Below are 144,179 nucleotides of genomic sequence, written 5' to 3' on the forward strand. Positions count from 1 at the left end.
CCAAAGCATATCTGAAACAACAGAAGGGAATCCTGAGTATGATGCACAGGTAAAGCCTGACCCTTCTTTGTCAGAGGATGTTGAAAAGTTCACAGAGATTCAAAAAGATTTCCTACTAATTCGTTTATGAAAAACCCAGGAAGGGCTACAAAACTCAAAGACCTCTGCTGGATGAAGTCCCTGAGCTGCAAATCCCTATAACAAAACACTGAGGAAGTGCAGCCATATGCCAGAATTGTAGAGATGTGACAGCAAAGCATCACACCAGTTCTGAAGGCCACAGTACATCATTCCATTCAGTCTTCAACTGTATCAGCTTTTGTATTTTTGACTAAAATGTTGGCAACTAGACCACTCTTAGTTCCTAACTCTTTAAATCCCACCATGGGTTCACAGCCCAAAACTCATTAAACTCCCCACTAAAAGCTGCTCACACCATCCATGTCTTGATTGCACGCACTTGCTCCTGTCTTTGATGAAGATAAAGGCTGAAAAACTGAAGTCTTCAATTATGTTGTAGGAAGAATTAGGGTGCAATAAAAAGTACAGATTAATTACAAACTCCAGTCTAAGACTTCAATACAATTTCCTGGCTCTCCTTCTCAAAGATTTTCTATACTGACTGAACAGTCTAGATCACGTATTTTCTATTATTACCCCAACAAGTTTCTTTGTCTGCCTGACTTTGGCTTTGGGCTGCTTTGTTTGTTTTTGAAAGGTAATAAATTTACATTCCATGTTTCAGGAAAGAAGAGAAGCCAAGAAAAGCCAAAAAATAAGGAAATCAGCTGGAGGAATGTTTCAAAATTAACTATGCTTGCCAACACTCCTCCAAAATACAGCTTTTCCAGTCCCTCCTCCAGACATGCAGGACTGAAGAGAGTTGACTTGGACCACCTGGCAGTGACTCAGCAAGTGCTCTCTTTTTCATAGAGCAATCAAAATTCAGATTTCAAACCATCATTTGATTGAAGAGCCCTGTTCTCTTAGTGAAAAACTATAACCATGGTGACACAACCCAAACAGTAAGTCAGTGGTGTCTACTTGAGTTACCTGCAGTAAAGCCTCACTGCAATCATTTCAATATCTGCATCAGCTATAGTGCTGTTCACAACACTCAAAAAGATCTTCATGTTGATGCAGAAGTATTATAGGCCACACTTTACTGAGTCATCAGAGGTTTATGCATTTTAACATAGAGATGCTTAGGTTTCCCTCAGAGCATTTAGTTTCACACCTATTCTTCCAAAACCTGCTTTTGTAAGTCAATCTTGCATCAGCAGACATCAAATGATCAAGTTATGCACTATTGTGAACATTTATTTCTTTATTCAGCTGAAAGAAGAAATTACTCATACTATGTGAATAAGTATCATTAATTCAACTGCAATATAGCTGAACACATCTACTAGCTACAGGGACTGCACACAACCCTCAAAGGTATTCAAGTCAGTTTGCAACTTCATTCAGGCCATGGTCCAGAGACATTTCTCCTGAGCACGGTTCCGCCTTAAGCTGCTCCTACCCTTGAATTGATCCCATACCACCTCCTCAGCCTCAGTACAACTGCTTGAAGTGCCATATGGCGAACGATCAGGAAACTGCTCAGGGTTAAAAAAAAATTAAGCCAGCAGTGCCACCAAGAGAAATGTCTGTGGAACCACAGTCTCCAAAACTTCTAAAAACGTTGCCACTGGAGGGTCAAACTAGATGCTTTGAATGCTCACCCTGCATCTTTCGTGCCCATGAAGCTCCAAACAGAGTACATGAATTAGCTCAAAGCCAGTTGCTATATGTACATGAAAGTAACCTCCTCAGGAGCAAATCAAGTTGCTTCATTCCACTTAATTCTGAAACATAGCAACAGCTATTTCAAGTAAAATAATAGTATTTTAAAGAAAATTACTAGAAAGCAAAGCACAGCGAAGTCCTTGAGGCTTCTCTGGATCCCCTGCTCTCATTCTTTCTTATAACATGAAAATTACAGTGCACAGGTATAACATCAACTAACAATAGTAACTTACTGGAGGAATCAATATAGTGAAACAACATAGCATTAGTTTAGCTTAGAATTCTCCACCAGTGTCCAAGGACAAGCTGGTTAGAAGCAGAGCACGCCTCAGTCCCGACCTAGCAGTGTGAGGAGGGAAACCCTCCCAGCAGCAACATGGGATGTCAGTGCCCAGAGCACCACAGTGGGCAGTAACAGCACAGCACAGAGGTGTCTCTTCCGAGAAAAACGCTTGCTGCCAACTTCAGCTCAACTTCTCGGATGATGTGTAGCTACTTTTTTTCAGCAAAAGCAGAAGCAGTTTACCAAGTCCAACTGAAAGGGAAAGTCAAGCCTAATCCCAGCAGAGATTCAAGATCACTGATGGAACTAAGCATCTCTACAGTTCAGTGATGGTAGGATTAGAAGAAGGCCGAGTTGACTTTTTGGCCAAATTTCCCAAATACCACTTTTAAAATTCATTCAATTTGACATTAAATAACAGTTCTGCTGTTCTCAAGCAGTTTTTGAGATCCTGGTACGTGCACAAGAAGAATGGCTTCTTATAAAATAGTTATTCATTCTTTACAACTCTTTATGATGGCTATACCGTACTTTTTGAGACAGCTCCAAAGATTCACACAGAGTTCTAGAAAAAGAAAAATCTGAGGTAACCCAAATCTGGAATAATACAGTATTTATATGCACAACATATAAAAGGCAAAAGCAATTTTTAAAATTAATATTTGATATATCTTTCTAAGAACCTCCTGAAAGATTTAACTATAGGGTAAAACCTTTCTTTTTCCATACTTTGTTCACCATTGCTTACTCTGCAACTAGCCAGCAAATTAATTGAATTATTTGTCCCTAGCTCAGGACACCTGAACTCTCTTTGCAATCTTGACATTCAAACAAACTTTACTCAAAATCCTTCAATGCAAGTACATTTACTTATTGATCTACATCATACTCAGGTTTCTTTTAGTAAAAGAAGTAAAGAGGGAAGGGCAGAGCGTAAAGCACTGAATCCTTGCAGTCAATTTCATAGGAATACTCCTTGGTTTGATTTTTGTCAAATTACTGTGAAAGAGATACTCCTTCCTGAACTAACTCTGGAAGACAGATGAGGCGACATTCACAGGCACAGGTAAGCTCAACCTTACTAGAAACACAAAAGGAAATAGGAAGTTTTCTTTACTGCTTAGCCAAGATTGTCCAGCTGACATGCACCAAACTTACAAGACTCTTGTTGGCATCAATACTGATACAGAACAGCAAGAACAACTGAAAATTGTCTAAATCCCTACCGTGTTTTGAGCTTCTCCCCCTCCTTTCAAACCAGATTCAAAACACACATAAAACACATCCTACAACAACATTCAGAGGTGGCAGTGATGAGATAACCTCTGGCATGTCTTTAGTGTCATCTCCAATAGCTGAAGTAAATAACGTGACAGGATCCTCACCAACAACTTGCTCTTCATCTTTAACCCAGATGCTAGTACAGAAACATACAGAATTTTTAAATTCCATTAACCACCAACAAGCTGTGCACAACTAGCTCAAAGCATATTTATTTGTTTACTTCTTACAATAATTTTACTGAAGATTTTTCTCCATCTTCCAGTTTATGTCAAAGTTAACAACTCAAGGCTGCAGAGCATGTACTTCTAAAACAAGGAATAAAAAAAGAAATTTCATTTTTAAACAGACCAGCTCAAATGTGTTCAAAAGTTAACACATGCACTTTCACCTTATAACACTATCTTAGCAAAAGGAGAACAGAGGACCACATGCAACAGACTGCACTAAAAATCAATATATGGCAGAAACCAAGTGTAACCTACAGAAGTGCAATTCTGTGCCTCTATGACAAAGCCAGATGGCATTCAGAAACTTTGGGAATGCAGAAGCAGGAAGATGAAAACAACTACAGTTTGTAAAAAGTTTAGGTAAGAGGAGCTCCACACAGTGAAGGAAAATTTAACTTCATCATTTGGTGAGAAACTAATCAGTGTATGGAGTACTCGTCTAAAATATCTTTTATTTTCCAATTATCCGAAAGTATTTAAAATTATTTTCATGTTAACTGTAACACAGCAGTAGTAAGTTTCCATTACATTTTGTGAACTTCCATTTTACTGTTAAGTGGAGGCAAATTCAGTTAAAACAGACACACAATCTGCTGATACTCTCTTCAAATGGTTTTACAAGACTTACTGAATTTTTAACAATTCCGTGTTTGTAAATTACCAAATATGAGATACTAAAAAACTACAATTCACCAAAAGTGTTATTGTTTATACCACTATATCTTACTGACTTTATCGTAAATAGAAATGACACAGCTGCTTCAAACTATCATTAATATTTAGGCTTTTATGAAGAGTATCTAATGTGGTGATTTGTTGCCACAATATATTTCTCTATGCACAATTATTAAATGTTAGCCTCCCTATCATAATGCAGTAAAGAATACCAACTCCATTTTTATGCTGTCTGCCAAACCAAGAGCATCATGGCAGAAAAATTCATGCATCAATAAACATCAACTTACAAATTACTGAGATTTTTTTTTTATTAAGAGTTGCACACTGTATGTTTAAAAGTTTACTTCCATTTTCTCTTTCATCACCACGTCAAAGGTTTGCAGTTTGCAACCTGTGGCCCAGAAAGCAATTCTTATGGGACAGTAAAGACCAGGGAGATCATAGGGCATTGACTCCACCTCTTACCTCCTGGCCATTTCTTTATTTGCCCAGAGTTATCACTGTAATCAGAGCAGCTCACAGGCTTTTCCAGGCATTTAGAAGGAAGGAAAAATAGAGTTCCCAGTTTCCTCTAACAACACTTGGTGTGAAGCTGAAAATAGTTATGAATTCTCTCAATGGCTATGAAACACATACTGAAATACACACAGAAACACATATATTAAACTTCTGTCCTTGTTTTTATTTTTAAACAAATGCTTTGCATGCAACAGCAATGTCCAAAAAAGAAAGATCAAGAGGTCTAACTTATAAAGATGACTCAGACCATGAAAATCAGCAAGAAAACTCCTGGATTAGATTTTATACATTGCATACATTATACCTGTATGACAGGTGTTTACAACATCTGTAAACACTACAGGATGACTAAGAAAGAGGCATGGCTTCCACACCCTGACACGCAGGGTCTCATGTAATGGCAAGAGCATTCATACTCCAGGAGACCAACAGCACTCACAACCAGTTGTCCTCACCATATTCCCCACTAGTGGGGAATTAACAGGAAAGCTGAGGAAGGCAAAATGGCTATAAAGCAGTGGGAGAAAAGACACTTTGATAGTGTTCTCTTTCTTTGTAAATAAATGCATTTAAAAAAAGATACTACATATCAGCTATATTGTAGTCATGAAAAGTATAAGGAAAGAGTCATTTAATATACTTTCATGGAGCAGGAGAGACCTAGCAGGAAGAAAATACTTTACAATTGAGTTCTTTCCTATATTTTCTTATCAAAACAATAATTTAAACTATGGAATTAATCATTAATTTAGCTATAAAAATACAATCATGAAAAAAATTTAGCAGCATACAAAACCTGGCCTCTTGATTTCCCTGCTCAAAGGTGCAGAGCAGCCAGTCGAGCCTTCAGGTCTGGAGTTCCTGATTTAATGAGTAGTTCTGTTTACGGCAGAACTAATGAAGCTCAGTTTCCTCCGGATTTGCTTCTACAAGCCCTGTGGCCACTTAACATTAATTACATCAGTTGCCTCTACGCTTGCCCATGTCTCCTTGAGCTCCTGCACCCCATAAAACTCCCCCTTTGCCCATATATTCCCATACTCACACACTGAGGCTTGCTCTCACACTTTTGTTAATGCTCAGCTCTTTGTCACGCCCTTAAACCCACCTTCCCATTCCATCAGTTCCATCACCTGTCTCTGAATGGCGCTAAGAAAGAGGCAGCATATGCTGTAGCTGGTTTGAAACGGGGTGCATGCTGGCTGGCCAGCTGGAGATCGCCTCTTCACTTCCAGGAGAACACCAAATGCCATGACCTCCTTACCTTTATGGTTTTTTTGGGGAGAGGGTTCTCAGATGTCAACTTTCATAGACTGGGGGAAAGCAGTCTTTCTCAAACCTCTCCCTGTTCTTAAACTGGTTGAAATTGACTGGGGAGTTCACACTTACTCAGGAAGAAAAGACACAAAGCCAGTGCAATTAGTACTTCCTTTCAAAGCCAGGATTAAAAGGTAACTCAGTTCTAGCCAGTTGCAAATCACATTGAAAATGCCCACTGCTGCCCTCCTCCTGTCCTGTGCTTCAGGGCAGCTTGTGCATTTCTCATTCATCCATCCCATTCTTGAGAGACCAGGAAAACACAAAATTGACAAAAAGTCAATTTCAACATTTTTATGCTGCACCCTGTGGGCAGCAATGAAACTGTCAACAAGAATTACCGCTTCACTCCAGTGACGGGGAGCAGAAGGCTCTGGAGCTATTCACAGGGAAGGCCACCTCAAAACAAAAGCCATGGAAGGATAAGAGCAGTAGTTACTCTAGCTAGGATAGCACACGTAGAACAGGGCTAACAGAAAAACGTCCTTGTCCTTTGCTGGGGGCAGGGGGAGATGATAATCACATTAGGAAATATCGACTAACAAGAAATTAACGTTAATTATAAATGCAGAAAGAGAGTCTAACCGACAGAAACTACCTGTTGCTAAAGGAGACCTTATCATTTTTTCCTCTATCCACTCCCTTCGTGATTTATACTTCTTTGTGCTCTGAGGCGAGAGAACACGTAACACAAACCCCAAATACTGCATTTTAAAGGGGGCAATGATGTTCCCGTAGTTAAGTACTAGTGTTAGACTCCTTAGACCTAGAAAGTATTTTCAAAACCCTCCCAGGCTTCCAGCACTCGTAGGTGACTAGGAGTGTATCTACATAGCATAATGCAGTGCTGTGTAGCTAGCTTGAACACCAGAAGGAATATGGCCACGCTAGCACTGCACTGCACCCATGCTGAAGTGCAGCTGGAGCATCCATCCTGCTTCTCAGGTAGTCTAGATCTATCCAAATGGTACTTCACTACAATACATAGGCACACCCTTAGTCATCCTGCCCCAGAAACCAGCTGTAACATGACAGCTCTTCTTTAAATTACCAAGAATAGTAACGAGAGAGCATCTGAAGAGAAGAACACTCAGACACCAAAGTCAGGAAGAGGAGCAAGTTTTTACAACAGGCAGCATGCATCTTTCATTTAACAGCACACACAGCCCCTGAAATGCCTTTCTCTCTTTCTGTCAGCTCTGCCCCTAGAGTTTACAAATTATGGCTCTGACTTGTAAATATTAGTAAATACCTCCTTAAACCTTACTCAGTGTTTCCATAATTGTATACAGATTCTAGAGACTACCCTGCAAGAAAAACATCCAAAATAGGTTCTAAAAATAAAGCATTCTAGACGATTCTCACATATAGCCAAAGGTTGAAAACACAAGCCATTTCATGAAGAAGGGCATGAACAGAATGCTACTTGAATTATAGCTGGAGAATGGGAAAAAAATCCAGAACAATATGCCAAAAAAAAAACCCCAAGAAAACCAACCCGAAATATAGTAAAAAAGTAGCATCTGAAGTCCGCTCTTTCTTTCTGAAACAAAGCTTGAAGTGAACGAAAACAAGAGTTCTTAATTCTGTGATTCACACTTCTCGAACTAAGCAATCGAGACACCAGGCAATTGTTTGCCTGATGAGTTTGTAAAAAAGGCAACATTCCCGATCCGTGTCGGGCTGTGAACGCCGCCCCCTTGCCAGCAGCAATATGGATTGCCCAGCGCAGTCCGGTGATTCCTTTTTTCAGCCTACGTAATGCCCATTTACATAGTCATGATATTTTAAAATGTGCTTTCAGAAGCACTAAATAACATAAAAACATGGAAGGAGGTAACCACAGCGGTAACACAGCACTCCTGTGACTGCGGAATTCACGAACAAAATAACGACTAAGTCCGGGGAGCACAATAAAACTCCATTTTACAGATTATGCATTCAGAATACCAACCCAAGGAAATCCTGGCCGTGTTTCCCCCCCACAGCGAGAGTGTGTCTGAGCACAACAGAGCATATCCTGGCTCCTTCGCTAACCTCCACGCACATTCCTACACCCCTTAGGAAAACACTGACAGCGGACATGAAAGGAAGGGAAACAATGACATTTTTTTAATAACAACGTTCACCAGCGTGTTGGACCCAGTCGGACAGTGCTACGCGGCGGCAGTTTCTGCATTCCCCCGGATCAGCCGCATTCTCCCCTGCTGCTCCAGGGGCAGCCCGATTGTCCCTCGGTGGCCAGGCCAGGCACCGGCCCTCTCTCACCGCGGCTCCACGGCCGGGGCACGGAGGGGCCGCACACGCCGCGAGGAACCGCGCCTGGCGCCGGCCGCGACCCCCGGCTCCACGTCACCGTGCCCGGCCGGGCGCGGGGCTGTGTCACGCCGGGCCCGCCGCCCCCCGCCGCAGCCCCCGGCCCGGCCCGAGCCGCGGCTCTTACCGCCAGGTCGGGGCTGTGCGAGTCCCGCTGGGACACGGCGCGGATGACCCCGGCCCGCCAGCGCCCGCTCTCCGGCGGCTCCTCGCCGCCGAGGCACAGGAACCGCTTCCCCACCAGCTCCGGCCGCGTCTCCACCGCCATGGCCGCCGCCGCGCAGGCACCGCACCAGCCGCCGAGCCCGCTGCTCTAGGGGCCGCGCATGGCGGGCGCGGGGCGGGGACGGGCGCGGGGCTCTCGGGCTCACAGCGGCGGGAGGGTCGGGACCCCTCGGCCGCGCCGCCGCCGCCACAGCCCGACACAAACACCGAGCGAGGGGCGGGGGCGGGCCGGGGGCGCGCGCTCCCTCCCTCACCGCCTCCCTCGCTCCCTCCCGCGCGCACCCGCCCGCCGCGCTGCGGCCCCGACCACTCCGCCCACGCAGCCCCACTGCCATGGAGACCGCCGCCGCGCGACGTCTCCCTCCGCCAGGCAGCGCGGGGCGAGCGGCTGTAGCGCGGCAAAGAGTCCGCGGCAGCTGCGGTGGCACCGGGACCCTGCGGGGGCTCGTCTCGTCGCCGCCTGCCCAGCCCCGGCCGGGGCAGCACGACCCTCACCTGCCGCCCCGGCGCCCCCCGAGAGCAGCCCCGCGGTGAACTGACACTGGCGGGGTACCCGCTCCCTGCCTCCGGTGCCACGGCGGGAGTTCGGGCACAGCCTCTCCGGGGTATTTTCCCTCGGTGGAAGAAGCGGCTGTTCGCCCTCCGCAGGCTCGCCCACACCCTACTTAAGGCGCGCCACTCCGAGAACTCATTAATGTATATCAATGTCTGAAGGCGGGGTACCAGGAACCAGACTCTTCCCGATGGCACCAAGCAATAGGACACGAAGCAACAGGCACGGTGTTGCAGTGATGCACTGGAAGTTCCACCAGAACAGGAGGAAGAACTTCTTCACCGTGCGAGTGACACCGGAACAGATTGTCCAGAGAGGGTGTGGAGTCTTCCTCGCTGGAGATATTCAAGAACTGTCTGGACACAACCCTGTGCCACGTCCTCTAGGACAACCCTGCTAAGCAGGGAGGTTGGACCAGATGTGCCCCTGTGGTGCCTTCGAGCCTGACCCATTCTGTGATAGCCCAGGCTGGCAAGGGTATCCCAAGAGCCAGGCACCAGCACACTGATGTCCCAGCCCACCAGGGTTTAGGAGAGCCAGGACCAGGTCTGCCATCTGCAGCACCTTCTCCCCCAAAGTCAGTTTGTTGGGGAGTTCAACAAAGACACCCATCCAATCCATCCACCTGTCCCTACTGCAAAGACTACAGAACTCCCTGGGAATGTAATGTCAGTTTAGTCCCTCAGAGGCTTTTAGAGACAGAATACTTCAGACCTAGAAGACAGTATTGAATTCTGCTGAATGCCAGCAAACAGGATATCTAAGAAGTCACCTCAGAGACTCACAAGGGCTTCGACTGAGAGCTTGGGCTGTAACACCCAAGGAAGCCATGCAGCCATGTTCTGTAGCAGTAGCTATCGGTTTGTTGTTCTTTCCGTGGATCCCGTAATCATGCTGTAGCAATGCCATGTTTGCATTTTAAGAGTTTTTCCTTCATGTTATCTGGAGGTGTAGCTTTCCTGAACTTCTGCCTGCCTTTACCGATATGCTTGCCCTCAAGAGAGCAGGTTAATGATCTCTCATCTAGCACTAAAAGCAAATTTGAATAGTGCATTTTTGAAAAATAGATTATGAGGCAAAAGCCATAAATCAAGAGTGCCAACTTCCCACATTCCTGTATATTTTAGTGGAACAAATAACTGTAAGAGAAGTTAATTAACAGAAAACAAACAAAAAAAGAAATCAATTCATCTTTCACCATGACAAGTTTGTTCAAACGATTAGAATAACTCACAAGGCATCACATTTATACCAGAACCTATAGATGGCCTGGCATCCCAGCCTGTAATGCATGGAGGTGTGCTCTTTAGAAGCTGCAGAAGCAACCATAGTGCATTTGAGCTAAATGAGATCTTCATTCACATTCCAAGGTAATTCTACAACCAACAAGAGAGTACTGCAGTCTTGCAGAAGGAACAAAAATTATGTAAGTACAAGGCAGTTATTAATAAAGGCTATACAGAGAAGTTACAAAACCAACTAAATAAATATTAATCATATCAAACTTCTTGTATTCATTCCCTCTTGTTTAATCAAAGAGGTACTATTGAGATACTTGAATTTGAGATACTATTGAACTCTACAATTAAGTAAATTACATTAATGTGCAACAATACCCAAAAAAAGCCAATTCACATGATTCTAATAGACGGAACTTGTGAATTTATCACAGAATACCAAACTATTAAGAATCAAGTATTTTTAATTCGTTCCAAAAATTCGTTATCAAGGCACTGACACTAGAATTATGTTTTAGTATAGATTAGAATTCACTAAAGGCTATTGTTCAATGCTGAACCATTTTATAGATATTAATCACCTGAAAGTATCAGTAAGATCAAGTGACATCAACATTTAGGTGTCAATTCCCATGGTTGGCTGTCAGTTCCCAGATGCCAAGTGAGATGGGCAGGACTTTGCCCTGCTCCCCATGACACCACTGAGCTGGACCAGTAGGAGACAGCTCAAGGGAGAGCCTTGACACATCGCAGGGCAGCTTTACTCCCCAGTAACACACATCCCAGCTCTTCCCTCTTTCACTTACTCATCTTGGAGCAGCTTTTGTTACCCATAGGTGCTTTAGAAGGTCAAAATCACTATGTTCGGGTGGATCAGCATACACGACCCACAGGTTGCTGAACGTTTTCCACCTTCAGCAACTTCTTTTCTTTGCCTCTATTCACTTACCCATTTCTTCTTTGCTGATTCCTTCTCTCCTTGTTTCTCTGTGAAATGGTAGAAATTGGGAGAGCACTAAATGCTCAGGATGTGGATGAGTCAACTCAGAATCTTTGTTTTCAACAGAACAAAATCATAGGGCTGTAGCCCAAGGCCTGAAAATAGTTTAGACACTAACTTTTAAACAGTCTGAGCCATATCACACTCCAGTAGGATTTCTTCCTTTCTCAGAAGCCTTTGCAGGCATCAAACCAATACATTCATTCCTTTCAAAGGAACACCTCCCTTATTTCTTTGATAAATATTAAGGAATATTTGAACTGAAAATTCAAAGCACCAAAATTCACAGGATTGAAAGGATTAGGGATGGTATGAACTGGTGCATCTTCTGAAGAAAATGGCATAAGGAGCCTCTTCTTGTAGATTACTCTGAAAAGACCAGAGGAATCATCCTCTTGGAGCTCAGGAGCAACACTCAGAGCCAAATGCCCATAGGCAACAACAAAATAGAGCTGACACCTCCAGGCTGGAGAAGTCCACAAAAAAATAAAGCAAAACAACTCTAGGCTAAGCCCCAGGGAAGGAGAGCTTCTCTTAGGAAATTGACTATGGACAAATCCCCTCTTACTCCCTGAAAGTATACACATTGGTTAGGTGCAAAATCAAGGTATTTTCTGAGAGCTTTTTCTGACTTCCCAATTGAAATGCAGCACAACCTGTACTGGTAGTAATTGCACCTTCTCCATACAGATAAATGCCACATTTAGAAATTATTATTTCCATTTTACAGGAAGGAAAATAGAGAGAGAAAGGCAAAATGACTTGTCACTGTCAAAACTCTTAAGCAGAATTAATACCGAACTAATTCTTCCTAAAATATGTGCTATATACCTCTAGACATATCTTACCTTTCCTTGGGAGGTAGCAAGCATCGCTTTCCTCTGAATTCACAGTTCCTCGGAAATTTGGGAAGTCACATTTAATGTTTTCCAGTGTTCGCATCAGAAAATTAAGAATCTACATTTAACAGGTTGGTTTAGAAGATTCATAACTTTAAAATTCATAGCCAGGAGAAAATGATTTTTTCCTCAAACATCATTTATTTCTGCTACAAAGCCAACTTTTGATTTCCAGTTGTCTTATCTTCTACAGAGTCCAAGAGGTTTTCTTAACGCACCCTCCTTGAAAGCATAATTATTTGAGTGGTGAGGCAGGCCTTAAACACTGAATGGGACATAGATCAGTGGGAAAGTATGATTTTTTAAAGACAGCTATTTAATGTAGATGCAAAGTCTGCATTAAACACCTGGAGGTGCAAAGGTGCACGAGAGTAAAAGTTGTGGTCGGTGGCATTACCTCCCTAGCTCTACCACTAACGTCCTGTGTGGTAATTCACTGCATCTCCGACTCTCTGCAGCCACTCTCCATTTGGGTCTGTCAACCGACCACTCCTAATCTTTTCCTGTGTCTTGGCTTTCTCACTTGTAAAACGGCTGCAGATTTACTGCTGTATTTGCAGGTGAATACAGCACCCCACTGTGTCCAGGTTGATACCTTGAAGATGATTCCTCAAGACTTCTTTGATACCATCCTGGCTGTTGCTACAGCACACAAAGGAGGAAGTTTACTGCATTTGCAAATCACTCCAATCATATCTGCACAAGAAAACATTGTGGTTCACAGGGTGCCACTCCATCAATGCTGACAACAGCAAGGAGCACTACAGAGCCTCCATGTGATGTTTCACAGTCAATTTACAGCCTAGAACAGATGAATACAGCACATTCCAATTCCAACATTTCTTTCTGTTCCAGCTAATAAGATAGCACCAAAAAATGGTTGAACAAATTGAATTAATAAAGCCTTCAATACATCCTCTTCCTCAAAGGTTTGCTGACATCTTAAGATATTAACATATCCCTATACAACCCCTAACCCCTACTTCCTGCCACCCTTAACCACTGCCTTACACTTAAGTCAGCAAACAGAATTCTTGGGTACCCCACATCTGTTTTAAATATACGGTCGGCCAGCTCAGCCCAATGAAGCTGCAGAAGTGGGTTCTGCCGAGCCCTGGAGCTGCTGAGACGTGCTCACCCCTTGACCCTGCCCTGGCGTTGGCCACCTCCCTCCATCTGGGGATGAGACTACCTTCAACAGCTGCCACTGTTTTCTGCACTAAGTGTTTAAGAGCAGCCTGAGGGCAAAGCATCATTAGACCAGCACTAGACCTTGGTGCCAAACAATCCCTCCTGATGAGTTTACACCCTGTAGAGCTAAAATGCAGAGGCTGGGGGAATAGAGATAACAAGGCTCTCAGTCTCCACCTTTCCTTGAATACCTACAGGCTTAATTCCTCAGGTGAAACTGCAGAGCCCTGCTTTGGCCTGATCAGATAATGTCTCCATCTAAAACAACTTCTTTGAATTTGTTTGGAGGAAAATGCTCTCAGTTTCTTCAAGGCACAGATGGAATATGCCATTTCTACTGCTCACTCAATGCAGGTGCAAGCCTTAAGAGCAAGGGTGATGCACAGCTACAGTGGTGTAACACTTTTGTGGCCATTCTAGTAATGCTAGATCTCCATTCAAGTTTCTTCCCTGCCTTTCATCTTGCTGCTGCTCCCAGCTTGAGGCTTGGTACTTCTCACGAATTAGATTGAGCTTTAGGCATATCTGTCAGCCCCTAACAGCTCTCCCACAACATACACTGTAATGCCCAGAAGACAGCACGAGAACTGAGAATGAATTCTTATTTAGTTGAGGGGATCTTCCTACACAGCAAGACTCTAGAAGAGATCGAGCCTACTCAGAGCCTGAGTAGCCTCAGCAGTGCTGATGGTGCTCCTGAAAGGGCCTGCCTTACCTTGGGCTGCTCCCAGCAACAATGCTCCTTTCTCCTGTTAATCACTCACACATAAAACCTGAAACCAATCACCCTTAAAATGAATGAATCGCTTTCCCAAGAACCTTTACTTCTAGTGGTGCTTCTTCCCCAGGCATACCTAAGCTGTATAAAGGCCAGTCAGTTAGAGATTTTGGAAGATCATTAACTAGAAAGATAGCTTGGTGTATGGAAATGTAGGCTTCTCTCACATAGGCTCCTGGAGCACCAGGTTTGTGGATTATCTAATGTGTGAGTATTTTTACTTACTGCTAAATGCTCGGCTGTTGCTAACTCTATGTTTTTACAATTAGGGGCTTTTGAAGGTTAGCAGATGGGTAAGAGTAAAAAGGAAATCCCTGAAAACACAAACAGCCATGTGAAGACAGTTACTGCTTCTATGTCAGACTTCTATCTCAGTTTTAAGGTGTACTAAAGTTTCCCAGAATATTGTAGAGGAATTTCTTTCTGTGTTGGATGAAAGGTGTTTAAGTAGATAGTTTTCTGAGTAGCTATTGTTACTGATAAAAAAAGTAGAATATTTTCAACAGTGAAATAAACTTACAGATCTTCTTTGAATTAACTGGGAGGCGGGTTGAGCTCTTATCTTCACTGGAGATCACTAGTATATTATGTCATACAGATAAAATCAGGGAGAATGTACAACTATATCTGGCTAGATATAGTTGTCCATTCTGCCTCCTGAGTTGTTGAAGGTTCTTGTGGTACCCCACACATAACGCATTGAAGTACTTGGAACAGAAGTTTTATAATCTGATTAATACTCTGTACATAAATTTCTTAGTGTTTACTTTGAAACTTCTTATGTATCTTTTAAAAAAACTAGTATAAAGACCTATACTGGTGCTGCAGTGCAGAAAACTTCCTTTGTTCTGAACCTCCAGCTTCCCTATGATTTGTGTCAGGGTGGTGCCCCCTCCAGAAGCAGGGGCTTTTATTAACAGCAGCTTTGGACTGAAATGACTTGGACGTTGGTATTGCTTATCCTGACATAACTAAAACAGGTGATGGTTATGGTAAGGAAATGGTTTACAATGCTGATCTACAATATGCACAATAAAAAACAAATGGGAGGCTTTGGGGTTTAGGAAAGGTCCAAAGCTGAGGTAAGAAACAGCTGTTTTCAGCTACCATTAAACTGTGCAGTAGATGGGGAGCAAGACCATGTTATTTATGCTTGTCTGGGTAAGAAAAAATAATAACAGAAAGATGGTTTGGCCTTTCTGAAAGTGAGGTAGAAAGAAAAACTCTTAATAGCTTAGAAAAAAAAATTAGTTACCTTTTCTGTTTGAAATTTCTGTAACATCCTTTCTCAGCCTCACTTATTACTCTGCTTTCCAAATTCCTTTGCCTTTTCTTAATGCAACTGTAGTATTTCCCTATTTCTTTATCTCACCAAGTATAATTGTTTGCCAGTTTTGTCTAAAACAGTAACAGTGCTTATCACATGTGGTAAGCACTCTTTAACAAACTTGTCTGATGAATATTTTTGTGTGATGCTAGTTCTTCTTTCTTCTGCCAGCAGATTGTCTGCCAATTGGCTTAAAACTGATACACAGGTTTCTTTCCTGTATTCCAGCTGCCTGTCCTGTTCAGTTTCTGTATCAGGAAAGGCTAACAAACTAGTGTTAATTGTGTTCTGCAGTTCAGTAATAGCTATTATTTAACAATATTTATCTCTTTGGTAAGGGTTAGGTCTTAACATTTCATAGTGTTGTCTGGCACAGGGTGTAAACAAATTATGTTGCTGATTCTGTGCTGATCAAGCAGTGGTACTTTTGTGTTTTTCTTGGCACTCTTATCCCAATTAAAACTATCACAAATTTTCTACTCGGCCAGTAACTTCTTTGATTAATTTACCATTCTCATTAGAAGTGTTCCAGGGTCTGTCTGTTACATTTGTTCAGACTACATTCAAAATTGGCCCTAGAAAGGGAATTGATTTAAGTCTGCCATTACTGCAAGAACTGTAATGAAACATTACATCTTATAATAACAATCTGAAAAGGCACAGACTTACATAAGCATAGAGATGAGAAGGGACTTGCTTGTCTTCTTGGATTTAAGAGCAGTAGATTGTTTGGCTGTGTCATTTAATTGAATGAAAAGGTTGTCTTGGAGTCATGAACTAGTTGAGGCTGGAAGGAGCCTCTGGAGATTGTCTAGTCTGACCCCTCCCCACTCGGAGCTGGGCTACCTACAGCAGGCTGCTCAGGGCCAGGTCCAGCCAAGTTTTAAATATCTCTTCAAGGCTGGAGACTTGAGTCTCTCTGGGCAATCTGTCACAGTGGAAAAAGTATTTTCTTAAGTTCAAATGGAATTTCCTGTATTTTAGCTTGTGCTTGTTGCCTCTTGTCCTTTCCCTGGGCACCACTGCGAAAAGGTTGCTCCTCTGTTTTGTCTTCGATCAAAGATTCTGGCAGCCACTGCTTATACTTATTTGTATAAATAACACCCTGATTAGTATCAAGTCTGTATTACACATTCGTTTTTGATTTTGTGGCACCAAAGGAATCCAATTCTCTGTCCTCCATCTCCCTGAGTTATCTTCCATGGATTCCCATGCCAGAAGTGGTGGGATCTGCTTCCTGCATTTGTATCCTTGCTGTTGCTCCTGTGGTGCCCACTGGAAAAGGTAGAAGCAGAAATTGGTTATTCTTGCCTAGCTGGCTGAAGTTCAGCCAGCAGAAAACTCTTTTGTCTTCAGTAAATAAGCTCTGAATGCAGGCACCAGGTATTCTAGTATGCAAACCAGGGAGATGTTTCTCTCACTGAGGCAAGTCCTAACTACAGGTAAAACTTGGAAAAGCATGAACTCTGCAGCTGAAGCACCACTGACAGTGAACGTGACTGTATTAGGAAAAACAATTTTGGAAAGAATTAGTGGGGAAAGGTGCTTAGTCCTCAGTTGTTATGGTATCTGCATTGCTGTTGTTCTCGGTGTAACTAATGCTCAATCACATTTTGTATCATTATTTTCCTGTTGCATATGACTTTTGAACCTGAGGTTTCTACTCAGAGAAATTAGTATTTTCAGATTTTTATCTATACAGGGACTTATCTGGTCTTGTCCCATACTATTTTGTAGGACGATATACAGGAATCTGAAGGAACAATCTGCTTTAGCATGTACAGATTTCTAATATGAAAAAACATAATACAAGACCTGCTGAAGAAATTCTAGCAAGGTGTGTGCCAGTGGTTCCATGCACTATGAACACACTGTACAGGTCTGCAGAAGGCCTGCCTCCTTTCAGTGAGTGGTCTGAAGATGGGCTTGCTCTTGCTGTTGAGTTCTAAACCAAGAGCCTACTGGGTCCCAGCAGGAGTACTGTGCTACCCTTTCAATGCTTAGATACTGATCCTGCTTTCAGATTAGACCAAAATACTTGTTAGCTTAAATATTAGAACTAGCTTAAGTGAGGCAAAACTAATAGTAACTATTATTGTGTTCTTACTATTAAGAATCAGTAGTGAAAGATAAATCATCTTATCTCGGTCCTCTATTTCCCCCCTCCCCTTCACTTTTAGTCAAAATGATGTTCCCAGAACTTTGTTTTGGTATTACTAAATTGCAGCTGTAGCTACCTGTGAATATTCATTATTTGACCATATCTTAATAAGACGACCCCAAATTACGAAACATCAAGTTGCAATTGTAATTGCAATGAGAGAGTATAGTATACAGAATGTTCCCCAGCATGGTCTGGTCTGTGTTTTAAAGTACTGCACTAACCTGGACTTCAGAAAAGGCCATCAAGCCATGTCTGATAGCTTTGTAATCCCAGTGGTTATTTACCTGAAGCAGACATGACTGCACACAGCTTTATTTGACATGATTCAGAAAGGTCAAGGTCCAAGGCAGGCGGTGAGCCAGCCTGTGTGGCTGGGCTGGGGAGAGATGTTCTCTTTCCAGGAGGAGGCCTTAAATTACTCTTATTAAATCTGTAATTTGTGTCTCTCATACGCCCAAATGTAATGCAAATCCACTGTCTTTCTTGTTTCCAATTAATGTGAGCAGAAGGATGAGACGAAGTTCAAGGAAATGGTTGCAATAAGCACCACCTCAGAGCCTTGTGTTGACTCCAATTTCCTTATGTCACAAACTCTTTGAGCCCTCTAAGTTACAACTGAGCAATTTAACACTTGTTTCATGTTGCTTAAGTTAACTTTCTTTAGACAAAAAAAAGGGGTCTGAAAGCACGTGCTTGATAACTGCTGAACCAAGTGAAGACTGAGCTAATTGATTTAAGAGAAATTTAGTGGTGCTCACAGTTGTGATGCAACTCATCTACAAGGAAATAAAGTGAGGGAAGGTATTCATGTCTTCCTTCTAGCATTTGCATAAGCTATAAGACTTGTTCCATGCTATGGATGGTGAAACTTGAGTCCTTGTTTTATGCCTATGAACCCAGTGGGTCAACCACAAACATTAAAGCCACTCAAAACCATAAAGGTGACTTTATTTTTTAATTCAGCTGATCAACAATAGGTGCTGAATTGAGGAGTATCCATCATTCGTGTAATTTGTGGTCCTAAATACTCCAGAGATCAGCTGCTGAAGTTCCTGAGTTTTAGGTTGCACTTTAATTTTTTCTGGCTTTTTTTTTTTAATTCAGGTTTCATGTATCTTGATGGATTATTTTCCAAAATGTGTGAGAGAGGATGAAAAAAGAATATGTGGAAGAATTGTGTCCTTACATGAATATTGTGTGAAAGGAAGCCAAAACAAACCAGCTACTGATTCTCATTTTTGACTTTCTGGACAGTGACTTTTGTGTAAGTTTTGATGCCTAACAGTTATTTCTCGCAAATTCTGGAAGACAAAGGATATGCAAAAACGGTAAAGCTCTGTGGGAAGAAGTTCTGATTTGTCTAGACAGAGCTTCCTTGACATAAAGTGGATGATTGTTTCCTAGCCTCCTGCAGGCTACCGGCTCAGAGCAGCTACAGACGCAGTGTATTTATGCCTGTTAAACCAGAAGTTCTGCCTATTGTTTTTCCTGCCTTCATCACTTTCCACTGCTATAGTCCAGCTATGCTATACCAGGCTATTAAACATTCAGCATCCAGAACGTCTAGACAGGCTGAAAGACTGTCTGTGCTCCTTTTCTCAGAGTCAACTTTCCTAAGAACTAAAGGCTATTTGGAAAGCAAAGGTGGCAAAGTTTTGAGTATGAGAGACACTTCTTCAGGATGCCTTCTGAGTGAGCAGTAATACATGCTGACAGGGATTTCTAGCAGTGCACAAAATTCCTGTGCAAACCTCCTGCTGCTCCCCAGAGAGGTTTCAAACCTTTAACAATTATTGCTAATGTATTAAACAGCTCGCACTTCTAGTCTAAGCATACCAGACTACATAGAAATGTATCCTATTAGCTGGCAATATTCTACTCAGATAACAGAGGAAAAAACTAAAGGGTGACTTCCTTGCCACAGAGGATGGGAAAGATCTTTTTGAGGCAGAAACAAATGGTTTCTGTGTAGGGCCCTGTGGACCACGAGAGACATTTTGCTGTGTATATCTGCTGGTTTTGGCAATGTTGAACAAGAAAGCAAACAGAAGTGTCAACTTCTTTTTTTTTTTTTTTTTTTTTTTTTTTTCTCTAGGTAATCTTTATTTTCTTCAGTGCTGACTTCAGTCACTCAGTATAGCAAGAAGCAAGTACTGGTTTGCTGCAGGGGGGAAATGAATGTTTCCTCTAGAAGCTTTGCAAATTGGAAGCTAGATACAATATAAGGCCTGTTGATCCACTGTACACTCTGTATGGTTGTGATATATATCATAGAGCCTTGGGAGGCTTTGTCAGAGGTGGGAAGGAAGGGAGGGCAGTCAGCTGGCGCAGCAGGAGTTGTCCTTGTTGTGCTTGCAGGAGTGAGGAGACATAGGTGCTCCTATCCAGCCATGCCTTTGGGGTCCGTCCCACTTCCTCTTTGCCTGAAGAATGCTGGGAAACCTTGTGCTAACTCTCTTAACTTCTAGCAAGAGAGAACAGCATCCTTGTGGAAGTGCTTAATAACCTGGGCTCTTCAAAAGGAAAGTAATTTTTCCTGTGCTAGGTGAGCTCTCCAAGAACAGACATCAACAAAGCATTCAGACTGGCAGCCAGGAGTTTGAGAAGCAGCATGCAAGGAAGATGCCTGGATTAAAGAGAACAAACAACAGAATATGAGCACCCAAGAACATTTTGTTTTCTCTATTAACAAGACCAAAAGTAGGTGGCAGATTTATGTTATGGCACTCGAACAGAAAGTTTGTAAAGTTAAGAGTAATCTGGTTACAAAGTTCAGTGTATGAATATGCTGGACAAATTTGGGATTAGAGGTAGAAATCTACCATAAAACATTTAGGGACTGAAAAAAAAAAAAAAAAAAAAAGAAATGTGCAGTTTAATTTCTCAAGAGATTGAAAGGTGACTTATGCATGCATAAATCCTTGTGGAGAGATAATGAGCGTGAAACACCTCTTTAATCTATCACTTAAAGCATAGCAGGAACCTAAACTGGAAACTAAAGGCAAATTCAAATTTTAAAAGCGTGGGCCTAGTTTTCTAGAGGGAAAAACAATTTACTGATGAAAATGAAAAAAAAATCAATGTTCTGATGCCTTCGAATCAATATTCTTTGTCAGCAGCACTGCTTCTAGAAAACAAAGGTTATCTGACTCAACACATGAATTAATGATTCTGTGTCTTGGGTTTAACTTCGATAAAATGATTTGATGCTACCTTCCAGTTTTAAAATCCAGAGAGACCTTTTCCTAAATTCAGGGGAGAATGCAGAGAGAGGACAATTCTTGGGAGGAAAGGAACCCAAATAATGAGAAGACAGAAACCATTGCTACAAGGGAAAATCAAATCAGGATATTGTTTAATAAAACAGCTTCCTTAAATGCATTTGTTGGTCAGCAGTTTTGACTAGACCAGTCTTGGAATGAGAAAGCAAGGCATAGTGGGGTCAGCTGGCTAAAGGCTAACTTGGGGTTGTACATAGAAATTGCTATGCTGGTTCACAGCAGCGGTTCCCCTGAGTATCTCTCCCAGCCAATCGCGCTGTGCTGCCCTGAGAGGGTGGGAAAGAAGAAAAGGGAAACCTGGTAGCCCAGCGTCCTTTGCTGGCAGAGTTTTGAGTTGCTGGGTAATGTACGATGTAGTCCTTCAGCTCTTGGTGCTGATTATGCTCCTCTCAAGCTCTGTGTATGGGTTTGGGCTTTGCATTTCAAGACAGTTGGGTGTTAGAAAAGGAATCAAAAAGACTAGAAAATATCCCATAAGGAATTCTTTATTCAAAGGAAGATGGAATACCTTAAGTACTGGTTTTGGTTTTTTGAAGTTGCTGCAAAGGAAGTTAACACTTTTCCTTCCATACTTGGGGGAAACAGGGTAAAAACTCCTGAATACTCCTTGACTCAGGTTAACTTTCATACCAGGAGAAGCTTCCCAGTAGGATAATGAAGGACTAGTATACATAGTCAAGAAAAGGTGTGTAATCCCTGTTGAAAGGCTTCAGGAACAGGTAGGACAAGGCATCTGTGCAAATGACATAGGGTGATCCTGGTTTGTTATGCAGCAGATAAACTAGGTGTCTGTTTCTAAGATATATTTTTTCCATCTCTTTTGGGCTGGTGGCAATGTTGAACAAGCACTGTTTAGCTGGAGACTATGACATTCTGCAAATCGATATTATGCTGAACAACATTGTAATTGTTGCCAAAGAATGTATATCTCCTCTTTATTTTAAGTAAAATCTACCAGCCGGTTCAAAAGGCAAACATTGTTCCCTGATAAAATGCAGCTGGTGTGCACATGAGCTTACTCAGCAGACTATAAAATAACATAAGCTTTCCATAGGGATCAGAAACATCAAAAGCAGAAAGTGCATTTAAAAAAAATCTCCAACAGATTGGTATAATTATTAAATGTGATGCATCACAAGTAGTGATGGAATATAGCTGAGATGATACTACCCAGACAGGAAGGAATAATATGGTCTGCCTCTCTGTATACAGATTTCAAATCCCAGAGAGTGGATCATCAGATGCCAGAGTATGCATAGCCCATAATTTAAAATGGGTTTGTTCTCATGAGGGAGGTGTATATTTACTGAAACATTCAGCTGCAGCTTTTGAACAAGCTAACAGCTTTAATGCCACTCTACTTGGGAACATGGGAGAAATAACTATACAAATATATCTACTGGACTTCCCTACTTGGATGTACTTGTATCTACAGAGTAATGTTTGAAGGTCCACATGTAATACATGTCAGACCTCTCTGTCTTTAGCTTCAACTGCTATCAACACAGAAGCAGGGAAGTGACAAGTACAGCAGAGCAGCTTTGTGAGAGCCTCTTGGGCTGGAAATGAGCTCCTCTGTTGCCTCAGCTTGCCCTTGTGGGGGCTGCATTTTATATGCTTTCAACTCCAAATGGAAGCAATAAGGTAGGATGGACATACAACTGCTGCCAGGAGAAAGTCTCAGATGGAGCTGTTCTGAACTTTCCCCTTCCTCTTTAGATCACATTTCCCTTAAGAAAAAAAATCCTAATGGGTGCTTTAATGTTTCTGGTAAGAAGGAACTGGAGGCACTTAACCCATTGCAACCCATTAAAAATTGATAAAACCAATCAGCAGTTGCATGAGAAACCTTTCCACAGCATGGTGAATTTTCTTTAAAATAGTAAATAGAGTACCCTTTTAATATTTGTACTTATAAGGTTAGTTGGATTCTGTCTAAATTGACTGCTGCAGTCAAAACAGGCTGGTGCTGGAGTGATGGAAATGCTTCGGCATTATATTGACAGAGCTGTTCTGAATTGCTTTCAGTGCTGTGTCTCAGCCTTATTTGCTTTTCCTGACCTACAACTGACAGAATTACAGTGCTAGACATCATTCTTTCATAGTCTTGGAAAAAAAAGTCTCTGGGCCTGCTGCATTTGCTAACTCCTCTTCTTGCAAGGATTCCCGTGTACTACACAGTGCAGTCATCCTACAGCTCTAGCTAGATGCCTTTTTCAATCTCAAATTCTGTTTTGCTTAAAATCTACTAAGATTCAACTGGAATTGTCAGGGCCCTGAAAGTCAGGAAACTGACTTCTAGAAACGCCTTAAAACATAAATTTTACATGACATTGCAGTTTGTGTTTTTAGGTTTTGCATTTGCAGGTGTATCTGTGAACATGAGGGAAAGAAATTATTCAAAACCCAAGGATTTTACTTATGAATATAGAAGCAAGAGCTTTAAAAGGAATGTCAGATTGTAATAAAACTGAGAACAATAGTGAAACTAAAGAGGCAGAAACATCAATTTGAAACATTTTTTTTTTCATTAAGTTGGGTGCTTTACATTCCTAATTTGGAATGTTAATAAATTTCACACAGACTTTTCTGAAAGAAATAAACTTATGGCCTCTTGGCATTCTGTCTGCATGCTGGAATAAAAAAAACTTAAGACACAGCTGTATTAGACACAAACTGGCTTTGCCATATTCCTCAGCAAGATGCTGTGCTGGGAGGCTGAAACACATGTGAGCAAGAAGTGGCACATCCAGAATTCTGTGCAAAAGTTTCAGCTGTTTTGATTTCATAAAACATCCATAGCATTGCCCAACACTCACTTTCAAATTAAACCCCATTAAGGCAGAAGGGCTTTTTATCTAGAGATCTGAGCCTACCTTTGCTGTTGCTTCACGGACAGGAAAGGTAGATGCAGAGTTAAATACTTGAAGGTAGCATAAACCATAAATTCAACTACATTAATTAATCAATTATGGTAATAACATCAGCTTAGAGTATTCTAAGAAATAGTCATCTTCACCCAATCTGTATTGCTGTTTCAGCAAATAGACTGGTATCATCTGTTCTGTGCTCTGATCCCAAAATTACAAATGTATGTGGTATGATTCAGGACTAAAAGAATTCTCCATTTTTTTTTCAAATTGTTCTAGATTTGAGACTCATCTAGGATAGATGAATATAAAACAGCGAAGCTAAGAAAAACCCACCCCTGTGATTAACCTATGTGTATTTTTAACATATGTGATGCAAGTGGTGCTGTCTTTGGGGAGCATATCCTTGTAATGCAGGGGACTGAATCCCTCTGTCAGAAACTAGCTTGTGTCTTCCTAAATGTTGCTCAATTACTGTTTGCACAGCTGAAATGTAATTAAAATGTTTGTTTACCTATAAAAGAGGTGAAAGCTAAACATTCATGTTTGGATACATACATTGTACTATATCAGAGAAGTTATGTAGCCTTTACAAATGATTTTCCAAACACTGTTAAAACTATTTAAAGCAACTTTTAACTGTATTAACTATATATTAACTATGTATTTAACTATATTAAGTGGTTTTTGGAAGGGGTGTTAAAAATATCCTTTAATGAGATACCTGTAAGTCTCTTCCTTACACAGAAATAGACAGACATATGAGTAAGGCAGGCCAAGTTTGAGTAAGTACATGGCATGGATTTAATTGCCATGCTGCTCCCTGTGTTCCTGCCATTCAGGAGCATGGATTATCATTATATGTGAACTGGAGTACAGGGAAGTTCACGGGGCATCCCTGTGCCTGTCTGCTGCGGGCCCAGCAACCACCACCCAGCTTGTTGCACTGAATTAAGTCTCAAAACATTCTGTGAAATAAAGTGTAATCTTCTGAGCAAGATAAATTACTGTTAGGAGCCATCTGCCTTTACCCTTAAAAAAAAAGCCTCTTTAAATGTAAATTTAGCTTTCCACCAGAGACAGTATTACCATGGTAACAAACGCAAGAAAAATAAATGTCTCTTAGAGGAAAACCACTTTTTATTTTGTATAAACATATTCCATATGAAATAAAATATGCAGCTATGGAATTATTGTATATACAATCTCAGACAGTAAAAAAGAGTATCAGTCTTTGCCTGGAATGGTTCTCTGAGCTAGTACCAAACACAATTGCTTGCAGTAAAGAAATGTATTGTATACTTAATTTCATATGCTATGAACTAGAGCTCTCATCTTGCAGTTTGCTCTAGATGGACTGGAATGCCACAAACTTCAGCGGAGCGTCAGGCAGGCAGCAGGAGTTTACAGAACTGGAGTTTAAAATGTAATCTCTGCCAGGTAATTTATATTACAAATGCTTTGCCGTGTGAATTTGCTCTGCACAGTCTACCACTGCAGAGGTTTGTTATTCAAAGAGCATAGAAGCAATGGTTCAGATTTCTCCTTTCATTGAACGCAGGGAAGAATGCTTTCAGGTTAGGCCTGTTTCAGAAATAAGATTGGTGAGTGGTGTACTTTAAATTGCTCACAAACGAATTCCTCTCTACCTCTTCCTGCATCAGTAACCCCCCACAAAGTTCAGTGTGAGGAGACACCCAAGATGGGCAGTATCATTATTTGCAAGACCAGAATTTCTACGTGGTTAAAAAGAATTTCTTTTTACGTTGTATACTTTCTCATTTCAGACTTCAAATTTCACAGTATACAACTATAACAACAGTTGTCAAACACTGTCATCATTGAAATGTTCCACAGTTGATTATTTACCCTCTTTCTGTCCCTTCTTTTGACTGTGTGTGCTGTGTTTGAAGGCTGCAGGGGAGTGAAGATGCCCATGGCTGGGTTTTACTGGTGGGAGGAGGTGAGGAATTCTGGTGCTTGCCTGTGGAACAGAAACCATCCTGTATTCACCTGACACCTCTCATCAGAATAAGACAGTAGCTTACAAAGATTAAGCTCTTCTTGCTGTATGGCAGGCAGGGAAGCTGCGTATTATCCCCACTTAAAGGTATGTTAAAGAACTAATTTCTTCCAGAGATTGTGATGCTGACTTTGGCATGTCTTTTGCTGTGAGAGGCAGCAGGAATGGTGCTGAAACTGTAATCTGCTCTTTCCCTATCTTAGCTGCTGAGTGGCATGTTCAGTAGCATTGACATCTATCACTTTGGATATTGCTGTTACACTTCTTGAAATCAGAAGAGTAAAATGGAATGTTTTCAGCGATGGCTTGGGCAGAGCTTCATACAACCTAGTCTTCTGAGAAAAGACAAAGCAGTCAGTTTCAGCAAAATATTGTCCTTTTATATGTGCAAGCGGTTTTGCAGGAAGTGTAAAACTGGTAGGCAGAGATGGATTGCAATAGATTAACTAAGGTATCAGGGAGCAATCAGCTTCTCCTGGATGTCACAACCTGCCAGACCATGACCTTGGCAAGAGTACCTGGACTGGGTTATGCCGTGGACTGTCCTGTTTGCTGTCCTGCTTTGAGCAGCAGCTGGTAACAAGATGTGTAGGGGATGAAACAAAAGTAACAAGGCAGACAAGCACTAATCATCGCACGTTTATCTTCCTGGTCATCCGCAGTTTTGGATTAACTGCATGTAGCAGTCTGTGTGGCCCACCTAAGGACGTGACCTTAAACAGTCTTTAGGTCTGAGTGCTTGTCAGCAAGGATGGAGGAGAAGCACCTTCTCGTAGTGCTTCAGAGGGGTGCAGGAGCGCAGGGAGCGGGCTGGCCCTACACTCTGCTCAGAAGGCAGGGCTCCAGCCGGTGTCCCCACAGCACTCTTATCTAACCCCTCCAGCACGCGAGTGGTTCAGCACTCTCCGGGGCAGCAGGCCAACCTGAGGTGACTTCAGCGTGTGACACGGATGTTTCGGCTTACCAAACATTCTACAGCATTGCGAGCACAGGGGGAACCCAGGGCAAAGACCAAGGTAAGGGGGTGAGCAACCCACCATTCTTCTTGCAAGAATTGGTCACTGTGTTTCAAATGGAGGAGGTGAGAAGGGGAGAAAGGTGCCTTACTGCAAATCTTAACGACTTCTATCTGTTCCTCTCTCTGCCGGGCGCTGTGCAAAGGCTGTCTCCGTGTGGGGGTCTAGGACCGACGCCACTGTTGCGCAGACAGGTCCTGGGTGAAGAAGCAGGAGGAGACAGCTCCCCCAGGCCTGCCCACGCCGCTCCCCTCACACACGCCGGGGTGCCCGCGCCCCGCCTCGCTCCCCTCGCGCCCCGCCGGGGTCCCCACAGAGCCCCCAGCCCGCTCCCGCCCCGCCGTGCGCGGCCCCGCCCGCGCGGCCCCACGGCGCAGGCGCGCAGCCCCCGAGCCAATGGGGCGGGCGGGGCGGGGCAGGGCCGCGGCCATTGCGGCCCGGCCGGCTGAGGGAAGGCGCCGCTGCCGCCGCCGCGATGGTGTCCTGGATGATCTCCCGAGCGGTCGTGTGAGTGCCGGGCTGGGGCTGCGGGAGGCGGCTTATTTCCCGGGGCGGGGGTGGTCCCGATGAGCGGCGGGAGGGAGGCGGCGCCCCTTTTCTCCTACCTCCAGCCTCCCGAGCTGGGTGTCTTGCGCTCTCCTTGGGGGTCTGCGTGCCTCAGAGAGTCCTTGTGCCCCCAAAAACTCCCCCAAAACCTGCACCGGGCTCGTGTGCCTCCTGCTCTAAGTGCATGTTTCCCGGGGCTGCGGAGCCAGCGAGCTCGGGCTGCTTGTGCCTGTCACGCACAAATTGCAACCGTTGCTTGTAAATTGATCCAAAGTAACCTACAAAATCTGGTAACTTTTCGTTTTTAACTTGTGGCAGACTTGAGGGGACTAGAAGAACGCTTGCTAGTGTGAGATGGGGGTCTGTGCTGAGTATAGTTTGTCAGCTGAAGAGGTAGACTGGCAGTTTTGTTGTGTACTGGGCTTCATAAACTTGAGTTTTTGAAAGCCAAATAGGCGAACTTTCTCAGGTGAGAAGCATTATGTTACATGCTGTGTAAGTTCTGTTTGAGAAAGAGTAAGCTGCAGTGCAGCCTCTGATCTTTTTCGTGGGCATTGTACTGTTCCTTCCTGAAACTGATGGGTTATTTTGCTCATTTGAATAATATTCCCTCATACAGGTTGAGTAATATTTGGGCAGCAGAGTCTTCCTCATGCTCCTTGCTGAGTAGCACTGTGACTCTGGGGCCCTTAGTGCTTATTGGGTCGCTTGAGCTGAGATTTGCTGTGTGTGAGTTTTTGCCAGGCAAATGAAGTGAATCTGCTCACAAAGCAGTCCAACAAACACCCGAATTAGCATAAAGTATGTAGCAGGAGTGTGTGATCCAAAGCAGGGCATAGTAGGATGTTCCTGTTTTGCTGGTGACAGATATCCCCCTTAAGCTGTCTGGTGTAATTTCATCTGAAAACTTTGTCAGGAAGTTTTCTCATACTGCCACGTACGTTTTCCTGCTGCTGTCCAGTCAGTCACCTAGATAAGTAGCAGTCCTTCTCCCCCTCCCTGCCCTCCCTGAGACTTGTCACATAATTGCAACTTGCAAAGTAGAACATCATGTTCCAGAGTTGGCAAAAGAGGACAGAGGTTTGAAGAGAGGCTGTGGGAGGAATTGCTGTTGGTGCATTTTGTCAGTGTGGTCTTCCCATGGGCAACACACGGCGCTAGAGGCAAGAGGCATACGTTTGCTTTCTGTACATCAGATGGAGTTGTTCAACCTGTTTCTGCTTTGTTATGTAAGAGCAGCAACCAAAGAATTCTTATTTTAACTACTTAGACTGTATTGGTTTCAAGGGAAATAGCAGCACCTTAATTTCTGATGACCAAATTCTTGTGAAGTTAGTTGGGTTTTTTCTGCCTGAATTGCTATGGGTTGTATTTGCATAAGAATAAGGTCTTCTATGAGCCTAACCCAAGAGGACAGGGAATGAAGAGAACAGCTACTGTTCTCTACAGATTTATTGCAAAAGGCAATAAAGGATAATGTACTATGTAGTTCTGTGTAGTTTGGTTTCCTGATTGCCATTGGTCACTCATCTGTGTGCCCTAATTATTTTTGCTAAAAAGGGAGTCCTAAATATTATTTATAAATCCTTTCCACCTTCTTGTGTCCTTGTTTCCTAGCTGTGGGACTTAAAAGTTTGCTAGTGTTCAATTTCCCGGGAAGGTGAAAGTGTTCAATGAGAACTTGGACAGCTTTGAGACTATTGTTTAATTTCACTAATAAAGCAAAATTCATGTGGAAACGGAAGGTGAGAAGTAGCATGGAAGTAGATATGGTGTGACATGAGAGGTCTTAACTTCAATGGCCTTGAGAATGTCCTTCTCGTCCTGTTTTCTCAGAGACCATTGTCTTCCTTTTTTGATCTGTTTTCCTTCCTGGTCTCTTCTCAGATGTACCTATTTCAGTGACTTTGGGTCTCTGGATTGTGTGTTTGGAGTTTGGAAGGTGTATACTCTCTTTCCCTTAGATGCCTTGAGAAACATATTTTTAAACACCGTGTAGCTGTGAAGACCTGGGGCTCTTTCTTATGTAGCATTTTGGTTCTGGTATGGTGACCTCCTGGTGCATATGTCCACAGCAGGCCCCTGCAGCCCTGTTGTGTGTGGGCAGCCATCAAGAACACCTGTCATCTTGACTGGTGATGGGAAGGAGCAGCAGTTTTTCTGTCTATGGCAGGGTTGTCCACTCCTGACTGACCTATGTTTCAGGGCCAAAAGAGCAGAAAAATACTAATTTGTAGGTGTGTCACAGTGCCCTCTGCTGACTTCTGACGTGGTGGACTTGTCCTGACACGTGGGTCCCAAGCAAACTGCCTTCTGATTCAGTTTGAGACTGCGATTTGGGATTCATTAACTCTGCTAAAATAGGTTGGTTAAAGCTTTAAAGAACTAGGGAATGGAGCTAATAGAGAATTTGAATTCTTAATTGCATGTGAATTGTCTTGAGGAGTCATGCATAGGAAATGGGGAGTGGTTCAAATTCACTGTTCCACATAATAATCTTCAGCAAAACTTTGTTTTAATGAAATCTTTTCTCTTTGCTCTATCAATGCTATTATTCTTAAGCGTCTAAACTTGTGAAATACCTTGTACTAAATGCATGTTGTCCTTACGTCAAGAAGCAGAAGACTTGAAGTGCATAATTAAAAACATCTTTTCATTTTCAAGTTCGGTGTCAATTGGGTGCTGTTGTAGTAAGTATAGCTCGTTATTATTTCTAAAATACACTGGCTGTTGCAACAGTTTTTGGAATGTTTACTTCAGGGTTTTTCCTTTTTTTTTTTTTTTTCTTTTCAGTTACAAAACCAACAAGAAGATAAAACTTTCATTCAGAGTCTCAGAAACTTCTCAGAGTGGTACATATTGTCATTAGTCTTTAATGGTGGAAATAAAATTTTAAATTTGTGACTGCCCATCTTGTTAGGCACAAGCTCTACTTGAAGTTGACTTAGTCTGCTTGGATTGCTCATTCTTCTCATTTGTAAGGTCTGAGCAATTGTGTACACATCAGTTGCTGAGACAGTATTTAATAGTAAACATGCTGAGTACTTGTCAGTCACAGCCTGGTATGGATGAGATCAGACCATCCTCTTGTGCCAAGCAAAGATGTGAAGCATCCTAAATACAAAGTAGATGGCCATTTTGTTCTTGCAATCTGTTAAAGCAGACTGTCTGCTGTAATCTGTTAACTTTTTTCCCTCCTCACTTAAAAATGAAAGTTCCCCCATCTGTGTTGCTTTGCAACACACTCTCTCCCTTCATGTTTGAGTACATGGTTTGTTTCCAGTTAAGTTGGTCAGCGTCCATGAATGTTGGAAGGGAGAGTTGCAGTGCTCCATGGGAGGATGTATTTTGTCTTGGGTACTAGTAGCTTTCTGTTTGCTTGTATTTATAATGTCTGTCTTCCCCACCCCCATTTTAGAGCCTTGCAAATACTCCTTGATTCTGATATTAGATTATAACTAAATATGTTAAGCTGGACAAAGACTGTCTGGGGACACAGGAGGTGACCTGAAGGTAGGTAGTAGTATTAATCTCTCTCAGCCTTTGCTGCTTTACAAATTGGAGCTGTTTCTTTAACAGTAGTTTCCAAGGCATTATCTTACTCTACTTTTAATGCTTCTGTTGTTGTTTGACATTTCCAGATGTCCAGCTGCCCCTAGAATTACTACATATCTGAGAATGGGTGGCTGAAGCCAGAGCTTCTGTGTTTATTGGATTGTTGTCAGGAATACCCTGGTTTAGCATGTAGGTGATGTTTTATGTAACTGTGTATGCTTTGACTGTAACCTAGATTGTGTCTTGTTTTTTGGAATACAATTTTTTAAATTAAAAGCATAAAGTACAAAAATATTTACCCTCTTGTTTGCTAATCAACGTGCTGTCAAACATGTCTTAAAGCACTCACAGCTCCTCAGATGGAATTAAGTAACAATAATACCGTGTGTTGTGTGGAAGGAATAGCTAAAGCTTAATAGCCTAATCTTCAAGTTGGAAGGGCCATTTGTGGGAGAGTTTCTTTGACTGTTTGTAGCCTGCTCTCTGGCAGAATGGTTGCAGCTGAATTTCTGCCGGTATTCTTTCAGTTTAAAGGCCTATAAATTGCTGCCGCACCTGTGGGGAAAAGAGAGTTGCTGTCATTGTGTGAGTGAGATGTGCTGCAATGTCTGTCTCATCACAGGACTGGAATGAATTAGTGACCATGTATCAGTTATCCTTGGCATTTCATGCTATGCTTAAATAGATCTCACTGTCCTTCTGCTGGGAGCGGGGGGGCCATCCTGCCCATCACCCTCTCATCATTCACTTTCCACAGGATCCAAACGTTACTCTGTAACCACTGTGTAAGTCTGGTTGTTTTGTCAACTAGAATGAAAGTCAGCATTGATAGATGTTAATCTTTTGTTAGTTGCAATGAGCTGCACCAGCTCACACTGCTGTTGTGTAGTTGCTAGGTAAGTGCTATGTTGAGAATGAAAGGTTGCAGGACAAAACCAGCATTATTTGAGGCTTTAGCGTATGACCACCCTGGTTATAGTGTACTCTGAAACTACATTCTTCGCTTTCACATTGCTGCTTATTCTTTCTTCTTGTGAATCTAGTTCCAGTAATAACAGTGCAGCTGTTCTAATTAAACAAGGTGTCAGATTTTTAAAAGTGTATTCAATTTTATGGGTTGAAATCTGTAAGCATATGCAAGTGTAGGGATTAAGTGTATTGTTCTGTCTGTACGAGAGTTTAAAATCATTTACATAATTGAGCAATGAAATCATCAGAACACTTCTCTCCAATAGCTCAGCTTCTCAGTGAGGCAATCCTAATATGTACAATGAGAAGTTTCTGCTCACTTATATGTGGCTTGTAACACCTCTTGAGTTAGTACAATGCAAAATGACTATCTATGACAGCTTGTAAGAAAGAAGTGTCCCTACTGCCTGCCTGGCACACCTTGCCTTAAGTCAACATTTGCTCTGTAGCTTAGCTGCTCTTTTCTCTCCCATGTTTACAGGATGGTGTAGGTGCAGAGCATGCGTGGTCAGTGTGCCCAGCCTATGGCAGGCGGGTGGACTGAACCTTGTTCAAAACAGATGGAGCACGGCTAGAGGCGTCCTGTGGAGTCTGACGTTCTTACTTAATGGTCTTGGCGTGTACTGGGTTACAAAACGTGCTGAAACTCACATCTGCGTCCCATGCATTATAGATAAAGAAATACCAAGAACTGCATGATCTGGCACAAAAGGATGTTTCTAATTAAAACAAACAACCTCCACTCTTGTGTGTTCCACAAACCGATGTCTGCTTTGAGCGAACACATTGTAGGCTATTGAGCGTTTCTGCAGCCTGGACGGAACAGCTTGTCTTTCCTGAGTTTGTATGTAGAGACAGCTCCTGATATGCTTGTGTAAGGCTGAGGAAGATCCTGAGCCAAATTTTGATTAAAAAAAAAAGAAGCTGCTTTGGCTCAATAATTTTAATGTTTGATAAGAATTTATCTTAAAAATGTGTGTAAAAGCATGTCTGGCAAAGTCCTCTGTTCCATTGTTCCATGTGTAAAGGAGGTTTCTCTAAGCTTTTTGGTCTTTTTTATTCTGGTTTTGAAATTCCAAAATTTCAAAGCCTGTGAAAGTACTAGGATTTTACAGAAGAAAATATTATAGCTGCCAACAGTAGGATCCCTCTGTTGTCAATCTCACTTTTTTAAGACCTGCCAGACTAGATTGTAACAATTTACTACAAGACAAATGAGATGAGGTGTGGAGAGTCTAGGTAGGAAAGGTTGATTGCAGGTTTTTTGCTGACCAGTATGGCTTCAAGCTTGACTGGCCTCAGTGGTACAGAATAGTCTGACAAGATACTTTTGGACGTGAGGGAAATAAAACACCCCACAGAGGTTATCTCTGCATTGAGCTTTTTGTCAGCCATTGCTGTTACTTTGCTGCTCAGTTTATCACTGGCAAAATAATAGGTGTTACTTCTGTTTCTGTTGTTTCATAGCAGTCTGCAAGAATCAACATGGAGGTGGGTTTAACTAGATGAATGTTTGCCCTGTGTTTATCATCTTTGGAGCATTGCTCATGCATCCCAAAGACAGTTGGAACTTGCATTTGATGTTGAAAGCTAGGTGCAATTTATTTCAAAAGCCTGCAACCTGGCTTTAAGTGCAAGGATTTCCCAAGCAGAATTTTTCCTGATGCGAGAAGTCTGACATAATGCTGTACTTCTTTGTGTTAAAGCTGTTGGAACTTGCAGTGCTCAAAGGGGAAAATCAGAAAACAGTTTGTGCTTGTGCCTTCCCACCACTGTCTGGTTTTGTTATTTCCTCCCCCCACCCTGCTTCTTTTGTAACTCATTGATCAAAACTATAGAAAGGGGAGAGTAAGGAAGATGGTCACTAGCTTAAAGATATCCTGATTAGTTTTTACAATACAGTAATGTTACCTTAAACTAATATAAAAAACCCAAAAATTAATTATTTGGCTTTGTGCTGTTATTACTCACTTTCGTCTGCTAATATTTTTTTTTTCCTCTCCCCCATTAGGATTTTGTTCTAGAACACATAATTTCCTTTATGTCTAAAGGCATGTCTAGGATTACTCAGTTGCAGTGTATTTAGTATTAGGCTGCTTTAGAAGCTGACCTATTCAAAATTTTCAGCAGTGAACAGCTTATGGTTCACTTGGAAGACAATATAATCACAGAAACATAAATGTGTTTTACATGACTGCTTTGGCAGTCATTACTTTGCTGTAGTTGCAATGTAAGCAGTGTTGGTTTTACTATTGTACTTACAGAACTTTGAGGGGTAGTTTTTCTTGCCTGAAAGTTACCCTTGAATGGTTGAGACAAAATGGAATTTACATTTGTATAAAGAGGATAATGTGAATTGGGCAAACTATCTTTCATTTGCATTTGGAAAATAAAATTTCTGAAAAGGCACACATGTTGTTTGTATCTCATGGTTTCTGAGCCCATTTACATAAAACCAGTCAAACATATTTGTGTTAACAGAGTTCTTAAAAAATTCTTTTTGGTTAATCAGCATAGTGTGCTTTATTTGTTTTTGGGAGGGAAACCTACCCCTCTAACTAATTAATTAATGCATGGGTCTCTAAATAAAGACCCATAAATGATTTGGGTTCAAAAGGGAGGAAATCAGGGTATCTTTTAGCATTGTATTTTTGACAATAAGGTTTATTTACTAATAAAACTGCATGACTAAGGCTGGTAGAGATTCTGCTTGTCAGTCTTGACTCGGTGTCTAGCAGAATCTTCACAGAGTTCCCTAAGTATGAGGCATAATTGAGGAAACACATATACTTGGGAATGACAAGTCCAGATGCTACCTCAACAGCATCTGCCAAATACAAAGTTCACAGAAACCTTTTCCTGTGTACAATGGAGGGTTTTTTTTTTTTTTGAATGCTTTAAGGTGCTTCAGAAGTACATTTCTGGGTTATAAGATTAACAGAATTGTACGAAAATCATGGACCTTAAGGCAAAAAATTAAAATGTCAGTGACTTTGGATGATTAAAAGCAAAACCACCAGCTGTCTGGAGTAGAGATAAGACATGATTACTTTTACTTCAAGAGTTGGTGTTATATGGTTCCACTTACCACTTTGCTCAGATTGTGGTGTTTTTGTAGCATTTTTTTGGGAGAGGCAAGACATTGAGGCTGGTCTGTGATGACACTCTTGGGTTCAAGAACGTGTAATGATTAAGTAGGACCTTTCTGAGCCTTTGGGTTATGAACTTCACTTTTTTCTCTGGAGCCACCCAGACAGATTAATATGCCACACAGTGTGACATATAGAAATGTGGACACTTTTTTTTTTTAAATGCAACCCATATGAATGTGTGGTTACATGCAGTGTGGTTTGCCTTATACTAGCAGACAGCTCAAAAATAAAATATGGTTTCCCTTGGAGTAAGCAGAAGCAATTTTTAGTTGGGACCGCCCCTATTTTAAATGTTAGTTTCCTATAGCCAGTTATTTTGATGTTGATTAATACTCCAAAAATACAGAAGGTACTCTTAGAGCAGCAAGCAATGACTGTGGATTTTAACCTGTGAAATTTGCTCAAGTCTCTAGTGGACTTGATGTAGGGTGAAAACCAAAGTTGGAAAGGTAAGAATCCAAGTGGAAATCCGTTTTTTGACTATGGCATTTGGAGGTGTTAGAGGGAATGAGCCTAGGCTGTAAGTGATGGCCAAGCCTGGAAGGGGAACTCCAGTGCAGTAGCTAGCTTTGAAGCCACTTGTCAAAGCTGAACAAGATTTGAAGAACACTTGAGAAAAGGCACGACTTCAGAGTCTTGAGAGAATATAAACTGGGTTTCCTCTAGTACTGAAAATAATATTAAAGTACTGGATTCCTGGACCTGCAGTTCAAGCGCTGGGTACATCAGGACACTTTCTCCTTAGGCAGCTGCTGAGACAATAGAGGAAATATGCTTGAACACTTCATTAGAAAGAAGTTCTCCCCATCTCCTGCAGTTGAGACTTGGATGTCTATAGTCTGTGTTTATACATGGGCTTCTCATTGTGACTTCTATAGTTTGATTGAAGGTAATATAACTCAGGGTAAATATGCCCAAATTAACTATAATAAATAAAAAGCTGGCCTTGTATCCTTTCAGACAACCTTTTTTTTTTTTTTTCCCTACAGCAGTGAAAGAGATTACTGCCACTTAAAACACTGAGTTATCTTGCCTTGGGATTTGCATACATTAAATGAGTGAGGCAGTTTTAAACATTAAGTACAGTTGCTGTAATGAGAATGTATCCTGTTGGGCTTTTTTGGCCTTTATTCTAGGGATGTGGTGTTCAGATATTTTTGGCAGAGTTTGTTTCAGTTTTCTATTACCTGCAGACCTTCTGTCACTTAATTAGTATTGCTGCTCTTCAGCTATGCTGCATTGCTGCTTCTGTTCCAATTTTGTACTGGATGAAATATCATCTTTGTATGCAAATCTGATTACCTGGTCATTTCACCAGGACTGGGATCTCTGAGACTTCCAGGAGCTAAAGCTTTAAGACTGTTAAATATGTTTAAAAATGTGCAGGACTTGTCAGTACGGAGATAAGTCTTTGCTTTGTTTTCTTTATGCTAGCTTTGGCTCTCCAAACGTCCATTTAACTTTCCTTGTTTCAAAATTTACTGCGGCACAGAGCAGAGAAACCTTTGAGAAACCTGAGAAGGTTTCTTTGAGAAGGCTGCTGACTTGACACAAGTTAGCTGAAGTTACTGTAATGAACAATTTTTCACTATACCAGTTAGATTGCAATGGAAGGTGTTTTAAGGTGTCTTTTGGATTCTTCTTAAGTATCCTAGATATGAAGGACGTCATGTTCTTACACAGAAAGAAAGACTTAAAAATTTGTAGAAGCATCCAACATAATTTCAAAGACACTAGGCACAAAGCTCAGTAAGTAGTATAAATAAGAGAGCTGGTAGTTTTCTACTTGAATTTGTGGAAGCCAAGAAACTAACAAGTGCATATGTAACTTTAAACCTCATAACAAAATGAAACACCTCGTTCTAGATCTGTAATGTTCCTGTTAATCTTGTTCAGCACATCATCTGCATTAAATTAGGCATGTCTTTTAGGAGGTCTCAGAAGTATCCTAAATGGAGAGGATCATGTTGCTCGTGAAAACTGCATGTGTAGGTTGTAGTAACTCCAAGAGTAGTAAGTGTAAAGAACTTTCTCCAAAGCAAGGAAGCTCGTAAGTGGGTTTCGCTGTCATCTGTCAGTTACCTTTATTATGTAAACTCTTTGTGACAGTTTCTTTGAACACGCATGTAGGTATCAGCTTTCATCTTTAAACTTAAAAAAATTGTGGCCTTAATTGTGTTTTGCTTACCGCTTTATGAAATAAGCTTATTCATGCATATACTAAATGAAAATAGAAGATATCTACTGAAAACCAGGCTTGGTTTGATGTTTTTTTAGAAATGAAAAATAGCAAGTTAGTCAATTTGTTTCTTCTGACATCTTTAATCCAACTGTCAGTCCTTGCAGATCATTAGAAGAAAAGCACAGTTCAGTACAAGAACACATCTTTTTCTTTGAACAGAGTCATGTGCAAGGCTGTCTTAAGAGCTGTCTGAGAAGTACTTGCAGTTGTTCCTAGTTGTTGGCTAGTTCTCAATGTTCAGTTGTGCTCCTGCCTGATACCCACTGGCTAATGTGGGGCCACAAGTACTTTGCTTCCAGTGGTAAGCAGTCGTAGCACCAGAGAAATCAGAGATGATTTCAGGTATTTGAAGGAAAATAACTTACTTGAGATTTAAGTAAGTGTGAGCAGCTTTGAAAATGAATACTTCTCCAGCAGGGATGAAAATTTGCTATTAAGTTTGAGGTAGGAGCTAGGGGGAAGATTTAAGTTTTCTAATAAGTGCTGTTCTGCGTTGAAGGCATTCCATGTTTGCTCTTTATCATGAGGAAGTGTTACAGATGACCTGGTTTCGGTTCCTTGGTGTGAGTGCTTGTAAGGTGGGAGCTCACCTGACTGCCCTGCGCATGTGGTGAGCTCTGTAAGACTGTAAACAGGAAGGAGTACAGGGATGGGCAGGACGCTATTACAGCAGGAGTCAAACACGTATCGTAAAAGCAAGAGGTGAATAGGTAGTCATGCAGAGAAGTGACTAAGAGTTTTATAACAATTTCTATTTGCCTTCCAGTACTAGCTTTTTGGAATTTTCTGTACAACTGCGTTTGTTGGGCCTTTTGACTATGTTTTGAACAGGATTTGTTGGCTGGTGGGGCTTTTGATTGTTTTGTTTTTGTTTTGTTTTGGTTTTTTTTAATGAAATGGTGATGGTTTCTCCAGAATTATGCCCTTTTGTTAAAGCCCTTATGCCTAGGCTATCCAGCAGCACAAGAAAAATTGCTCAGTTGTGGACACAAGTTTTGGGCACTGTCTCCAGGCACAGGCATAGATTCTTTGAGTTAGAATTATATGCAAATAGCTTTTCCCCAAGTACTTCTGCACTGTACTGGATCTATATGTGAGCAGGAGGTGAGTTGATTCACAGGTTTTGTGTACCAGTAATGCCCTGTCAACTCATGATAAGAGTGACTGGGAGAAAACTGTGTTAGAGCCCTGATGCAGCTTGACCATGTGGAAGAATTTCCAGGCTGACTCATTAGAGGGTAGCCTGGATTTTGCTTCGGGAGTTGTTTTTTAGCAGTCTCTTGTTCCAGACTGCCACAGGCCCCTGAGAGAGGGCTGGTAGAGCCCGTAAGTACATCAGCACTTGGACATAGATTCCAGTGCAGAATATCCCTTATAGAAGAGAAGTTTTTGTAATTTTTTTTGTTGTGCTCTTTTTAGACTTCTTTCAAGGTTCAGGCAGGGATGTTTCCATATCAAGACAACTTGAAAAGTTATCTGGAAACAGGTTCCCTAATTTGGGGTAGATCAATAATTAGTCCATAAACACAAGTGGATAACAGAGCCTGGAGGTCTGCATTGGAAGAAAGGCTTACTTGTCTCCTATCAGGCTGCTTGCAATTATTATACTTGCAACCCATTAAATAAGTGTTCCTGGCATGGAAAAGTCCCACGCTTTAGAGGAATCAGTGGGGATGTCACTTTTCCTCTTAAAATTCTAAGGTGGTTTCTGACTGTTTAAGTAATTGCATTTTAGTATTGGTTATGCTGTGCTTTGGAAGAATCTGGCAGTTGCTTTGGAGAATTCCAGCTTTCTAAGCTGGAAAGTTAATAGTTGCCTTGCTCTGTTCAAGAATGTGCTTTATTCAGATGTGTCAGTGCTTCTGGGTATATTCTTTAACTGTTAAGACATTTTTTTTCCTCTGGCTTTTGGGGATATTCTCGTCATAAGAATGCTATGAAGATTTTAACAGACCTGTTTCTGATTGCATTCCTGCATTTTGGTAACTGTAATCTGCTAAAGGAGTTGCTGAACTTTAAGTTTGCTACTGTTAGCAGACATATTCTTTTAATAGGATTTACATTATTTTCCCAGTTCCTTGCCCAAGGCAGGGGGGTTGGAAGAAAAAGTAGGATACCATTTCGTGTGGGCTTCAGGAGCTGATCCTCATGCTCCCCTGTCCCTGTAACAGACTAGCATTTTGGTCAAAGTGTAGTTTTTGTGATTACTTGAATATGTAGCCTTTTACTGTAGGTTGTGTGGTTAGTATTGTGTATCTGAATAGCAAAATGGAACTAAATTCTGTCAGGTGCTGGACGGAAGGTCTTTGTTTAGTGTAGTGCTTTTCAAAAACATTCAGGACAAAAATGCTAGGGTGAGCTTTTTTTTGTCTGGACATGTGAAAACACAGCTGGTAGCTGGCTTAGTCTAGAAATTACTACCCAGCTGTAACACTCAGGGGTAGGAGTCAAGCATGACTTGAGGGTCTTGCTTTTTTGGCAGTGTATTGGGTTTGTGTGTCAAGGTTTTAGTCTTCTCATTACCCTACTCTGGTTTGATTGGTAATAGATTACCAATCAAATTACCCAAGCCGAGTTGGTAATTGCCCTTGACAGTAAATGGTGAGTGATCTCTGTCCTTATCTCTCCCCACAGCCTTTGAGCTTTTTGTTGTATTTTCTCTCCCCTGCCCAGCTGAGGAGGGGAGTGATAGAGTGGCTTTGGTGGGCACCTGGTGTCCGGCCTGGGTCAACCCACCACATGCAGGGTTTTTGGCTTTTTTCCCCTGAACAGGATTCTTCCAGATATTCCTTATGCCTTATTTTGAGCTTGAGGGTACCACAGAGGCGCACAGCAGCTAGAACTTACTCTGTAACTGTAGCCTTAACACTTGGTAGCCAAAAAAAAGAGGAAAAAATCCAAACTGCTGATCTTTGATGGGAGTGGCTTGGAAGTATATGGGCAGTAGATAGTCTAAACAAAAATGCTTCTGCTTTTGCAGTGTGTGCTGACTGAAATCCCAGTGGATACATTGTTAAGGCATATGGCTCTATTTGCTTTTTTTACAGCCAGGAGCAGCCAGCCAAAGATTCAAGCATTGTTCTTTAGATTTTATTCTGCTATTTAGTTTTCATTAGCAAACTTCCCTTCGAATGAAATCTTGCTTAGGCTAAACTTGCTAACCATATGTGGAATAGTAATTATAGTTCATCTAGAAGCAAAATGGTATTACCACCACCAGACCTAATTTCTGCATAGGTAGTATGGGGTTGCCTACATTACTTCTGGTATTTCCATGTTGTCTGACCAGCTCTTAGAAAAAACTTGTGTTTGTTTATGACAAGGATGGAAGCTGCTCCTAACATAATTGGGAAAGACTTAGTATTGACAAGGGGATCTGGGCATGGTCAGCAAAGCAAGGCACCATATCAGGCCTTTATATTCAGTTCCATGTTTTTGTGGAGGCATGGAGGGTTCTTTTATTCTCCAGCCTGCCACTCAAGGGTGTAGGTACATATTCCTACTGTAGATGCACAGAGTGTCTGTCTCTGTATCAGTCTGTGGAGATCCTCAGCCTTTAAATGAGTGGACAAATGGGTGTCATCTCTGTTACAAAGTTTGTTAAGGGAAGGGAATATTTAGTGAATGGCGTTGTCTCCAAAGCATCTCATACTCAAAGAGCTTCCTGGATTGCTTTAACTGTTAGGTAAGGGACACAGAGCATTTCCTTTTTTGCGTTTCAGAGGAACAAAAGAAATAAGCGCCGAACACTAGTCCATGCTTTGGGCAATACTTTGGCAATGTGAACAGACTGAACCCTTAAATGCACTGTTGTTAATGTTAATGCCTTAGTGTTTGCGGAGTCTGGATGCAAGTAGTACTTTTGAGTGACAAAGTTGCTTTTATTTGTGTCTTGGTTTCTTTCATTTTTAATATTTTTTTGAAACTGTGGCTTTAGAGTTGCTTACTATCCAGGTCAAATATGCTCAGTGCCAGAGCAATGTGTGTTCAGGTGACTGATCTTTCAGTTATCAGTCAGATGCAAACTCAGTTGCTTTGCTTCATAAATGAGCCTTTCAAACAATTATTCACTTTAAAGCTATTAAAATTGTAAAACCATAGATTATGGGATAATACATGCAGTAGGTTGGGGTTTTTTAAAATACAGCTATATGGATACAGAAATACATTGTTTTATCCAGATTTAAAGGCTCTTTGATACTTTTTTCTTTGTGTTTTTATTTTAATCTCCTAATATATTTGAGAAACGTTTCTCTTTACATGAGCAAAATGTTTGTAGAGGAGGTGGCTGTACCAAAAATGGAATGCTACAGTGTTGAGTCCAGCTGAGAACCTGAAATAGCTGGGCTAACAACTGGCAGTGAAATTACATTGGTAAGCAGGATTATCCATATATCTACTAGTAATATCAAGTAAATGACTTCACACTTGGCTGAAATCTGTTTCCATCTGTGGGAGCTGCCTTTATTTTTGTCTGCTACACTCGTGCAGTGTGCTATCTACTGTGAAATACAAACTACACTTTTAAAAAAACACTTGAGCTTTTAAATTTGAAAAGCTATAGAATAATTGGGAACATCCTTAAAGTAGTTCTACAGTTATTGTAGAAATACCAGAGGATGGATGTGCTCATAATGTGTAGCAGTAGGTGTTGCTGACAGCTTTGAGCTTTTTTGAGGTACAGATCCAAAGAGGAAAAGGACTGGAACATGTGGGGCTTTTGTAGCCATCTATCAGGCTCCCTGCTGCTCCTGTTCTAGGTGTTTCTGCCTCAGTCAGCTGCAGTGTTCTCTCTTTTGCCAGTATACTGATCTATCATGCATAGATTGAGGGTAAAAGTGTACTTGCTGGCCTTCAGCTACTCACTGTTGACAAGCTGGCTTTTGTACTGTAAAATTGTCTGGTAGCTTTAACTAAGGTTAGAGGACTTTGCTTGTGTGGAGAAGATAGTGGTGCCAGAGTTGGCAGCAGCATCATGCCACACTTTCAGTGTCAGCTCTGGCTGTAAGGAGATAAAAACTTCACAGTGCTAGTTCCTATTATTACTGACTAAATATGCTGCTGTTTTGTTTTAATCCTATCTACCCACTTCTAGTGAACAAGCAAAAGTTTTTCTAACACTTCCATTTTACAGCAGTATTGAACACTAATAACTAATAATATATTGAAGTGTATATAATATAATAATAACAATATTATAGAATAAGATAATAATGATATATTGTGGTGTTAACCACTCTCCACTCTGTAGCTTTAAAGTGATTTCTAGAAAAATTCTTTAAAAGAAAAAATGGTTACAAAAATAGGTATCTTTCTAACTCCTGATTTGACTAGTATTGAATAACTCAAAGATTTTTCTAAATGGGAAAAACTAGCTACCTTTGTGTTTGTCTTGTGCTAGTGTTCTCATTTAACTTGAGGTCATCTTTAGCTTTATGATTGCCTTACTGTTGCTGTAATAAGCTTTCTGGTTGAAGATTAGTTGTTTCTGAAGAAGTGTTCTCAAAATTCTGTTTTGTCCCAGTTCATGTTTATAGCAGTTTGAGGATGGTTCAGAGGATAAACTGCTGTTTAAATTTTAAAATGTTGGGGTTTTTTTCTTTATAGAAGTGATGCTACTTGACAGTAGAGTGGAAAAGTGTAGCTGAAAAAATCTGTAAAGTGAAAGACTCAAACTGTTTTCCCTTTCATATGCTTAATTGCAAGACACTTACATGACCAGACTACTAATAGTTATTTAAATAACTTTGGAGTGGTATTTTTAGAATTAGGGAGAGGTGCATAGATGACCAGTAACTGGTGGCATATAATTTTGCATGTCAGACAGTTGGTGGTGGTTGTGGTGTTCAGGAACCTCTTCTGTATCTTCTCTTTGAACTCATAATTTCCACCCTTATAAAGTCTGTTTTATGGGTTAAAGGATTAACAAGGCTTTTCTTATCTCTGATACTTAATGGTTATAATTTCAGCCAGAACAAGGGAAGGTGAGAGACATTAGAGCTGGTGTGTTACTGAACAGGATTTTCCACAGGGACAAAAATCGAAGGAAGAGCTGTTGTCTATAGAATTTCAACAAAATGAAAGGTCTTTGGTCTCCTATTCCTTCTGTTTCTGGATCTCATGTTATTTGGGTGAAGTGAGATTTTTAGCTTGTGTTGCCGGGCTTTTCTCGTAGCTGGGAGTAAAACCATTCAACGAGGCTTTTTTACTGTTGCTTTTCTTGGCCTTAGGATAAAATGTCAGTGGATTGCAGCAGAGCTGTATCTGGATAGGCTTCTACAGATTAGTATGGTGAGCTGGAATTCAGGTAGTCTAGACTGTCAAAAGGCCTTTCAACATCGGAAGTGTAGGTAAGCTTTGCTCCAGTGGAGCAGCAGCTAGCCTATCCATATTAAAGAGCTCCAGGACCATCTCCTGTTACTTCCAGTGTAGCATGAACTGTGGAATCCTGAACACCTAGATCCAGCTGTGAAAGTGCCACTATGGTGCACCTGTTATGCTTTTCCATATCAATACTGGTTTGAGCGCTCTGCAGTGACCATCTCTTCCCACTCCAGAGGGATCTGATTTTGTGGAGACGTGCTTGAAGTGCCCTTTGGCTCCTCTGTACTATCAGCTGTTAACAACTCTGTTGGATGAGTGAGGGTCCAATGCAGGATTGCACATGAAGCCCAGAAGCTTTGTTCAAATCTTGCCTTGTTTGGTGAAACAGCTATACATGATTAACTAGCTTTGACTCTTAACTTATAATCAAGTAGTAACTTTTTAATTGTTCTGTATTAAAACCCATTATTTATCTTAGAGCTGCCTTTGCTGTTTAAGAAAATACAGGCATCAGTGTTTGAGGATTTTCTTTGAGTTTTGTAATTTTTAAATTAAGAGGAAATTATGTATAAAAGAGGATGGCAATACAGATGTGAGATTTTCAAATAAATTAACATCTTTCTTGTACTAAGAAGCCCAAAGTTGGGCACAATCAAATATATAAAAGTTCAGCCGAGGCCATCAAGGTGATTACAGCACATGACTTGTGATGAGTGCCTGAATGAACTGGGCTCTTTCAGCCATAAAAGAGAAGACTTTGAGGAGAATTGGTAGCAATCTCATGTAACTTTTTGGTGGTTATGAGAGCCAGACCCCTTCTCTTGTTCTGCTACTCAGTCAAGAGAGATAAGTCATAAACTTTTGGTTCTGACTGAATATAACTAAACCTTTGCACTAAGAGGTTCATTAATCATTGGAACAGATTGCCCAGAGAGGCTGTGGAATCTCTTTGGAAGCCTCCAGGACCTACCTGACTGGCTGAAACATTAAGAAATCTGGTCCAAATCTGATGTTGACTTTGATTTAAGCAGGAGGTTGGACTAGATGACTTCACAAGACCCTTCCAAACATGAAGGGTTCTGCAATTATGCTTCCATAATTTTATCAACCTCTTTCTGACTTGAAACATTTACAGCTTAACTTTTAGAACCTTTGCCAGTATCCCCCTGCAAGATGCTTCCTTCCAGGGCTAACTGTGGGCACTAAAGGTGGAGAAACATTCTCTGTATGGTGTCTGATGTTGAAGAAAGTATTTAATTTTTGCTGTTAGAAATTCAATTTTCCCCCCACTTATGTACTGTACGTTAACTGTTGGGGATGACTTTAGTACTCTAAATTGGCTTCCTACCAAGCAGAAGACTTCTGCCCACATACCAGAGTGGTATGGAAGATGGCGTAATTCAACTGATTGAATCCAAACTTACACTGTTGCCTTGTATACTAGGAGAGTTCTGTGGTAGTATCATGCAGTCTTCTGCAGTGGCTGTGTAGGTAGAACTACTTACTTAAAGCTACTTGAGACAACAATAAAACATGAAATTTCAGTTATTTACTCTGGTAAATTCATTTGAATTAAAATCTTATATGCCAAGTCTGTCCCAGGTGGGCTTTTTAAAAAAAAGAAAAAACAAAACCAAAATATGTGATGCATCTTCCTTTGCCTAACTATCAGATGTTAAATTACTTACAAGTTCTGAACTTAAAGGATCTCTGGATATCCCTACAAGTGTAAATTTCTCCCATGTAACCACCTAGAGCAAGTTGTAAGTGATGCTGCAGGTGTGTAGCTGGACTTTTCGCTAATGGTTGCTTTAACTCAGATGGAACTTAAGGGCAGGCAATTTGCTTGACTTTACAAAGTGTAACAAGGTGGTGAAATAGAAATATGGAGCTCTTGCATTTATCAAGGAGATGGTAACTACTGCTGTTCCATTTCTCATAAAGGACTGTTCTAGTCTTTGGCCAAGACTCTTACTAGAAAGTGCTGGTTGGAACAAAGTTGAGTAAGAGCAGATCTTTGTTCTGACCGTGCTCTCAGCATGGATTGCTTGGCACGCCCTCACCCTGCTCTTGGTGAATTGCACCTTGCTTTTGATGAATTTCAGCAGCAATTGGCTGTCTGAGCAAAAGTGGATTAATTCCCACTTTGCCTCCATTTCTAAATGCTGCTGTTGCAGAATTCTAGCAAAAGGACATGAAATTTTGTAAGTCACAGTATTGTCTTAAAATTCTTTTGGAAATAATCTTCTGGTAATCTGATAAAAGTAGATGATTGTGATTAACTACTGATAGTTTCAGAGGTTCTTCAACTGTGATAGCACTGCCAGGAAACAAACTTCTGGTGTGGACAAGGCTGCAGGACTGGTTTTACTTGTAAATGAACCAGAACAACAACTGGTTTTACATTGTCTATTAGAAGCAGCTTTACGAAACAGTTTGTTGTCTTTAGGGCATACACCCTTTTCTGTTCATGTTGTTCTAGTTTTGCCTATCATGAAACTCCTTCCAAGGAACACATAACACTGGTGGGGTTTTTTTGGCTGGTTGGTTTTCTTTTTTTTTAATGCTAGAGAACAGGATTTTTTTATATTAAGTTGGCTGCATTGTTGTAATGAGGTGTTGTCACCGTTTTGTCATATACAATGTAACAGATCCTGAAGGCTTTTTCTGTTTCCAATAGGCTGGTGTTTGGGATGCTGTATCCTGCGTATTACTCGTACAAAGCTGTGAAGACAAAAAACGTGAAGGAATATGTAAGTCTTATTATTTTAATTGTTTAATTGCATGCCTCTGCTGACATAGATCTGTGACATTTTCATTATACAATAAATCATATGAAAGCTTTGACTGTCTTACTGCTAGATACAACACTTGTGTGAACTTAGTGGTAATCCTATGATTTTGTTTGGAGGGTTAAGGTATCTCAGACTTTTCATAGTTTTATGCTGAAACATCTTCAACACACTCTTTTTTTAAAGAGTATTTTTAACATAAACCTTAAAGTCTTGGATCTATTTCAGCAAAGTACAAGAAATAATGCACTTTTGGGCAGCGGATAGAATGAAAGTTTCCTAATTCTGCCAACATCTCAAGTATAAGTACTGACAAACTGATTCTCAGTGACCACTAGAAGAGCAGCAGCAGCAGCTTAATGTCATTGTATGAGCTCAACGGGGGACTCAAAAATCTACCTAAGAAAAGGGTAGTTCTTGTTAATCTATTGTTCCTCAAAGAGGAGAGAAAATGTAACCAGAGAAGGAAAAGATTTGGTTAAGGTGGTGTGGAGAAAGAAGCAGAACAGACAGAAGAGAAAGATGGAGAAAAACACAGCTATAGTTACTGCAGTTTGAGTTAAGCTATTAAATTATTTACTTGTCAGTGTGAGCAATGATGATAATTACAAGAATGTTACCCAGTTGCAGTCACAAGGAGCTTCAGTCACTGAATTACTTCCCTGTTTTAAGAGACAGCCTGACTTGATTTCAGCAACTAACCTGTCCTGAATCTTGTCCTTTACTTGGCTGCCTGACTCAGGGTGGGGTCAGGGCTGTCAGTTACTCTAACTCGGCAGCCATAGCTGTGACCTAAGGCTGCTGTCTGATGTGTGATGTCTGTACTTTGTACTTGGTTGTAGTTGTAGAATGTGGTAGCTGTTGTTTCCTCCTCTTGAATGTCTTAATTCAGTCTGATCACTCTATCAAGGCCCCAAAGTGGACATCATATTTGTACTTCTTCTCATTTCTGTGTACAAGAGCTAAGCTTATGGGAGAAAAAAATAATCAAAACTAAGAGGAGAACTTTCTCTGTCTCATGCTCATATTACTCTGTCAGGAAAGTCTATAATGCAAGGAGTTTATAATCTGCTTTTCCTCCCTGCTTCTTCAAAAGGGATCCATAAGCTAAGAAGGGGATAGCAGTTTCCAACCAAAATAAAGTGCTTTGAGGCTACCATTGCCTCTTGCACTATGTTTTGTAGAAAAAGAGAAGTAATATTTTAGAATGCTGGGATACTTTGGTCACCTCAGGTGTCCAGTTAGCCATGACTTAGCTCTCTTTCTTGGGCATCCTTACACAGGACCCCTGCTAGTAGGGCCTGGAGTTGTGTTTTTCCAGCTCTTTTAGTGTGAACCTGTGGTCTTTGAGCAGTCCCAGAACTGGCAGTCACATCCAAAATATTCATGGGGCCAAGATGAATAAGACCCATCACAGTGACTTTTTCATTAGCAGGGAATGACAGTGAATCATCAGTGAATTGCCACTCCATTACTGGTTGGGTTGACTGTCCAGATAGGTCTTAGGGATGATCTATGGCTGTTATTTTCCCAGCTGGGTCCTTTTCTTTCACAGTAAAGGGTTTAGACTTAAATGCAGCTTTCCAAATGGCACAGGTCTGCTGCCAGTCACGTTATGGCCCAAGCACAACTTCCTTTCCAGGGTTTTGTGTGGCTCAGGAGTCATCTGTGTTTGTTGTGGAATTGATAAGAGCTTTGTAACAGTAAAATATTTTACTCAGCCACTGCTTCCACCACTAAAAACCAACCAAACAAAAGAACAGACATCTTGACTTGTTGTGTAGGTCATGATGCAGCAAATTGTTCAAAGATTATTTCTGGGGGGAAAAAAGTGTTGTGCTGATTGTGGTAATTTAAAAGACTTATGGACTTCAATGCTAAAAATTAGAATCTGTGCCTTTGAGGAGATTTATTTGTTCTTGTAATTACCCTGGTTTAATGGAGTTGACTGAGATATTTGAGAAGTTTTTTCACTGTATTGCACCAAAGCACTTGAAATAAGCATCTGAAATGTAGCTTAGAAGCCTGAACAGACCAGCCTTTTCAAATCCTGGCTTCAAAATCCTGACTTGAAAGAATGTGCTTCAGCTAGAGCCAACAAAGCTGAGCTTAACACTTGGATGCTAGGAAAAAAAACCCTCAACAAAACAAATCTGTAATCACTCTTCTAACATGAAAAGTAAAACTCAATTGAAGCTTCTATTACTTAAAGTAGATGATGGTGTTCTGAGTAGTGCAAAATCTGACCTTCAATTTTTCATGCCCTTTTTTCTGGTATGAAAACCCTTCTAAGTCACTCAGGTTCATTTGTCAAGGATACTTGTGGTACCTACTGCATTAGCTGTACTAGAATATGATTTGTGTTTTATAGAATCTTTGCCCAGACCTCAGCAGGACTCCTGGTAGCTCTCATGTGCCCTTCTGCAGGACGTTTTTTACTGCTCCTAGCAGCCCAGGAGAACACTTCCACTGCTGTTCTTAACTGGATTAATAGATATTGATTAAAGAAAGAATAGCCTGGATAAATTATATTGGGGGTAAAAAAATACAGTCTTGCATGGCATCTTAAAAATTGCATTGCATTATGCTTAAGTTGATGGGGCAAGGTTGTATTTAATTTTGTTTTCATTCAGGTGTTGACTCTGGTTCATGGAAGGGTCACCAGTCTAAATATCACATGGCCTGTCAGCAATGACTTCAGCTGTTGTGTACGTTTGTCTTAGTTTATTCAACCCTGAGATATCTAAATCCTCTGAGAGACTGAAGTGAAGAATGTTATCACATGACTGAGTTTCTTTTCAAACTGAAACACAGAGAAGCATTTAAGATAAATGGGACTCAGGTTCTGACAGAGGAAGTGGTTTTAAACTATAATGCACATCCATGAATTAGGCAGCAGTGTATCATTAGGTTTTGAGTAGTTATTTAAGTCCACTTCAAAAAAAGATTGTTTTAAAAGTGAAGATTAAATCTGAGCCACATCCTCTGTGGGAAGGCGTATATATATATTCTCTCCTTTGAAAGAGTACCATGAATTTAGCTCAAACTAGCCTCTAACAATTGTGGTGGTTTTGTTTTATTCTTCGGTGGTTTGGTTTTTTGGGGTTTTGAGTTTTTTGTTTTAAATGATTTTGTGTTGTTGCAGGTTTTGGTTTTTTTTTTTTCCTAGCATAGAGAGCATTGGAATTTAAAGAACATGTGGATGTTCAGTTTGTACAAATAACCAGCGGTGGTTTCCATTTTGGAAATACATTGCATTTGGCAGCTGACATCTTAGGGAAGACAAGTGCATGGAACTATTTCTGTAGTATTTATTCCGAAAGATGTAATCAGCTTGGGCAACAAAATTTGAACAAATGCTGAAGAAAAATGAGTGAGTCCATTGACTGTTATAAAATGAACTATACTATTTTAAGAGCATTGTCTGATTTCATAGCAATGATATATAGTGAAAACCTTAAACAAAAAAAGTATATACCTGTAAACCCTTGAAGCATTAATATGTGAGCTTTTTTATTAACGAGAATTTTGTAGTTCTTGGCATGTAAACAGAAATAAAATCTCCTTGAAAATGCTTTTTTTGTTGCCTTGCCTCAGTGTTAATACCATACCATTAATCACACACATGGAACTTAATGGCAATGTAAAGCTGAATAACACATACTGTGAAATGAAAGCAAGGGCTGCTTCACTAATGCTGATTTTCAAGTGTATGGTATGAACATACGGTTGAGTGTGGAAGAGAATGAAATAGCCTTTAGTGTTATGGTAGGAGTTGCTCTGCATACTTAAGATAATCTACCAACTCTTTGCACTGTTTATTTTTCATATCACTAAAGCTTTGTAGATACAGAGTCGAATCTGTGAAACCAGCCTCGGTGAGATTGTGACCCTGGTGACCCAGCCATTTCACTTAGCTTGTTGCAGCTGCCACCAGTTCTACTTATGAACAGAATTCTTTCAGGACCTTCACATCATTTCACCTGAAACCTGGTTTATGAAGACTGAGATACTGTTGAATGTCTTGCTTTGACAACTCTGAATAGTATACACTGTATAGCTTGTATTATGTGTAAAGGTGAAATCAAAACTCTTACTGGAGATGGTGTTTTAATTTTCAGGTTCGCTGGATGATGTATTGGATTGTGTTTGCTCTTTATACAGTTACTGAAACGATAACTGACCTAACAGTCTCTTGGTAAGAGCTTGCTTTTTATGAACTCTAGAGGAAACTATATATGTTTTGATTTGTAATGATTTCTTTTGTATAAGGAAGTTGTGCTCGTTGATAGCCCTTTTTACAGGAAAAGATCTTGGTGCTAGGATGAACAGCGTCTGTTTTCAAGTTTGCTGTACACTGTCACTTGAAATAGGGACTACAACATTTCCAGCTTCACTGTAGAAACTGAGTAGGGGAATGGAACTCCTAAAAGGATGGCCTAGAATCTCTCTGTGCAGGAATGTATAATGCAAAGCAAGTATATGAACTGTTTTCATTTCTTAAATGACAACAGTCCATAAATCCATAATTCATTTAATTTTTGTCTAATGTAACTTCTTGTATTTGAAGAATCTTATATGCTAATATAATTTTTGAAATGATCTCTTCATAATGATTAGTTACTGTGCATTTTCTTACTGCAATTGTTGATTTTGTGCAACCTTTAACTTGTCTGTAGGTTTCCACTGTACTATGAACTGAAGATAGCTTTTGTTATCTGGCTCCTTTCCCCGTATACTAGAGGGGCAAGCTTAATCTACAGAAAATTCCTCCACCCACTGCTTTCTTCTAAAGAAAGGGTAAGAAATAACTTCTCAGATTTTTAATGCCTAATGTGGAAACACCATATGCTGAAATAAAAGCTGTTGCTAGATATACTATAAAAGCACAGCAGTGTGTTACTGGCTTGCCAGGCAGCATGAATTTGGACTGGCAGAGGCAAGTGCATATGACTGTCCCTGTCTGTGCTTCTGTGTAACTTGCCTGAGCAGACGAGGTCCTGCTTCCTATTGACACGAGATCTTGGTGTTCCCTGCTCATCCCTGTTCTTGATGCACTCTGAGGAGCTCAGTTGAGTGGAAGTGATGCAGCTTGACTTTCTGCTGCAAGCACATGTGCAGTACTCTCTGCACAGAAGTATGAACATAGCTTTACTAAAAGCTATTCACGTTAACGTTTTTTTCTAGCATAAACTAGTAATAACACTTCTCAGGATGATTGACATCAATGACTCTTTTTTGGTTTGCAAACTGACAAGATAAGAGGAGAGACTTGTTACCGAGTTTCAAGAGTAGACCAGTCTGCAACAAAAACACCCAAACATAAAAATAGCTAGAGGATGGTTAGCTTTAGTCAAAGTATGACAGGGACACAGTTCTGCTTAGTTCTTTTTCAGCATCCTGTTTGGATGTGTGCAAAGAGCGATTAGGAAAGGTGTGAAGGCAAGCACTGAGAAAGCCTCACGCTGCAGAAAATAGCATTCCTAAAGGTCAGTGCTAGGCTTGGCCTTTATTGAGCAAAGCAGGTAGCTGACAAGATTGCCACTGATAGAAACAGTCATCTTGACCTTCTGAAGGTTGAGCTATAAACACTTTGCAACTTTGTAAGCTAAAGGGATACTTCCCTGTAGTCTGTGAACTGGTGGGAAGTACTTTGCTGAGTTTATCTTCAACTCCAGGCATTTACCAGGGCTGGAGATGAATGTCATGACTGTATTGTCCTTGGTACTTAACTATGTCAAAGCTGTGGCTTCAGAAGTTCTTTGTAAGGCAGCTCTACCTTTCTAGGGAGCTCACTGACTTCTTCATGTTCATTGATGTTATTTCTAGAAATGCGTGTTATTCCTTGAAAAACTTCTGTCCAATAAGTTAAGCTTATTCTCTGTAAGGAATTTGTTGCAATGTTTCTGAGCTGTACAAAAGTGATCTATCTTCTTGTTTGACCACATATAATCCTTTTCTCAAATGAGAGTTGTAATGAACAAAACATCTGTATATAAAAGCAGTAAGTATCCCATTAAATATTTTCTTAAATATTTCTTCTGTCTTCCTTTATTGATGGAAAAATAATACTGTGGGGCAACACTGCTCTGTTATGAACAGCCTTCTAAACTTTAAATATGTTTTGCTTTTAGGAGATTGATGAGTACATCGTCCAAGCCAAAGAAAGAGGCTATGAGACCATGGTGAATTTTGGAAGGCAAGGGTTGAATTTGGCAGCAACTGCTGCAGTGACAGCAGCTGTAAAGGTAACTTTCTGCTTGCATTAATTGCTTTTGAGCTTGATGTAGAACAGTGTAATTGTACTGAGGATTTAGCATTCTTAAATAAAAAGATAAATTCTGCAAGTGTATTGAAAACCTGGGACACCATTAAAGGCTTGCAGCCCTCTCCTCCTCATACCATGTTGGTTGGTTGAAGATGGCTTGTAGTTATTTCTTGGATGATGGGGATCAGTTTAATTCAGAAGGTACCACATAGTTTTCTGTGCAGGCTTTTGGTAAAAATGACCATTGTTTCTTTTCTGTCTCTGTTGTGCTTTCTTGTTGGTACACAAACTTTTAAAAGGATTTCTCGCTTTTCTGCTGTTTTTCTCCAATCAACCTGAGGTAATGCCACATATTAATTAAGGCATGAAAGACTACTACCATGGGTAAAAGTTATTTTGACACAATTAACTGGTTTGCAATTTGTTGAATGAATTATTAAATTAATATACTAAGCATAAGCCTGCCTATTGGTGTTTAGCATACACTTGCTTTGTCATCTATTTTCCATTAAGCTATGAAGTAATCTGTTGTTTTCCCCAGTTTACCTTCCTACAAAAACTCATCACCTTCAGTTGTATTTCAGAGGGCTCTGGGTCTAGGAAGACAAAATATAAGCTTGTATGTAAGATTCTAAGCAATTTGTGCACCACTGAAAGGAATATACTTCAGACATGGTGTATCCTACGTAACAGTAATTTAAAACCAAAACACAAATAAAAAGTAGGGAGAGAAAAAGGTGTATGTCCAAGTGAAATCCCAGTTTTAAGGCAATCAGGATTAATTTCTTTCTGGGAATAAATGGAACCACTGTGCTCATAGTAACAGCACTGAAAACCTGAACACTGTCACTAGATAACAGAAAACAGTGTTGAGATCCTGAGCTGTCAAAGTTGAGTATGTACAGCTGGCATTTAGCTTAAATGTCTGGGCTTCTATATGAGCTTCCTGTGTTGTAAATCAAAGACTTTCCTAAAAACTACATTTTCACATGCTACCTCAAAAAGCTTTCAAAAAGTAGTCATGCATATCTTGTTTGTTCATTTTCCTCTCTTTTTAAAGATACATGTGGGTGGTAGCAGTATAACTTTTTGATTTTAAATATGGTCATAATGAGCCTAAAATACTGAGAAAGTGATTAAATTTGATCACTGTGGGGTTTTTTTTTTTGTTATTCAAATTCTTAGTATTGCCTTGAGACATGAAATAATTTAGAATGCAACAGAGTGCACCTCCAAAGGAATAAAAGTATCCAGAGTAAAAATAGGTTATTTAAACAAATCAAACAAACCCAACAAACAAACACCCAAAGTGCTCTACTGGGAAAAAGTTTAAGTGCTAAATGCTAAAATACAAATTCTTTGCATTACAAATTTATTACAGTGTGCACCTGTAAGGATACTTGTGCTTTGTGTGTGTTCCTCATGTTTGGCTATGGTTGCATATTTCCTTGTTAATTTTTAGGATGTTACAGAAATATTGTAAAAGAAGTAACACCAATATCTCCTCTCATTTTCTTCTGAAATAATAACTTTTTCTGAAATGTCTGTGTTTAGATTTCATTGCTATTCAGCTGTGACTGGCAAGATGCCTGCTCTATTTGTTAAAACTTGTTAAACATACTCATGAATATTTGTACAGAATTAGTTCAGTGCAGATCAGATGCTTGGGCAAAACAACCACCACAATACCAAAGACCTAGAATAGACGTGATTTTTAAACAGTATGAAAGAGGAGACTCACTGAAAAAAAAATCTTTATTTTGGCATGTTAAGCCTCTTGTGCTTGTCATTCCAAAAAGCTGAGCGTGCCTGCTCCATGCAAGCAAATGGACACAATGCATGTGTTCTCGATTTTGTTTCCTGTTTTTCAAGAGCTGACTGCTGCCTCCAGCAGGTGAAAAGATTATCCCTTCATCAAGAGCTGGTGGAGCATGCTATAGGATTTCGGGAATGGAATTGTAGCAGTGGCATCAGTCTTGATGGGAAAGAGGACACACTTTCATCACTATTCTTTTTTTACCCTTTTTTTAAATAGAGCACACATCCTTATTCTGACATAGCAGATCTCAAATTAGGAGAGGGGGAGAGGCTAAACACGTGTGTGAGATTTGAACCTATGTCAAAAGACACTGAAGTGTCCAAGCAAACTGCTTATGCTGACTTTAGGAGGGTGGTAAAATTGCTTGGAAACTTGCTGAAATATTTTGAAGATCAAATGTGGGAAAGAGTGATTTTCTCCAAGGGTTGTCAAGGGAATAGGGGATTATTATTAAAAGGCTAGTTGGCTCTGTTAGGGAGGTTGGAGCAGCCAGCCAGGTCAGTCTACTGAAGCTTGACATAGATTTAAACCTGCTCCCCTGTAGTTAAATTGAAATATATTTGGCAGCAGTAGTGGCTTATACTTTACATTCTCATAATGATATTTTTAGCTGGTACTAGTTAGCCCCTGTTCATTTAAAATGTAGTGTTTCAAAACCTGCTAAATAGCTTACATTAGCAAAATAAATTATGTTAAATTAGCATGTCAGAAAACAAATCCTGATTTCAGGAGGCTTAGAGATGAAAGATAGTCTGTACTGAATTTTTATATACTGAAGGAAATTTTTATTAGTAAAAGAATCAGAAACAAGATGCCTCAATAGCTCAGCAGTTTATGGATTTGGGGAAATTATATCCGCAACACTTCAGTTCCACTGATGCATCTCATACTTTGATGCATCAGCTTTTCAGGTCTTCTGAGATGATGGTTACCTGTATGTTTCAATTTCTGCCAACCCATGAATTCTGATTTCTTGAGCTACTAGTGAAAACTGGTGTCTTTATCATCATGAGCAGGGTGGCTGCTAATTAAGCTGTGAAATACTCTGTCCCTCTTTATGAGGTCGCACAAATAGCGTTAATTTGTAAAGTGGTGGTGATAATACGTTTTGAGGGCTGTGTTTTCTGAATGCCTTCTAGTCATCCTGAATCTGCTGCCTTTTTGTTGGTTATTATTCTCCTGGCCTTGCTCAGACTTCCCCTTCTCCCCACTCAGGGCATGGCAGAGGAAGGAGGTATCTCACAGCCAGCTGTGGCACACAGCCAGTACCACTGTGGGGAGCAATACTGCTTTCATCCTCCTCCCTGCTGGGACTGCCTGGCATGCTGCAGAGGTCATTCATGGGGCAGCAGTCCCTCTGCAGGTTGAGAGGGAACAGAAGTCATTCCCTGTCAGCTTGGATTGGATCAGGGGGAGAACAGCTGAGAATGTGGGTGCTGCACGCTGCAGAGTCCATTGAGAACTTGTCCAAGGAAGGCAGGCAGCTCCAGTCAATGATCCTGGCCACTGAGGGGTGCAAGTCCAATTTAAACAACAGAGTCCCTGAGGCAGACAGTGTGGTGTTTGTTTGCAGCAACTTCCCTGGGTTAAGCATATAGACTATAAAAGTACACGCTCAATAACAGAATAGAAAATGTCATTTCATATATGAGGGTCAGCTGATGAGACTGCATACTAATAGCTTACTAGAGGCTGAGTAGTCTTGAAAGGATATCCTTAAATATGCTATATTTATTTAAAAAATGATTTAGAAACATATTGCAACTTTAATTGGTCTTTCGCATTGGTCACTGCTAATGAATGTGGACTCTGAAAAAGTTTAGTATGTTTTAGGGAATGCTATTGAATAATGAAGCAAAATCATTCTTTAAGACTTGGATTTTGTTTAAGACAACACACAGACTTCACAGCTCATCTCTCTTCAGTGTTTGCTTACATAGAAATTTTAGCGCTGAAAGTCTTGTGTGATTAATTTCTTTTCCCTGGCATTGTAATGGTAAATGTATGTATCTCAATCTTTTGTGCTCTAACTTAGTTACCAGCCTCTGGGCTGGATGCAACCCGATGTATTCCTTCCCTACTGGTAGGAACTGTTGACATAATGGGCCACCAGTGGTGCCTGTGCTACCATCTTCTCCTGAGCAGCATCTTGGGGTGTGTATATCTGGGGAGAGGTGATGGCTGCTGCCATGTCCATGGCATGGGAGTGGAAGCAGGAGATCCCCTTCAGCTCCACCTACAATTTAATTGCTCTGCTTTCAGTTTTTAGGGCAAACATGTTCCTTTCAAGATGTAACTCTCTGACCTTTCAAACAAAATATCAAAGCTCTTAAAGCATTATTATTCTAAATGTGAATGTTACTCTCACATTTCCTGCAGTAGAGGGTATTTAATCTCACATTTCCTGCAGTAGGAAGGAATTTAATATTTTTCAGCCAGACTTTCATCCTGAGCTGATAGTAATCCAGATCCTCACAGAATGCTTTGTTTCAGCAGAAAGCAATTAACTGCTGCTTTTGGGCATGGGGGTGGAAGAATCTTCTTAATTCTTAAATGCAGTGTGAGTACAGCGATATGCACACCCACACAGAACACCTTGAAATTTGTCCTTCAGTCTATGCAGTGGAGTTGAATTAGAAATCAATCTTGATTTGGCTAGACTGGATCTTCCTGGGGTGGGATGGAGACTGGGGGCACTGTAGGGAGTACCTGCATAGGATTAGTACAATGTGTGATGGGGCCTACCCAGCACAGCAGTGGTTGTGCAACCCCCATTCCTACTCTGACTCTCAAGCATGTGTGCTGCATCTTTTAGTTGTGTATATATCCTTTCAAACTTCTCAGTGTTTTCTGTGTGTAACTTGAGTAAAACTTTCCATCTTGGCAAGTAGTTCTGGAATGAAGGGCCCATTGTATAAATCCCTTACGTCCTCCCTGAATGAGGCAGTGCTCCACAGGAGCTCCAGCTCAACCATGCAGTTTGGTTAAGGGCACAATGTTATTTTATGGCACATACTTGACTTTTTTTCCCCTTTGAAAAACAAAATTCTGTATCCAAAAGCTGCCCTGGAAAATAGGGCTGAATGTTTCCAGCTTGGATCTAGTCCTCTATCTACAGTGGAATAAGAAATACAGGCTAGTAATGTGAATTCTTAGTATGTTAGTTGTTATAATCTTAATTGTATTATCCTGTACAATTTCCAAATGTCTTTTTGTAGTATACCACATGATGAATGAGCTCGCTGGGCAACTATTACACAAGTGTGTCTTTCTGTACTTCTGCTGCCCAAAACCAGCCTCTGTCACTATTTTAAGCAGACTCTGTTCACACTTGGTGAGTGGAGTTGTGCTGAATTTGTGTGCATTCTGCTGAGAACCAACTAGGTCCATTTTACACGTTCATCGGTGTTCGGTGTCTGAGACTTGAGTCCTGTTCGACCTCTTCAAGCATTGGACACAGACTAATGAACAGTCTTGTATGTTATAGCAGATACTGTAAGCTGTTACTTGTCAAAAGAAGCAGCTCTTTGTCCAGTTCTCTTCTCCATGTCATAGCAGCTGATAAAGTTCTCAGCCATAGCTGGTTCCTGATGCGCTTTACTTGAAATGTTTTTCTGTTCAAGAAGTGGAGTAGTGGAAGGGCAGGACTTTTCCTGCCTTAGGAGGAATCTTAGGAGACCTGCCTTAAATAAACCATTTTGGGGACCAAATTTGACTTCAGGATTTCTATAATCTTTAATACAGGCACTATACAGTGTCCATAATGCATTTTAACTCAAAGGCAAGGTGTACTTACATTTTGAGAACTGTGAGTTATCCTACAAGTATGTAGGAAGAGATAGAAAAGTTAAGGCATCTACTTCTCTCAGAAGAAACCTTTTCTTTGTTATTGTTTGGTGACAATGTATGAATGGTGGGGTAAGAATGATAATGGGTTTGTCAAGCTTGAGTAACACACTGTCCACTGCCTTTATTTTATATGCTGTACTAATGACTAGTCATTAGAAAATAAGTATCAGGTTTCAGCCACTTTCCCCCCGGCCTTTTGGTACCCATGCAGACTTAAGGAGCTTTAATTCCACTGTCTCTTCACTTTACATGGCTATTTTTAACGTGGAATAATTCAGTGTGCTGGTCTACCACATGCAAACAGTTGTTGTCATGAGAGTGGGAACAAATGGCTGTGGCCAGTGGTGCCAGAACTGCCTTCTGCTGCCGTTGCAGAAAAACGTGTATGGAATTGTACCCAGGTTTCTGCTCCTGCTAGCTAGCATACTGCTCAAATGCAGAATTTTACTTAAAAGCTTCATTTGAAAGAATGAAACAAAATTTTTAACACTTCCTTGAAGCGGAATTCATGCACAGGCTTGTCAACCTTTCCTTGAAATGGTTATTTTTTGCCTTATGCCAGAGAGGGAAGAATTAAATGTTATTTTAACATGACTTTGAGTACTTGTTCTCATGGTCTTATTCTTTTAGTTGCCTATGCAATAAATTAATCTTTAATGCTTTAATAATAACATTATCTGATGTAAGATGGAAGAACTGCTGGATGACCTTTCTTTCCAACAGGGAAATTTCCATAGGTTCCATATAGAAAAGATGTGTAGACAATTGGAGAAGGAATACTCATGTTCATATGTGACTAACTATTCTCCTGTGTAGCATTAGATTTTGGGTTGGTATTATGTCAGTAAAGCTATACTGGTAAGAGGACCTGCTATCCTGGACTCCAGGCAGGACCTCTTTGGTTTGTGGTTGCAAGTTTCTGTCAACTAGAGTTGCTTTTGTAGTGCTGCCAGTTTCTCAGTTATTTGAGTTAATGTTACAGAGTGCATTTTTAACACTTTTCTCCTTACAGAAATTCACATTTGTGGAGGGTAAAACATAAAACAGCAGAAAACTATCTTCAACCATACTCTTTAAAGTGGGAGTGTTACACTCAGTGTCATGCTACCTTGAACTGCCACGTTTGAAGTGAATGGAACATTTCTGATGTGTGTTTCTCTTAAATACTTGCCCTTACCCAAGAAGCCTTTATTTGCTCAGTTTAAAGGAGTGAAATGCATCATTTGTAATTAAGCTGTAGTTTGTGTAACTTTGTCACCTGGGAGCAATCCACAGTTAAGCTTGGGTAAAAGCAGTATCTAAAGCAAATGTAAAGCAACTGCATGCGTGAATTGAACGTGCGTTCAATGTGTTTTGTTGTGCAGCAAGGAAGCATGGGCTTAAACATCTTAACCTAAGCTGAGCAGCAAAGTTAAACCTCTACCTGGTTTTCAAAGATATTGTTGTTGTATTTCAGAGCCAAGGTGCAATAACTGAGAAACTGAGAAGTTTCAGTATGCATGATTTGACTACTATACAAGGAGATGAGCCTGTTGGACAGAGACCTTATCAGACATTGCCAGAAGCTAAAAAGAAAACCAGAGCCTCTGCAAGTGAATCTTCAGGTATGTATCTATTTTTTTTTTTTTTCCCCCTAGCGAGAACAATTCACCCAAAGCAAAAGTGGAAGAGCAGAGATACACTTACCCCGTTTCTAAATGGAAAATGCCTCAAAGAATTCCAGTACACTTAAACAGAGTACATGAGAGCAAAGTAAATTTGGACAGTTAGGAAATCCTTCCTGAATTACTTTCTTCTCACAGCCACTCTGTGTAATCAAACTATACTCATTATTCCTGTCCTTGCCAATTGGCAACAAGAATTTATTACCGAAGTAAAGCTTAATTTGAAGTCAAAAATTGTGTGATTAAGTGGTGTTTCTGTGACAAATGTACAAAAAGTTAAACATGAAAATATATGGAAGCTTGGTAAATAGAAGAGAAAATTACTAGAAATGAATTCACTAGGTCTGTAGTAAGAGATCAAAATGTAAAATTGTATATGGTGATAGGAATAAGAAAGGCATCAAGTTGTCATAATGGACTGATGCCCATCAACACTCAGAAGATGGTGTGTGGTGACCAATATATGATATTGTTCAGAGATATTATTATTTCATTATTATATTACATGTATTGTTATTGTCATCAACACTTCGCTCTTGAGCTTGTGATGCTTGAAGGAAGGTTTTACTGGAAGTCTGGCAACTGCACCTTTTTAAATGGTGAGGCTGTGATGTAAAGGAGCTGATATTTCCCACAAAAGAAGTAGATCTGGGCTATTTCTTTTCACCTAAGCCTTTCATTCCTTCTCATCCCTCCATTTTTGGGGAGGGGAAGTGCTTGTGGGGTACAAGGAATTCCATGAATTGCGTGGTAGCCCATGATGTTTCAAGGAATGGATGGCCAGCTGAAGGGCCCTAAGCTGAATTGCACATTTTCCCCAGAAGGTATCCTGTGCAGGGCAGTGTGGGCTGGAGAGAAAGCCAAGAATTCATGAAGAGCTGCACTAGAGATGATGTCACTGCAGCTGTTGTGCTGGGGCTGTTTCTCAGTAAGAGAGCATTACTTATCTATCTGAAATAGCTTGAAAATGCTCTAAATTTAATTCCTAAAAAAATTACTTCATATAAATAATCACTGATTGTGAGATTCAATCTCAAATGTCAAAAAGCTTTCTTACAGCTAGTTGAACTTAATTGTTTCTGCTCCTGGACTCAAATATAGCATATAGCTCTCCTGTTTTCTTTGAATTTTCTTCAACATTAGGAACTTTAAAAAACCCAGAAGTACACATAGATTTAGGAACACTGTGTAGCAATAATCTGTAATGCTTAGCAGGATGTTATTTTTTGTGGTCTGAGCTGGGAGTTCTGTGCAAATTGGTTGAAAAGGCCTAGTTGTAGGACATGGATCATAGGATGATGCTGAGCTGGCAATGTACTTGCTGTGAAAAAGGCAGATAGGATGCTGATGCATCAGGTGTTACAAACAGATAAGGAAGTATTGGTGTCACTACAAACATCCCTAGTCTGAAACTGAGAAACAGATGTGATTGAAATCTTTTGTATTGAAAAAGATGAATTGAAACTGTATTGGAAGCAGAGACGTGTTGCCTCTAAAATGGCAGAAGAGAATGACAGAATGTCTGCCTCAAGTAGCTGTGGAATAGATGATGTGATTCTAATTTCTAGGAAAAAAAATTGAGGAAAAAATTAACTAAGCCTAAATAAAATATTGGCTTAAGATGAAATATACACAGGTCATTAATAAAGTTTGGTTTGGAGTCTAGAAGGTGTTCCTGAGTGTTACAGCCTGTAGGTTCTGGGGTAAAAGGAGAGTTTGGCAGAGGAAGGAACAAGGAACCAGACTGGATTTGGGAGCTTTGTGATAGGTCTGTGATGGGGATTCGGAGCTGCTGGACCCCAAGGAGCTTTTTGGAAGGTGTTTTTAAGCAGTTTGTGCCCTCTAGTGAGAGTCTTGGGTAATAATCTTGGTCCTGGTTTTGCAGGATGTTAACAACCCTTAACAGTACTTCGGTGTGTTACCTGTCTGAAAGGAGCTTTGGTGTTAAATATGCAGGAGAGGGATGAGAGTATGATGAAAGATCCTATGAATCAGAGTCATGGAATGGTTTGGATTGGAAGGGACCTTTAAAGGTTTATCTAAGTGTGACCTCCCTCTCATGTGGATTGTATCCAAAAATCTTAAGTACTTCTGGAGATGACCACTGAGGTTTTTGCAGTTCGGTGTAAAGCAGAAAATGGCAGCATGCTTGTGGTTTCAGTTTTGACAACTGAAGAATCACTGTATTACATACCTGTGGAACCAAGTGGTAGGATTAGAAATACCAAATTCCTGCCAGAGTAGATGTTTCTGTTTTGAAATGAGTGCATAATTTAAAAGGATGAATCACGTGTGTTAAAGATGAAAATCATGGCTTTCTTAGAAGCATAGAAATTACAGCTACTTCTTTTTATAATTTTTATTTAAAGGTTACAAAACTCCACTGGAAAAAAATCCTGGAGATGACAAAACAGATGAAGAGATGGAGGGGACACATTCAGAGGATGAAATGTTTGCTCAGAGAGGTCTTCGAAGAACTCAGAGTATGAAATCTGTGAAAACTGTCAAAGGCCGTAAAGAGGCAAGTATAATCCTGGTTAATTGAGTTTGTTTTTTCAGTGTACACTGGCATTTTTCATAATGCAGAAGTTTATTTTTATTTTTAATCTTGGAGGAGTTGTCAACAATAACTGGGTTTTGTAGAATGCTAAATGGGGAAGGAAGTATATGATAACAATATCTAAGTTTGTCACTTTTGTAGGTTGGAGTGTTTGGGGAAATACATGAATGAAAGGAACTAAGCAAGGAACAGGGAGAGGGGATGAAATAGACTCTGTGCTTGTAATGCTAATGCTGGCACCACCAAGCCCAAATTTCAGGAACTGCTCACCTTGAAAGGGATATTGATAGCAATAGTATCTGCATGTTGTGCACACTTAAACGTCTGCTGTTTAAAAAATAAAGAATATTCAGATTTTTTTTGTTCCCACAGGCATATGGCCTGACTCTGTAATATACAAAGAGAAGATCCTAGCTGGGGTTCAATGCACTGTGTATGTGTGTGCATCACAAAATTTAAAGATACTTCAGGATAAATCTCTGTGGTGTCTCATAAAAGTTTTTGGCTCATTCCAGGAAAACAGATGATACCTACTCCTCTTGCCCAGTTCTGTTGAAACTTTATCTTATTGAGTCATAGGTAGATTCTCTTAGTGAAACTGGGGTGTCTAAAACACACTGAAAGACATTTGCTAAATAGGATTAGTGGGGAGGTGTTGTGGTTTGTCTAAAAGTCTGTCCATCAGCTGAGGTTCAACCCACTACAGGAGGTGAATCATATTTTTGCTTGGTGTGACTCAACTCTGTTCTAACTTTATTTTTCCCCTCAGATACGATATGGATCACTGAAATACAGAGTAAAGAAGAGACCTGTTGTATACTTCTAAGTGTACTGCACAATGCCTGCAAGAGAAACTGCTGTACTACAATAACTTGAATTCAAGTGTTAAAGATCTGTGTACAATTCCTAGAATGAGTCTGTATGAATAGATATGGTAGGACTTGGTTTTGTGAGCCTAAGTGATCAGATAAAGTATTACTCTGTTTTTCTATAATTGCTTATTGTTTAGATTTAAATCTGGGTAAGTTGCAGCATAAATTTCATCACTCCTTAAATGGGAGTTAAATGAGTAACAGGAAACACTCTTTTGCCAGAGGTATTGAACAGACTGAAATAATTGCAACTCCAATTGAATTAGCAGAAGCTGTAAGTATCTAGAGCTTGTGAAAATGGAACCATAGTGTCCCCAAGTTTACATGGAAAAATAGATTTACTTGAAATATTTTTCTGAACTACAATTCCTGAAAAAGGCCTTTGTGTAATTTTTAAATGTACAGTTTAAAGGACAGTGGATGATGGTGGGAAGGAAAAAGGAAAGATGAGGTAGGTAGGATATATCCTTAATGTCATCATCTTGCATCATATTGCCAAGCTTAACAAATTTATGTAATACTAATAGGTGCAAACTGGGGGTACATAGAGCACTTTATGCAAAACTGTATAGTTTTGCACACTTAATGATTTACAACTGCACATGTCATTTTAGTGACTTGATAGGTTAGAGTTACATTTTGAATGCCAGCAATTCTTGTATTTCATGATCTTTTTAAAATTTATCTTGACTGCTTATAAGTACACTTAGGATGCTGTAGATATTTGCTACTAACAATACTATCAGGTGCCTTTCTATGTATTATAGAGCTGTGTGGGTTTTGTCTCTGTGTGTGTGTGCGCGTGTGTTTTTTGGGGGCTTTTTAGCGTTTTTTGTTTGTGAGGTTGTTTCATGGTGTTTGTGTCTGTCTTCCTCCATCTAAAGAGATGTAACATGATTTAAGTCAGATTTTGGTTAAAATTGTGGTAAGTAAAACGTGTAGCAATTCCAGTGATAGGCCTCAGGGATCTGATCAGCCTATGAGCTGTGTGTTAAAGTCATGCTGCCATAAAGGCATGTTGGATAGGTTAGTCAGGTCCTGGTTTGGTTTTGCTCTACATTGCTTAAAGAACGAATCTATGTGTATATATATGTACTTTAGAACATGTATGAGTGTATATTGCATATCATATGCGGATTCTAAAATGGTCTGCGTAGTACTTTCTTTTATTGCTGAAGTTATTACTAAAATATTTGCATATAAATAGCTTCTTCTGAAAGTCTAGTTCATGTAGTCAGTCATTTTATAACCTAGAGTCCCATGGCATATCTGCACAGAGATTAATTTTGAAATGTTTTTCAAGGCAGTGGCTTGTCAAAGTTACTTTTTTAGGTCACCTTTGGTACTATTTTCTGCAGTTCTGAGAATTAGGCTGATTATATTTCTACTGTGGATTCAGGAAGAAGCCACCCACTTTTTGCAGATAGTATTTTATTATTCATCTTTGGGACAGACTGTGTTACTTCCCTTGAAGAGAAAATGGCATCTGTTTCCTCTTATCCTTGGATCTCTGACTTCAGTCCTTAGACCTTCCCCCAGGTATTGAAAGTCATCTGCAAGTTTACTGCAGATTTTAAATGTGTTCCTGAGGCTTGGGCCTGCTGCATTTCTTTTTCTGTTACAGCACTGGTAGGCACTTGATGGTCTGCTGGCATAGACTGGCATTCAGAGCAGTCTTCTGCACACTCAGGCCAGGGTTTGAATTCTGTGGGTACGAGTGCAGCTGGTCTGTGTTGGTGTTGTTCCTCCCTGGCTGTGGGAGGTGTCTGCAAGGCCTTGGCAAAGCTGTGCTCAAATGCAACAGCACTTTCAGCACCTCTGAGGAACCTCAGTGCTTTAGTGAGAAGTCCCAGCAGGCCATGTGTGATTAAAAGGCTAAAGCTTGTAATCCTTTACTCAGAAAGACGGTTGGATACCGGAAGACAGGAAGGCTGCTCTCTCCCAAATGAGTACAGTGGGAAAATCCTGTCCCCTAACCTAAACTGCACCTTGTTATCCAGCTTTTCTAAGGAGCTGTGGGCAGGGAGTGATCACAAAGGCAGCCTCCCTGGGGATGTGGGACTGCTGCCCGAGGAATGTTTGTGCTTCTCATCTGTTTCCCTGAGGCTTGTCTGTGTGTTAAGGTATGGAAGACACTAGGGAACAAAAAGCTCTTCTATTTGCATCTCACCCTGCTCTGAATAGCAGACTAACCTGGGCTTGGGATGGAATCTCTAACTCTTTACTGTCCAGTTTAACACTCACTGACACATTTTGCTGTAACTAATCATGCTTGTTTTACCAGCAAACACGGCAAAAAAATGATCCTCTTGCTCCAAACAGAATCCTGCATGAAGGAGTAGGGTAAGCCCTTTTCTCAGGATTATAGTTCCTGTTACGGGTTCATGTAGATCCTGTTGTGGGGGTTGTGTTTTTAACACATTTCCAAGGCTAGAGATCATTGAAGTATTTTAGGCTCTACCACACTCCTGTCAGGAAGTTGCTCTATGTGTCTCTATGTACCTGAGGCTGTAACTTCTGGCAGACTTCACTTGCTAACTCAGTAGTGATAAAGGCTAAATAAATCTTCCTCTTTCTGGACCTTGCATGGAATTAAGAAAGCTGGCAGTATTATTCATATTCACTACTGTTTGCATATAAATGTACTTTTCTCTCAGATAACTGACATGATCAAACCTTCAATGTTTTCCTAGCTGTTTTCTTCAGTCTAATAGACAACTATAAAAATATTTTGTTGCCAGCCTGATTTTGCGCTTTGAATTCATCCTCAAACTGATTCACTGGATTATCTTTGGTTTTTTTCTTCTTACTGTTCATTGTTAGCTGATGCTTGTCAGGGCACAATGGCATGATTAGCTTTCATCCCAGTGATACGTAGTTCTCTCTCCTTGTTACATTTAGCTTAGTTTGGTTTTGAAACACTACAATCTTTTAAACTTTGGCTACCGGGAATTTTCAAACTTCTCTTGCCTTAGCAACTGCAGAAGTCATCTGTCTAGCTCTTGCCAGGAAACTTCTTGAAAAAAATGTTAAAAATCAACGTTTAACATTCTTTTTTGGTTTGGAATGTAAAATGTAGTTTATGTCAAATTATCTCATCTTCTGAACAAAGTGTTTCCTGAGAATTGACTGACTGCCACCAACAGGACTGCTAATGTAGTTAAACAGGGACTTGGGGGTTAAAAGTGCTTTAAAAGAGAATATGTGTTTCTGTTTAAATCATATCAAGGTTTCAAGACTTTCCAAAATATATATGAACTGACTAAGATTTCTCAGCAAGAGCCTACTGTGCTTGTTAAAATACCCAGTTTGAGATGAGGATTAAATTGATGGCCTCAGCTGCAAATAAGCTTAGGCTGGACTTTGATTACAATGTAATTGCCAATATTGCTAATTCCTTTGGTATGTGAAAGTAACCTCATAATATCCATTTTGCAAACTGTAATGAATTTTAAAATAGAAGATAACTTGGTAAAACAGAATGGTGGAGAAAATGCTGGACACATTTAATTGCTGTTCCTGACAAAAATGTGTTTTATTTTTGGTGTTGATTTTATTAATGGGAAGTTGGTATTTTTAACTATTTTTTCTACAAAAATGTATGTGCAAAGGCAATACTTTAACATTTTTCAAGAACTTGTATTTTTAAATGCTACAAACCAGAGAATACACATTTGGACTGAAGGTAGTAGCTTTAAAAAAAATGTAATGTAAGCTTTAATTTTTATATTGTAATAATAACTTGCTGTCAACTTGTTTACATATTTGTAGGATGGAAAGCTTCATTATGCATTGACTTATCTTGATGCTATCTTTAATAAATGCTGCTTTGAGCAGAATGCAGTGGGTATTTTATTATCTGAATTACTATTAACAAACTAGTCACTATGTAATCTGTATTGTTATTTATTATAATGGTTCAAGCATGAAAGCAACCTTTCTGAACTTTGGAGAGACTCTTAAAACTCTCTGAAGTTTGACTAAACTAAACTGCCCTTGAGGTTCTGCCGTGAACCTGAATCTGAAGCTGATTTAGGCTGAAATGAAATGTACCCTGCTAAAGGCAACTTGAAAATGCTGTAGTGTCACCTGTCTTGATTAGGTATTTGGTTCAGAGTAAATTAAAATTGAGATGTTTAGTGTCCCAAAAGAGTGTAACTTCCTGGGGAACTGCTGGACAGCAAACTGATTTTGTTTTGTGTTCCCTAGTCAGAGTTTTTCTGGTAATCCAGAGGGGCAATGCATAGGTGAATTTGGCCCTTTCCTTTTTCAAACCTCCCCTCAAGTCAGCTGTTAACACCCCTACCAAAACCCAAGCAAAAAACCTCAGTAACCTCATTTTCTGGGCCTTGTTTGTAAGCCTTCCTGACTTACTGCCTCAAAGAAAAGAATTTCTTGATATGGTGAATTGAAGAGAGAGGCTTAAAAGACAGTAGCAATAAATCGTTTCTAAGCATTATGAAAATCCATCCCAGAAGCACAGACTGACTGTTAAGGGACCTTGCAGTGATTCAGTTCCTGATTCAGAACAGTTCATGCAGTACAAGCACCCTGCCAAGAAACTGTGGATGTCAGAAAACAATGCTGCCTTTTTTTCCTTTATTTCTTCAACTGATGTTTAGCAGGTAGCAGGAACGCTCCCAAATGTGGGCTAAAAGCTGTCTTCCTGCTGTTTAACATGATGCTGGTAAGACCCACTCAGGGAATCATCTGATAATTCAAAACTAGTGCTGGTACATACATTTTAGGTTAAAATGTTAGAAGAGTCAGCAGCAGCAATGGTGACAGGGTTTTTGGTTTGGGTTTGATTTTTGTTTGAGTTCTGAAGCACTGTGTATTTTCCTCACTAACATGGGAAAACAGATGGTGGAATATGAGGGGAAATCTAATAGGTGTTGTAAAATCAGTAGACTTCAAAAATTATTTTCCTCCTTTCTGTAGATGTATTCAGGAACAGAAAGGGAGCCTGTCTTACATCTGCTGCCTTTGCCAAGGTTCAGCAACAGATTGCCCTGTTTGAATTAGGATAGGAATCATGAAAGCAGCTGGATCAGCCTACAAATTCAAAATGTAGGATTTCACTACTCTCTGCTAAATGTACAGTGACTATGTGGATGAGGAAGCTTAGAAATTATTTAGAAAGTTTGTTTTTTCCAGGCTGTCACAGTCCAAGGTAAGCAGCACTTTGACCCTCACTTAGCTCTTCCTGTGCACCACACTACATGGTGTGGCACTCACTGCTTCCTCGGGGAGCTGTGCTGCCCCAGCCAATATTTCTACTAATTTTAGTTCTTCTAGACTAAGAATACTGAGGGGAGGTCATCCTACCTTACTGCCTCAAATGAAAGAATTCCTTGATATGGTTGAAGAGAAAGACTTAAAAAGAAAAACCCCAAAACAAACCTAAACCCCTGTATAAAGTTAGTGTAATTGTAAACAAATATAATGTTAGGAAAAATACAACCCTAACCATGTGTGCTAGAGTCTTGAAGGCACTTGTACCAAAGGTCACTCACTGCTTTTGTCAAATTCCTTTGTGTCAGGTTTAATTAATGAGAGTTAAGTCTCTCTTCTTGCTAACTTGAAGGGAGTTTCCCCTGCTGTTCATAGGATGTGGAGCTTTTAGGTGTTACTCTGCAAGCCCCCTGGGTGAAGAGAGAATTTGTAGTAGTTCAAACTGATCATTGAACTGGCAGGACAATTTCCTGGCCTTTGGAGAAGGCTACCAAACAAAATCAACCTTTGGTAGAAGCCTGCAATTATCTAGTCTAGATTAAATCTTGATGAAAAACGCTGCTTCTCTTAAAATCGAGGTCATGAAAGAAGGAAAGCTGCTCCCTTGTTCAAACCACTGTGGAACATCTGCCAAGCTCTTCTGCTCTTCTCTGGGGTGTCTCTCGCAGCTCCCCTGTGCGTGCCTTTTTGCTGGAGAGACGTGGCCATATCCCCGTGCATCCTGTTGGACCAACCTCCTCTCTTGGCAGCCCTTTCTCCCTGCAGCAGCGGCGAGGCTTTTCCCACCGCCTGATGCTGATGCGCCTCACGCCGCTCCCCTCGCACCGCAGCTGCCCGGGCTCGCTTGATTTACAGTAAGGAAGCGGGTGCTCCGGGCCGTGTGTGAGGGCTTTCCCGGCGGGGCGGGGCGACAGGGGCGCGGCTCGGCTCCGCTCCGGGCGGGCCCTGGCGCGGGGGATGGAGCTGGAGCTGGAGGAGGCCTTCGTGGCGGCGGGGCCGTTCGGCGCTGGTCAGCGGCGCCTCACGGTGCTGCTGGTGCTGCTGCAGGTGAGGCGGGGCCGCCGGGCTCCTCACGGCCGCTCCGGCCGCCCGCTTCCGCGTTCTGGGCGTCTGGGGAGCTGGGAGCTGCGCGCTCCCTCTGGTTTCTCCTTCCGCAGCCCGCGCAGCGTCCCGGAGGGCGCAGGCAGAGCGGGCCGGCGGTGCCGCTCCCGGGCACAGGCTGCTGCTGGCGCGGCCGCCCGGCCCCGCTCTGCCGAGGGGCTCCACGCTCGCTTCCCGCCCCGCTCCTGCGCACCCCCGCCCCGCCGGCGGCTGCTGCTGGCTCGGGCATTCCGCTGGGAAAGGGGGTCACGCAGGAGCCCGAGGTCCTCTGTCCCCTCCGTTCCTTCGGCTCAGAGGACTTTCCCCCTGCTGGTCCCAGCCGTGGGCTGCTCCGCTGGCTCCTGCGGGGGCTGGCACAGGAGCCCTCCCCTCGCATTACCGTGGCGGCAAACATCCTCTTGGAGCCCCGCTTGGATTCATGGGCGTTCCAAAACGGATTTGGTTCTTTTCCAAGTTGCCTGTCAAACCTCTTGCTTACCTCAGTGCTGTCTTACATGCTTAACTTGTCAAAGTTTGTGATCTGTTTTTCCTATTCCTATGCACGTCTTTTTATCGACTTCATTTTTCTGAAGAGTGACTTTTAAACTTCTGCTGACTGGAGGGAAATGGAGTCTAACCCTACCAAATGTTTTCTTTGGGTTTTTTTGGGTTTTTTTTCCCTGTTTTTTTTTTTTTAATTTTTTTTTCTTCTTAATCTCTTGTGAAAGTGTTATGTAGGATGCTCTCTTTAAATAGTGTCCATACCCCGGCATGCAAACATTTATGTTTCACTCTCTTTGTTTTCTTATATCAGGTTTCCTCCTATTAGTGTAGTTCTACATTGAATTAAACACTGTTGGGAGGGAAATTGGGCTGGTTGCAGGTTTTGGTTTGTAACTTGTTTCTGCAAGAGTGTCCATGGTAAGCACCGGATTAAATGGTACATTAAAACAACATCCAGCCAAAGCACCAGCCAAAGACTTGTGGCCTAATGAAGAGAGCCATTCTAGAGGCAAAGCTGCCATCGGTGGTAACCTCCTAAAAACCACTAATGTGTGGATAGGCTTAAGGATAATATTATTTTAGGTTAGAAAAATAAAGTAGCATGCAAGGCCTGGGAGATATGTAGAACATCTTGAGGCCTATCTCAATAAATCAATATTCTCATACGGGTTTCTTTATGAAACTATTTTTTATTCCTGCACATTCTAGTTTTGCTGATGATCAGGTTAGGAATTCAGTTCCTGAAATGGAAAGAACTAGCGAAGACTTAAAAAAAAAAATCTTGGATAACTTTTTTTTTTTTTTTTTACTTGTTACTGCAGGTTTTATTCTTTAGAATGTAGTAAGTAAAACATCTATTACATAAAAAGTTTTAGTCTTAGATCACACCTATGAAACCATAATGAAGTTTTTAATTCTTTCCCTTCCTATGTCTGGCTACAAAACTGCAAGAACAAACTGAACACCTCTACAACAGGAAGGAGGGTATCAAGATGCAACTTTCCTTGGAAGTGCAGCAGCCTCTCTGGAGTGGTACTTGCTGCTCCCAACAGCCTCCATGGCCACATCTGGGGATTTAAACACAGTAGACTGACTGTGTTTTCTCTGGGATGCTGGGTAAAGGGAATTTGCTAACTGTTGGTTTAATGAAAAGCTTGCAGTATTCCAGTAGGTCTCTTGGGATTGTTCAGGGTAAACAATCATGTTTTATTTTTAAGGTATACGTGGCTTGTCAGTCGATGCTTATTGTGCTTGTGGGAGCTGTGCCTGAGTATCACAGAGACCAAGAAGGAATTCTGGTGAGCAGAGCTGAGCTTGCCAAGCATATCCATTTTGCCAGGAATTTCACATCCATCGTAACTGAGGCAAGTACTTCTCTCATTTGTAATAATTTCTCCTCCTCTTGGGATTTATGTCAGTAGTGCACGACATGGTGCTTGGGAAAGCCAAGCAGAGCTTAGTGTAATCTTCTGCTCATGGCACTAAAAATTTTTAGAATCCACCTATCTGGCTCTTTCATTTTATCATTTTAAAATCTGAGAGTACGTCACTGAATAAATCTAATGCTTATTAATTTAGATTAAACTTTCTGTATATTATTTATTTTGTTTTCAGTTTTACTTTCATCTGTTTTAGAAAGTCATTAAGGAAGAATGATCATTTCATTAGCAGTTTATAACTCTAGAATTTAGAATGAGCTCCTCTTAATGTCTGCTTTGTACTGAGAAAAGCCTCAATCTGTCATGTGTGCACAATCTGCTGTGGATGTAAGCTTTGCCATGAGCTGCATTAGTTACTCACAGAAGATGCATATTAAAGACTATAACCATTAAAATGGAACTCATGCACCAGTCTGGATATTTCTGTGAAAGTGGGAGATGGAACAGATTGGAGTTTGCCGAGTGGGACAGAAGCTTGACCCTTCACCTTCATGCCTTATGGATTCCAGGCAAGAGGCTGTGCTTGCTTTTTCCTGGTCCCTGGGCTATAATTGCTCAGGCAAGCAGGAGTGACCTCAGCATCACTGCCAGTGTCAGAAAAAAGGCTGTGTGGGTGGCTTGGCTGGTAGTGTGAACTGCAGGAGTTCTGCTGATGGAATTCTTGGAGCAGTTGTCAGTAAACTCCTGTAAGACAGGGTAGCACTTGGTGTGTGGCTAATGTCAAATTATGCTTCCTTCCCGTTATTCCAAGTGGGCCTGTATAGTGTTTATCTTGGAAAAATGTAGTGACTAGACATAAGAAGGAATTATGCAACATTGGATCGTATCCTCTGTCAGAAACAGAAATTTCTGATTAGCCTGTTTCCTTCAGGTTCAGACTCTCAGCAGGATGCCTAACATAGGGTAGTGCTTAATTTATAATCAGAAGTCATAAGATTTTAACTAATACTGTGGTTTTTTAATAAAAATAAATTTATGTTCCTATGCATTTTTTTAACTTTATTTTAAGATTTCTGAAGACTGTATTGTTAATAGTTTTTTTTTTTTAATGAAGCCTTTAGATGCTGACCAGCATTTCTCTGCTAGCAGTCTAGTAACTAAATCAGACAAACCAGACTGCCTTGTGCATGTAAAGAGCTCAGAGGATGCCTGTTTTGGTGAGAGCAAAACTGGCAACATTTTTGTTGGCAAGCTACAGTTAATTTTGAAGAATATTTAACAACCTCTATTTGTGAAAATAAAGTAGATAGATGCATTCTTTTAAAAGTTATATTCTTCACAGATCATTATATCAGACTTGTTAAAATATACACTTTGATCCACCGAACAGCACAAGTAACAGTTTGCAAAAGCAGTCTTTTCTCTTGTTCTACCCTGCAAGAGCTGTTTCTGTAAAGTTTATTTCCTTTATTTTGTTGATGGAGATTAAACTTCATGGAGCTTAAATATTCTCAGTCCTGTTCTGGTTTTGCAGGGGCAGTGCTCTCAAAAAAACTCCAGAATGGCTTCAAGAACTAATCATTGTACAGGCTGTCCGCATGCCTCGCCCCATTGGGAAATAGTATTTTCAGTCCACTCTCAGTTACTTCACTGTGATGATTTGTGATTGTCCTGCCTCAGTTTAGATTTTGGATGAGGTAGAAAGTATATTTTTTAAAGAAACCCATAATTTATTTGTAACTTTTGTTTGACAACAAATGCACGTGCGCAATAAAATACTGAAATACCAACGAGTAGACCATAACTAGTTCTGAGCATTTTTATGAAACAGGGACACTTTTCTGTAATCCCTTTCTGGTTCTCTTCAAGAGTGCATCGTGTGTGTGGTGAGGAAAGGCACCAGGGATCCCTCATTGTTCAGGAAGCACAGCATTAACTCTCTAAGTACTGCAGTAGTGAATGTGCATAATACTTCTTAATAATGAAATTTTAATACCTGTTCATTGAAGTAGCTGTGCTGGTTTAGTGCTGAGATGGCTAAGCTGTTCACAGGTCAGACTTTCCTTGTTTTAATAACCTAAGATAAGCTGCCTTGCCAAAGCTTGGGAACTGGGATGCAGCTAATGATGCTTACCAAGTGGAATGATTTTAATTTATTACAATGCAATTTCCAGGAGGAGAGATATTAGAATCTGTTAGAGAGGAAAGAATATGACTATTGTTGGCTTACCTATCAAACTTTGAATAAAACTTTAATGGAATATAAAACAAGAAGTGGGAAATGATGAGAAGAATTTTGATAGTTTTAAATTATTTTTTGAGGAAGGGCATACTTTTAATAAGGATTTGAATTTTTTTTTTTATAGTGGTACCTAATTGAACAAGAAGCCTACAAAGTAAGCCTTGCATCATCCCTGTTTTTTGCTGGATTGCTCATTGGAAATATCACATTTGGCCCTTTGTCAGATAAACTGGGCAGGAAACCAGTGTATATCTCAGGTAAGATGGTTAAAAGGTTTTTCTTAAGTGTTCTACATGGAAAACATCTCTTTCTTTCCTGCCCCTGGGCCACCCTACTGAAAGGCTGCTCATGGGTCCCTTGCTCTGTCAATGACGTGTTATAAGCGTTTCACTTGGAGTGGAGCAGCACTGAAACTGATTCTTGTCAGTGTGCTGAGCAGCACAGAGGTCATGAAGTATCAGTGGGAGGTGAAAAAACCTGTTTTTGCCATGGCTGTCTCTGTTGGAGCACAGTATTCCACATGTTGCCTAACTATATTGTTCCCAATAAAAAATAATCTGCTTTTTTTTCAAGGGGGTGGGGGAGACTGACTTTTCTAAGTATCTTCAGGGTGGGTTACTCAAGTCCTGGTGTTTTGTTTTCCAGCTGCGTTTGCAGCCAAAGGGTCTTGTTGTTAAATGAGAAAATTTTCTCAAGGAAATGCCATCTTTGGCATTGCAGACCTCAGGCATTGTGACTTGAAAATGATTGTAATTTTCATATGGTGTGATTTCAGAAAGCCAGAGATGAGAGATGAGTACTCCAGACTAATCATTACAGTCACTAACTGGCTGTGGTCTCTTCCCTTCTTTTGAGTTCAAGCTGTGTAGCAGAAGTACTAACTACATTTTATTCTGTCTCTGCAGGTCTATTTTTTGATGTCGTTTTTGGGTACGTCACAGCCTTAGCTCCGAACTATGACGTATTTGCAGTTTCACGGTTTTTTGTTGGAATTGTGAATGGTGGAATGGCTCTTGTGTCTTTTGTCCTAACACAAGAATATGTAGGAAAATCATTTTGGTCATTTACAGGTGGGATTTGGGATATATTTAATCATTGTTACTATGACACATATTGTTCTGTCAGTACCTTTTTATGTTTTTACCAAGTCAAGTCAGTTGTAGTATAAGTCAGATGAGTGTGATGTGATTCTTCCAAGTTCTGATTTCTGTGGGAAAGGTGCCTGAATAAGGAAGATGGGACTGAGTTTGTTTGATAAATAGCAAAACCAAGGTTTTCAAATTGATACATTAATTCCCAACATTTCTAAATTTGTACACTGCATTACATTAAAAAAAATGTTTCAGCAGATCCTGCCTAATTCATCTGTATGGTACCTTGGGAAGGTACTCTGGGAACTTTCTCTGAACCACAGAATAAGTTAGTGCCTGAACTGTGTTTTTTCCACTGCTGAATGTGCTGACTCTTCAGTATTTTTAAATGTCCTTCTTTCATATACAACTGCCAAGACCTAAATAAGTTTAACACTTGCATATCAGACAGTTGCAAAGCTGGAGTAGCCCAGGCTGCAACTCCTTTCCAGCTTCTAGAACACGGAGAAAACCATGCTCCAAATGCTAACTTGCTGCAGCTGGAGGTATATTTCTCTCCCTCCTTTATTCAGTTGCTTCATTCTACTGTTTTTCGTATTTTTTTTCTCTGGAGTCCTGGGGATGTACGAGACAGTTGTGGTTTAGTTAGAACCTTCTACTCTTTTTTTTTTTTAAGTACTGAATTTTCCTTTTCTCCTGAGTTCACTTTTCTGACTTACGCCTTCTCTCTCTCCCACCCTTCCTTGCCCTGTTGTCTCTGCTCTTCCCTGCCTTTTCCCTGCAGGGCCAGCCTCCTGATGGATGGAAGAGACAGGCCATTTCCTACTTCCTAGAGCTCGTTGCTCTAGGTGCTCTATTCTAATTCTGCTCAGCGCTGAGAAGGAGGGGCTGAAGGAGAGGGAGCTGCTGGATGCAGCTCAGCTGTGCTGGGGCAGCTGTCCTGGGTGTTGGTGTGAGCTGGCCCTTGTGGGCCACAGCTGAGAGTGTCTGGGTTCCTGCAGGATCTCCTGTGCTAGGCTGCAGGAGGTTTGTTGCTAGGCTTTTGGAGTTCCAGTTGACCCCATATTCTAAACATTTTTATTTATGCTTGTTCATCGGACATCTGCTGTAATAAACCTCTGGCTTGGCAGCTGGTTTTGTACTGAGCTCCGTCCTTGTACTTCTAGAACTTAGTTTCAATTTCTGCTCCAGCCTGCCATTTCTATTCAAGATTGCCCTAACAGACCTAAATAAAGCACTCATTCTCAATGTGTCCCCTTCCTGCCCTCAGGTTTTCTCTCTGCAGGTTTCTGTTATTTTCTTCCTCTCTTCTGTGTCCTACTCTTTATTTTTCGAAGGGGGGAAAAACCCTAACCCTCCCACACACTACACAAAGCTGTTCTTCATTGGGATTGCAAAATAGACTTAAGCCAGCTGGTTCACAAGTGCTATAAACATAGCTCATAAAATTGCTATTTTATTTAGGTGTATCATGGGCTAGGAATTTTGGGCTTCTGCTTAAGAAATGTTTTTCTTTTGCCAGTGGTTTCTGTAGTGACTGGTTTGCTCTTGTATTTTCAGGGTCCTTAACTAATTTGACGTTTGCAGTTGGCATTGCTGTTTATGCTTGGCTGGGTTACTGTGTCAGAGAATGGCGCTACCTTGCCTTCGTGGCGAATACTCCAGGAGTCTTCTTCCTCCTCCTTTCTTTGTAAGTGGTTCACATGCATTATAATAATCAGAAAAAAGATGCAGTAATGAAGTTACTTTTTCTTGTCATCGTTTGAGTGAGTGGCAAAAATGAGGATAACATTTTTCTTCGTGGGTTTGTGAACCAAGCAAGGTTAAAATTATATTGTGTGGGAAGAAGGGGTGTTAAATGAAGCAGAAACTCAGGGTTACCCAAAATACAAGTTTGTTTTTCTGAATGCTGTTACGTGGTGGCCAGCACTGCAAAGAGCAGCTGTGTGCCAGCTGTCCAAGAAAACTCGATTACAAATCTGCTTGGGGAAGGGAAGGAAGGCCTGCCAGAGGCTGCAAGCTGGAGCATCTGCCAGGAGCACTGCCTCTTGCCAAGGCAGGGCTTCAGCACTTGAGAAGTTTTGGAAGTTGTCCTAGAGGGATTTTAGAGTTTCTTTCCATGAGATGCTTGCAAAGGAAAATAAGTGGGAGCACTTGGAATTACCTTTTTAGCATGTTCTGCTATGTATCTGCTTGCTTCTGAGGTTCCCTGTGCCTGTTCCTGGTGCTGGGTGCTCCTGTTTAGAATTCCTACACTGGCACTATCATAATAATGATTTTAAACTGCATCAGTATGTAAAGAATTAAGTGCTAGCTTTGGCTGGCCTGTGTTCTTAGAGAACGTTCTTCTAACATAAAAAGTTACACACCTTGTACATTCCTAATCACTAGTTAAAACTGTAGAAGAAATTAAAGAATTAGCATAGTAGGTTGCCTGCACATTAATGCAAGGAATGTCTGGCATACAGCACAGATTGAAAAAGGCTCCTCTGATTTCATTTTGTTAGATAGATCTTCTCTTGAAAGAAGTTCTGTTGAAGACTACACTAAAAAACCCACCTCTCTTCCTGTAGTCAAAGAATACAAAGCCTGAGGGCATCATAAAGAAGTTCTGCATGATATATTTTCCTCTATGGCATTCTGTTTGTGATGAAGTAGAATTACTTCCCCAAATACTAAAAATACTGGGATCCTTTAAAGTAATGGAAGTTAAGTTTGGTTATAGAATGTATATCTCTGTTAAGAGTGCCAGAAAAAATAAATGTTCAGTTCAAAATATTCCATTCTTTATTTTATGGCTCATATAAAAGCTGCAACAGGGAAAAAAAAAGTAGGAATCATGAAGTTGTGGTAAGCAGGGATATTCTATGTGGGAATAAGAGGTTTAAAACCTACATCAGCAGCAATGAGCTGGTACTGGAGCCTGACAGTTAATTCCCCAGGAAGGTTTCCTTCCTTTTCTTTCCACTCTTACTCAGAGCCCTTCCCATAATGGGAAGCTTGAAATAAACTTTATGAGAATGAAGTTTTGTCCAGGCTGCTCAGATAATAGAGGTTTGAGATGCTTCCTGGGCCATGGTAGTGTAGTGTTGCCTAAGAAGTAGTTCAGCACAAGTCAAGGTTTCGGTGTCAGCTCTTTTAACATCACTGAGTGCATTGTCAAGCATCTCCCAATGATCCATCTGTAAGGTTAACTGTTAGCACCAGGCTACTTGGAACTGAATATGCAGAGCGGTGCAAATAGAATGTTTTCCTCTGAATTTCATACTGGTACTTTCTTTTCAAGTGTTGATCTGCAAAATGGAAAGCTTGACTTCAGTGCTGTGTTCATATGAATGAACTTTACGTTGTTGATTTTCTGTGCTGTCCTGTTAGCATGCTCCCAGAATCACCACGATGGCTGTACTCCCAAGGGAAAATGGCAGAAGCTGAAGATGTGCTGCAGTACATTGCCCTTGGTAATGGAAAAGAGAGATTAAATCTGAAATTGAAGCCAAATGCAGTAACTTTGAGAAATGGTGAATCAACAGCTGGTATCCTGACCTTGGTGAGACACCCGGTGCTTCGGTGGCGAACCCTCATTCTGATGTACCTCTGGTAGGTAATAACACAATGCCAAGGTGCTGGGAATCAGACAGCAGGAAGCAAACAAAATCTTCATCCTTTTCTCTTAAAAATGATGTCCTAAGAAAGTAAATCATAAATTTCGCAGTTGATGGCAGGCAACAATCATCTGAAATGATGTCTTGAAAGGTTGGTGTTTTGTTATTGTTGCTGGTGGTGTTTTATTTTCAGTGTGTTGCTCAGAAACTGCTTCAAAACCTACCAAGAAATAATCTGGTGAGAGCATAATATTTATGCAGACTGAAATGAGAAGCTGAAGCAGAAATAACTGACAGGATGTGTGTTGGAACCAGTCTTGGGAAGAAAAGGCCTGCCTGGATAGCAACCATAGAGATCTGAAATAAGAAGCAGCCCAAAATTACGTTACATAGACTCAGTGGAGGAAAATTGTGAGCAAGATAAAATACAGATTGCATAATTTTATATTAGGTGCTGTCTTGAAAAGTGATACAACAAGACCAGTTAATAATACAACCTTTCTGGTTATTTTTAGGTATGTCTGTAGTTTTGTGTACTATGGACTAACTTTAAATGCTGGTGAATTAAGAGGAAATCTGTATTTAAACGTGGCTCTTTCTGGTCTTGTGGAAGTTCCAGCATTTCCCCTCTGCATGTTTTTTATTGAGAAATCCTGGTAAGAAAAGTTTATTTCCCAGTTCTCTTCACACATTTTTAGATACCATAGAAAAATATTAACGTTTTTCTCAGTAAGATATTTCACTATTTTTCTGAACAGTGTTGGTTCTTTGGGGATTTACTCCACTGTGGGGGTTTCTGCACTTGATAAAGGAAAGAGAGCCTGGTTTTCTGCCTCTTCACTTTTTTTAGTTCTGTTCGTATCTTGCATTACTCCAGAGATAAGCTTTTCAATGATTAATGTTATTTAAAAAGTTGGGTCTTTATGGAAAAAAGGAATAGCTTAGTTATTCAAGTATCTATGGGTTATAATATATCTCTTACATATTTTATTCAGAATAACTTGGGTTTGTAGTGCCTACCAACTGCAGTTGAAAGCAGTTTTCAGAATTGTTCATTTTTACTTTTGAAAGAGATCCTTGAAGTGAGAACTGCTGAATTTTCATGAAGGTGTGGATGAGCCATGTCCATGTATTCTCATACTTTTCAGTGTGTTTGGAAGCCATCCTTTTTATGTAGGTTCTATTTTCCAAAGGCCAAACAGTCCAGCAGCAGAGGGCTCCTCAGGGTTTCACGTAAACTTCGCATTCAGTATCTTTGTTATGATACTTTGGTCTCACTGAGGTCAGTGGCAAAAATCCTCTTTTCTTCATCCTGGAGAGGATGCCACCTTTGGGGAATTTTGGGCAGTAAAAAGCTGCCAGCTCAGTTAAACTGCAAAGCAAAACAAGCAGCCCACCTTCACCTCAAGCCCACAAAGCCTAAGTGACACATCTATTTCTTTAAACTGCAAATTGCACAAGTCCTTTATTTTTTTTTCCCTTTTTTTTTCTTCATTGTAATTTGTCAAAGTAATTGTAATTTTCAAGCTTTTGGTTTCCTGAAGTATAGATAGGTGTAGTTTTAGATGCTTTAATAAAGAAGAGAATGTGACAAACCACTGCTCTGTTTTCATTCAGTTTTAGTGAACAATATCCTTAAAGTATTACTTGCTTGTTGCAAAAATATTTTATATTTTTAAAACCAAGCATTGTACATTTGTTACAGATAAACTGTGGTTCTACTAGTATGGGGGAGTAGTTAGAAATAGCTGTGAAAGTTCATAAAGTAACAAGGACGTGTAATATTTCTACATGCCTGCAAACTGTTGCTAAGAATATCTTTACTTGTGAGTCTTTGCAAATAATTATGAAATATTTAAATATGGCAGATGTGGAGATGGGCTGATGATTTTCTGTCCTGTCATCTTCTCTTTTATTTTAAAACACCAGGCAGTAAAAATGGCCCTTAGTGATTTCTGTGTGTATATTGTTAGACACAAAAGCATACAAAACAGTTTTACAGTGGGTTACAACTGTTTATGTTTATGCAAAGTTGTAAAGGAGAAATACTTAAGAAGTATTTGAATTACATTTTCTTGAACATTATTAATTTGATCTTCGTGTGTATGCACTGTAATACCCTTTTGGAGACAAGGCCCATTGCCTTGCTTAGTACAGAGAGGAAAAAGTCTTGAGTTCTTGTTGCCAAAGTAGATGGAATCTTCTCAAGGCTACAAATTCCATAGCTTAAAAATGAAAACTTGACTAGAAAAAGGAAAGCTGTTTTGGGAGGATTTCAGTGCACAGAACTAGAGAAGCAAGATTTGAAGTACTTAGCAAGATACAATAGATTTATAACTGTTCCTTATGCTGCTGTGTACTTTAGTACTTTGATATTTTACAGACAAGTTGAAAGACACCCAAAGGACTTTGTTTACATCTTTACCTTGGTGCTCTTTTCCTTCTAGGTCTGGCAGACGTAAAACCATGACGTGTTTCCTGATACTTGCAGGATTTGCCTGTATATTCACCATGTTTTTACCAACAAGTGCTGGTAAGTGTGTGCTGCTGCAAAGCCACAAGTTTCCAAATTTGGTTAAAAGCTGACAAAACAACTTAATGGATATTTTGTGACTGAGTATTATGAGGGCCTGAAGACCTATCAATTTATACTCCTCTCCTGCTTTCAGGGCTGGTCAGGGAGCCAGGGTCATGTCTGTAGTCCTTTTACCTTCCTGCAGGCATAATTTGAACCTGTTAATTGACTACGTTTGTCTGACTGTAAGCCTTGGCTCTTTGAAGGTCACGTTCTGTCTCAGACACTGACACTGCGCTCATCACTTTCAAGCAGTTAACCTTATAAGCTCTGGATTTTATCGCCAGACTGCCATGCAGTGTAACATTAGTTTGACTGGATCTTGACAGTGTGAGATGCCAAGCTTAATTTTTCATTCTTTTTGGTGGCATGTGGTAGGTATAGAAATAGAAATCTGAGGTTTTATGGAATTGGAAGCGTAACTCATCATTAAAAAGCCCCAAGCCACTACAAAGCATAAAAAATAATTTTGTACTTGAGAATAAAAAATGAAAGTCAGAATTGCAGTATGGAACCCATAGAGATGCCAGAAGCTTGCTGTCTATGTCAGTCTCAACTGGGTGTTGCTGTTTATGCAGTTGTGAGGACAGTTCATAGTAACAGTGGAGTATCATCAAGTATTTTTCTCTTTTCAAAAGATATGTCCTTTTCTGGCATTGTTGGTGACATTAACAAAATTTTGGGGCTTATATTTTCACTTTCATTTCCATTTCAAGTTCAGTTTTTCTGTATTACTATTTATTTTTGCTACTGAAAACTTACAGCACTAACAAACAGTGTGAGGCTGCTCTCTGCTTTTGTTTTTCATAACGTCACTTCATTAGAAATGCTTCAGCCTTAGCAGTGTTTTGACTGAGGAGCACCAGCAATGTGATTACAAGGTAGTCTTCCATAGGCTGTATTTGTTCTTAACAGATATAAATGCTGTCTGGCATCAGTTCCAATTGATCTCAGAAGTCCCAGGAAGAAAAACAGACAGAGATAAAATGTCCCATAATCTAATTTGCCATCTTGTCTTAATTCAAGTTCTCAGATGTTTTGTTGCTCCTTTTATTGAGGCAGATTCTTTATTCCAACAGATTTCCTCTTTATGCTTCTTATAAATTTTAAAACAAAATGATAGAAAAGCAGTAGGGACTAATTAGGATAGGGTAATGTTCCCGAAGAGTTGCTAATTTACAGGAAGTCTTCTGCCTTTTCCAGTTGACTTGACTTTAATCCCATTAAAACATCTGACTTTGCACTGTAGAGAGGGTAAAGCTGGCTCTTGGCCCAGAGTGATCCTTGTCAGTTCAGTAGAAATAAATTCGATTCCAAGCATGATGAAAACGAGTCACGTTGGATGAAATGAGGATTGTTGCAGCTCCAGTCTGACCTTCCTATTAGTATTATGTTTGTCTAAGTCTCTGTTCTTCTGAATGACTGGTAAGATCCTTGATTTTATTACAAGGGATTTAAGATTTTAGTGAGATGTTGGGCACTTGCCTCTTGTCTGTAACCTTTGCTTGATTTCTACATAACTCTGCTAACTTGTGAATGAGAATCTGATCTGAGTAATTTCCCCTGTGGAATAAGCCAAGAACATTTTTGTTATTAGAGTTGTGTACTGAATTTAAGACTAAAATTCTCTCAATGGTTAGGTAAAAACTGATATATCCCTCAGCTTCCTCTTTCCTTATCACTCAAACTCAGCAATTAGTTTGTGTATCAGACTGGAAGATGGTGAGGGAGAGTGGCAGTGGAGGGAGAATGGAGCTGTAATACTATTTTCTTCCAAAAGCTGATAGAAAGCACAAAGATATCTGCATTTTGTGTTTGCTTTATACTATAGTAAGAAACGGAGACTACTAGTCTAGAGGTAACTGGATTTTATCTTTCATTTAGATTTATCTGCTTGTGCTGAACACATAATACCTTTTTGTGGCTTTTATTGATCTGCTTTCCACTGAAAAAGGAAAGAGAATTTGCAGTTATTTAAATCAATTTTACCTCAGCTTTTGTTAATGTTGGTTATTTTGTGTTGAGAACTAACCTTTTATGGTGGATACTTTTTCTGAAGTAAGTTTATAAACTCCTGGTTTCAAAAGTACTGCTTAAGTGAACTTTTACCATGAAGATGACTGGCAGAGGGTGACTCTACATAATGGCACTGCAAATGAGACTATTAATGGCAATGACAGCATCAAAACTTAATCTCACAGAGAAACTCCTCTTCTAGAAGGTCTTAGACATCAGCACCGCTTGTTACCATTTTCTTCCAGTTTACTTCTCTAAATTCCAAAGATCTACTAATGGAAGGTCATCCCTTATCAATAAAACTGAAGTACATGGATTTAGAGAGAACTTAGAACCTTACTTTTACCCATGTTTGGATCAGTTGCCCTGACTGGGCTGTTTCAGGCAGCTTTGTGTGTGTGCAGCTGCCACTGCACATTCGGTGGAAAGGTGTGAGAGCAGCTGTAATACCAGAGTTCCAGGGGCTGCGGGGACATGCTTGGCCAGACCAAGGGAATGACGGATACATGTCCACCAGAATCCCATAGGAGAATGTGCATTCCTGCTTTTAATGCTGTTACATTTTTTAAATGGAAAGAAAATCATGGGCTGTTCTGCAGGAATTGCTAAAAGTATGTTCCAAGACTGTGAGAAAAACATAAGGACTATGTCTGGGGTTATTTTCACTGTATGTCAGCTTCCCTGGGTATTGCCAGTGTGCTTCTCATCCCACGATAATTCCCCACATGGCCAGCCTTCAGAATCCCCTAAGGGAGGGAACCTGGAGAACAGTGCACTTAAAATTCATTCCTAAGAATCTGAGTCCTAATTTCTCTGTCTAGACAGTTTCTTTCTTCTGTTTTGATAGTAAAACCAAAACTTCCAATGCTGTATTGCTAATATGTGGATTTGCAGTGTTCAGTTTTAATTCTTCCTGGGAGAACATGTTTGAAACTTACAAATCACAAGTCCCTTCACTGCCTTATATTTGCTTAACAGAAGGCAAGGGATGTCCCAGCTTTCTGACAACACCCAGCAGGGCTCTGGAGGACCAGGTTCACATCTTTCCATCTGGCAACTCTATGGAATATTGGAGTTCTTCCTGAGCAAAAGGAGAACTTGGATGAAAATGCTGCACATCTCTTTTGCATGAATTACAGAAATAAGTGCAAAAATGCACCACGCTTAGAGAAACTAAATCAAGTTTCTGGATTTCAGTTTACATACAAATGAATTTCTGCATCAATTGAAGCAGAATTTGACTTGAGCAGATGAATTGTACTGAGAATATTCAAGGGCAAAACTAAAAGAAAAGCAATTGAGACGCAATCAGAGTTTCCCATTACTTAATGAATATCATTTGATGCCAACAGAAGCATGATGAACTCAATGCTTAGGAGGAGAACCTGAAATACGGCTAATCAGAGCATTCAGGGTTTTTTTCCATGCTGAAAGAGTATTAAATTATCTTCTTGTTAAAACAGATGGTGCAAACATAACCATAACCAAAATCACATTAATTAAAGACTTTAAAACATGCACACTTCAGTTCAGCTGACTGAACTCGGTCTGTTAGTAAACTGGGCTGCACTAGCATTTGTTCTTTCCAGTTACAGAGCTGTTGCAATTCTAAGTCCTAAGAGGATGTCCTTGGGGAGCAAGTAAACTCTTGGAGTGAACAGTGCGTGTTATGGGTTGACTCCAATAAATGGGCCAGAGAGGGTACAGTGTCTGTGCTCATCAAAAGACGTGGTTACCTGGTGAGATGTTCTGATTGCACAGCTGGAAGTGGCAGCCCTTCTGTTTCAGCCTGTGACAGTTTTGTATTTCACAAAAAAAATTGGGTTGGTTTTCTTAGTCCTATATACAATTTTAACCATCTGTTCTTAAGCTAGTTTGGTTGGGAAGAACTGAGACAGTGCTTTTGTTGAAAAATGTATGGATCAAACATTGGATATGTGTGATAATCTCCGAAAGAAGCCTGGATGTTTGTGTAAAAAAGAGTAATAAAAGAGACTGTTCATGCCTACAGCTTGTTTTTTCTTTCCTGAAAGGTCTCCTCCTTGGTCCCACTTTGTTAGCTCTGTGTGGAAAAATGATGGTCAGTGCTGCTTTCAACATCCTGTACATTTATACATCTGAGCTGTACCCAACACTGCTGAGGTAATTTAACAGAGCTTCTGGGTAAATAAAATCTGTTTTCATGCTCAGCACTACTGATTGCTGGTATGCTTTAGTATTTATCTGTAATTATTTTTGCCTGAAATAACAGTATGAATCCTTCCTGTAATGAAGCAGCTTGCCAGGGCTCAAAAGAGTTTTTCCTAGCAGTCACACCTTTTGCACCTGTGCACCTTCCCAGGCCGTTTGGGACAACTTGTTCTAGGTCTGAATCCAGAATAGAAGCATGAAAACCACCCTTCTTGTGCTGCAGTGGTAGGTGCTGGGTTTCTCACTTCTGTTGGTTTTTGGGAGTAAAATTACAGGGTGCAAACCCAAACGTAGCGATGTGATGAATTGTGTGCTAACCTAATCATAAATGGAGAGTATTTGCAGAAAGGACTATTTATACAAGTATACTTACATCTCCTAGATGATTGTTTGTTAGCCCACTGGAAAACAAGTGCTTTTCTGTATCTTTGTTATTAAATATTCATAATGCAACTAATTTAATAGTATCTCTATGACAGTAATTTGCTCTATACCATTTAATTAATGAAGAACTGGGCTAAAAATTTATTTTTCATAGTTCTTACCAACTCTCTGTGAGGTTATTCTGTTATCCCAAGAAAAAGCCGAGATAGGAAAATATAATACACAGTCTTGTTCTTCTCACCCTTATCTTGATTCCATATGATTTTCCAAATGGTACTCCAAGTACATGTTCAGAATTTGAGTCATACTGCAGAACTTTGTTAAGAATAGCAATTTTAAATCTACTGCAAAATCTGGGCCCAGTTTAGAGAGTGCAGGGAAAGCTGAAAGCTGATGAGGAAGGTGTCCCAGCTGGTAGATGTGGACTGTAGCACCACAGAGGGAGGGAGGTACGTTGGTGACATAAATCCAGGTCATTGAGGGCTTTGGGGAAAAGTTTAAAAAGGGGAAACAAAAAAATCCTTCAACAAACAAACCCCTAAAAAAAAAAAGTGTGTGACTCCTTGGCACAGGTTTAGGTTGAACATGCAAGTCCCAAGCATGCTAACTGAAATAGGGTGTGGGGGCTTGTTTGCATTCTCCCCATCCAAACTTTTGTATCCTTTAAAACCTCATTGTTTTCCTTTTTGTTTTTGTTAGTTTAAGTGCCTGTGTTTGATTTGTTTTGTTTTGTTTGTTTTGTTTTTCCTGTCCCCTTTGCTTTTCTGGAGTTAATAATCAAGAAAATTAAATCTGAAAATGTTTTAGTTTATTGGTTTCTGCTTTTTTTGCTCTGTTTCCATGTTACACTATCTTCTTAAGTCCTATTGATGTTTGGTGCCAAGGATGTGACAGCTCATACCTAGCAAGAATTACAGCACTGTTTCGGTGTGTTTGAAACTAAGCATTTGTAATTAGGAATAAAAATCAAGTAAAGTACTGCTTCACTTGAGAATCTGAAGTAATATTCTGGCAAAAAAAGTACTTTGCATGTCAAATTCACAGACCACCAGTGGAGAACATGCAAGAATAAAGACAGTTTAAAAAATCAGCAACTTTTATTAGATAAGTCATGTTTAATAATGTGGCAAACTGTTATGTTAAACCATGGGAAAATTCCTGCCGTGTGACAATTTATACATTTAACAATGTTTAATACCTCTCTGGTACTTTTAATTGCACATACTATAGTTTCTGCAAGGGAAGTGGTGATGGGTGTTAATTTAAAGCAAAGCAATAGCACCATCTGGTGGTGTCTGCAAAGCTTTGTAGTGCTCGTGGCATCTTCGCTCATGTCATGGGATGAAGCGTGTACGTTGAAAGGCAGAGGAGGTAGGATCACTATTTTTTTCCTTTTTTTCCCCCCCAGTTAGATGTTTTGCAGAAAAAATAAGTTTTCAGTCCTACTGCTCCTTATTTAAACCTAATTATTGCTTGAGGCATGAAGACTGTTAGGCACATATTTTAAGTTAGCTGGTTCATGCAGCAATGACAAATACATCTCGTGCTAGAAACAGGGCAGTGCTGTAGGTTAGGGAGTGTTTGTGCTTTGGGCTTTTTTCCTTTTTGATGTGTCATTAAAATACCTATGGGGGAAAAGAAGGTTAAAAATAGAAAACTTCAGCGCTGCTGCATTTTGGACAAAGAGTAAGGTTATCTTTGGGGACAAAATGTAATCATGGCTCTAGTAATACAGCTATAAGAATGAACTTCTTTTTTTTTAATGAGAAAATGATTGCAAAATTATGATGCCCTTGTATTTGATGGATGAAATCAGAGTGGGGCCACTGGACTGCCTAGGATAGCTTTTTTGCTTATTTTCAGCAATTACTAAGCTATTTGTGTGGTTTTCCTCTTGGATACCACATTATTCTGTATAACTCAAACTCTGCTGAATTCTGAATTAAAACTATCATATGGTCTTCTAACAACTGCTTTCATTTTGCACTGGAATTGAAATGACGCAATTTGCATTCAGGACTACCTTTTGCCCTGTTACCTCTCACCAGGAAACAAAGCCAGCAAACTTCTGGGTATGGACAGACTTGGGGGCTGTGGGAAAGATGCTTCCAAAGGAATGGTTCACCGACAGACTAGTGTGTCTCATTCAAGGATTTTGTTGATGGGGAAGTGCTTGGCCTTGTCTTGTGGGGTTTGGGTCAGTGTTGCCTCAATGTGAAGAAGCGCCAAAGTCACTGGCTTCTCATCAGCTCCCTCCATCATCTTGTTTCCCTTCACCTGTGCAAAGGGCCATTAGGAAGGGATGTGCAGGTGGCTGATACTGGGACACTGGTGACCCATGTCACTGCTCTGCTTCTTTAACCCTGTCACTGTGACAAAAGGGCGAGCAGGAGCAGCTCAGCTCTGCAGTGAGACTGAGGATGAGGAGTGAGAGGAAGCAACCAAGAGACGTAGAGAGAACAGCCACCTTGAGCTTGTTCTTGCCATCTCACTAATGATGGTACCAATGGCAGTCTCTGAAGGGGCTGTTACATACTCTATGTAGGTGTGATACAGAGGTGGAAGATGTTTGCATTTGATCAGGAAATAAAAGACTCGAAGGACTTTTTAACTTTCTTTAGAGAGGATCCTGCTGTTCTAAGCCATGCTTTGATATCACAGTCTAGATGAGATTCTTTTGAACTTGTCTGAAAATGGAGGGGAGCCCAGAATTCAGCAGCTCCTGTAGTGACACATCTGGCCAGATGTTTTCAAGCTTCACACTGGCAAATAGTGATTTTCTGTTTGGAGGTAAGCACTGACTTTTCAGTTGTGCACCCTGAGGCTGCTTCAGTCTGAGCTGCAGATAGCATCTCTCTGAAGATCCTGTCACATTTTGAAATCATTCCCCATTCAGCACAGGGATGTCCAGTTGAATTGCCCTATATGGCATCTTGGAAAACCTCTTTGTTCAAACTTCTGTGAAGGGTGGTTTTGTGAGGGTTTGAAAGGCTGTGATTTTACCTTATCTGCAGCCAGTTCAGGAAAACTTTTGGAGTAACTGCTGGAGGTCTTAAAACTTCATTTCAATTAAAGACTACTGATAATTTATATTTTTAAGTTGGCTCTGACAGTGCCACCACATGTTCATGCATGACTCAGTTGTGTATTCTGAAAGTACAAATCTTTCATCCTTTGTTCAAAACAGAAATGCTGGCTTGGGTGTGTGCTCCATGTCTTGCAGATTTGGGGGCATTCTGGCTCCGTTTGTGCCATCTATGGTAAGATTATTGAGTTTTTTATTTAACTCAGATTCCCATAATTTCTCTCAAAAGCACTTTGTTGATTTTGGTACAATGTATGCCTATATTCCTTAAAAAAAAAAAGTTGGTTTTATGAAAAGTTAAATAATGTTCACTCAATTTCAAGAATTAATGAATAAGACTCTTAAAAATACCTAGTATTTTATTGGTTTTTGAAATAGAAGTCTAATATTCTGTGTTGTGTAACTATTTCATGTGTTAGTGAAATGATTGCTGTATAATGCATTTGGTACTGCTAAGGCTCACTATCTGAATTTTCTTAGACATGTAAAAAAAAGCTGTCATACGAAGGTGTTTCTGTGAAATGCTATTTTTTGGGTTTCTTTGCTCTACTAGTATATGGAAAACTGCACAAACTGCTGGAGTGACAAGTTGTAGTATTTTGGTTTTGACTACAGTTGATGTATTTTAAGAGCAGGAAAAAAAGCTGTGCTTTTTACTATGTATTTTGAATTCTAGAAATCTCTTAGTCCTTCTGTACCGTTTGTGGTGTTTGGAATCAGTGGACTGTCAGCAGGATTCCTGACTCTCCTCCTGCCAGAAACACTAAATAAGCCAATTGCTGAGAGCATTGAAGACCTGCAGAGTCACAGATACCAAATGCTCCAAAATGAAGAGGCCGAGTAATTTTTTTTTTGTCTACTGTACCTTTGCATTATTCTCCCCTGTGTTGTATGCAAGCCACAACTGACTGTGTCTTGATTAGACTGTGCATTAGTGAACATGCGCAGGAAGGCTCTAAAGCCATCTTTCTGCTGTGTTTAATGGAGATAACATTTATTCCTTGGCTCTTAAGGATGAAAAGGCTAATAACCTGTAGCAATCACCTACAGGCATTAAATGACATGTAAATAAATACTATTCTGTTTCCTTAAGAAAAAGTCTAAAATAATCAAGGACAATACATCCAGCAACATTCCTGTGTTTTTTCAGTAAAACATTTAAGCATATTTATCATATATTGGATTGTGCCTTTTTGTAATGTTTATAGTAGAACATAATCTACCATTAATATATATTGGAAGAAGTGTTTTATCCTTCATCAGTCTTCTGGGTCAAAGCCATTTAAAGTGTTTTCCTGTTGTTGATATGCACTAAATTAAACTTCTGAAGTGGGAAATGAAATTTTTGTTTGATTCAACAGGTAATAGAACAGGAAAAGTAAAGTATATCCTGTAAGTTTGGGAATGGTTTCTCAGAAGAATTAGTTTTAAAAGGAAGGAGCAGGGCGAGGATTTCTCTAAGAAAGGAATTGTTAGCTTAGAATTAAGCAGGCTTAGTGTAGAAATAAAAGAATATGTGGTTTTCTTATGTTTTTTCTTGATATGCTATCTTGTTAATTATCTGGTAATTATTGTACTTAATCAATTTAATGATACTACACAAACTATTTTGTTCTCTTTTTATGCCTAATACAGCGTAATGCTGCATTCAGCTTTCCAGAAATGGAAGAAAACCCCCGAGCTTCTTCAAATACCATTTCACTTCTAATTTCTTTTAAAAATCAATGAATTCGGCTTTTCGCATTTAATATTAGGCTATAAAATAGGACAAGAAAAATATGAGATGCAAAACATTTTTCAGTAATTATTTCTCTTCTGTCTGACAGGCAAACCTGTTAGAAGACAACACTTGAATGTGAGGCCTGTCTGGAAATGAAGCCTGCATTGAGAATCTGAAGGGCAGAGTCTTGCCCCAGATATCTGACAGGAAACATTTGAGGACTCATGTATAATGCTGTTTGTAGCATGCTCAACAGTTTTCATGTGGTGGCAAATGGAGAAGATGGAATAAGTTGATCAAAGCATGTGAGAAAAGAGCTGACAAATCTGTGCATTAATTTAATGACTTAACAAAAGCATACTTCAGAGGTTTGGACTTCTCTACAGCTTCTTGAAGTGAAGTATTAATTTATTTTACGAAATGTAATTGCTAGCTTCAGATGAAGCTATAATGTAATTGAAGTGATGTGTATAATTTAAAATTTAGATGCCTTATATATTCTGTTAAGCTGGAATTGCGAAAAGGAGCAGCATCCAGTATATGCTGATTTTCTCTACAGGTTTTTTGCCTTGAAATTACAGTACATGCCTCATGCTGTGAAGAGACCAAAGATTTCTATGGGTTGTTGACCTTACTATGTTTAGCATAAGAAACCTGAACAGGAGATAAATAATACTATATTGGAAAAACTGCCAGGACTTGAAGAGGTACATTTAAAGGAGACGATGAGTAACCTTTTAGAGAAAGGTTATTAAGTTCTAGATGTACATGTGGAATGAGAAAGAATTGAACATGAATTATATATTGTATAATATAAGTAGTGGTGTATAATCCAATATATGTCACATAATCAATTAGAAATTCTTCCTGCGAGGGGAACAGTGATTGGCTAACAGTTAATGTATTTATGTTGGAGTTGATACACCAGAAATATTACAGGTTTTTTGATAGCAAACACAATTTTGTTATAAAAAAATAAATTTTAACATCTGTATTATGAATACTGCTTTTCCCAGGATGTTTACACACCTTTTTTTTGAAGAATACATGTATTGTTTTGATTTTGGCCCTTTAATGTACTGATGGGAAAAGGTTACTGCAAGATATCTGTATTTTGAGACGTTCCATAGTTAAAGAATAGTTCTGCAATTGAGCAAGGACCTGTGGAAGTGAGTGTGCATTTTTATACACAGCTTGCTCTGCCTGGCTGCCTCACCAAACCCTGTGCTGTGCCCATGTGTGCTCCACCAGGAGCCTGATCAGGACCCCAAGAAGTGATGATCAGTTGGTGATCAGAACAATGTTTAGGTAATGCTGACATACAGGTGGATGGCACATGCATTTCCTTAACCTCTGGCGATAGAGCTGGATGACAAACACCCAATAGAATGTGCTGCAAACTTTTATCTTCTGATCATTTATTTATACAATGAGGATTAGATTTGAGTTTGGGATTTTTTTTTCCTGACTAATATTAATGCCTTCTATTGCATTAACATTTATAACCATAGTAACTATTGTACCTCTTCAAAGGTATAATTGGGTCAGCAGGGATATGGTAAAGACCAAGTTTTGTTACTGTAGACTTCAATTTTTTTATTATAGGAAATAAAGTTTAGTAAGAAATAGAATGATATAAAGTTGTATTCCCAAAGCAGAGACAAGACTCTGGAATAGAAGGACCGTAAAGGTACCATTATGTGGTGGGAGTGTATTTCTCCGTCCTGCACTGCAGCAGTTCATTTTCCCTCTTCCTTTCATTCAACATTATGTGAAAAATGGGAAACAAAGATAATTTGCATTTTGAACATGCTTACTTCTGCTTTATTTGACCTGGAATTAATGAATTCTTTGCCTGGGGTGACTTTGTGAATTTGGTAGACTGATGACCAGAAAGCTGTGTGTCTCGAAAGAAGTTAATTATCTTTCCAGCAGCCCTGGCATGACTCATGGTACCTGGAGCTCTTTGTATGAGCCTAGGCCAGTGTGGAAGCTGGTTTGGTACTTTGTCTCCAAGATACAAAAAACAAAATACAGATGGAAACATAAACTTCCATTTTTTGCATCTTAAGATTTCTATTCAATTTAACACCTTATTTACCATTTTACTTTAGATATCCTTGCTGCCTTTTGGTATTGCTGTATAAAATGATACTATTTGGGGGAAAAAATTGTATTTTTCCTGTTTGGAAATAAGGAAATTATTTGCAGCTTTGTTAGAAATATTTTCAGTTGGACTAATGTCATCAGTGCATTGAATCTTAAAAGGTCCCAAAGTGAAAAAACAACTGTGTGTCATTCATAACTGTCTGTGTCATAGAAAAGGCAGCATTTTTGGTCAAGTAGCAGTATTTTAGGGTATGTATCTTCCCTTAAAGTTATGACTATGTAGAATTGGAAGTTCTTAATGTAGAGCCACATCTTCCCTGTGTTTAATAAGACAAAGCATTTGGTGGAGGGGGGGAATGCCCTAATAAATTCTTTACTCAGTGTGGGACCATTATCTATTGCTTTCCTTTTCCTCTGTAAAAAACCAAAGGGAGCTGAATAAATTCATGTGGCTTAATTATACACATTAGGTCATAGTCTCTAGCCTTAAGTATCACTTCTGGCTCTTTCCCCGTGCTTTATTTGTGTGTAGAAACTTGATTGTAATGTTGCATCTGCCCTGTTCATCTGTTTCTGTGTTAGAACAATGTCTTCAGTGTTTTAGCACTTGGTTGTGAAATTGCCTTTCTTTCCTGATCTGTTTTTAAACTGATTTGAAGTCTTTATTTCAGCATTTGAGAAAATTCTGCTGCTTTCTGGATTTTATGTTTCAGCTGCAAATCTAAAGTTATTTAAAAAAAAAAAAAAGCTGGCTGTACTTAAATACATCTGTGGTGCTCACAGATTGTCCAGAAAGGAAGTCTGAACTGATTCCAGCTTTTTCACTTTGTGTTTCATCTCTAATATTGCTGTGTCTTTCCCTAACGTGTGCTGGGGATTTTTTTCTGACTTGGGTGCTGAGCAGAGGTGAAGCTTGAACATTCATTTATGCCACCTACTTTTTAATGCCATTTGCCTGTCATTAGGCTGTATTTATCCTTTAACTCTTGATTAGGTTTGCTTAAGCTCCAGTTTTCATTGCTCCTGCAGTTCATGGCATATTTTGTGTTTAGTCTCACAGTCTGTCATTCCACAGCCCTCCTGATGGCTGACTCAGCATGGAGAACCAACAGGGGTTCAGCTGAATCTACCGTGTCCCAGCTGGCAAATATCCTCTGCTTTCTTTTGTCATCAGCCAGTGATACACATCCCCACACCTTGTTAAAAAACAGGCCAGGTATAAAGGCAGAGCTGGAGTTCCTTTTTCTGGAAAGCAAACTTTGCCCAATATTCATGTCAAGTTCATCTCACTGCTCTTTTTCATTATCCCATCTGATGTTTCATCAAAGCTGTTTCTTCCTTTGTTGGAGCTTATTTATTGCTTGAAGTGAAGGCTGTGGATTCATATTCAGCATTTATCCTTTTAAATCTGAGTGAAGTACAAATAATCCTTTGCTCTGTTGTCTAATGCTCTTGCAGCTAAGCAGTATAGAAAGGAGGAGGCAAACTTTTCACACTACCATCTGTAACCAGCTAGTTCTGCCATTCAGTTTTTAGTTTGCTTGGGGCAAATAACTGTCATGTATTACAGCATGCAAGAGATGTAATTTTTTATGCAATGAGTTACCAGCAGTTCACTGGAAAGGTTATCTTTTGTTGTATCACTTGCTACAGGAGATGTAGAATTTCCTAGAGATGATTTTGGGAGATGCAATCCTTTCATTAGGGTTAAATCTGTGAAAATAGTGGGCAGATGTACTGCTACAGGCCAACTATATGTAAATCTGGGATGATCGTGTACTAGCACTCTTGCTTTGCACCAAGACTAGTAGATCACAGTAGCTGCAGATGTTTGTGAGGGAAAAAGAATGTGTTTGAAGAGTAGTGGAGATTTGGGAAGCAAGCAGTTTCCAATTCCTGCATACTTGTGTTATGACCCTGAATTATGCCAGGCTCCTTTTAACTCTTGATACTGAACTATGACAGTCCTTTCTATACTTGGTACACCCTGAGTAGTCTACTGATTTAGGAAACTAGGTGGTATTTGGATGAATAAACCAGAAGACAAAGAAGTTGCAGCAATTTTGACAGCTTTAGAAAGCACAGTATGGCTCTGCCTGGTCCAGTTTGATGGTGGGTTCCTACAGTGTCCACAAAGACTCTTGAAAGTGTGTAGCTGATGGTTTTTCATCTTGGAAAGGAGTGTGTGAAACAATGCTTAGGCATGGAGTAACAACCTTGTCATGCTAGTAACAGGAAGGCTGAATAGGCTGACTGACTCCAAGTTTGAACGTCGTCAGCAACTTCACACACTCGGGCTGGTAATTCCTCTACTGGTGTTTGCCTGAAGGAAGCAGGACTGCCAACATTATGTTGTAAGGCTCTGGGAAAAACTGGTGAGTATGCAGCTTTTTAAACTTAAGAGGACTCTGCATCTGCAATAGCTCATGTCTTGTTTGTTACAGCCTCGCTCACATAATTTTCTACCTCCCTGCACCTTTTTTCACTATTATCCCATCCATAGTGATACAGGGCCTGACTGAATTCTCATTCCTGCATACCAGTGTGTGAAGGAAAAGAAAGGGACTACAGTTTCTGTTTCTAGCTCACCTAAGGAAACTAGACTCTGTGTACACAAAATGAAACTGCTCCGTATATATCCAGGTTGAAAGAAATTGCTCTTATTTTTCACCATCCTGTATCTCACTATTGGTAAGGTTAGTAAGTGTTGGTGTCAATATTCAGTGAGAGCTAGCTCTGAATGTTGCTGCAAGGAGCCATGCAGCAGTGATGTTACACTCAGCTCCCTCTCCCAGCCTTCTGCTGCAGCTCCAGAGTTGTGTCATCTGTTTCAAACCATTTAAAAAAATCCTTACAATAGTATATATATTACTGTTTGTACAGATGCCTAGTCCTTTTCTAAGGCTGCCTGATCCCATAATTTCAAGGCTATGGTATGACAGTTCAGCAGTCTGTCATTGCATTGTGTTCTTTTCCTTTTATCGTTTTAGATTTGCTGCCTCTTGGTTCCACAGCAGATGTCAATGATGGGGAATAATGACAGTGAACAGGAGCGCTTGACCTACAGATACACCTTGCAGTTTAATGCTATGTATTTTGTATTGTCTGGTTTCTCATTTTCTGAAAATGTACCAGTTATTTACCTTGGAAAAGTGGTCACTTTTCTAAGGCCTCTCACTGTTATATCTGTCTGTGTGCCTTGATATGGGTAAGCAAATGGCTCGAAAGTGCTTTTGTGAAGATTCCCTCAGCATGTGCCCACTTTTCACTTGTGCTGATAAACCAGCAGCCATGGCCTCTGTGTGGGGCTGGAGTGAGGGGATGAGCCTTTCTCCCTGCTCCTCACCTGGAGATAACTTGGTACATTAGACCTGGTAGTTCTTAAAAATAAAGCCAACACCCCCCCCCCGCCCCGAGAACCCCAAACAAAGCCAAAAGCACCCAAGTGCAGGTAAAAATTGGGTTTGGAAATAAAAAAAGGGAAAAAACAATGACTATGACTTACGCAACAGTTAGTAATCTGTGTTGAAGAATGTATCAGAAAACAGTAATATTGGCTGCAGGAGGGCTCCTGCACTTACGGTCTTAACAAATTGCTATGGATCTGATTTGGCTATTTATTATCTCTAATCCTAGTGGTCTACCAGGAAGGAAGGAAAATAATTACTAATGACATATTTTAGTTAAAGTTAATTTATTGGTGGTGAGACTAACTGTGTGTTCCAGGTGTTCATCAGTTTAGCAAGACATTTAACTATCAAATGTTCCAATTACAATGTGGTTAATTAAACATGATTAAGCTGTTGAGTTTACAAACATGCAACTAATTATATATAATTACACTCATAGTAGCTTTATGGTATGCAGCATGCAAGATAGATGTGATATTTAATATGTTTTGTAAGATTTTGTAAATCTGCTCTTAGTAAGAAACTGCCATATCCTAATACACTAATACATAAATATTGACAGCTTGCTCTGTTTTTAAGCTAACAGTCTTAAGTCTTGTGTGGATTGGCAAAAGCTGTTGGTTCTTTGCTACTTAAATTCTTCTGGTTTTTGATGCTGTGTGATCAGTATTTGTTGGGAGCTGCAGGTGGTTGGATCGCCCTTAGGAGCAGCTCCGCAGAAGTTTGGTGAGGGGAAGGAGTGTGTCCTGGAGCATCGGGAGTCTCTCGGCACGGTTTGCAAGTGTGGGCTTTCATGGTGGGTTTGCTGCGTTTCCCTAAGAGGGAGAGCCGGCCGTGCAGTGGTAACTGGAGACGTTCAGCCATAGCCAGGGGCAGGGTATGGGGAGAGACCTCTTACCCTTGAAGCCAGTGCTCTGAAGCAAAGTGGAATCGCTGAACTGAATAACGGAGGTGAATGAGGTGCAGTAGGTCCCTCCACTTTTCTATCTGTCACAAAGGGCGGGAAGAGCTGTCCCGGCCTGGGCCCTCGGCGCGCCCCGGGGGCCGTCAGCCCTCAAGAAGGTGCTGCGGGGGCCGGCGGCCCACAGGACGGCAGACGGGGGCCCCCGCAAGATGGCGGCCGGGGGCCCCCGCAAGATGGCGGCGGGGGGCAAGTGTGTCCTTCCTTGTTTGGCTCCATCCCTGTGTGTCTCAGCACTCAGGAGAATGTCACACTTGCTGCCTAGAAGATGTTTTACAAGTGTCATGCCTACACAGATGAAAATAATGAAGCATCTTTAGTCCTTCTTTCTCTGGCATTCAGTTTCACAATCATCCAGTTGGAAATACTGCAATAGTATCAGTCAACAGCTAAAAATGCATCGTAATAATGGGCAACTCAGGTAAGAAATCATGTCGTTTCCTCCTTAGTAATCAGCGAGTGTTAGTTTAATCATTAGTAATGAAATGAATATCAGTAAATATGTTTATATAATTTTTAATGGTGCTTTTAAAATTTCTAGTTTATGCTGATAAAGGTGTTTTCTCTTGTTCTTTTTGCGTGGTGAAGTATCTGTTGGAAAGGGAGAACAGTTCCTTCTCTAATGGAAGTTGATACAGACATCTAGAGCTAGAAAGCACTATTAAATAGCAATACTACAACGGATTTATAACTATTATGGATTTTCCTAAACCAGGAGTGCACCGTGTGAAGTGAGCTGGTTTTAATTGTTTTATCCTGCACTGAAGTGGAATTTTGCACTGAGTTTTCCTGTCCTGATAAGGACAATCAACATGGGCTGTCAAGTACAGGCCTGAGGAGCAGTGTGGCTGTGCCGGGTGAGTGCCAGCCTGTCAAGATCTCTTGTTTGGGGAGAAAAGGCCTTTCATCCCATTGTTGTGGAGAATCCAGAGCTGGCCCTTGGGTGGAGCAGGCTCGGCTCTTGCCCCTGGCCGTGCTGGGCTCCTGTTCTTTGTTCCTAGTAATTGGTAGAGAAATAATTTCTCTTCTGAAGGTCTACAAATGGCATTAAAAAGTTTAATATTTTTTTTACTTTGTCTTTTTGTGAACACTAAATTATGATGAAATAAAAGAGAATGAAAAGAAAGTTTTATCTGTGCTTTTCAGACAGTTTTTATACTTGCCTCTAACTAGAAGGTTAAAAGAGCAAAATAATATTGACTAAGTGTCTGATCTTTACTTGAGGGCTCTTGAAAGTTAATCAATCAACTTGTGCCCTAAACAGTGTTAGCTTTTTGGTTCAGAGGGGCTGGGGAAAAAAGTTCGCCTGGCTTTTCCGGCTTTTAAGAAAATGGCAGGGCTAGAAGCAAACTATGATGAGCTTGTTTGCCTGTGCCTCGATGGGATTAAGATGGGGGGGCTGTACTTTGACTGGGATGGTGTTTTCCTTGTATTTAATTGACCATTGCAGGTTGTGAACAGCCTATTAGCTAATGTATTTGTGTCTTTAGGCTACTGCTGAGTGGCTGATAGTCTCTTCATCTTGCATTTGTTACAGAAAAGCTTAAGGTAATTTGAGTGAGTTTGGGAAAAGCACAGCAGAAAGGCAGAAAGGTGGGTTTTCTAGTTTTGCTTATTAATATGGAAGTATAAGTTGAAGGTTTTGTTCAAGAGCATTAAAATGCATAGACTTCTAATGGAATTGCAAGAGAAATAATTTCTAATCCCTATTACTCAAGTATTCTATCACTGAAACTTTGTTCTTGAAAAATGAACAGGAATGTTAAAGACCTTCTGACCTCTAGACCTCCTCCGGTGCTGTAGCTTACCTCTGGACACATCAAAGCAGGCCTAGGCAGGGAGAAGGGTGACCTCTGGCTTTGGGACAGCTGTGGGGAGATCTGGCTAGCTTTGAGAAAAGAGCCTGGTGATTTCTGCTTCTCTGTCAGTAATGTGGATGAGGGCTTCTCCCCAGACCGAGTGTGAGCCATGACCCTTTATATTGCCTCACTGAGATGTAAGGATGGCTGTTTGCATTCAGGTGCTTTATTAGTTGTAGATGTTAACAACATTAAGGTTTTCCATTTCTTTTGATACACGTGCATTGATGTGTGTATTGTAGCAGGATTAGATGGTTTTCATTTAGAGGGTTTTTCTCTGCTAAAAAGCCCACAAACACACTCCCCAGACAGCCACAATTTTTCTCCATGAATTTTTAAAATCCATCCAAGGAGCCTGTTTATCTAGTCTGGAATAAATTGCTCCAAATGGAAGGGATCTTCATGTCTGGCCTCTGCATTCCGCCTGAGCTGCTGGTCCCATCCTGTTGGGATGGCAGCCCAGCTGTGCTGGCAGCAGTGCCTCACCTCACCTCTGCTACAGAGGGGTTGTGGCTGCCACCTTCACAAGCAGGCCACAGTTATTTGGGGTTATAATTAATAAATCTTCCAAAATGTGGGCTTGTTCTGCTTTCCACTATACTCTAATTGCATTAAAGGTAGTGGAATGTGAAAGGGTGGTGTGATGGAATAGGGAGAAAAAGGAAGGTTTCAAAATAGGCTTGACCTTTGAGCCCCGGTTTACTGCTTTTTACCTGCTCTTGCCTCACTGTGGTTTCCTCCCTGTTCCAGGTTCGTGGCTTTGCCTGTTGGATGATGTATGTGACAGCTGGACTGGTGTTTTTAATGTTGCTTGTTTAGAGTGTGCAGTCCCCTTTCCCTCCCTCCTCCCAGGGAAATTGCCGTCTGGTTTTATCCAGCTTTGGTTTTGAGATGTGGATGCTGGTGCTCACTGCTGCCTTGTGGGTGAGATCTTTGCCTTCGGGTTTCTGGGACTAGCTTAGTGGTGGAGCAAGCTAAAGGTTATGTTTGCCCAAAGCCTCCTAAAACAGTGGAGGGAAAGGAAAAAGAAAGTACAGCAAAATGCATGAACCTTGAAGAAACTCCAATGAAGCCACTTAATGACCGAGGAAAGGGCTGAGTAAAAGATGAAAGAAAATTATTTGAGAACACCAAGTAAATGGCTGTAAAATGGGTGTTTATGCATGAGCAGATTGGTGAAGACTTGCTCTCTGCTTCCAGTATGTGGTTAATAAAAAAAACCTTGAGAAGGTTTTTGTTTTGTTGTGATTATAACCAGATTTGTTTGAGCAGAGAGAGAAGAAATGGAAAGAAAAATAGATAAAATAAAAGCACCTGACTGTAGCAGGCAGTGAAGGTGAGCAGGAGTGGGTTGATGGCAGTTTAGCCTCATCCTCTTCTGCACCAAGCCAGAGGGTGGTTTTGCCCTTGATGTCCCAAAGGGGATTGTGTCACCCATCCACATGAGTGGTGCTTTTTCATAACTACTCTGAAAATAACAGTATGTGATCACAGGCCCAAGAGAGCATCTGGAGACTGCACACATGTGCTTTAGTCCTTATTTTGCTTTTGGGAGGCATGAGGTGCCAGGGGCAGCTGCAGGGCTGAGAGGAGAGGCTGGGGTGCTCCAGGCTGGGCATGGCCAGTTCCAGCAGCCCTGTAGCTGGATCCTCACCCAGCCCCTCAGCCCTGCCTGAGGCACCTTGGGGGCACGGAGGTGAGAGGGAGGGAGCACTGCCAGGAGCCAGAAGAGGCACAGGAGTTGGGAGTGAAGGAGACAGGATGAGTTGGGGAAAAAGGGATAAAGGAGAGTAAGTTATTTTTGTTTCTTGTCATCCAAATCTACTTTAATTGGTAAGAAACAATGTGAGTTTTCCCCAAGTTGTATCTGTTGTGCCTGAGATGGCAATTGTTAGGGGATCTCCTGGTCTGTATTAGTGTTTGTATCTTCACCCATCATTTTTTTCACCATGTTTTCTCCCCTGCTTTGCTGAGGAGGTTGAGTTAGAGAGTGGCCGGGCAGGCATTTGGCAGCCACAGAGAAATACTAAATTGATCTCTAAAACATACCTGTGGGGGGGATTTAGAAGTAGTAGTTCTGGTACTGACCACTGCTGGGATCTCTTGAGCTCTCCAGCATGCAGGTCACAAGGAGCTGCCCTGAGGCACTTGTTCTCCGGGTGTGTTAGGAAGAACAATGGAAATTGTACTACACAGCAGCCCATATATGCAATTAGATATTAACTTGTCTGCCCTGAAGCAATGAGTGGATCGCTTACATATATATTAATGTGTACTTCCTACAAAGTATTTTTCCTTTTTAATTTTTAAAAATTTATGTATTTGCAACAGGTAGTTTTGGGCCAACATTTTGCTGCCTCTGGAAGAGGAGAACCACAAGCAACATGGTGCAGCTCTCAGGGGTGCAGCAGAAGAGATGACAACCCTGCCAAAATTCATGCCAGATTGGTAAGGCCAGAGAAAGAAGTCGAGAAGCACATAGATACTATTAGCCATCAGGGTTTGCATATTGGAATATGCACACTTCACTCACACAAGGGACAGCAAACGTGACAAAGCCAGAGCTTTAACCTGGCAGGTCTCTCTAGGCCGCATCCTCACTGAGTTTGGTGGTATTTTAATAGGTCTTGGGTGTGTGAGTGAGAACAGGATGTGACATGCTTTTAAGCAAACACAAAGCAGTTAAATATTAATTGTGGAAAGGGCGATCCTTACTGTTGCCTGGTTTGAGATGTTTGGTACCCAGGGGTGTGCAGCAGCTTCTGCTTGGAAATGGAAACACTAAATCAGGGAGCGCATTTTGTGGGAACTGCAGGTGGCAGTAGGGGCTAAGTTTTACAGAAATGATGTTTTAAACTGCTGTTCTCCACAGTAACTTGGCATATGGCAAAAATTGGCATCTCTGCAAGAGCCTTCTCTTAAAGCCAACACTCTATGTTTGTAAGGACTTGTCAGTCCCTTTCAGGTGCAATGTTTTCAATAAGCATCGTGACACTTCCCGCTCTCTTTGGAATGTCCTGCACTGCTCCTCCCTGGTGGAGGGAGGGGGTTTTAGTGTTTATTCCTCAGCATTTGCTGGGCTCTATAAATGTTCATTGAACTATGCTTTGATGTACGGTGGTCCAGCTGAGTAAGTAACTTACGTGGTATATTACTTACATTTACCACAATCAAAACTGTGTCTATTTGAATTTAAGAAGTGGGTCAATTGCTCTGAGTTAACCATAGCACTTTGAAGTCCTATGTGTTACACAGAAAGACCTTGAACAAATCTGAGTGAACTTAAATATAGGGCATTTTAGCAGTCTCAGTTTGGTTTCTAGTCACTGAGAAGACTTTAATTCAATGATTAGCAAAGAAAAAATGAACAGGCTGTTGTCCCCTGTGTTCTATGTATTTTTGGCTTTTGAGTTAATTACCTGTCATCAAGTGCTTTCTCCTTTAGCATATGCATTTATTTGTCTGGTTCAGTTAGAATAAAGACTGTATTTAGGTTTATTGCACATCATGGGGAACTTGAGAGAGACAAAGCACTGAAATAAAGGTGGGTTTGTGTGGTTCAGACAACTCATTGTACAAACAGACACATGCCAGTGTGCTCTGTGTGTGCTGGGATCAACTGGCAGGGTATGTTATGTGCACGAGTGTATTTTAAATTAGGTTATTCTGGTTTATGATTAATCTGGGAAAACTTTCCCAAACACCTAAGGTTGCTATTTCTAAGCGCTGAGGTGAGGTTTTGTACAGACAAATCAGTGTTTAGAAAGTACTGATTGCTGCTAGTGATAAAGTTGTACCATAATAAGTGAAAATCCCAGAGAGAATCATGCTGATGAGGCAGGGTCAGTTCAAAACTTGCAGTAAATGTTCTTGGTAGCATATTTTCCAATTAAAAAGCAATAGTAAAGTACTTACATGTGTTGCTGGGAATTAAATACTTCTCTAGAGCTAATTGTTTTTGTTGGTAGTTTTTCAGATGTACACTAGAAAGATAACAGATAGTTTGGACTGTGAAGGACTCATCTGTGTTTTGAGAGCCTTCCCTGGCACAAAGCACTCTGATGTTGTTTTCTTCCCTTGTGCTTCATCCTTGGTGCTGAGTGCTGATTACAAGCCATATATCTGCACATACCACTCCTGGTCAGAGCAGGAGTGTCAAGGAATGTCTGTACGGCAGCCAGCGCTGTTGGAGAGCACATCCCAGCCTCCCAATGGGAAATACCTGCATACACTGTGATGTACAACTGTATTACCTATTAAAAAGTGATTATTTAGGGCATGTAGAAAAGAGAGCACCTTATAAATTAAGCAAAGAACAAGATGCATTTTAATAACTGTTTCTGTTTAATGGGAACTCTTGGAGTGTGCATATAGTGTTTTACTGTCAGTATGCCGCTGTTGGGGAGAAGACTGGCAAGGGGGCTCAGAAGGGAAAAAAGGTGTTCTGTGCACATATTCAATCACAGTTTAAAGAGAATTAACTCAAGCTGCAGTCATGAGCCCTTCCTATTCCCTTTTCACAAACATTTGTCCGAACTTATTTGGCTGAATAGCTCCTGAGAGCAAATGCCAAGGTTGTTTTGCCTGCCCTGAGTGCCAAACTTGACTTGTGTGCAAGAATGTGCCCATACTTGTCAAATCCAGGGAGACCTAGAGTGCCCTGTGATTTACCTTGACAATTTTAATCAAAGCCACACAGCTCGAATGATGAATGTTTGATCTTCAGAGCTTATAATAAACACAGCGAAGAAGCACCCCAGAAGCTATTTTATTGAATAAATTTAAATAATGCATTAATTTTAGAAAATAATTGCGTAAGAGTAAATGGCTAAGTTAATCAAAGTATTAATTTGTTTGGCTCTTAGGGATATGTAAAAACTTAAATAATGTGTAAATAATACATTTGGCATGTGCAAACCTACCACAAAATATGAGTTTGATATAGTGCACACACACTGAAGAGAGACTAAGCAAATATGTTTTAATGATGCTTGATGGGGGGCCAGTAATCATCAGGTTTGGGAATGGTATAGGAAATTGCACCATTTCAGTTTCAGTGCATCAGTTAATGCGTATTTCCCCCAAGATCAAGCACTTGGTGTTGACTCAAAGTCGACACCATGCATGGAGATGTGCTGGCAACACACAGCCTTCTGGTGAAACTTCTTGCCTGTAATAAGTTACCTGCGAGGTGTATCTTTGTTTATAAAGCATCCCAACTGTGCAACTTAGCTAGAAAAGAGAGAAAAGGGAGAGGTGCCCCTGGCATATGAAATGCCCCTGCAGTGGGTGCCAGAGGTGATGGGAGGTGGGTGAGGCAGCAGATCACTGTTTGCCCGTCTGCTGCCTCTGGGCTCAGCACTGGCAAGCAGGACCCATGCCCTGCAAGCAGGTGGGGATGGAGCTTTCCAGAGGCTCCCTGGTGAGCTGGGGAAAATGGTCTAGGAAGTTATGAACTGAAGTTAAGGTGGCTCTGTAGCAAATGTGTGTGTGTTGGCAGAGGTTGAGGGCTGGCACCAAACTCTCGTGGCCTTTGCTGTAGTTTGGCAAGTCCTCAGAGCCCATCGGGATGTGCAGGGTCACTGCAGCTGTACTGAGCAAACAGAATGGTGGTGTCATGCCTACACACACGACAGCATAAAAAGTGGGTATTTAAAGTTGATGTGCCTCTGGTCCTACTGTGCCTGCTTTGTGTACGTGATATATTCATGGGGAGAAGTACTGTGTTCTTTCCTAGACTGACAGGAGATTTTAATTTCTTACAAAGTACCAGTCTTGATCTGATTTAGTTATTTCTGTCCTGGCATGTGGCAGTGGTGTGGTATATTAACAGTCTCACAGCAGTCTTAAGTAGGCTCAATGAAATTAATGTGTGTATTAGTCAAATACTGTCTGACAATTTTCTTAGGCTGTACTCTGACAGGAGTTGTGGTTGGGAAATTATGGTTTTCTTTTGTTATTTCATTTCAGTTAATATTGATGTGTAGGGCAATATATATGGTAGTTATTTTTTAGAGTAGATTCTTTATCCTGACTCAGTCAGGGACTGGAGTCTGGTATTTGTATTAAATATTGTATCAAGTGATTTGCAGTAGCTGTGGGGTTTAGTGGGATGAGAGCTATTTGTTTTTACTCAGAAACCTGTGGTTCCTTTTGTTAGGGCTTTGGATTATTTTTATGCTCCATTCTCACAGGAGAAATGCAAATGCTGTTGTAAAGCTATATTTTGATTACAAAGATACCAAAAGACCATTACAGAAGAAGTTACGTTTGCCTGCTTTTTGCCAGGTTTATTTTGAAGTGTAGAAATTATGTTCCATTGCCCTTCTGCTGAGGAAATAGCACACAGAAGCTTGGATGAGAAATGCAACTATGCAGCCACTGTTGGCTGGGCTTTAGTGGTCTGGTCGTGTAGGAGATAACACAGAGACACCCCAGGGTGAGCAGGACCTAATGGACGTTTTGGGTGGGATGTGGAAAAAACAGACTCTGCATGTGCTGAATGTGAAGAAGCCGGCACGTGGTTTTTGAACCTGGACTGGCTGAGATGCTGGGCAGCTCACTCAGCTGAAGGGGGCTGTGTCTGAGCAGGTGAGGAGGGAGGTGGCCGAGATGTTTGCTTAGGGCTGCTTTTCCCATAAGCAGGAGCCAGCAGGCTCCAAACTGGAATTCCCTATGGCTTCCCCTTTATTTTCGTGGTGGCTCTGACTTCTTGCCCAGCCCCACTGTGATGCTGGGGAAAACTCCCTTGGCCTCACCATGCTCCCTGCACACATAACCTTCTGTTCCTCCTTGGTTTATTTATCATCACTCATTAAAGTAAATTTATGGATTTAATGCTGTACCCCCCTGCGAGGTGGTGACCCTGTCCTTGGGCAAGGCTGTGTTCCCTGGTCCACATGACACTGTCTGGATGTGATGCTGGTTACTTCCCTGGCTTGCCTGGCTTTCTTCACCCGTTGAAGTTTCTGAAATATGCATCCTTTGGATTTCACTGTCACCCAGGTAATCTGATCAATATAACAGATGGCTGCCAAAATTCATGTGGGCCCATGGAGCTGACACAGGAGGTATATTACATTATGGACTGACATGTTGCACCTTAGGTTATTTCCTTATTTATGCAGAACAGCTATTTTATTCTGTCCTGTATCTCCTGAGGAAGAACAAGGAGAAGTAATCAGAGCATTTTGTGGAGGAAAAAAGGACCTCTTTAGCTTATTGAAAGACATACGAACTCCATTTCATCTTGGCTTATAAATAATCGTTAGAAAAGTTCTGTAGTTCTGCTTTTCTTTTCATCTAGTGCATTAGGAAGAGAAAGCAGTGCGTTTAATGTTATATACTTAAATGTGCTGGCATTTATCTATTTAGCCATGTTTACTAGAGTAATTACAAGTCAGATTAGGTGTGATGCTTGCTGACCTTTAAAAAAGGGCCCAAAACAAAAGGCAAAACAACATTTACAAATGTTATGCTGAACAAACTCTCAGCTACTTGCCATGATCTCAGAATTTGTTCATATAAGGAAAGTAGAAGACTTGATGAAGACAAAAGGTATTCTGGTATGTCCCAGTAAAATTTCCAGCTAAAGTGACTTGGAAAGAAAAAAACCCAATGCAATTTTCTTCTGTGATAGCTAGGGGAAAAAAGCAATCCTTCAATTACAAATTTGAAAATACAGAATAATCAGTGCTTGCAGCAAAATTAGGATTCCTCTGGTATTTTCAATTGTGGCTTAACTGTTAAACCCTGATTAATTTAAATACAAGTTTGTTATTTAAATGTGAAAATAACTTTCAGTAGCACAAGATAGAAATTGGAACTCAAAATATTAATATTGGCTATTTATCTACTGTTTGTCTCCCATGGAAGCAATTAATTTGAGCACTTGGATATTTTCATGCATTGTATGGGATGGTTTTATACAATTTACATAGAGAAATTGTTTATTTCTGCGTTACACCTGATACACTGAAGAAATTTCCCCATAGTTACATTGCAGCCATTGCCTGTTGAAGTTCCACGGAAACCCTGCACTCCTGCCTTGCCTAGTGGCTGCCCCAACCCCTTCCTGGCATGAGGAAAAATTCTCTTCTCATCACAGAGAGCTGCAGCTAGGGGCCCCTTCAGTCCCAGTTTGGGGCAGCTTGTGCCTATGGATGAGTGTGAAACCTGTGCAATTTGGGTAGCTGGAGAAATCTCTGCTGCTTTTAATTTGGGCTGAGGCCAGGGACTGCTGCAGTGGGGTGGCAGTGCTCCTCTGAGGATGGATATTGGCACACTTTGGCAGCTTTGGGATAACTCTATTTCGGGATAGAAAAATTTGCCCAGGTGTCAGTATTGCCACAAGTGATCCCCTGCACCTGTCCTTGTCAGCTGATTTGGTTATGGAGATTTGCTTGGTTTTGTCTCCCCTGGTCATCCATATGTATGAGAGAGAGATCTTACTAATTTTCCTCCATCAAAGGCAGTGTCTTCTCAGCATGGATCCTGTGCATCTGTGTTCCCTTTGAAATGCTTTAATAGCATGGACACAAAAGCAAACATTTTGGCTGGGCAACAGAACTATCATACAGGTTTTAACCTTAATACTACTTTTAGACTGTCTTTGCCACACCATCTGTAGTGGGCTGGAATTTCTTCTTCCTTTTACCAGAGACACTGGAACTGCTCTGTCACTGGTGTCATTTCTCTCCCAAAGGACAAACTAAGGCTGATTTGGATGAAGGTCAACTTCTGTCCCTCCCCTGCCTATGCAAAAACTTCATATGCTCACCCTGGTATTTTACAGACTCTTGTCTGTGACCAGTTGCTTTTCCATGGTGCTGTCAGATATATTCTGAGACCACTGCCTGTTTTGCTTTCCCAGAGGACTCCCCCTGACGTTCCCATTAGCCAGGGAAGGACAGTGTGCTGTGGGACAGCATGCTGACCAGCAGCAGCCCAATATCTGGGTTACAGGTCTCAGGGTATCTTCTCTTTTGTCCAGCAGGGTCCTCTTGTTTCTCAAAAATACTTCATAATAAAAAGTTACTTTGGATTGTTTGGGCATTACACTTTTTGAATAACTGTTTGAGAAAAAAGTGGATTCATTGATGCCCGTTGGTTGTAGCTTGCAATACATTTTGAAAAATAGCTCTTTCTTGGCATTTATATTTTGTTGCTTATTCTGGGTGTGCTGTTTTCTCCAAACACCCACAGCTGAAGATTACGGGCATTGCAGTAGCAAAGCCTAGCAATTACATCCCCTTTCCTGTGCTAGCCCGGAAGCTAATTGCCTTGTCCCTTTGCTTCTCTTCTTTGTTCCCTGATAAAAAGGAAAATGCCTCTGGCCTGTCACCTTGGCTTTACATTTTAAAAATTCTGGATGCTTTTTTAAAGATGGACGGAATTTTCCATAGGGGACTGGCACCACATCATGTCTGCAGGACCTCTGTCCTGAGGCAGATGCTGGATTAATGTCTTTCACATAAATTTAGGGGCACATGCAGAGAGGGAGAGCAGATCAATGTTTAATTATGCAAATAGTCTTCTAGGCTTTAATATTAAACTGGCATAAACCTGTCATAACAGCTATGCTGGGGACAGGCTGTGAGTGAGCTGCTATGCCTGGGTGCTGCATTAGTGGAGGGGACACAGTGGATGTGGGTGCAGGGGGTCAGGATCTGGCTGGCAGCTCCTGGCATTGCTGGAGAGCTGCCCAGAGGGCTGAGCTGCCCCCAGCTCTCACTCACAAAGGTGGAGATGATGTTTCTGTGTGAAAACTCAGTATATGGTCTGGCTATAGTATAGCTTTGTACTGTGTTATTTAAAGCTCTCTGGGTGTTGGTTCAGGCTGTGCATGGTTCACCTGATGTGGATGTATGAAGACACTTGTCTCTTGTGCTCTCCTGGCAGCTGTGGCTGCCGTGACTTGCGTGATGAGGGCTGTGAAGGGAGAGTTGCTGCACTCTGACAAGCCCATGCTTGGTCAGCCTTTTGTCATGAGGGGCTTGTTTAATTGTGCTGGACTTGATGAGCCTGTGTGGGAATCCCACTACGAAATTTCCTCTTGGTGAGTGCTTTGCCAGGAGGGTGGGAGTACGCTCCCTTCCTAGTGGGGCTTCCCTGCAGTTTGTGAGCACTGTCCATGGAGGAACTAAGCTTTCTGGAGGATGCAGATATGAATGCACAAGTGTTACGATGATGCAAAAAACTGCACCCAGTTGCCAAACTTGACATGCTTTAAAACGTTGTTTCTCTTAACTCTTTAATATGGTGCCTTTTTTGTTTTAATTCAAACCTTCATGGCACCATTCGTACTTCTGCTCATTTTATCCCTGTGTTTCGGCATCCCTGTGTCTCACCAAATTGCTGCTGAGCCCCAGGAACTGCATTACAAAGAAATTTTAAGGAAGCACATGTATATATTTTTCTATTTAATCTCTCCTTTTTTCCATTAGGGAGTCTCCACAGGCTTTGGTGCTTTTGCCCAGTGCAGTGGCAAGGCACACAGTTAATATGGCTGATGTGTTTCTCTTGAAAAGGGTGGTGTTGAAGCTGTGTGGGTCTCCCTTTCCTGTGCTGATTTGTGGGACCTTTTCTGCTGTTGTTGTTTTCACTGTTTCATTTTTATAGCCTGCTGGATCCTCATGTGGATGAGCGGAATTGCTCATCCATGAGATCCTCTGGGGCACATGGTAGAGAGGGTGCATTTCTGATATCGCATTTGCCTGGTGGTTGTGTTCATCATGACTCTTGCCTTACATGACTCTTACTTTGCATTGTTAAGATAGTGGAGGAGGAAGAGGAATATTGCCTGCTGCTGTGTTAGATTAGGTAATGATTTTCTAGCTCTTACAAGCTGTATCAGGTTTGTTTCAGTGCCCACACAGTGCCTTGATTCACTATCAAAAGAAAGTCTTGAATTATGCAAAGAGTAAGGTATGAGCGGCAGAGCTACTGCTGAGCCTGGTTTTACATTGCCTCTTTTGAATATTCATTATAATCAAAGATCACAACTTGGTTTTCTGGAGTTAAAATATTTTTTGGTAGCTTAGACAATTCCAACCTGCACAATATGTATTGATACAAATATCCAATAGCTCTGTTACTCTAAAGCAATGGGTTTTTAGGCAGTGGGCAGAGGAAATGAAAACACAGGTTATGTGGTATTTTGGGTACAAAACCAGGCACTTCAAAATGTTCATTCTTGTTCTTTGCCAATTCTTAATTCAGAAGTCTTTGCTATTAATGCAGTTCAAAGCCAGAAGATGAGCAAAGGCATTCTTACACACGAACTGAGATAACGGAGCTTAATTGCCATCCACCACGTTTCTGAGGTACCCATCTGAGGTATTTATTATTAGAAGAGCTGTCATAAGGTGCATCGTAGAAAATGAGAATAGTTGTCAGTGCAGGTTTGTAGAACTGTCTCATGCTTAAACACTTGCTGGGGAGGGGGAGGCTGCTTGTGTAATGAAAACAGAGATGATGTGTCTGGTTGTGAAGGGGGATGGTTAGAAATGAAGTAGAGCCAGGATTTGGCTCTTTGCTTTTATACTAAGGCACCTGCTTTTCCTTTGGGTCTGCATATTTCATTAGGAGGGTTTTGTGGTAGGGAGAGAAGGTAATTGAAAACATTTTGGGCTGTGACAATGAGCTCTTCCCTCTAACAGAATCATGTTTTGTTGTTTTCACTCTCAGCTTGCTGACAAGATGATAAAAGCATGATGTGTGTGTGCACCTTGGTAAATAGTGCCTTACTTCCAAAGATAGGTGGACCATTTAAACAATGCTCTGCTTGAGTAGGAGGGGACAGAGCAGTGAGGCTTTAACATGCTGAAACAGGGAGAGAGGGATTAATCTTTAACCAGGGAGTGGTTCAGGGGGTAGGCATGGTATGAAGGCTGGATTTCTGGGCGTCCTATTCTGTTTGGCCTCAGGTGTGGGACAGTCTCAGAGACTTTTGAAGCTGCCGGTGAAATCCCTGCTGAAACACTGCTCCTGACTGGGGTGCCAACCCTAGGGAGCAGCTGCTTGAAGGAGGCTCTGAGGATGGGAGGGAATGTTAATTTAGGGGATTTTAATCTTTCAGGTGGTTTTGTGCTAAGTATTGGTATCCCAGTGAAGTATAAAAAGGCAGCATTGGTGGTTGGTTTCCTTGCTGCTGTTGAAGGAGTGTGAGATCTAAGGAAGGATTAGGGATTACGTTTCTTTCTGATGCTTGGTGGTAGCTGAAAGCTTAGACTGCAACTCCATCACATCAGCAGATGGACATATATGAAGGTGAGGAAGAATATAGGTGTTAGCAGAGCAAGCATATGGAGAAAGCCAGAGAGGCCAGAAAGAGGGGAGGGATTAACAGATGGGAGGTAGAAAAATAGTGAGCGAGGTGGAAGGGGACAAAAAGCCTTTCTGCCACACACATCCCCTTTTCCATTCCCGGGAGAGGCTGTTCCCCAGCGAGGAGCTCGGGTACCTGCAGATGGCAGCTGCGACACAGGAGATGGAGTTCCCCAGGTCTCAGGCAGCAAAATAAAGACCAATATGAATTCACAGGGAAAAAACAGCCACATTTCTCAGTCAGCAGTCTGTGTCTGTGCTGCTGAGTCCCTGCTGCAAAAGGGCTTCCAGAGAGCAGACATGATTGTTAGACCAGAGGCTGTATGGCTGTGATGCCTCTGTCAGGGCCAGGAAGGAACCGCCACTACATCCTCATAATCTGAGAAAGCAGAGGAGGAGTATCAGGCACTGCTTCCCAGCTGGCTGATGGCTGTAGCATGGAGAACGAGTTAGAGAACTACAGATGCTTAGAGGAAAGACTTTGCAGGGTTTCACTGTTCAAACCTGAACCTTCAGCTGGTCACAGGGTGTGGCATAGCCCTATTGTTGATGGTAACTCTGGGCCCAGGCAATGAAACATCCATGGTTGCTTGGAAAAAGCCCTTAGGGGAAAAAGAGGTTAAAAACTTGAATACGACAGCGGCAAGAGCTGTTAATTGAAAAATCACGAAATGGTGTTATGAATGAGCAAAGCATGACCTGGCAAATCGTTCCTCTCATCCCAACGCATCCCTCTTTTCCTCTTTACTGCTCTGATTTTATGTTCTGTTTAGGATCATGCAGACAACAGGCAATCAGACAAGGTTTTGCAGGGAATATTAGGAATAAGTGTTGTATTTAGGGGTTTGTGCTGTTTATTGGGTTTTTGGTAGCATAACAGAACAATGCATTTTTTTTCAAAACCACCTCAATCCTTGTTGCTCTTACTGTGGATCACAGAGGATAAAAGTAAAGTGATCTGATAGCTGCATGTTATATATGATGCATTTGAATACATTTAAACACATACTGATACTGCAAACTGGCGATAAGAAAGCTAGGAAATGCTAAAAGTAGGCTGTTTGGGGAAATGCTTTTGATTTTGCAGACTGTTCCCAGCTAAAGCAAGGTACCTAGTCAGCCATCTGAAATTGTCAGATTCTGTGATTGGCTGGTGCTTCGGTCTAAGCAGCCCAGACTGTGTGAGGCTGCTCATCGTGATGTTGTGTGTGATATGTGTGCTCAGCACTGCTGTCACAGGAAGGTTTTGAGTAACTCATGAGGTATCTGCACCAACCATAAACTCTGTCTATCCAGATTAGGTTTGAACTCAAGTGCACCTTTTAGGCCACTTTAAGGCCACTTCATGGCCTAGATGGGAGCATAAGTGAATCTCTGACAGATGATCCGATGCCTGTGCCCTCTCTATGTTAGGGCTGAATGCTCCTAAACTCTGCTGCTGTATTTGGTTGTTCACATACCTTTATTTAGAGCACAGGTAAGGGCACACACTGTTCTCCAGTCATTCCTTCTGTTTCAAAGAGCAATAAATCAGGCAACTGTTGGTTTTATAACTTGTAATGATTAGAAAAATCATGTGCATTTCTGTGTCCTGAGGAAGTTAACAGTAAAAGTTTCTCTGGTGCTTCCTGGTTTGAGAGTGAGCTTGGGCAGACCTGTGGTAAGCTGCCTTATGTGTTCCTCTATGGCTCTTAGAGTGAATGTCAGAGAGCAGCAGAGCTCAGCTTTGCTACTTGAAAGCTTTAAGTGTCTTACAATAACCTCAATTTACAGCTATTTGGAAAGGATGCAGCAGAGCAGAGCAAGTTGGGGAACCCCTGCTGGAGACAGAAATTTGACTTCAAGTAGCAGGCACAAGCTCTTGCTGTGGTTGCTGGCAAGGAGCTCACAGCTGCTATTATTTGATGGCTGAAAGCATCTTACAGCTGTTTAAACTTACAGCAGTTCGAGAAGAAAGCAGCAGAGTGGAACACATTGTTTGTACGGGTGGTATGAGCCCATGTGAACCTGGGCTGTGTGCCCCTGAGGGGTTTGTCATCTCTAGGGCCGCCCACCAGCAGCTGGGCTCATCCCAGCAGTCCTGAGCTGCAGGATTGGGGTTTGTGCAGTGAACAACGTGATCATAAAAACAACAGCTTTAAGCAGAGGGCATTAGCATTTGGTAAATGAGGAAGCAGAAACCCAACCACAAATGCTTTTCCCCAGAGTAAAGACATGCCAAGGAACCGTTCTTCCCTGAAATATCAGCCCTGAGGAGCTCTTACCTCGGGCTGAAGATGTAGCTGTCAAGTTAAATGAGTGTGACTTGATCTGAGACAGTCTCTTTGCTGCAGGTGTGTGGGCAAGTCCCTTAGGAGTCAGGGCATATCCATTGGGCACAACAGGTAGCAGCCAGTAAGTATCGAGTGGTGCCTAGAATGAGCTTAGCTAGGGCGTTTTGGAAGCAAAAGCATGCTGTAAGAACAGATCTTAACTGAGATTTTAATTCCCTGGACTGATTGGCTTTAAAGGAAAGACCTGGGGATTGTTTTTTGTTGGGAACACAGTTCTCTGCCAGCACACTGAGCAAAATGCAGTGTGTTAGCATTTCCTCGTGTTCTTTATACTGGTCTGGTGCTTCAGAATGAAATTCTGTTCTGTACAGTACTTTGGCCTTAAACCTTTGCAAACATACAGCAGTTCTTGGAAAAGAACCACAAACAAGAAAAAACTACATACTAATACATAGTTTTTCCAATATACTTTCAGAACTGGCAAGCATGTATTGCCAGTGTTTCCAAGCTTTTTATGGATCCGAGGTTCCAGAGATATATCTAGTTTTAAATGAGGCTGAGATTGTCTTTTATACATGTGGCCTAAGAAACCTGAATTTAAAGCAAGTACAGGACTGCAGCACCGCAGTGAATTCATGAAACCTGGAAACATCTCCAGGGAGCATCATTCTCCCACCACTCTCCTGTAAAACAGACTCCTGTGATTATGAGAGAAGGGTGAAAGCTACTGCAGCAGCCTTGGTGCATTCTCTCTGTGGAAACGGAGTTCAGGCTGCTGGGAAAAGTTTATTTAAGGGCTCTCCTGTGCTTACTGGTTTTGCTGATTGTTATGACTTCAGTGGCATTGTGGCATTTAGTACCAATACCACAGCTCCTGGGGAAATCTGACAAATCTGAGGATGTCAGAGTATGAACATCTCTTAGGCTTGTGATCCCATGGTAAAGGGGAAAATGAGGAAAGAGACACAATTATAAGAAAGCAACATTTAGAGGGAGGAAAAAAGAATGCATTTCCCAAAATTCATTTTTGAGGTTTAAGGACTTGGTAAGGACGTTGTTTTGATGGCACACTTGCTTGTAAGTCCAAAATCATATTTCTTTGTTTTCATCGAGATTTCAACTTGGGTGCAGTTAATGATATGCTCTAAACTGTAAATTGATCCTGTCGTCTGGTTCATTATTCTCTCTTTTGTCTCTGCTACTGAACTGATTTTCTTTTCTCAAATGTGGTATAAAATTTGAATGTACTTCCTGGAGTTGAAAGATTTAGCAGTGCTTTGTGGAGTGCTGTTCAGTCAATGTGTGCATGGCACAGAGGTATTAAAGGGTAGAAGTTCTTTTAGAGGTGCTGAGTGCTATGGTCCTGTTGAAAGATTAGTGAGAAATTCAGCCACACGTTTGTCAGAATCCATAAAACTTGCCAAGATTGTGAGTATGTGATGTCTGGCCTTTAATATTGACTAGGTACAGTGCAAATACAGGTAGGTATAAGAACTGGAAACAAGAGGTTAGGTATAAAAAACTGCACAAAGCCAGAATTCAAGATGATGGAAGAAGGAAAAAAGCGTCCTCCCAAAAATACCTCTCAAATTATTCACTGATAGAAAAACAGCTTCCAGGAGAGATTGTTTTCCCAGATGCAACTGGGAGAAGAAACCAAATTACAACCAAAATCATACACATATTATGGGCTTATGATAATGTATGAAGTATAAAATATCCAAGGAGTCGGAAGTGGTGCTTGTTTCCTGCAGATTGTGGATTGTCTCTTTTCTCAAGTTACTGCATGTTTACCTGCCAAGTACTAACAGCACTTAAGTATATTTGCTGTGTTTAAATTAAGTATTTGAATTGGAGGTAAAGGCTCAGGATTATGAAGATTTCACTGCCAACAAACTGCCTAGGTGCTGAAAGAGCCCACTGCTTGCTGGTCCTAGGGTGCTGGTAAAGCTGCTTTCTGGTTATCAGATATGATCCAGACTCTGAGATGTTTCCTGACTCTTGATTGCCTTGTCATTGTGCTGGATATCGGTAGCAGGCAGGGAAGGGGTTTCTTGTGTCTCTGTCTGAGATGGTAAGTTGTGACTTGTGCTCTGTGCAGGTGGGTAGATGGGAGCTTTCCCTTTACAGATATCCGGGATTTCCAGTGAATAGTATCTCCACAGCCTTGTTTTAGGTAGGTCTGGCTTGTTTTTTCAAGGGAGCAAAAAAAGGCTTTCCTGCTGGGAGAGTGATAACACTGCTGCACTGTCTGATGTCCCAAAGTCAGTGAATGTACTTCATAGTGACTGAAGGACCCCTGGTGGCTTGGAGGTGTGCTGCTTTCTGCCCCTTCTGCCACTCCTCTGAAGAGCCGATGGAAGAAAGGCCTTTGAGAAGGGTGTTTGGACCTGCTGCAGTGCAGTAATGGATTGCTGAGAAGCAGCGGTACCAGGGAGCGTGAATGCAATTTTCTCCTGCATGATTTGGCTGAAGATCAGCAATGTGCTTCTGTGAATAGGAACATCGTTGATTAAAATGGCATGACTGTTGGTGCCATATTAACATATTACAGTTGCGTCTTGCAGTTTTGGTAACTCAGATCTATCTTTTCCTGTTAACTTAAAGTTTAAACTCTGAGAAGACTGTAGAAATTTAAAAATCTCCCCCTGTAACCTTTGTAGACCTTGAGCTGTGAGCCAGACTTGATAGATAAGCAAAGCAAATGCATATTTGCTCTTTTTTTATCCAGCTGGAAGAGCTCAATACAGCTTTAAATGCTGTCGCATCTCATTTGTAGTTGAATATAAGTTGATGGTGATAGATTAGGTGTCAGGTAGCTTGTGAGGACAACTACCTGGCAATGACATATTATTAACAGTAGCTTAAATGATTGCACTTGTTCTGGAACAGAAGGTGGAGTTCTTTCTATTTTTAACTTGCATTTCTGAGCTATCTAATTGGAACTTAGTACTGGGAGGCCGTAAAATAAATACAAGTTTTCTTTATCATGAGGGTATGATGGTTGTGGGGTATTTTTAGATGATACAGTCAAATCAGAGGAGTTGAAAGCTCACCCCTCACCTAGTTGTTTGTGTTTTAAAATATTTTTTTTAGTATTTTAAAAATTTCTTTTGGAAAGGCTGAAGATTAAAATAGCTCTGTACATACTATGCACCCATTTTCTGTGGCTGGTGGTATTGACATCAATATTTAGGCCATTTTCTAGACTGTTTCCTTCAAGCAAGACTGGCTGAAATTACTTTAAAACATCTTTTTCCCCAGCACTCCAGAGGGAGCACCATGGCATTTGGGGACACGCTGGCCCCTGGTCCTGAGGATGGCATGTGCTCATGTGTTTATCTGGGGTGTTCCTGCAAATCCTGGGACAGGGCTGCAGCCAGGGCCACAGGCTGTGAGCTGTGTTGGCTGAAGATTTCCTGGGACCACAGCACCCATGAGATCAGGAGCAGAGGTACAGGGAGGAGAAGCACTTAGCAGTATTTAGCAGGGGCTCTCACCAAACTAGGTTGGGCCCTGGCTTCCCCAGTAACTTGAGGGGGATCTGCTTCCTTGGATGTCTCTGGTGTTTGTCTCATCAGGGGATTGTCAGCGGGCCCCACCTGGAGCAGGTTATGGGAAATAAGAGCTCGTAATGATCAAACTACTACAGGATGCTGTGAGACTTTTACAGTATTGCTCATGCTGCAAGAATCCACAGGTCAGGGAGGAAAATGGCAACTTCAGTTAGTAACTGAGAAAGGGAATTACTGTCATTTACTGCCTGACTGTCCTGTTAAAGGCTGAATGTGAGAATATTTGTTCATTGTTTGTTGGGGGGTTTTTTCCCCCTCTTTTTCTTTTGTTTTGCTTTTCTTCGGGTTTTTTTTTTTTTTAGAGTAGTTTAGGAGAACTGACTATGGGAGGCTGAGAAAATCTGGTGACTCAAGGGATCTTTTTCCAGTTGTTTATGCTGTAAAGTTTTGGGGGTTTTTGTTTGCTTCCTCCCAACCCCACTCCACACCTCTGGGAGCCATTATGTTTTATGAGGATTATTGCTTTGGAAAACAGCAGGTGGTCCTGTGGCACTTGCTGCCAGCCAGCCCTGCAAGAGCTGGGGAGCCTGGCTGGGAGGGGGCCAAGGTAGGGTGTGGAGACGTACTGTGGAAATCCAGATGGGCAGTTCGGGTACATGGGACGGATCAGGGGTGCAGTTTAAAGGATCCTCAGAGGGATGAGCTTGACTGATGACTCTTCCCTCCCACCCCACTACTGTGAAGGACATCTGTACTCGGGGCTTGTAGCAAGTGACAGTCATTGTCTTGTGTATGCTGACCCCTTTTACACACACCCTTGCACAATTAACTTTGCATAGTTTTGAACCCCATCCCTGCCTTCAGGGCAACCCCAAATAGTATTGTGGGTTTGGGTTATTTTTCTTACCTGTATGTGTGGGGCCAACTGTGGCAGCATGATGTCCTTCCAGTGTCTCTTGGCAGGGAGAGCTGGACTTGTCTGCTGTTGGCTGGCCATTCCTCTGCTGCCAAATGACTCCCTAGAGCTGCAGCAAGAAATGTGGTGTCATGTTAGGGAGAAATGGTACTGCTACAGCTGCCTGTCTCCCTCCTAGAAGCAAAAGAAGAGAATGAGAAAAGTGAGGGATAACCATGGTCTGGTTTGCAGTTTTATCAGGGGCTTTAAATTACCTGGTATAAAAGTTATGATGAGGTAATGTTAATTGTACCTGACAATGGTGTCTTTTAAAATCACAATAGAAGGGTTTTTTCTTGAGAATTTCTCAGGAAGTTTTTTTTGATGTTAGGCGCTCAAGTGCAGAATGAACTGAACACTGCTGCAGTGTCCTGATGATGGGACTTGTCCAAGCACTCAGCTTTAGAAGTAGTCTGTGGAAAGATGGCCATGTCCTGGGCACCAGATTTAAAAATACCAAGACCCTGAGATTTAAGGGGCAAGTCCTTCCTCCCCAGGGCAATAATTCTACATGGCACTTGGAGTCGTGCTCAAGATGTTGAATCTCTTTCTTTTTAAGTTTGCAAGATGGAAGAAATGTTTGAAAATAAACACAGAAGAACATCTGGTTTGCAGGACACTTGTTATGGGTAAAAAGTCATCAAAAGTAGCTTGGTGATGCCTTTTTATTTTGCTGTTGCTGTTTGTCAGAGGAACCAATTTGTAGGATTTTCTTAAAAATGCTTTCATGTACAAAACTTAAGTCTTATAAATCAAAATTCAAATGGGACAATATTAAAGATGGAAATTTTTATTTACTGGCATAACAAGTTTGGAACAATGTCATCCAATTTAGGGATTGGCAGAGAAGAGTGAAGTATCACTGGAGTAAGGGTGCTACTTATTTCCAGTAAACATTTTGTTAGAACAATGTTCATTTTAATCTTACTTTTCTTACTGTAGTTTTGTACAGACATTCATCTGCTTCTTGCAAGTGTTTAATATTCACATACTGGAAGAATAATTTACGTAGGTAATAGATGCAGAGTGTAACCCTTAAATCTTGTTCTTAACGATACAAACTATTGGATGGCAACAGTTGCAAATATATGCCTGGCTTTGCAGGATGCCAACTCATTGCTTGGGACAGAGAGCTCACCTTAGGTGACAGTAAACATTTTATATTTAAATATTAATTCCTGAGCCAGATGAACAAAAAGAGCTGCGGCATTTAATTTTATTTCTTTTTGTTTCATGGAGAGGCCGTATGCAGACTGACGGCAGTCCTGGAGAGAGATCCAGGAGTGCTGGAGTGGGATCCACATGCAGGTTTTAATCAGGAATGACAGCTCCAAAGCAGCACTGTGGGCAGTACCTTTGAGACCTGTACCCTTACTGCCGCTCACACTGGCATGGAGGAGGAGGTGAGCAGGATGCCGAGCAGTAACTGAATGATAATGTGTGAAATTTGTGGAAGAAGTGCAAGCATTTGTTTCTAAAAGTTATTTCTGCCTATGTTTTAATTAATTCCTGTCTTTTCTGCTTCTTCTGTGTGGTTCTGTTGTCAGAAGGATAAGCTGTGAAGTGGGTTGAATGAGAAGGCTCTTCTGTGAGAAGGAAAATCTGGAAGTATGTACCCTATTTTGTAGTTAAATGGATTATACCGGTCAAAACGTGCTGTAGCTAGATGATGAGTAAGGCTGGGTCACAAACTGGAGAAACTGTGAGCGGTTTAGGAAATGTGGAGGGTTTTTTGTTTGTTTGTGGTGTGGCTGTTTAAGTGCTTCTGGAGAGCTGGATAGCTCCGAGAGTAATGTCAGGTTTTTTTGGGGTCGAAAAGAAACACTGAGTTGCTGCAGAAGGGGGGTGCCTGGGGTTTGCTGTGTCTGAAACAGCTTGTGTGTGCCCTGTGAGGTGTAGTGTTGTAGGCACTGGAGTGGGGAAACCCCCAGAGGTGCAGTGTTGTGCATTTATTTCTGTTGGGGTTTCAGTTTAGTCTTAGTTTTTTTTCTGTTAAAGGAATTTTCTCCCATATGCATGTTGCTAGGGGACAAATAGCTGTACTTAAGAAAGACAAAAAGGGGGGTGGGGCGGACCTGGCTACTCCTTTGTCTACACCTGGGTGTGGGGTCAGTTCGCTCTGAGCGTCCGGAGAGAGAAGCTGCAGAGAAAGGAGCTGCTGCTTCTTTCTTTTTGGCCGTTTTTCTTCCTGCTGGAAGCAACGCCGGGACCCCAAAAGCCACTTTCCCTGCCCTGCTGGAGGCCGAGCTGTGGCTGCCCTGCCCCGCTGCTGCTTCGAGCTTTCGCTACGCTGTAGCCCTGCTCGCCCTGCCTGCCTGGGCCTCCGTGGGGTTCTCCCATCTGGATACATCTCGCCTGCCACCCGGGATTTGCGTTCGTCCCTGCCGCTCCAGCCTGCCGTTCCAGCCTGCTGTTCCTGAGAGTCCGGGATCGGCTGCCCAGCGGTTTGTGAAGCCTTTGTTCCATCCCTCCCGGGATCCCAGGGCACCGGTGCCGCGTGCTCCCCGAGCTCGCTCCGGAGCGCCCCCTGCAGCCGCGGGGGAACCATCGCACCTGCCCTGCTCACCGGGAGCCGCCAGCGCCCCTGCCGGCTGCGAGCGGAACTGCACCCGAGGGGAAAGGGCCTGAGAGCCGAGAAGGCTGGGACTGGGTTTGTGTTTGCTGTTACTGCCATAGTTGTTGTTGTTCTGTTTGACTGGTTATATACATATATATATATATATATATATATATAGTAAAGAACTGTTATTCCTATTTCCCACATCTTCGCCTAAAGGCCCTTGATTTCAAAATATAATAACTTAGAGGGAAAAGGGGTTATATCTGCCACTTCAAGGGGGAGCTTCTGCCTTCCTTAGCAGACACCTGTCTTTCAAAACCGAGACAATTTCTCTAATTGGATTTTCGTGTGAGTGAAATTTGTTAATACTTTATCACAAACTTTACTGGCTTGCTGTAGAAATCTTCTCCAAAAGAGTTAACAGCCATTTCTAAATGAGATCTTCCAGACCAGAAACATCCTGACCAGTTGAGATGACCTAGGAAGTGGTCGTAGCCTCATCTGGAGTTACCACTGCAATCACAATAATCGGCTTATTATCAAATTCTCCAGCTCCCTGAATTGCTGACCTCACTCCTAAGCTTTCTGTAACTGGAACTTTTGAGTCCCTGGTGTAAGAAAAGTCTCAACAGCTTTTAGTTATCTTTCAAGCAACTTCTATCAAAATTTCTGACTAAACTTCACAGCTTCCATCTGCCTTCTTGGCACTAGCTTTAGGGAGCTGGGCCAGAACTAATGCCAGCACCATCGGGTCTGCACCTGCCCTCGGGCTGTGATGGTTGCTGTGATGCTGATGGTGCTTCTGGTGCAGAAAAGGAGCCTCCTTACAAACCAAAAATAAGAGTCAGCTGGCATGCTCAGCTCCTGCTGCTGTGAATAAGTTCAAGTTTTCTGAATGCTGGCCCTGAAGTGGCAGCCTTTCCACTGCCACAGGAACATGAAGGTCAATAGTAAAGACTAACAGGAGTGCATAATAAAGATTTCATCCTTGTGAAGCCCCCAAACACCAACCCATGTGAGGACTACCTCTAGCCTGAAGTTACTGAAGAAAGAAAATGTGTCAGTTGGCATTTAGAGGGTAACAATTTCTGATACGTATTGATTGCATGAGCTAAAACCAAGAAGTACTGAATGCTTATCTTGGAAGTACAGCAGAAAATTAAAGGGGATTTGGAGAACGTCTGTTGGAAGAAGAAAGTTCAGTTTTATCTATGAAATTTTCTGAAAAGAAATACACCCACACTCCATAATCCTTGATCTTTTATGCTCTTTTTCATTTCCACGAGTTGTGAAAACTGGAGAACAAAAACTAGTTTGTTATCCTTGTTTAGCCAAAAGGACTTCCTAGAGTAAAAAAAGGTTAAGAAATGTCTATTGTGCAAGACTAGTAGGTCTTCTTCCAGACTAGGACAGGGTTTATAAGGCATAGCATAGGCCTGGCCATTTCACCCTTGCCGGGTTGAACAGAGGGCTGGGTTTTACCTGAACTCAAAGCTGAATTAGGAGAACTGGATTTGTCTCTACCAGGAAGCACAGTTTGTAGTTGTCTCAATAGATACAGGGTGAAATAGCGAATGGGGGATGGAAAGCACAAGCAGTGATTTGTGCTAATGTTATGTGGAAGGAAGAAGAAAAGCTGAAAGACAATTAGATAATAGAAATACCCAGTCATGATCTTCCTGTTAGCAGGAGGGTAAACTGCAGCTCCTCAGACCAAACATAAATGTCAGAAGCCCATGGGAGAGATGAGATTGCCCAAAGGTTAGGTACAAAAACAAAGCTTCAGTGTGTTGCAATAAGTGGTCCTCACACGGAATGCTAAAACATTTCCCTTCTGTCAGTTTAGTGCTAAACAGAAACTGTAAAACCAAGTGATAAAGTGAATCAGATGGAGCAATGTATGTTCGTCTGCTTATTGCTGACAACTGGCCCTGGTGAAGGCTGAAATGGTTTGATGGGTATCAGCAGGCTGCTGCATTCCTGCAGTATTTGCTGTTAATGAGACTATTGGATTGTTGTGTGATGTATTAAAAAAGCTAATACTGTATCTACAATACCAAGGTACCAGAGGTGTGGATAGATAAGACCGGAGTGAAGGTATGAGGCTCGTATATGGAGATGTATATTTTCAGAGATTTTGTTACTCTGCTGCTTGCAGAGAAGAGAGATGATTTATTACAGAGTCCAAAAATGCCATTAGTATGCTACATTTGAAATGCATACCCTAATCTTATTTACCATTGTCCTGTGCGAGGAATTTTAATTATTCTCCAAGGTTTAAAGGAAAAATACAGCTGGAAAAAAAAAAGGATGATGCTACAGTAAACTGGCTTTCTCAGACATAAGCTTCAGCAGTAACAAAAGGGAGAATGTGCGAGCAGCATTCATTTTTTACTACAGTACCTTGTGGAAGTGGTATACAAGAACCATTAATATTTTATTACAGAGATCTGTAACTGTGTTTGCAGTTGACTGATCTGACTGTATGATAAGAGTTAACTTGACAAAAGGGCATTTCTCAAGTACTGTCCTGGCTTTTTTCTTTCTTTGTTTTCATGGCCAGTTGTTAAGGTCTATCCACCCAGCCACTCTGTTGTTATGAAGGGTTTTCCTTTTCACACCACGAGTTTCTGTGTACACATTGCATGTGGTGAGGTGCCTGGAACAGAAAGAAACCTCCAGCCAGGCACAGGTGACCTTCTCCTCTGCTCCACCACTGGCACCCCTCTCAGAAGCGATGACATTTGATGCAGTACTCTTACTTACTCTTACTCTGGGGGAGCCTGGGGACAGAGATGCTCTGCTGTGGGACACCCTTGGGCTCTGATCTGGTTCTATGATCCTGCAGATCACAGGTGGGTTTCTGTGTTTGCTTTTTTTGTTTGTTTTTTATTCCAAATTTATATGATCTTAGGATAGATAAATAGGTAAATTTATCTGAGTAGCCATGTTCAAGTCAGTGGGAAGCAAAAAGAACCCTCTTGGTGAGATTGGAGCTGATACGTGCTGGGAGCAGCCATGGCAGTGTAATTACATAATTTTATTGTTAACTGAGTGCACCATATATGCTTTCTCATTTTTATTATGTTAATAATTTTCAGTGTTTTGAGCTGTCTTCTATGTAGTCTGGTTGCAGAAATTTCCCCAAACAAGCCTTTCATAATTTTCACTGCTGCCTTCTTGAATCTCTGTATAGGAAGAATCACGTTACCACATGGCTTTTTTTTTTTTAGTGTTCAAATCCAAGCCCTTGGGATACACTTGATTTCCCTGACACACTATTTCTGCTTTTCCAAGAGTGAGAGTACTAGATGGCTCATTTGAAAAACAGCAGCTGACAAGTGTGCTTAGTTTCATGTTAAACTATCGTTCCTCATTTATTTGAGTCTGTCAAAGATGCATTTGATATGAAAGACCTAATTCTGGTACAATCTTGTCCTTGTAAGGTTTAGTCTTGTGCTGACACAGAGAGTTAGTCACATACATAAGAAGTTACTCTGATAATAATAGAAGAAAATTACTTTGAAAGAAGTGCCACATGTCCATGCTTAGAAATACTTACTTGTATTAAATTGAGTCCAATTGTTGTAAGCTTCAAATGCCAAAAAAACCCTCCTTGATATCAGTAGCTAGATGAATTCCTTCTAACTGGTTCAGCTGAAGGGAGAGGAGGCCCCTTGCATGAATGCAGGTGTCAGCAGGTCTCAGATTTGCCTTAAAATCCATTTCCTTTTCTGTAGGCTCACACAGGAGAGAGGAGGTAGGATTGCTGAGAACAGACAGCAGCAACCCATGGTACCCACTGGGACTTGTAAAGCGATTTAGGCCCAAATGTACAAAGAATTTCAATGGCAGTGACACACAAATAGATGCATTTGGGCTACAGTAGCCTCATGCCTCATTTTTCCATCACTGCTATGAGGGAGGTGGTAGTTCCTTACCTGTATTTCCATCCTTTGTGGGTGTAGGGTGGTTACATGGGCTTACATGGGCTTAAAGCCATGGTGTGTGCAGTACTCTGATTTAATTTCTTTTTTTGCATGCTGCAGCGATATACTGTGTGAGTGAGTTACCAAAATAACCTGAAGCCCACCCACAAATCCAGATGAGAATGGATTGTTTTCATCAATTCTCTCTCTTTTTTTTTTTTTTTTTTTTTTTCCCATCCCACTAAGTCTGCTCCTCCACAGTTTAGTGAAGCAAGGATGTACCTTCCTCTCCTGGCATAATGCAGCATGGCTCAGGAATATAGAACCAATTTTTCTGTGTGACACTATGAAAACTCGATAGAACTACAAAAATAGATAGGTTTTTTTCCATGCAAGTGTCTGTCATGCTCTTCTCTGGATAAATATCTGGATAAATACACACAACTCACATAAATGACCATCAACATAAAGTGAAAGTGAGAGTTGGTTCCTTTAGGCATGGGTTTATTAATTTTTAACTTGGTACTGGTGCATCAAATTGCATGCGATTTAAGGGTTGATAAGTTATTTGTATTTTTCCTTTAGACTGTAAATGGAACAGTTTTTAGACACTACTATGTCCTTTAAAAAACAATTCTTTCTGAATTTTGTGCCTTTGAAGCATGCCAGAAAATTTCCCCTCAAAACAGACACCTTGTAATTCTTGCTTACAGAAATGGAATGACATATCGGGAAGCTATAATAACAACTACCAACACACGAGGCAGGACTTAATATTTTTCTAGTCTCTCCTCACCTACCAGTGATGTTATCAACCCTTCCCCTTGGGAGCACAATTCATGGCACATTCTTTTTTAGGGCTGCCATAGACAAAGATATTGTGTCACCTGATGGAGGGGCTTCAGAACTTCTCCAAATCCCAGGACTGTCCAGGCATAGGTTTTGTTCTGTTACCTCCCTTTCTCGTCAGCCACGCTCAACCTGTGTTGTACTTGTGCAAAAATTACATCTAGTTTGCAAAAATACTGGCTGCTACAGAATAGCCCTAGTTAGTAAGCAGAACCACCAGACCAGAGAGAACTGGAATTTTTCCCTGTCTTCTCTGTAGTGTTGATAAGTTATCGATTCCAATTCCAGCTGTATGAGGTGATTTTCTGTGGATGTTTTTCATGCATCAGTCTGAGCTCAGGTCCTGAGGCGAATAATTTCCTGCTTTGCTGTCCATCAGAGTCAGTAGCCATAAAGGTACAGTTTCTGGGGCAGCTGCTCGGAGGGACCATGGTGGTAGGCGTAGGGAGGGCTGTGCTGTATGCCCCAGGGTGTTTTCTTCCCTCTGCTCCTATGGTTACAGCTGCAGAGGCTGTTCCTACTGCTGCCTGCAAATGCCATCCAACCTTCTCTGCAGGATGTCTGCAAATAGTTTGGGTTTGAGTCTTTTTAAACGATCCTTTGTCTTGCCCAGTATGTAATTTCCTTTATTGGCAGGCTACCATATTCCCCTGTACTTCTCCTAGTGTGGTGACTTCTCAGTATTTGACCCAGAGCATGAATATTTATGCGTCTCTTGACATCTCCTGTTCAAATTCGATGAAGCCGAGCTTGCTGCTCATCGTCAGAGCAGCACAGGAAGAGACTTGCCATAGAAAGCCCTTGTGGTATGGTGCAAAGCTGGCGGAGCTGAGTGTCCTTTCCTGCTTGCCAGTGCTGCTGGCATTGCAAAAGGGCAAGTGCCATTTGTGGTCCCACATGTAGTGTTGCCAGGTAAAAGCCCTTTTGCCTTTTTGCAATTGTGGAAAGACCTGGATTCAGAAGGTCTCCACACGTGGCAGCATGGGCATGTGAAGGCAGAATAGACCTTTCTGTATCCTCTGAAAGATGCAACAACAAAACATCCTAAGCAGCAGAGATCCACTTTTGTATCACCTGTTTGGAAAGCTCTTACCTGCAAAGGTCATAATGATAATGCCCACTCCACTGTGAGTCCTCTGTGGTGTATAGATAACATCTGGGAGGTATTGCTGCAATGACTATGAAAGTGCAGCTTAGTCCTTGGCCTCTCTGCTGAGCTGCTGAATTTTTAGTTCCACAGCAATAGTATAAATGGTGGGCTTGTGCCATTGACAGTGACAGTGATTTCTTGTACCCTGGGTTCAATAAAAACCTCACACTTCTTTCACTGACATGGTTAATATTTTCTCAATCCATGTCAACATGCTTGTGTTCAGAATCTGACTCCTCTGAATTAGAAACTGGATGATTTCAGCAGCAAATTTGGCTAGGCAGCCATTCAGTTGACCTAAACCATTTTTAACATGGTGATTTAGAGGCAAGAGGCAACTTCTGTGTACTTTGCTGTATCCTGAATCATCTGTGCTTGCTCTCCTCATAGTTGCACTGTGTCATTTTAGTAGAAGTACTATAGCTGAAGCATTTACACTCAGCTCCAAAAGCCCTTTGAATATTCTTGTAAGAAAAGAGTTCTTTATAGGAAGATAGAGTACAAATTATTACCAGTCTGGAGCTGACATGGAGATTTGGCACTCCATCTGGAGTGCTTTCTTTCAAGAGGGATTTCTATAAATTCTGCCCTGTTCCTGATGAACAGGCAGACTCTGTTGTCAGTCTCAAACCATAGGCTTGTCAGGCGTGATAAAGGCAAAGGAATACATACAGTGTGCGTTGGCTGATTGCACATTGTCTGGAGCTGTATAATTTTCCTACACTGTTATTGCTTTCAAGTGATTTATTTGTGCAATTTCTTGGGGAAAGTCATCTGCAGGTTTCAAAATGCATAGTGTTATGATCTTAGGGATTTATTCTCACTGTGTAAATGGAGACTCTCAGTGTCATCTGTGAAACTACTCTAAGATAGTATGGAAAACTAATCAGGCCCACTTTTAGAACATGGACCTCAGCAGAATGACTGCAGGTTTATATTAACATGCCTGACGTATAAAATGTGACTGGAGAGCAGTTGATAGTCTATCTAAGAAGAAGCACGGCTTTTGGATAAAAATTATTGAACATAAGGGGCAATGAACATAAGGTTTTAGAGGTGTAGTGTGTAGAATTTCCCATCTCTCTTGAAAATAAATGTCTTGTTTTCATGATAAGTACTGTCTTTTTCATCCTCTACAGGAAATACTTCAATTCTCATGGAAATAAATAGGGAAAGTAATCGTAGTTTCTTACTCATTTTTGCCCTCGGAGGAAGGAGTCCAACTTTTCTTTGAAGACTATTCATACTGTAATTGAACCAGGGTAATTACTATGCAAACAATACCTGCTTTTCTCATAGCTTCAGGAAATTTATGATCTCATTATTTGTTTGCTTGTTTGTTTCCCACTGCCTGCAAATCACTGGCTAGATAAAGATTAGCCTGGTGAACCCACTGATAGTTTGGTCAATACGTTTCATATGCAGAGTGGTAAGGTCCTGGCTGTAGGAAAGGCTGGGCGGTTTAAGATGCCAGCTTGTTGTTCTCTGATAATTTATTATTCCTTGGCTGTGAGAAATAAGCACCTTTCTGGCTGATGTGGAGGAACAGGCCATGTGGCTCAAGCTCTCTTCAGTTGCCTGGAAGAAACCATAAGGAATTTGCTGTGTTAATCTGTTTTTTCTTTATGCAAAAATTTCACAGACTGCTGTTGAAATCTTTCCTTTGTGACTTGTCCAGCTTCTTTGTATTGGTCAAACACCCTGATCTCAATAGCCTTCTCCCTGGGCTGTGGGATGGAAGCATTTCTACTTGTAAAAACAAGAATGCTTAGTAGGGAAAAAATTTCCTTTCTTTTGCAGGGCACATGTAGAGGAAAAGACAGTGAAATTACTGGAGTAACATGGATGCATTAGAAAAACTTAATTATTTTCTATTTTAGTGCTTGGAAATATGGTGCTGTGATACAAGGAAATAACTCTTGTAGTTTTACAAATTAGTGGTTGGAGTTTTGTTTATCTCTAGACCAGCCTCAAGCTCTGCCCTACCTGCCTACAAGGCTGTTGTGGGGAGCGGCTCCTGTCTCCATCCCAGCTCCTTTTGAGGAATAAACTCCACATCAAACATGCTGGAGCTGTGGCAGATGACCTTCCCTCACCGCTGGCTTTCTTTTAAGATGGACAGCATTGCTGGAGTGGTTTTTTTTCCAGCTGACACAGCATGTTTTATTTACTGCAGGAAGCAGAAATATCTGTGTCACTTGGTCTGACTACCTTAAATCATGTACCCCCTACTTTTGTTTTATTGGCTTGTTGGTCATGAAAGTGCAACCTCCTACTGTTTTGTCTTTGTTGCTTTATAAATTACTGAGTATTGCCACGTTTCATCAATTCAGAGCCAGACTGTAGTTGAGGTTGTAGCAAGCAGGTGTTCTGCACTTCTATATTCTTTACTTTCAACTTAGATATTGTATTTTCTGCTGATTGTAAAAAATGACAGGGATTCTTTGGATGCTGAATACGTGACTGTTTTGATCCAGCTAGGGAATTCAAAAGGAAATATTCTATTTATGAAGGAATAAATGCCAAAGTAGCAGTACTGGAGCCCCAGTTTGGGGTCATGGTAAAACTGCAGAACCAGAGTCCCCAAGAGAGCTCTGACACTTACTGTTAAGAACCTGAAGCTAAAAGTCTAAATAATTAACATTTAGGTTTACTTAATATTTCTCTTTATCAGATCTGATACTATCTTTTTCAGTCTTCCATATTTGTGAAATGCTATACAGGAATGAGGTGAGCAAAAGAAGTAGCTTTGGAAAAACAGAAGGTGTGAATATCGTTTAGTTTTGCATTACTATCTGCACAGGACCTTTCTGCTCCTTAGCATCTCCACAGGTACCTTCTCAGCTGAGACCCTCTCATTAGCCCCCAGGAAAGGATGAGGCCTTGAACTCCAGTGTCCAGAGCAACCCGAAGTCTTTCAAATAACGGGGAAAATGCATTGTTCTCCCTAAGTATCTGTTTAGTGTTGAGTATGGGCTTGTGAGCTCAGCTTGATTATGAGGTGTCCTTCATCTCTCTACCTCTGTCTGTTCTCTATCTCTGTCTGTTTTCTCCACCTAATACCCCCTCAGTTTCCCCAAGGTGAGAAAATGTCTTCCCTTACACATTCCCAAGTGTGCTGATGCCCAGCTCACCTTGTCTGTAGTGAACCAATATTTGTGAGAGAAAAAACATGTGCCATCCTCTATGAGGTGTATGCTAGAGAGAGAGAGAGAAAAGAGCAGTATCTCCCTATCTGTATTACTCTGTATTAACTGAAACCACAGCCTTCTTGACCAGTTCCAGTCCCACCTCACATAAGGAATGGACATCTTATAAACTGCATCAAATTTATTTGCTGGTGACTTGGTCTCTCCCCGGGGACCTGGTTTGGTCCTTCCTGGCAACAGACAGGAAGCAGCAGAAAACAGCATTTTCCTTGACTGAGTTTCTAAGTTTCAGTCTACCTGCACTGTCAGAAACATCCATCCTCTTTACTTGAGAAACTTTAAGCTTATTTTTTCAGTGACTAGAAAACCCACTTTAGCATGTTTTATATGCTTCCCAGTCTCTCAGGTTCCTCCATTAGCAATTCCTTCCCTACCCATTTTCTTAACAAGTGTAATTTTGCAGGCTTTGTCACAGAAAATACAGTCTCACTAGTATCTGCTATACCTTAAAATAAACCAGCCAGCCTTTGGTCCATTTCCCTCCCTCCATCCTGTCGTCTTTCATTCTAAAGCTTAATGAACTGCTTTCTGGTGTCTTAATGTAGATTCTTTCCAGTTCATCCTTACTTATGAACTGAAATACCTTCAGCAATGACAGCCCTTTGCTGGAGATTTAACTGCATTTACATTTTTTCCTGTGGTGTGCCATCTCTGGAAATCTCATACATGAACCTAGATTCAGGGTATTTTGCACACTTAGTAGAAGCAAGCTAAGATTGTAGCATTTTGGACAACTGTGGAAATTCAATTAACAAAATTCAGTCTTTTGCCATTTCCTTCCTTTCTCTCCCATTTTTTTTCTTTTCTAGGCACTGAAGACAAGACCGCCCAGTGTCTTTGTCATGGCCCAGCCTACAAATTTGAGCGTTTCAGTGTATCTCTCATTCTCACTTCCTAATTCCAGGACAGCCATACTTTGCTGTTACTTTCTGTGTAGCAGCATTTTTGTGTCTGTGCAATTAAAGTTCTGTCTCAGGTTTCATCACCTCTTGTTTGGAATTACATAAGGGGACACTCACACTCCTCCTATTTGTTTAAATGCTGCTACTGATATTAATTTCTTGCCTTCTTAATTTAAGCACTTCATCACTCTTTTTACATGTCTTCACTGACATTTTCTTCCCCTCTATCCACAGTCATTCTTCATTTTTAAGACCCTTCCAGGCCTGCCCAATGAGGCTATGAAGCTGGTGCCAGTCTTTCCCACCCTCCTACTTCACCTTTTCTTATGTTTCTTGCCCGGGGTGGGCAAAGTTCCTTGTGACCCCAGCAGGGAGGCTCCACTGGGTGCCTCCTAGGCTAGCTTTGAAATTCCCCCCAGTGGTAATGCCTGTGTGTCACCTTGGCCTGGCTTGTGTCTTTGCTGATGTCTTCTAGGAAGTGGCATTTGAGGGGACAGAGCTTGCCTGGCTTTTATCACCCAAAAATGAGGCCTTGGTAGCAGTGTACTGCTGTGATATGGACAATGCAGCTTACTTGGGAAGATTATGGGTTATCTGTGATGCCTAAGCTCCTCCTATACAAGTTGTTTAGGCTGAAAGTATCTATATTTTATACATGTAGTTCTATAAATCAAATTGTTTTCACAGATCACCCTTTTCTTTTATTGCTTTTTGTTATTTGGGGGCATATGGTAGCTTTCTGTAAAATGTCGCCTTAATTGCCTTCTGCATATACCCTATAAATCCCAACAAATGCTTTCAAAAGTGAAAACAAAGGCATATTTTTCTTCTATCAGAGCTTGCTCAACAAACTGCCTGTACCTTTTCCATAGAGCCTTGCAAAATGGTGTTATGTGGAGAGGAATAATGCTATTTAATTTATGAACCATTAATATTTATTGCACATGCAATCACTGGCATTTCATGTGAGAGAGCTGGGCAGCAGTTCTTAAAATTGGAAAGAGGTTATATATATTCCTGGGCTACACAGATAATTCGTATGGGTTAATTTTTGATGCATTTATTTCTTTGTGTTGACAGATTTCCCAACAGTGGCCAATGCAGTTGGTTTTTTAAGCTTATTTGCTAGCTCATAATGAATTGCTCAATAATTACTAAAAATAATTCAACTCCTTTATTATTAGGGTTCTGTAAGTGTGTTGAAAAAGACTTGCTTATATTGCTACACAATTAAGGAGTCGAATCACAGAATGAGCTGAGTTGGAAGAAACCTCCAGGGATCACCAAGTCCAACTCCTGGCCCAGCATAGCATCCAGTCTTATTTCTGAATCGGGATGTCCTTCTTTCCCACACAGATCAGGCCTGGGGGGTCCTTACAGTGTGTTTTGCATGAGGGCACCCAGAGACCCCCATGTATGATGCTGCTGCCCCAAACCACACACCTGATTCCATAGCGTGAGGAATTGGTTTTGAAAAACTTGCACTAAGGCTTAGCTTTATAGTGAATCCCCCTGCAAACTCAGTGTGGAATACTGGCCCAAAAGAGGGCTCTGGTGCCACAGGATTGTCTTTTCAAAACAATAGGATTAATTTTGGGGCATAAATTAGGTAGATCTGCAGGTATTTGTGGAGTAGGTTGCCTGAAATTACGTGACAATGTTTTAAAATTCAGGTTATGTTGGTTTCTACTGACACATGACTGCTCTTCTCAGGTCCTGAGGGGGGTTAATATTATTTTCTTGAATCGGGTTCTGGTTGCAACGTAAGTTTTATTTCCCTAAGTGTTATATGTGACTGTCTTTAGAATTATCTGCTTCAAAGAAGGTTCCAGCCAGGAGATTAGTTTGGGAGATGCTCACAGAAACATGAGAGTATGACTGATAGCCATCAACATAGGACAGGTGGGAATTCCAAACAGTTTTGATTAATGTTTGGGGGTTTGTCTGGTTGGATTTTTTTTAAAGATAGTGATAGTTGCATCAGTGACAGACTAGAGTCTGTGACTGTATCACTGAAGAGATTGATAGAGGAATATTATTTCTAACATACTGGTAGAAATACAAATTTGATTCCCATGCAAATTGGAAACCTTGAAAGCAGCAGTATTGAAGCCTATTAAGAGACTCAGTTAGCAGTGCACTAGTCAGAACTGAAGTGCTGCAGTGATACAAATCTGGCTAATACCGATGTAAGAACACAGAGATAATGGAAGCTTTCACTACGTACCTGTGTTATACAAAGGGATTAATTGTGATTTTATCTAGGGTATTATTTTGACGAATTATTCCCAGGAAGACATTCACAGAACAAGAGGGACTTCTAGATTGGTGAAGCACAACAATCCTATTAGCCGGTTTGAGAAGATCTGATGTAGCTTTGTCTTCTAAATGCAGTCATTGGAGTCTAGGAGGGTGGAAATGTTTGCTCAGGCTGTGTCCAGGCAGCAAGCCTCCTGTTGGGAAGAGGGCAGGCTCCCCAAAGGACTGTCCCTACAGTTCTCTGATTCCTCAGTGCCTTTGTCCCATTAATTCAGTCCTTGTACATTTGGAAACCACATGCAAATGTCTAAATGTCTGTAGGGTAAACACAAGCAAGGGAGCAGATTTAATTACTTTGTGGACTCCAAACACATGATCTTGCAAAAACCCCTCCTAAATGCATTGCGACTTCTGCCTGAATAAGGGCAGCCAGAAAGTGTCACTTGCAGTTTTTCTTATAGCACACTGGAACTGGAAAAGATTCAGAGAAAACCTGGAATTGCTAGCAATAGTAAACTCCCAGCACATATGGCAGACCGGGGTCCCTCACTCGCATTTTGAAGTTTTGCTAAAATGGCAGTAGTTACCAACTCTGGCATAGTGTTCACAACAGAAGTCAGAGCTTTTAAATAGAAAATGAAGAAAAAATTAGAAACGTCATCTTTTAATTACTGCAAGACATGTCAGTTCTTTTGTGGAGCTGGAAGAGATTTGCTAGTTAAGTTTGACTAGGGAGAGCAGGGGAAGCAATGCAGTATAGTCATTGACAGCTTCCACACTGACATTTAACAAGCTGGTTTTTCTGATGTGGAGAAGCAGCGGCAGCATTTTATTTGTTTCCATAAGGGTGCATCAGAAGCACAAAGCTGTGCTTTTGAGTTATGAGGAGAGATGAACATTAATAAACAGGCAGGTCAAGAAACACCACAATACAAAGGATTTTGTTATTCCTTCAACATTTGTCACCAGATGCTATCCCTCCAATATATCTTGCTTTGAGAAATAGTTTTTAAGTCTTGCTTAGATCTGGCAGCAGTAAAAGTCCCTTGTGAACTCTGAAAAGGCAATCTCAATCCAGCTGCTGGTGTTTAGAGCTACACAAGATGAAGTGTTGTAAATGACAGAATCTATCTCCTAATAGATTTGACAAATGCCGGAGCGCTACCTGTAAGGATGAGAGCTTTTTTATTGACTTGCCAAAAGCAATGGCTTCCGTGAATTACACAACTGAAATAAACAGTAAAAACATGCAGTGATGCAAGTTGCTGAGTAATCATGAATCCTTCCAGCGAGCAGCAAATACCTTTTTGCTAACTAAATGCTATGTTCAAGAGCAAACCATAGAGAAGGCACAATAAACTTCAAAGTAAATCTGCCTCCTGGGTGTTCAGTGCTAGGCTGCAGTTGCTGTGGGACTTCAGATAGATTGCCTGGCTCCTTGGTTTCTCATCTAAAGCAGAGAGTTCATAAGATCCTTCAGATCACTGGATGAGGGATTATTACTTGCATTGGGATATTTTTAGTAACTTGCCAATTATTGCAGTCTTGATAAGGTGATCTCTCTTGCTTGCTAAAAAAGTTTGTCCAATTTTTTTCACAAAGCCTAAATAGAAGACAGGTGCTCATCATCCAGCACTAGTATTTTTGCAGTAGTAAATGTGTATATATACAATTTTACTTTCCCAAAATAAACAGCCCTTTTAATTAGAATTTTAACGACAGTGTTAATCAGGTAACACTGATGCCGTGAAGATTTTTTGCCTTTTCTTTTATACCTGTTATACCTTTTATACAACTTCTGTATTCTTAGTGCTTTTTGCCTACATTCTTAGACTTGTTTGTCAAGCTAAGAGACTAAACATTTTAGAAGCTTCATAGCTAGAGATCAGTGTGCCCCAGATCCCAAGGTCCTCTCCAGAACACATTCTGTAAACTAAGATAGAACCATCCAGGGGAAGGTTCCTTGGGGAGGGGGGGCTCACTTGAACCTCTCATTGGGGAATCTTTGATAGATATGCTAATTAGTAAAACCTATAATGTTATACCTGATCTTTTGGGGTGGGCATTTTGGCAGGGTGCATCTCGATGCATATGACCTGGACGTGTGCACCTAAGGATCCTTAAAATAAATACGAAGGTAAAATCCCTTTTCCCCTTCTAACTGTGTATGACTCTTGATTTTAAGACCGGGAAAAGGCATCAATACCATTTACCACTGTAGTCATTAGCAGGTCACTTTCTTGGGGAAAAATCCTCACTGGGTTTATCAATGTGAGCTCTGCTGACAACAGGGATTTTTCTGACACCAGCTGAATTTCACCAGGAAGACTTGATCCCGGAGAGGAATATTGCAGGGCCGTAGTGCACAGTGCCAGTCCTGTACAGGTTGCATTGCTCAGAGATGGTGGGGTGAGAGTGACCTTGATTGAGGCTGGGATCCTCTGCACCTGCTGTGAGTGTGGGGCCCCAGCTGCACTGCCATGTACCACAAACCCTGAGCTGGATGCAGCAAGTGAACTTCAGCAGCGGTGGTGTGACAGCAAAGCCTCCAGCCAAGGAATGTGCAAACTCAAACATTAATCTTTCAGGGGCACACTCTGGTAACCAAGCAGAGAAATCCCCGTTTGTCTAGCAAGTTAAGTCCACTTGGAATAACTAAAATCTTCACTTAAACCTTAATAACACAATCCATAGTATTTTTTGGAAAAGCCATTTGCTCCCACATATGCCTTTCTAGCTAGAGTTGGAGCACTGAAAAGATGAAATCTCATCATTCTTCAAATCTCTAAATATACTGTCTGCAATACATGGATGTTAAGTCAGTGTACTGAAAACAACACAACAAACACAAACTGCAGTCTCTCTTTTCAGCAGAAATCCAGGGATGCTTATTGGACAAAATGATCTGAATTACTGATCACTGATGGGCACGTTTAACTCCAGCCAAAGCCCAAACTGCCTATTGCATTTCCTCCACAAAGCAATGTATAGTCTTAGTAATGAGTCTTTGCCCTTACACAGTGCAGTTTGCTTGAGGTTTTTTTGCACTAACAGCTTCGGTGTAAAATGTGAGCTACGCGAGTTTAAGTCTTTGTTTCCTTTAAGCCTTTTGCTCTCAATTCCCCCTGCCTCTTTAAAAAATTCCCTTTATTCTTTCTCCTTGCTGGTTTAGGATTTTGCAGTAGTAGAAAAGATTTTGTTGTAGTGATTGTGAGGAGTATTTTCCATACAGGTAAATAGTTTCCATACAGGTATCTCTGAACATAGTGGCACTATACAAGTGGCACTTTCTTTTATGTGTGACCTAGATGTGTTCTGGTCTCTCCACTCACAAACTAGCTGGTTTGGGAATCTGCGGAAGCAAGCCGGAGGAAATAGATAGTGTGGTAAATTTAGCAGAGGAGGAAGCTTTGGGGTAAAATGCTATAGCTTGCTCTGGTCTGGAGAGAAAGGGCGAAAAAAAGAATTGTCATGGCTCAGCATGGGAGGAGAAGTGTGGAGAGCAAGCATCTGAATTTCAGTCCTACCTGCAGAGGCCGTGCTGCTTCATAGCAGTCTTGTGCTCTGTCTTCTCTTTCTTGCAATCCGTGTAATCTGGGGGTGTGCACACACAAAGAAAAAGGTGGGAGGGAGGGCACGGGATGTGCACTGTTCTTCCTGTGGTTCTTATAAGGCAATAAATAAAAAGTGAAAAGCATGATTTATTCTGCTGTACTATGGACATGTGTGACCACAAACTTGAAAAAGACATTAAATTTGTAAAGTCAAGCGCTGAGAACTTGTGCAAACTTTGATGCAGTGCTCTGTGCCTGTGCTTAGGAAATGGCCTTCAACTACACAACTGCAAACTGGAGAGAAGCATCAGAGTGGGAAGAATGAATAAGGGACATGAATTGCAAGCTGTTTCTTGGGGCAGATAGTGAAAAAATTAAAGTTGAAGAACGAAGGTGCAGTCCAAAAGAAGGAGGCAATGGCATGCTGAGTGGATCTGTGATCTGGGTTGTGTATGGCTGGAGATTGCAGGGCACAGAACGATGCCTTCCCCATGAAGGCTCACCCGGACGGTGCTACGGACTGTGGGGTCTAATTAGCAGAAGTGCTGACTTGCAGCTGCACATCAAGTAGATGTGCTTTGAACTGATAACCACAATGTTGCATTAGCTGGTTCAAAAATTCAGGCATGAGGTGTCTCCTTTGGGCACAGAAAATTCCTTTGTAATATTGGCATTATTTTCTCTTTGCCTGTAATCTTGCCTAGGAGTGTCTGTGTAGGGGGGGAGTCCCCTCACCTCAGACAAATGGCATTTATTTTGTAATGCCTCTAATGTTTATGAAGTCCTAATATTATCCTGTCAGCTGATATAAAAAGCCCTAACGAAATCAGTAATTCTGTTGTCAGAGAAAACTTTGAACAGTGTGCAGTAAATATCTCAGTGAGCTAGGGATATACTGTAAGTGGGAATACAAACAAAATCTGGGCTGAGGTGGACTTTGCGCAGATGTTAAAACACAAGGCTGTTAAGTTGTTTGGGTTTAATCAAACAAAGCAAAAGTGGACTACTATGGAGTAAGAGGGAGGTGAGCAGTATGGTACTGGATCTGTGGTCCCAGGCCAGATGAGTCCTTCACCTAAAGCAAGGTTTCATTTCGTTTAAGAGGATAATTTTGAAGGGGTTGAAAAGGCCAAGTGAGCTGTGGAAATGAACACATGGAAATGTGAATACCAGACCAGATTCAGAATGATCAAACTTGATCAGGTGCTGTATGACTGCAAAAGAGTCAAGAAACTATTGGAAAACGGGGAGAGGGGAGAAGAATGTAGCCAGCAGAAGCACAAGTGTAGGAACATGTTGGGAGAGTGAGCTGGTGGTAGGCACAATCAGCACTTGGGCATCAAGAGCAGTGGTGAGACCATGGAATTAATTGCTGCAGCAATTTCCTGTGTCTGTGCTCTTGGTGCAGACTCAAGAAGGCAAACTGGTGCTTTGCTGATCCTCTGTGGAGGGGACAGCATTTGCTTCTGGCTCTTATCTACAGAATTGTCTATTCCTCTCTGCTAGGCATTTTCACTCACTATTGACTGTTGGCAACGCTTACATGAATCCACACACTGTCCTTTTAAAATAAGAAGAACATGAGAGTTTTATAATTTAAAAGTGTGTATTTCAGTTTTGTTGCTTGCTTGCTTTGCGTCACAGGAGGATTAACTGGAGCATTTGGCTTAACTTCTGTATGCTGTGCACTCACGTGTATCCTTCCACCATGTCCCCTCCAATTCATATTCTTACTAAAATAAGCAGTCCCAGTTGTTCCTGTTTTCTGGCAATTTCACTGGATGAGCCATGGTCCTTTGTGAAACTCTTGGGGTCACTCGGATTAATAGTATTTTTATTTATATGCAGATTGCTTTCTGAGACTTTGGTTGTGTTTATCTTTGTTGTAGAAAAGGGCTTATTAATAGGGCGAATTTCACAAAGTTATTACCTAAATATTTCAGGTGGAAAAATAGAGAAATCTGGAGAAATTCCAGGAGCATTTAGCCCAGCTTTGGCCCCAGGAAGGGTTGTGGGACAAATTACTAAATTGTCAATTTATCAAATGCTGAAGATGATGAAGTGGTTAAAAAATCCCTATAGGTTTGTGAAAAACAAGTAATTTCAAACTAATCCAGTTTCTTTCTTGGGCAGGATAATAGATGCAGTACTTGGGGGGATATGTAATTTGACTTCTATTAAGCTTTTGACTTTTTTCTCATGGTATCTTTATATACTACACAGGTAATTATGTCCAGCCTGAAAACACCGCATGCAGTGGAGTGGAAACCACTCAAAACTTGTATTTCACTGCCAGAGTAAGAGGGCATTTAAAGTGGGGCTGAACCAGCTGGTTTCTATTCACGATTTTCATTAAGGACTCAGGTAATGGAATGGGGGTTAAATTGGTCAAATGTACAGAGGATGTCACACTGTTAAGCTGTAAGGATGACAGAAGACAAAACTAGAATGCTGTACTAGTTTGAAAACAAACCAGTGGGAGGCACTAAGTCAGAATAACAATTTAATGGAAATTAAAGAAAAGGGGAAAAAAAAGGTAAAAGAAAACACTGTCAAACTGACAGAGTCGAGGTACAACCTGACACCCTGTTAGGCAGGGTGGTGGTAGCAGTCTGGTAGAATGGTGGCTGCAGTCCTCTGAAGCGGTGATCCTGTAGTAAAACAGTCTGCTCTTCCTCAGGAAGTCCAATGGTGGCTGTGTAGCTCCTGTCCTCTGGAAATCCAGTGGGAAGCCGGTGTCTCTGGTGTTCAGCCTCAGATTATATCCACGATGGGATGCTTGGTTCCTCCCTCTGGGCGGAGCATCTCACAATGGGGTAACGAGTCATGAGGCCAAGTGTTGATTAGGCTCATTAACAGGAGAATAGTCCGGAGGGAGTTATCTCTGAGTCAGGCGGCAGGACAATGATGGGCAATTAACAGAAAGATAGTCTGGGGGGAGGAGGCAAGGAAACACTGCCCCACCTGCTTTCAACGGCTCCTGAGGATGGTAATAGAATACACTGCAACCCAGGACAAATGCAAGAGGACCTTGTTCATTTGACAAAAAAAGGCTAAATCAACAAGACCAGGTTCAGCTTTTCAAAGTCCCATATGTAAGGAAGATAAGGGGCAAGCTGGGGTGGAAAATGGAGTAACTGCCCAGGAGTGTGAATGGCAGGGAAAGATACTGGAGTGGACAACAGCAGAATATAGGTCAACAAATGGTGTTTTTGCAAAAAATACATATTTCCTTGTTTAATAAGGATGTGGATAAATTTGAGATAGCTCAAGGAAGAGTTTAGAAAGCATAGAATTAAAGTTGAAAGAAGTGGTTATGTTTTAATATAAAGAAAATAAACAGGATAACAGTGTCATGGTTTGCAACAAGTTTTATACAGAGATTGTTCAGCTTTCATACTTGAGACAAAACAGTAAGACATCAGTTCCATGTGGGAGAAAGAAACTCAGATTGGAGTTTAGTGATGATGTAAAATGGATGAGTTCTGGACACCTCTGGAGGTGCTGAGGAGAAGAGTGGCCAGATACTTCTTAGGAATGAGAACTGAGATGTACCCAACCCCTCTGTTGTACACAGGACTGAAAAGTAAGGTGTCTTCAGTACCAATTTGACCCCACTTTTCTATGACTGTTCTTATCCTCAAGTAAATTAGTATTTTCTTTATCTTTTGAATAAAAGGTAAAGAAAAGGTAAGTGTAAAAAGGTAAAACTGAAATTCCTGTCTGAATATAACTCTGTGTTACATTCATGTTCTTGTCTCTGTCAAAAGCAGGTATCAGTGCCTGCATTCGTGTCTTCCTTTCCAGAATGGTTATTCTTGTGGTGTTCTGATAGTCTTTTCTATATTCTGTCTGAAATCTTGCTCACTTGAGGTCTTTCATCTGTGGGATGGCTGTTCCTGCTGGAACACTGAAAATGTGCTCCAGGAGACAATTTGAACTGTTTGATCTCATATAATACCTGTTAAAATTTTAAACTTACAAGCTGGGCCAAACCAACTGGTGTAAAATATAGGCATGGGAGATGCGCTGTAGAGCAAGTGACAGCCCCATCAGACTTCACCCAAAATGAAAGGATGTGCAAGGCTTTAGTCATGCACTGAAAATGATGCTATGATGATTTTTTGTCTTTTCTTTTATATACCTTTTATATACCCTTTATATAGCTTTTATGTATCCTCAGTGCTTTTAGCATGCATACTTGTAGTTCCTTAAATCCGATAACTTAGCATAGTCCCAATATTCTGTTAAGCCAGGAAACCAAACATCCTGGAGGCCTCGCAGTTGGAGGCCAGAAAGCCCTACTCTATCCAGAGAAACCAAGGTCTTGTCTAGAAGACATCCTGTAAACTAAGGCAGGCCTGTCCAGGAGGAAATTCCTCGGGATGGGAGGATATCACGCTAATCGTTCAAGCCTCTCGTTGGGGAGTTTTCGATAGATACGCTAATTTGCAAGGTCTATAAATTGTATATGCGATTTATCGTGTGGGTGCTTTTCGGTGCATTCCACCTTAGTGAAGTGGTGCACCTTAAGGATCCTTGTTAAATACTGAGATAAAAACCCCTTTTTCCCTTAACCGTGTCTGACTCTTAATTTTAAGACCAGGGAAAGGCAACAAAAAGAGCTGTTGTTTTCATGTTAGCAAGTTTGAGGGGAAGGGACGGTTTGGGCTGAATTAATGTGTGAGAAAAGCAAGGTACATCATGGATCTGGAGTATGATAGGGAGCAAAAACTAGAGGGACAAGTTGTTGGGTTTGTGCCACTGAAGAAAAATTCTGTGCTGTTTGTGGGCTGGGCAAGGCTGTGAGTAATGACAGGCTATAGTGTTGGATCCTGTGGTCGTGGAAACAGAACTTCATGCATCCTGTTAAGTAAACATACCTTCTACTGAAAATTACTTGGATCCATCATGATATCCTTTCTCCTCGTTAAAACAACTGTCAGGATCCTGAATTTTGGTAAATTGAGAAAAGAATTAATGTGTGTTACAAAACCTCAGTTTAAAAGGAGTAGGGTTCAGAGAAATGAAATTTAGTTATCTTCATGCCTCCCTCATGGAGATGACAGATAGTGCCTCTTTCTCGAACGGCATGCTCCAAACAAATACGCAGTCCACTGTCCTTTTCTTACTCCATTTTCTGTGCTCTTACACAAGTAAGGCAGAGGAGAGATGCAAATTTTTGACGCAAGATCTAAATCCTACTTCTGTTTCACCTCTGCTCCCAACTAACCAAGAACTAGAAAACGGAAATTCTTTCAGTCCTGTAGAGCACTGCAGTGGAGGAGCACAAAGCTCAGACAATACAAAATTCCTTAAATCTTGGACGTCCATTGGAAGCCATTTGCTTTCAAAGAGTTTTTGTTTGTTTGTTTGTTTGTTTTCTTTTTCTCCTAATGGAAAGAAAAATGTTCTCCTAATGGAAGAAGCAGAAAGATTTCTCTCTTTGATATCACAGTTATATTCTGTATATATATACTGAGCAGTTCTACTGCTCAGTCTTTTACAACCACTGTCTTATAGGCAGATCAGCTTGTAACATGAACCACCACCTTTTCTTCTGCCATGAACTATAATGCTGTTGTTCAGTGAGCAGTCAGATGTTGATGGATTTTCTAACTCTGGATGTGTCTTGTTTTATACTTTACATGACGAAATGACGGCTGGTAGGTGTTTTGAGAAAGTGATTTTAAAATTGCTGTTCAAAGGACTCTGTGCCACAGGTAATCTGAGCATCTCCTGAGCAAGGGGTAAAATGTTTTTGTTTGTAGCAAGGGGTAAAAGGAATCAAATATGTTTTTTATGATAGTAGAACAGGTTCTGACACTGGTAAAGTGATTGTTCTGCTCTTTCAGATATGGCATAGGGAATAAAATGAAGAAAAAAATGACCTTTTGCCAATGATAATGCATTCATGGGTCTGTTTGCACAGCTCAATATGAAATGCCTTTATGAAATTCTATTGTATGAGTGACACATGTCAGATGAAGCTCTTAAGGGATATCTGGCATCATACACACAACAATTACATGTTTGATTGCACAGAATATGGTATCAAACGATGCCAGCAGCTCCTGTTAATGTCAAAAGTTAAAATCAAGCCCAATTCTCAAGCATATTTTACATACTTTCTAAAGCTGTCATTCTGTGATACTCTTTGGTTCCTCTTCTCTCTAACATAAATTTTTCTTCCAGCTTCATTCTTTGGATGTGTATTTTCAAGTTGTACAGTCAATGTACTATTAAGTTTTAAAGTTCTGTATATGCGTCCCATGCCACCAGTAAAATCTCAGGCTGACCAAGAGTCACATTCAGAGCTGACTTCTGGGTTTCTGCTACAACTGTCAATCACAGACAGTACCTGAGGCAGCAGGTACTGGGATTATTTACATTCATGTTCTTGTCTATGCCAAAAGCAGGTATCAGCCCCTGCATTCGTGTCATCTGTCAGCAGCTTCTCTGTGATGAAATGTTTTACTTTTCAGCACAGAATCTCTAAAGTTGCTTAAAAATACTGGAAGGGCCAGACTGATTTACTGCTAAGTCATATAACGACAACTATTGGTATGTGAGAAATGATCTTGAAACTAGAATCAAATCAAAGAACAAACATTCTTCTAAAATACAGTCGGGACTTACAGTTTATTGGTATTTGGGGGAAAGATGTGTGCATGCAGATGCACATCCATATGTCAAGATAAACCCCTTTATAGAGTTGCTTGTATTTGTTTTCTGTTTTGTGTCATGGCATTTGCTAATTAATTGCATTTTACACAACTGCAGAACATTTGTCATGTCTCAGTGTGTGTGAAATACAACTGATCTCCACCAAGCAAGAAGGAGATAGAGCACTATGCTGGTGTGAGGAGCTCTGTCAAGCCCTTGGGCTGGAAAAATCTGGAAAAGACAGAATATCCAGATTTGAGAAAACAGATCCAACAATGTGGATCTGTGGAATTTGCTCTTGCTGATTTTAACATCAATATTTGGTATCAGGGTCTAGCTAGTGATGGTTTCTTTCTTCTTTCCAATGGTTGGAGAATTTCATGTTTCACAGCCTTGAAACAAAGCATTTTAAAATCGACTCTGTTATCCCAAAAGAGGTTTTTTTGGATCTCTGATGGTTGCTTTTTCCAACAGTGAAGTTTCTGTTCAGTTGTTAACCCATGGCAAGCACCCAGACAACCTGTCTCCTGTCCTTTTTGTTTTGTAGCAGTCTGACAGCAGTATCTGCTTCCAAGACTTCAGTTAGATTGACATTCATGAGCAGAAGGTATTCATTTCACCTTCACAGTGCCCTCCCCAAAATCAGCATGATGTTGTGCCATATACATAATTTATCACTTATCCCATGACAGTAAAACTGCACAAGGATGTCTCCAACGTTATCCAGGGTGACAAGAGAATGAATTTTTTCTGTGTCACTGTTTCCATCACACTGCTTATCACAATGAAAACACCTTTCTACGTCCGTAAAAATCACCCGACCTGTTTGATAACCTTTGTCAGAACATTAACCAAATACCAAACTAAAGCATATTTTAAGGCCCACTTTTCTGCCATGGCTCATCTCAACTTGCTAACAACTTCAGTGTAACAAATGGCTGACAAGCACGTAGACAAAGGTGTAGAGATGGCATTGCTCACTGAGAGCACGTTGATT

At 40.9% G+C, this 144,179-nt stretch overlaps 3 protein-coding genes across 7 annotated transcripts in view; 2 read left to right on the forward strand and 1 right to left on the reverse strand.

The window, feature by feature from the left end:
* The window catches only part of JMJD1C (jumonji domain containing 1C), a 159,038-nt gene extending 150,154 nt beyond the window's left edge, over positions 1 to 8,884 (reverse strand). For 2 of the 3 annotated variants that reach the window (XM_042033381.1, XM_042033379.1), the window contains exon 1: positions 8,543 to 8,884. In XM_042033381.1, the coding sequence (XP_041889315.1) occupies positions 8,543 to 8,683 (141 nt within the window). In that variant the 5' untranslated portion in view covers positions 8,684 to 8,884. The remainder of the gene's footprint in view (positions 1 to 8,542) is intronic. The other variant, XM_042033383.1, reaches the window with a different exon arrangement.
* An 18,506-nt stretch (positions 8,885 to 27,390) lies between these two features.
* REEP3 (receptor accessory protein 3) lies at positions 27,391 to 67,431 on the forward strand. Its single transcript, XM_042033389.1, has 8 exons — positions 27,391 to 27,487; positions 46,449 to 46,521; positions 50,682 to 50,758; positions 51,240 to 51,360; positions 52,695 to 52,808; positions 59,953 to 60,100; positions 62,530 to 62,681; positions 63,490 to 67,431. The coding sequence occupies exons 1-8, from the start codon at positions 27,456 to 27,458 to the stop codon at positions 63,544 to 63,546; spliced, it is 774 nt and encodes a 257-aa protein (XP_041889323.1). The 5' UTR covers positions 27,391 to 27,455; the 3' UTR covers positions 63,547 to 67,431.
* Positions 67,432 to 69,752: 2,321 nt separating this feature from the next.
* On the forward strand, positions 69,753 to 91,855 carry LOC121667122 (solute carrier family 22 member 15-like). 3 transcript variants are annotated; one of them, XM_042033387.1, is made up of 12 exons: positions 69,753 to 69,874; positions 71,629 to 71,775; positions 74,157 to 74,289; positions 74,938 to 75,102; positions 76,684 to 76,813; positions 78,499 to 78,720; positions 79,241 to 79,381; positions 81,173 to 81,258; positions 85,350 to 85,458; positions 89,078 to 89,150; positions 89,652 to 89,815; positions 90,802 to 91,855. In XM_042033387.1, exons 1-12 carry the CDS (start codon positions 69,785 to 69,787, stop codon positions 90,812 to 90,814), a joined length of 1,473 nt encoding a protein of 490 aa, XP_041889321.1. In that variant the 5' UTR covers positions 69,753 to 69,784; the 3' UTR covers positions 90,815 to 91,855. The 3 variants fall into 3 exon arrangements, with proteins under 3 accessions (XP_041889321.1, XP_041889320.1, XP_041889322.1); XM_042033386.1 differs by having other exon boundaries at positions 89,652 to 89,810; XM_042033388.1 differs by lacking the exons at positions 85,350 to 85,458; positions 89,078 to 89,150; positions 89,652 to 89,815; positions 90,802 to 91,855 and adding an exon at positions 84,295 to 85,326.
* Positions 91,856 to 144,179: the final 52,324 nt, after the last annotated feature.

Source organism: Corvus kubaryi, unplaced genomic scaffold (genome assembly GCF_017639235.1).
Source record: "Corvus kubaryi isolate FWS band 111438036 unplaced genomic scaffold, C.kubaryi_AGA036_p1.0 37357, whole genome shotgun sequence".
NCBI classification, from domain to species: Eukaryota; Metazoa; Chordata; class Aves; order Passeriformes; family Corvidae; genus Corvus; species Corvus kubaryi.

What these genes read in the sequence shown, in the direction of transcription:
- REEP3 (XM_042033389.1), top strand. Translation starts at nt 27,456, where the DNA reads ATGGTGTCCTGGATGATCTCCCGAGCGGTCGT. An exon ending in CAAAAAACGTGAAGGAATAT is followed by an intron (nt 46,522 to 50,681) that starts GTAAGTCTTATT and finishes TTTAATTTTCAG; the next exon opens with GTTCGCTGGATGATGTATTG. An exon ending in CTGTCAAAGGCCGTAAAGAG is followed by an intron (nt 62,682 to 63,489) that starts GCAAGTATAATC and finishes TTTTCCCCTCAG; the next exon opens with ATACGATATGGATCACTGAA.
- LOC121667122 (XM_042033386.1), top strand. Translation starts at nt 69,785, where the DNA reads ATGGAGCTGGAGCTGGAGGAGGCCTTCGTGGCGGCGGGGCCGTTCGGC. An exon ending in CTCATTCTGATGTACCTCTG is followed by an intron (nt 78,721 to 79,240) that starts GTAGGTAATAAC and finishes GGTTATTTTTAG; the next exon opens with GTATGTCTGTAGTTTTGTGT. An exon ending in GTTTTTACCAACAAGTGCTG is followed by an intron (nt 81,259 to 85,349) that starts GTAAGTGTGTGC and finishes CTTTCCTGAAAG; the next exon opens with GTCTCCTCCTTGGTCCCACT.